The sequence below is a fragment of the Schistocerca nitens genome, chromosome 3, assembly GCF_023898315.1.
Source record: "Schistocerca nitens isolate TAMUIC-IGC-003100 chromosome 3, iqSchNite1.1, whole genome shotgun sequence".
NCBI lineage: Eukaryota > Metazoa > Arthropoda > Insecta > Orthoptera > Acrididae > Schistocerca > Schistocerca nitens.
Genome location: NC_064616.1, coordinates 336,800,076 through 336,944,254, shown reverse-complemented (window position 1 = coordinate 336,944,254; position 144,179 = coordinate 336,800,076).

Sequence of the window (144,179 nt, the reverse complement as noted above, 5' to 3'; positions counted from 1 at the left end):
CACATGACTGGGTTTCCACCCCAAGCCAAAATCACCAGCCATTTCTGCAGATATCTCTAATGGATGGGGACTGCCGATCTGAAGCCCTTTGTTTCCCACTATTGTGCAGGTCTTGTCTATCAGATCTAAATTCACTGAACTGCCTGCAGAATGGTTCTGTTGCTGTGTGGTGTTATGCAGTGGATTTTTGTGTTTTATCCATGAATCCAGGACTGCAATGCTCCTGGGCAGGCCAGAGGCCACAGATGTTGGATTTCAGAAACTGCAATTGCCTCACTGCAAGTATGTTGTATAGTGTGATGTTTTATAAACTTTTTATTTATTCTGGTACATTTTGACTCTTGGAAAGTAGTTTATTAGCAGAAAGTATGGATGATAAGAAGAAGAAAATTGTGGCAGTTGCTGGCGGTTTGTACTGACAGTAATGAATATAGTAGAACCAAGATATTATAGGCGGTCACATATATTGTTGACTTACACAACTCCTCCTCATCTTGTACATTTCTTTCAAGAGGCCTATTTCCTTCTGAGTTTATTTCTGATATTGGTGAAGGTATTTTAACCTTGTTTGTGACTGCAAGGGAATGTGTATTTTAGCCACCAAATGTATGTTGTTTTTTTTTAAAATAAAATAACATGAGTGGGCTTAATGAAACACATATACCATTTGACATACCTTCTCCTTTTAAAATCAGTTGATTACAAAAGATGTTGATGTTAGTACTTACAATTTTTTGCTCACATTAGGAAACGCCGTCTGCTTGCAATTTTTTTTAGATATTTTCTTGTTTGGCACTAATGTGGCAACCCTGACATTATTACTCCACCTTAACGCATTGTATTCCTAGTGTAAGAAGCTGCTAAGCTGTATTTGTATACCTGCATCGTTTCAATCCCTTCCTTCAGATGATGTTCAGTAATACATAATAAATAGGTATTGTTTATTGCATTGCTGTCATTAATGCAAACAACTGGTCCAGTTTGTTTGTTGGACTCTGTTGCGAAATACAAAGTATGCCACTTCCTAAACCCTTTGTTATGATGTCACTGTAAATTACAATTAGAGGTCTTAGGAAATGTATCTGCAGGTTTCTGACTTAAGTTGGTACTGGAAATGAGGCCATGTACCAAACATTCTGTAAAGTTTTGCATGTAATGGTTCTTGTGCTTCTTCTGCTTGCCTTATTATTGCTGAACATGGTGGAGACTCACTGCTGAAGATTGTAGGGGACTAATACTGATGAAAGGTCTTGAGCCACTGATGGAAGGTCAACAGCATGTGAAGTTTCTGACACTGCTGCTTATGAATGCAGGGAGACAGTATTAGTATGTTTGATGGCTATGTTTTAAGATTACAAGATCGCTGTTGCAGCAATTGAAGTTTGTGGTTGTGTTCCTGTTGATTCTTGAACTGTTTGCACAGGCTGTAAAGTTACTTACTGATATAAAATTGTAGGGTCCAAATAAGGTTTCCAGAACACTTTTTGGTATCAGAATCCTTTAGAGAATCTGCAATGAAGTCACTGCAAGCTATTAACTTCTGTGCAGTCTTAAGCATTTTGTGCAGCTCTTCTGTTATTTTGGCTTCTTTCAAAACAAGGTAACTGAATCCTGATTATAAACTAAAAAAGATGCCTATCTGACACCAGTAACTACCAAGGGATCCAGGATTGTGTAACGGTGCGCCCCCCCCCCCCCATATATTATCTGCAAGAAGCTCAGCTACCCTATGTTTCCCTCTGCTGTTCAGACATAAACTCTGTCTAGTCTAGTACATCCCCATCTCCCAATTGCAGTAACAGGCAGTGCTCCAAGAACTGCCTTTAGTTTGGAAACAGTTCCAACAAGTGAAAATGAAGTATCAAAACTAATTAAAAAGCTGAAACACAAATTGACAACCTTTGTAAATGAAGTACTAGTTTTACTTCTAATTAAAATAAGTCACTAGCTGTAATGACCTTGATAACCATTCCTAATTTGTTACATTTTGTAGGAGAGTTTCCTACATATTAAAAATTTCAAAAGTAATTCATTCTTCAAACATAGGAACATGTACAAATTTTAGACCACCACTACATATTCATTACATTACAAATCGCTCTGAGCACTATCGGACTTAACTGCTGAGGTCATCAGTTTCATTACATTACAGTTTCAACAAACTGGAATGGTTTGTATTCAAATAATTTCATGTGGTTGCATCTGTACTGTTTTCATCCTCATTAATGCATTTATATCATTTCAGTTCATATAATTCACTGCATGTATGCACCTGGTGGCAAGGGTAAGCTATGTTCCAATACTGACTCTGATAACCCTGTGATGGTATTCTCACATACCTCATGGCAAAAAATCTGGTAATAATGTTAAGAAATCATTGATGGAAACATCTGTGCTAAGTCTGTGCCAAGTCTGAGTCAGGCAAGGAGGCATGCTCCCACAGCTTAATGGCTAAAAAAGTGCTCATGACCAGGAAGAAATTTGGGTTTGAGTCTGCTCATGACCAGGAAGAACTCTGCATTTGAATCCTGGCTTGGCACAAGTTTTCAGTTCTTCTTACATATCAAAATCTCTGGTTCAGAATATGTGACTGGTTTGCAATCACTTTATTTTGTGTGACTGCATCTTCACTGATTTCATTCCTATCAAGTCATTAATTTAATTTCTGTGAATTTAATACATTTCACAAAAGGAAAGAGTCTAACAGTCAGGAATAAAAGTTTTCTTTATTCTGCTATATGACATAAGATAACAGTAAAGCAAATTAAAATTCCACACTCTTCAACAATCTAACAAATTTTTTTAAGCCTAATGTAGGCTCAGTCTATGAGAAGTTATCTTTGTGTGATATAAGGCCAATATTTTGACAACAGACTGAATTGTCATTGCCAGTTGTTATGGTCTGATTACATCATGTTGGACCAGTCATACTTCATACATGCTGATGTCCTTGATTTCTTAAATGCAATGTGACAGCAGTATAGCAGTTATATTGTAGTATTATTCATGACACTGCAATTGGCTTACAGTCACTCGGAGCAGCCAGCTGAGTATTTCTACAACCATCTGTGTTTGATACTTGTACCATGGTCATTACCTTGGCTGCCTGTTAATCACTTGTAAATCAGATCCTGCATCTTACTTATATATGCTCTCAGTCATCAGTAATAAGATTTATAGTGACTGAAATTTTGATGAACCCTATCATGTAACATTCTGCCAGGCTGGATCACATACATTATGGAAAAGCATTATGCTGGTGCATATTTCAGTTACCTACAGAAACTGGGTTGCTCCCAGGTAGTGCAAATGATGACCTAACTCTGAAAGTAATATATATATATATATATATATATATATATATATATATATATATATATATATATATATATATATATATATATATATTAACAGAGGGAAACATTCCACATGGGAAAAATATATCTAAAAACAAAGATGATGTGACTTACCAAACAAAAGCGCTGGCACGTCGATAGACACACAAACACAAACATACACACAAAATTCAAGCTTTCGCAACAAACTGTTGCCTCATCAGGAAAGAGGGAAGGAGAAGGAAGGACGAAAGGATGATATGTCTGCTTGTGTCTGTATATGTGTGGATGGATATGTGTGTGTGTGTGTGCGAGTGTATACCCGTCCTTTTTTCCCCCTAAGGTAAGTCTTTCCGCTCCCGGGATTGGAATGACTCCTTACCCTCTCCCTTAAAACCCACATCCTTTCATCCTTCCTTCTCCTTCCCTCTTTTCTGATGAGGCAACAGTTTGTTGCGAAAGCTTGAATTTTGTGTGTATGTTTGTGTTTGTTTGTGTGTCTATCGACGTGCCAGCGCTTTCGTTTGGTAAGTCACATCATCTTTGTTTTTATATATATCAGAGTCCTTGTCTGTGCCCAGTATTATAGTACTGCAAAATAGAACTGTGGAGAACTGTATTAACCAGCAGCTGGACATATGACAATCTGACAAGTCAGCTTTCATGGAGCTCAGAATGGTGATTCGACATTTGATGGATTTGTAACAAAGAGTAATGTAAGATCTACAACTGAATGACAACCATCAACATGCTAAAAGAATGGTGAAAACTAACACTGTAAATCAATTGGATAGATAAAATGACATGGTGATAATAATATTGGGAGTAGTTTACTAAGAAACATGAGGTGGCCAGTGCTGCTTCAGAGTACTGCATTAGAATAGATATTTGTATAATAAAATAATAAGCAATAAGTTGCATAAAGGAAATTTAATTTCTTTACCAGTTTTGGGCATATACCGCCCTTCATCAGGCTGTTACACCTATAGCATTATTTGTGAGTGTGAATGATAAAGTGCTTACAGCAAAAATGACATGGTCCAAAAAATGTATGCAGGTGTGATAAGTAATACATACTAAATCCATTAACACAATAACAGCTTTCAGATGCCTTCATGTAGTTCACAGTGTTTGTGAACTACAGATGTCTAGATTATTTAATGAATGTGTCTTGGTAGAAAAATAGCTACTTGGAAAAAAGCTACTATTCACCTGCTGCTGCCTTTGCTTACTTTAAAAAATGTATTTACGTAATTTTACACAGTTGACTATTTGCTGCCTTTTTTTGCTGGCAAATTGGTGTCTATCTTATAAATATTGAATTTATGCAGACTTCACACTGCTGTGTCCAGGTATTCAGATATATTACTGATGGATTGATAATGAGATATTCTTTTGCTTTAATTTTAAATACTGAACTCTAAAAAGAGATGTGTAGTTTATACGGAAATTATTTCTACATCTGCTATTTTCATTTTGAATGTTTGTGTTTGTCCTCAATTCACACTTAACTATTAACCACGTACCAGTAGGATGTATACCCACTGGCACGTAAGTGTAAGAAACTGTAGACCCCTGAAGAGGCTTCTTCAAGATTTTCAGTTAACACAATATTCTTACTGTTTGCTTCTGTAGAGCAAATACTTGTTTTGCATTAGTTGCAGTGCCCCAGAAGATTATGTCATAGAACAGAACAGAATGAAAGTGTATAAAGTGTGCCAGCAGTCCTATCTACAGGTCAACGCAGTGAGAGAGATTTATGAGTATAAAGTAGGTGGAACTGAGGGTCGTGGTAATCTTATTCACATGCTGGTGCCAGACCTAGTTTGTTATCCATCTGGATGCTGGCTAGCTTCAAACATAGAGTCTGATCTAGAGCATATGCAGTGATCTGTGCTTTTGGTACTTGTAAGTCACTGTCTTCAGTTTCAAGTTGCACAATAAGAGTTTTTGTGAGATTTATTATTAATAAGTGCCACTGAACCAGTTGTAAGACTGTTCCATTGTTCTTCTGGTTATGTGTTGTAGGGGTGTGCTTGGGCCCTTTATCAATATACTTGCGTTATAAGGGAGAAGTCCAGTTTTTCAAGAGTCCTCCAGTATCCCAATAATTCACTTACGTAGAGTGAGAACAGGAGCAGGCAGAGCACTGAAGCTTAATGTTATTCCTGACATATCATTTGCTCATGTAAGCCTCTTGTTTTCTATTATTCAGGTTTGACTCCATCCATGCAGGATTTTGTGATCTAGACAACCAAAGGCCTTGTCAAGTTCACAAAAAATCCTTGCCTGATAATTTTTATTGTTTGGATCTATTATAATTGTGTTTATGATATGATTCATAGCCTACACAGTAGGTAAGCCTTTACAGAAGTCAAGCTGAACTATTGTCAAAGGGTTATTCTCAGGAAGATAGTTCAAGCCAGTTTTCCAAAAAACTTTGACAACACAGAAAGTAGGGAGAATGGTCTATAAATAGAGGTAGTCACTTACCCACACATTGTATGTCATGTTTACTACTGCCTACTTCAATCTTTCACCAAATAATCATTTACTCACAGACTGGTTACAAAGGTAACTCAAATGTGGCACTACCAAGTCAACACAGCATTTTAGTTCTTTAGCTGAGATACCATGGTACCCAGAGGAGTTCCCACTTTTTACTGACCTAATGATGAGTTAGGAAAGCTCATGTATAATGGTCAAGGATATGTTGTCTGTCTCAGTAAGTTTACTGCATTTGTTTTCAGTACACCACTTTAACCCACGTTTTCAGCTACTGTTAGGTAGAATATATTGAATTTGGTAGCCAATGATTTGACTTTCTTATCATTTGTCTTGTTGATATTGTCATTTGGGATTTTAGTATAATTTTCCACACCTAGTTTATACATTTCATCTCTATTAATACTCCAAATTGTCATAACATTGGTCTCATAATTTCGTATTTTTCTGGCATAGTGCATGGTTTTCACATTTTTGATGATGTGACGAAGATTTTTGAACAAATGCTTGTAATGCATTTTTGAGTCACTTGCATTAAATAAGTCTCTGTCCTCCTAGTATAAGATAATTTAATCCAATATATTAGCCATCTGTTTTCTTGGCTGCCGCTATAAATGTCACTGACCAGTGTTAAACAAAAACTTGGATCATATTGTTTTTTGTTTTTCTAATGACTGTTGCAACCATGTCTATAGTTATCTGGCATATCTGTCTTTCAGAAACTTTTACTTAAAAAAGGCTTAGAGAAAATATTGTAAATCACAGGGACTCGACACACACCACTATGGTTACACAAAATGCTTCTGGATATTAGTCACTCAAGTAACCTTGTACCAGAACTATTAACATGTAGACCATACCATGGGTTGTGTGACCATGTGACAAGTGACACATTAGTCACATCACTGTTTGATTACTCCAATCTTTTGAGCTACTCTTGAGGCTCTGCATTTATGTGTTCAACAGATCATTTCAGCCATGGCTTATTAGCTTGCTGAAAGAATGAAATAATCTTCACTTTTCTGTTAGGAGCATTCCCAGCAATATGCCTAATATCATCCTTAACTGTTCAGTTGAGTTTAAAGTCAAAATTGTTCTTGGCACCCTCAGTAACCACCACACAATATGCTTCACCTAGAGCTTTTCCCAGGAAATTTAAATGCAAAATGATGTCATGGAGCCCAGCACCTGGGATGAGCATGTCTGCCACAGTGATTTACTTTCAAAATGAGAAATATCATTACATAGAATGTTACATGAAAAATGTTTAAGTACAATATGAATGGTAAAGGAACATATTGAACATCAGCAGTGTAGATTGGTATAAAACAAACTGGAAGTTGGCAACGTAGAATTTACATACTTACCATAAAGCACAATGAAAGTTTCTCCATTTCCATGCATGGCATGCAAGGTTTTTATTTAGTGGGGATATACATGGACCAACTCACCACAGTCATGAGTTAAAAGAACATACACATGTGCCACTCCTATTAAAAAGCATCTCAGTATTGAACAAAATGAAAGCTAGCAAATGCTTACAGTCCATACTGTCATAAACTATCAATTAATACACAGCAGCAATAGCACTAAAGCAACACATTAAAAGTGGGATCAGTGTAAAACCTGCTAATTAAAAGCTGACAACTAACCAAGGCTTACATAAGATTAGACCTAACACAAATTTTACATAAAGAAAGATGGATAAATTTTAAATTTATGAGGACACAGATAATGACACACAACAATGTGCCATAGTCATACAACAAAAAATGAAAAATATACAAACTTCTATGAAAAGAGGACATTTTACAGCTATGTAAAATGAACTGTGTGGACCTTGCAGACCTCACTACAGGAGAATAATTCAAATTGAGAATGGATGGGATAGTAGTTCCATGTTCTTCTTCCCATCAAAAAATGACAGTACTTTTGTCACTCGGGTTTACCAGTTTGCTTCCCCCTTCATGTACGCCACTTCGTGCTCTGTGCATTCTGTACTCATTCACTGTGGTGCTCAGGGTCACTGCACAAAGTGTAAGTGTCCTGGTGTTCATTGCATATTTCTTTACCCAGGCAGTCATCTGTAGCACTATCTGGTGCTACTTTGCCATTGACTTAGGTTTTACCACAACTAGCCCGACTGCTGATTTCTAAAGAGTTATATGATACTTGTTTTTTCTATGTGTAAAAACTATTATTAGCTCTGGTACAGTATAACACCTGGTGATGGGCATATAAGAGCCTGAAACTGGTCATGTTTTAGATAAAAAAAAAACTTTCAACTGAAGTGGTGTTTTCAAACCCTGCTTCCTGCTGTTGTTGTCCTGTTTATTCTTGGTGACTCACTGCTGACAATTTCAGCCAGTCAGCCAGCTTCTGCTGGTTCTTAACTCATTCCTGGCCTTGTTAGATTCCTGTTAATATAGTTGTCTTAACATTTTGGTTTGTTGCCCTTGAAATAACAATCTAACTTCACACTGTTTTCTGTAATCTTCCTTTCTCTGTGTTGCATTCTATTCCATAACTTCAACCCCATGTTTGATAGCACCATATGTAACACACATAGCCAGTGCTATTGCGCCAGAGCAAGTTTTCTCTGTAGCTATGTTCCATGAAACTCCCATACTTGTTCCTTGGCTAATTTATGTTAATGGCATTACTGTATCAAAACTGTGCTGCAATCAGTCATTACATGTCATTTATGTTACATATTATAGGTAATAATATATGCATCAATTGGTTTTGCAAAGAAATTTGTAACAGGAGTAAAGGAGAATGTCAACAATAAGTCCTCTAAGCTTCACTTTAACTATACATTATTATTGTCGAAAGTATGTATGGTTTCTGAAAAGTTAGTTGAAAATGAGTATTTCTGAATAATGGATACTTCTCTGAGCAAAATTGTTCCTCAGCATTATGACATTAATTTGATAGGCTTCTCAAAAAAGTATTATGTAGAATGCATATACTGAAGGTTAGGAGTTCATTGAGAAGCGAAATCCCAAAGCCCAGCTACAGTTGAGAAAACAGTACTGCCTGTACCATTAATAAGAAACACAACATATTCTGTATCTGAAGGGTTTGCAGAATGTTTTAATTGTACAGTTTATCATGAATACATTTTGTAGATCAAAACCAGAGCAATACTGCCCCTATGTTTTGGAACATCTGCAGTAAACATATGGAGCTTACCTGATGCCACTTGTGTATGTTGTTAAGAGGGGCATTCAATAAGTAATGCAACACATATTTTTATCAGGCAATTTTGGTTGAAAAAATGTGGAATTTGTTGTGGGAGATCATGGATTATTCCTGCTTCAGCCACTGCAGTTTCAAGAAGTTCTGGTAGGTGGCACTGCTATATGTGGTATTGAAAGTGACACCTGTAGCAGAGGTGTGTTCCTAGCAGAGAGCTGGCATTCAGTTTCTTTTGGTGGAAAACCAGAGCATCACAGATATTAATAAGCTCTTGCAGAATGTCTATGGAGATGTGCCTGTGAACAAAAGCACAGGTGGGGTACATGGTTAATCATTGGGCAAGGTGTCTGTCATCTTCGCAACAAGGTCACGCAAACCTGTCCAGCCTTCCTCATACCAAACAGCTGCACGCAGCTGTGACTCCTCCAATGATGGAATGTGCGGACATTCTCATTCCAGGTGCTCAATGGATCCCAGTCAAATACCCAGCTGCACAACCGGATATCTCTGTTGGTAGTGCTGCTACATTCATCCACCAGTTGGGGCACACAAAGGTATTTGGCCACTGTGTTCCTTGTCGCCTAACAGAAAACCACCAAGAGCAACAAAGAACAAGCTCCGCAGAACTGCTTGTACATTAAGAGGCTGACTGTGATAATTTTTTGGTAAACATTGTCACAGTAATTGATGCATGTGTTCATCGTATGGAACCAACAACAAAACAGCAGTGAATGGAGTGATACCACACCAACGCTTCTCTGAAGGAAATGCCGGTAAAGTCATGGTGAAAGTCTTCTGGGACTCTGATCAGGTTATTCTATTGGATGTCCTCCTTCATGGTACAATAATCAACTCAGAAGTTCATTGCACTACACTCAGGAAATTGAAGAAACGATGTCAGTGTGTTCATCACCACAAAAATGTAAATGAACTACTCCTACTTCATGATAATGTAAGGCCTGACAATGGTCTGCACAAGTGAGTGGAGCTCACAAAACTGCATTGCACTGACTGTCACACCTTCAGACTTCCATATTTTTGGCCCAATGAAGAATGCAGCAAGTGGGAAGCAGTACAGTGATGATGGGGGTCACTGATGCAGCAAGATGTTCAGTCCAACATCAATCAGTAGAGTGGTACTATGTGGCCACATGTGCTCTATCGGTAGGGTGTCATTTGGCAGTCACGTTCAACAGAGATTATATTGAAAAATGGGGCTTTGTAGGCAAACAAGTGGGGAACAATATGGTGTACTGGAATAGTGAACAAAACCATTCTGCTCTTAGAAAAAAAAGTGTTGCATTACTTACTGAATGTCCTTCGTATTTGCAGTTCTTCATACTTTCTTGCATTGTAGCTTCAATGTCAAAGTAAAGTGGAGAGTTGAAGTATCTTTTGTTTCCCATTTTATAATCATACAAATATTACCTATCTTAATAAATCTTTGATAATTATGTATGTTAAATGGGTGACAGCATTCCTGATCTTATCTAACTGTTTGACTGTTAATCCAAAGGTGTCAGGATTTCCATCCCTTCAATATTAGTGACAACATTTTGGTTGGTATAGATATATTGAATAAAACTTATATTTCAGGTACACTTTCTGCTCTGCTTCTCCAGTAGCACATTCCTGTCTGTGTGACTAAATGCTTTCAAATAAACAGTGTATTATTGATATGTCTCCAAATTCAGTGCCATTTTCTTCTTGAGTTTTTTGTTTCACATAAAAAACATTGTTATTAAAGGCTTTACCTTACAAGAATCCTACTAGCCATTCAGTGTAAGTATTGTCAGAGGTAATTCTGAGCTTTACACTTACCAATTTTCATATACATGGTCCAGTCACAATAACGTAACCACTTTCTATGTTCAGCATGAATGTGAGAAAACCACTCACTGATGACAGGGGCAGCATTAGCAGCAGAGGGTATATAATGTGTATTGGAGGATGCAGATAATAGTGCACAAGCTTTCGGGCCTAGGATGGAAGCAGTTCCCAATGGTTAAATTTGTAAACTGTTTGTGTGCCACAGTGGTTGATATATACAGTTCATGGCAAAATGGCACTATCCAAAACTGGTACTGAGACATCTGTGGTACACCATGGACCATAGATGACAAGGGTGAATGACAGTTGTGAATATGTGTATGGGCGAATAGACATGGGACAGATTTTGAGCAGCTTACCACCCAGATGAACCCAGGGGCTACCATCAGCATGTGCAAACAACTATTCAGCAAACAATGCTGCATATGGGCCTCCACAGCAGACTCCTGGGCCTCCACAGTGGACACCTGGTTGATGCACCTATGCTGACTGGCCACTGTGGTTAAAGAGTTCTGTGCATGCAAAATGGAACCTTCCAAAACTGGTGCTGAGGAATTTGTGCTGCACTACGGTCCATAGATGACAGTGGTGAATGATAGCTGCAGATATGTGTACAGGCAAATAGATGTGCAGCTGTTGCACAATTGATCACCCAGATAAATGAAGGGGCTAACAACAGTTTGTGGTTCAAGATTATTGAGCAAATGTTGCTCCACAGCAGGCACCGGGTTCATGTATCCATGCTGACTGCTGTTCACTGGAGATGGATGCTGGCATTTGCATGTTGGTACCACAGATGGATGTCCACTGAGTTCTAATAGGGGGGGGGGGGGGGGCATTTTCAGACGAATCATGTTTTATACTCTATCAGACAGATGGCGGTTGGCCTATACAGCATGAAACATCTAAAATCAAACACCCTGCTACATTCGTTAGATGGTTCCCACTGGAAGGGGGAAGCATTATGGTCTGGGCAATGTTTTTGTGCCATTTACTGAGTGATCTCATTATTCTGAAGTCACAGGGGATCACCGAAAGTATGCATCTGCCCTTGGGGACTGCATCCACTGCTAAATGCATTTTGTTTTTCCTTGGCAGGATGGCATCTACCAGCAGGGCAATTCAATGTGTCAAGCTCACAGTGTATGTGTGTGGTTTGAAGAGCATCAAAATGTGTTTACCATAGTCCCCTGACTACCAAACTCCCAGGATTTAGACTGAATCCAGGAAATGTGGGACCACCTCGATTGGGCTGTTCGTGCCATGGATCTTCAACCGAAAAATGTAGTGCAGCTGTTCACAGCAATGCAGTCTGGATGACTTGACACCCTTGTCAGTACCTTTCAGAACCCCAGTGACTCTCTGCCTGCATCTCCTGCAGTGGCCTGCGTTGCTACGGGTGGTTATTTAGACTTTTGACAGATATTGACTGGACAGTGTATTTTACACTCTGTATTCAGAAAAGAAATATCTTTGAAGTGAATGTCATCATTGAGGTCAGCTCTTAAAAAATAGTAGTTTTGCTGTCCCACGTTTTACACATATGTCATGTCTTCTCTTGTATTTTTTATGCAGAAGTAAAATACTATGTTTTAAGAATGAAGCTTCATACATAATGAATTGCACCCTTATTCCATTTAAACTAGAACCATTCTATTCTTTGTCTTAGCCAGAGTCTTGTATAACTATGACATCTGAATGGTTTCTGTTTCTCCTAGGGTTTCCATATCTGGCACATTCTGTGCACCTTTCATGTTTCATAACTCTGTTTAATGTGTGATCTATTTTCTTTCAGATATGAAACTTTTAGTTAGTTACATTCCCCTGCAACAGTTTAGGTGCCTTATTAGCTTATAAGCTGTTTGTTATTATACATGTGCATCCTTCCATATTTTACTTGTAAATGTACACCATGTGGAATTTTTGAAAATATTGGCACCATTTCACTACAACTGGAGGCAAAATTGCATTTGGTCCATATACTACCAGAATTTCACAGTGAATTTATGTACAATGTAGGCTTTTGCCCACAAGAATCATTCTGTCCCACATATTTTAACTTTGGAGTACAGTTCCTGGTGCCACATAATTTCAATTGCATGCTGCAATGCATCTTGTTATCCAGACTGTAATAGAAGTGAGTACTCCTTTCTAACAATTCCCCACTCCTGTTGGGTAATAGTCTTACCAAGGGATGACATAAAGTCCTTATATATTTGTAATTACTGTGTTGAGAGCATGACGAGTTATCCTGCCTTCCTGATTTTGTATCTCTTTGATTTACATAACTGTTTTCATGCAAATGCCTGGATGGTCACCACTAGAAGTTCATGGCTCACTACCTATCCCATAGCTGTGAAAGTATACATATAAGTAATGAAATGTTTGTGTATATATGAGTTATGTTTTTGTTTTAATCTGAATACTTCACCATGCCCAATTCATATGAGTGAAGACAACAGCTGCTACAACAGCAAATACTATTACTACTACTGCTACTGCTGCAAAATACAGTGAAATATGCAGATGACACAGTGTACATCACATCATGTAATGATGTGAATACTATGACACAAATAAATAACCCCATGATTGAAAAGACAGATCAAATGAGTGGAGAAAAATGTGTTATTATGAAGCACCAAAACACTCTGAACACATCGTCTTTTGCCATATAAATACCGAGAATGGACAAAATTACCTCAAAAACATGTATCTTGACATAAAATAATACTGGAAGTACCACAAAGGAAAGCTTGACATTAGGTTAGCAACAGTGTTGTACTACCTAAGTAAACTGAAAAATTGTTTGTGGATATCACGCCTTTCTCGATACCCATGTATTCTACAGAATACTACTTTGAGAACTGGAGCAATGAAAGTTCACTGTGGCATCGGAAAGGCACAAGATATGTTTTGTGTTTAAGTAGCTCAAATTCTTGTAGACAAGACTTTGCTGAGGACAACTCCCTTACAGCCTTCAGTATACGAACTCAGAGTACTGATACATCCCAACCAGTCTGTTCACATGTATGAAATTAGGTTAGATGCTCATTCATATGAAACCAGGAAAAGAAACTTACTCCCCACGCCAGGTTTAGTAAAGCATTTTTGATTTTTTTAACATGACAACATGTTTTTCAGCCAGTTACTGCATGGAAAAGGGAAGTGCATGATGGAAAATTAAAAACAGTGGTAGTGTTTGGTTAAAAGGAAAATTGTTAATGGTAGTATTTTTTAATGAGTACTATTCCATTTTACTGATATTTCTGACAATGTCCCACAACACTTAAAAGAATATTTTGGAGTTAAAAGAAACCCTTTTGGACTATCCACAGTTATAATTTAAAACAGATGATATGTCTTAATAGATATTTAATGAAGAGCAGATGTTAAGAGTGCATAAATATTGAACAATAATACGGCCTGAGGAAAACTGTGGGTGACAATAGTAGAAGTAGTCATAGTAGTAGTAGTAATTTTATTCAACCATAGTTCACTTTTAGAAGGGTGCTGGATGTGTCATAGTATTGGAATTTAAGAACAAATAAATCAACACAATTCATAAATAATGGCTTTTACATGACCTACATGCAGATAATGGTCTGAATGGTGATAAGACCCTACATCTACATCTATATCTAGCTCTACATCTGCATCTATACTCTGGAAACCACTGTGAAGGGCAAGGTAGAGGGTATGTGCCATTGTACTAGTTGTTAGGGCTTTCTCCTTTTCCATTCATGTGTGGATTGATGATGGAAAAATGGTTGTTTAAATGTCTTAATGTGTAGTACAATTAGTATTATCCTATCTTTGTGATCAGTGTGGGAGTGATATGAGCGTGAGTCAAATGAAAACATTAAATTTCTAATAGCAAATCGAAATTTCGAGCCGTTATCCTGTAAGTTGGTAAGCGTGCTACAAACAGCATGCAGTATGGCCTGTAGGTGGCAGCATAATGCAGATGCACACATACCATCACAGTATCAGTATAAAGATGGCCGCCCCACTTGTGACTTGCACCAGGGAAGAACAGCGTTCTGCTGTTCTGTTTTTGCATCGTGAAGGTGTGAAACCAATTGTAGTTCATCGACAAATGAAGTTTCAGTATGGTGATGCATGTTTGTCACAGCAACAAGTCAATGAATGGAGTAGGAAGTTCGCAAATGGTGTGACTTCAGTGGAAGATGCTCTTCGTCCAGGTCAGGCACAACGAGTTGTGACTCCACAGAATATTGCAGCAGTTGAAGCCATAGTGAAGGAAACCCACCGAGTGACACTGAATGACATTGCAGCATGTTTACAGATTAGTCATGGGTCAGCACACTACATTGTGCATGATGCGCTCCAGTTTCACAAAGTGTCTGCAAGATGGGTGCCAGTGCGCCTGACTCCTGAAATGAGAGAACGACGTGTTGATGCTTGTGAAGAACTTCTTCGGCACTTTGAATGAGAAGGTGATGGCTTCCTTGAAAGAATCGTTACTGGTGACGAGACCTGGGTTCGCTTCCACCAACCAGAAATGAAGAGGGTGAGCAAGAAATTGTGCCATTCCTCATCACCAAATGATTCCCATATGTTTGGACCACTCAAAGACGCAATAGGGGGAAAGAAGTTCCGTTGTGATGAAGAGGTATGCCACACAGTGCATGAGTGGTTGCACGGACTACCAAAAGAATTTTTTTCTAAAGGAAATTATACACTTTGTAAGTGCTGGAGGACTTGCATTGAGCATGGGGGAGATTATGTTGAAAAGTGGTACACTTTTGTACCACTTCTGCACAATAAATAATATTTTTAAACAAATATGAAAGATTTTCATTTGACTCGCCCTTGTATGTAGCAGGTTTTAATGTATTACTAGATTAAACACTTAAAGTGGATTATAAAAAGTTTCTACATAGGTTTTCATGGGATATTTCATGTCTATCTTCAAGTGCCTGCCAGCTCAGTTCTTTGAGCATCATTGTGACACTCTCCCATGGGTCAAACAATGCTGTGACCATTTGTGCTGCTCTTCTTTGTATCTGTTGACCAAGTGTAGTATGTATTTATTCTGCAAGAAATTGCCCATTTCTTTAAAAACGTTTATGAACATCATACATTTGACAATAAATATCAGAGTGCACCTGATTGTTAAAAAACTGTCCAGTCAGTGAGATACTATAGTTCTTCCACAATGAAGAAGGAACTTCCTGGTTGAAACAATTTAAATATATATGTGTATGCTTTTAAAGAGAACAGGGTAATACACATAATCTATATGGCTGTGCAACTGTTCCTGGTTAATACACCTGCTAATTTATAAGGGAAAGTTTATACCTTTTGATAAATTGAGAGACATGTAAATGATTTTCCCTATGAATTAGTGTCTTCTCCAATTTACATTATTGATGGTACCATATACGTTATTGAGATGGATGGTTACTGATATCATTAGAACCTTAATAGCAAATGGAGATTTGGTAGGTGTTCATATGTCTGATTGTAGACCGTTACTTCGACTACATATGTAATGTCATTAATGAACACTATAATTAGCATTACATTTATGAACTAAAGTAACACACTGAAATGCTTCCTGCAAACTACTCACTTGGAAAGTATGAGGATGGCCTATAAATTCTAATGTCTGTAGTTAAGTTTCTTCTTGACAATGTCCAGTGAAAGCACTTGTAAGTCTCCTCTGGATGTGATAAGAGTTAGTTGGTAAGTGTTAGGGAATTTCAGTGGTTGTTATGGTTAAAAGGAATGTTGGAATAACATTGCTAGTGGTGACAAGAATGTGTCATTTCAATCCTTTGCTACAGCAGGTCCTACTTGATTTATTAAATTTCATCAAGATTGTATGTCTTATTGATTCTTTGTTAGACAGTTCAAAAATCTCAAATGTTCAATAGAAAATGAAGTAAATTTAGGCAGATTACATTTATAAAGAAGACTTTCGTTCCTTAGTTGAACAAGTCTCAGGCAATAACTATTATGATCTCTACCTCTTTATTTCATCTGTTGCTATTTATAACACTGAAATCATTTGGTTTCTCATCCAGTTCAGCATGTGCTGCAAGAGCTAGCAGCTTCTATCCCCCTTATGTGATAGTAAATGTTCTGTGCACTGTGCAATATTGGATCATAACTTGTTTTTATCCTTGGTCTGGATTTAGCCATGTTGAAAATAATATAAATAACCTTAACATTGTGAACAATCACAGGGAACTGATTGACAGTTTGTGAGTATTGAAATTTTATTTTCTGTATATTTAATTAACATGTAATACAAAACTGGGACATAATAAATCAGAAAATTCTAAATGCAATGTAACTGTGCAAAGCAATCATTTTACTGTGTTGTCTAAGTTTTGAAATGTAATCTTAATTGTCTACTAAAAAAAGAAACAAAAAGGAACCAAACATTTTGAAACTACCCTAAGATGACAAAAGTCATGGGATACCTCCTGATACCATGTGGGACCTACTTTTGCCAAGTGTAGTGTAGCAACATGACACAGGATGGAGTCATCAAGTTCTGGGACTCCTTTGAAGAAATATGGAACCATGCTCTCTTCATAGTGGTCCATAATTACGAAAGTGTTGCTGGTGCAGTAGTTTGTGCATGAGCTGACCTCTCTATTATCTCCAATAAATATTCACTGGAATCCATGTTGGGCGATCTGGGGGGCCAAATCATTTGCTTGAAGTACTGATCATGTTCTTCAAGCCATGACTCATTGTGATCTGGTGCCATGATGCATTGTCACTTATAAAACTTCTGCTTTCGTTTGGGAACATGAAGTCCATAATGGCAGCAGGTGGTGTCCAAGTAGCCTAACATTACCATTTCCAGTCACCGATTGGTTTAGTTCAACTAAACACAATTAGAAAGCCACCACATTCTCGCACAGTGCCTGGTTCACAACTTGGGCCCATGGCTTTGTTGGGTGTCTGCCACACTAGAGCCCTACTATCAGCTCTTACCAGCTGAAATTGGGATTCATCTAAATGTTCAAATGTGTATGAATTCCTAAGGGACCAAACTGCTTAGGACATCAGTCCCTAGACTTACACACAACTTAAACTAACTTATGCAATGAACAACACACAGTCCCATGTCCGAGGGAGGACCTGAACCTCCGGCGGGTTGGGCCGCGTAGTCCGTGACGTGATACCACAAACCGGGTGGCCACTCAGTGCGGCTGGGATTCATCTGACCAGGCTACAGTTCTGCAGTCATCTAGAGTCAATCTTATACAGTCACAAGCTGAAGAGATGCACTGCAGGTGATGTCATGATATTAGCAAATGTATGTGCATCAGTTGTCTTGTGCCATAGGCCACTAACAGCAAATTTCACTGCACTGTCCTAACAGATATGTTCATCACACAGCACACATTGATTTCTGTGGTTTTTCATGCAGTGCTACTTGCCTGATAACAGACAAAACTCTAAGCATATGCCATTGCTCTTGGTTGATAAGTGGTGGCTGTCAACAACTCTGTTGTTTGTGGTGATAGGTGTGGCCTGAAACTTGCTCGTTGTGACACTGCGGACATTGGAATATTATGTAAATTCCCTAAAGATATCTGAAATAGAATGTCTCATATGTCTACATACAACTATCATTCCACGTTCTAAGTCTGTTAATTCCCATAATCCCATCAGAAACCTTTTCACATGAATCATCTGAGCTCTGCCAATGCACTGCTTTTATACACCTTGTGGGTGCAATACTTCCACCACCTTTATACTCACACCAAAAAAGTCTTGCATCATCCTGGTTCCCAGAACTCCTAAAGATGAACGTTCACTGTGGATATTGTATTACAGACACAGTCCCTTTGACTGTTCAGAGATGTCACTAAACCCACCCAAAGAAGTAAACAACCATGAATGGTGCCATTCCTCATCACCAAATGATTCCCATATGTTTGGACCACTCAAAGACGCAATAGGGGGAAAGAAGTTCCGTTGTGATGAAGAGGTATGCCACACAGTGCATGAGTGGTTGCACAGACTACCAAAAGAACTTTTTTCTAAAGGAAATTATACATTTTGTAAGTGCTGGAGGACTTGCATTGAGCATGGGGGAGATTATGTTGAAAAGTGGTACACTTTTGTACCACTTCTGCACAATAAATAATATTTTTAAACAAATATGAAAGATTTTCATTTGACTCGCTCTTGTATGTAGCAGGTTTTAATGTATTACTAGATTAAACACTTAAAGTGGGTTATAAAAACTTTCTACATAGGTTTTCATGGGATATTTCATGTCTATCTTCAAGTGCCTGCCAGCTCAGTGCTTTCAGCATCATTGTGACACTCTCCCATGGGTCAAACAATGCTGTGACCATTTGTGCTGCTCTTCTTTGTATCTGTTGACCAAGTGTAGTATGTATTTATTCTGCAAGAAATTGCCCATTTCTTTAAAAACTTTTATGAACATCATACATTTGACAATAAATATCAGAGTGAACCTGATTGTTAAAAAACTGTCCAGTCAGTGAGATACTATAGTTCTTCCACAATGAAGAAGGAACTTCCTGGTTGAAACAATTTAAATATATATGTGTATGCTTTTAAAGAGAACAGGGTAATACACATAATCTATATGGCTGTGCAACTGTTCCTGGTTAATACACCTGCTAATTTATAAGGGAAAGTTTATACCTTTTGATAAATTGAGAGACATGTAAATGATTTTCCCTATGAATTAGTGTCTTCTCCAATTTACATTATTGATGGTACCATATATGTTATTGAGATGGATGGTTACTGATATCATTAGAACCTTAATAGCAAATGGAGATTTGGTAGGTGTTCAAATGTCTGATTGTAGACCGTTACTTTGATTACATATGTAATGTCATTAATGAACACTACAATTAGCATTACATTTATGATCTAAAGTAACACACTGAAATGCTTCCTGCAAACTACTCACTTGGAAAGTATGAGGATGGCCTATAAATTCTAATGTCTGTAGTTAAGTTTCTTCTTGACAATGTCCAGTGAAAGCACTTGTAAGTCTCCTCTGGATGTGATAAGAGTTAGTTGGTAAGTGTTAGGGAATTTCAGTGGTTGTTATGGTTAAAAGGAATGTTGGAATAACATTGCTAGTGGTGACAAGAATGTGTCATTTCAATCCTTTGCTACAGCAGGTCCTACTTGATTTATTAAATTTCATCAAGATTGTATGTCTTATTGATTCTTTGTTAGACAGTTCAAAAATCTCAAATGTTCAATAGAAAATGAAGTAAATTTAGGCAGATTACATTTATAAAGAAGACTTTCATACCTTAGTTGAACAAGTCTCAGGCAATAACTATTACGATCTCTACCTCTTTATTTCATCTGTTGCTATTTATAACACTGAAACCATTTGGTTTCTCATCCAGTTCAGCATGTGCTGCAAGAGCTAGCAGCTTCTATCCCCCTTATGTGATAGTAAATGTTCTGTGCACTGTGCAATATTGGATCATAACTTGTTTTTATGCTTGGTCCGGATTTAGCCATGTTGAAAATAATATAAATAACCTTAACATTGTGAACAATCACAGGGAACTGATTGACAGTTTGTGAGTATTGAAATTTTATTTTCTGTATATTTAATTAACATGTAATACAAAACTGGGACATAATAAATCAGAAAATTCTAAATGCAATGTAACTGAGCAAAGCAATCATTTTACTGTGTTGTCTAAGTTTTGAAATGTAATCTTAATTGTCTACTAAAAAAAGAAACAAAAAGGAACCAAACATTTTGAAACTACCCTAAGATGACAAAAGTCATGGGATACCTCCTGATACCATGTGGGACCTACTTTTGCCAAGTGTAGTGTAGCAACATGACACAGGATGGAGTCAACAAGTTCTGGGACTCCTTTGAAGAAATATGGAACCATGCTCTCTTCATAGTGGTCCATAATTACGAAAGTGTTGCTGGTGCAGTAGTTTGTGCATGAGCTGACCTCTCTATTATCTCCCATAAATATTCACTGGAATCCATGTTGGGCGATCTGGGGGGCCAAATCATTTGCTTGAAGTACTGAGCATGTTCTTCAAGCCATGACTCATTGTGATCTGGTGCCATGATGCATTGTCACTTATAAAACTTCTGCTTTCGTTTGGGAACATGAAGTCCATAATGGCAGCAGGTGATGTCCAAGTAGCCTAACATTACCATTTCCAGTCACTGATTGGTTTAGATCAACTAAACACAATTAGAAAGCCACCACATTCTCGCACAGTGCCTGGTTCACAACTTGGGCCCATGGCTTTGTTGGGTGTCTGCCACACTAGAGCCCTACTATCAGCTCTTACCAGCTGAAATTGGGATTCATCTAAATGTTCAAATGTGTATGAATTCCTAAGGGACCAAACTGCTTAGGACATCAGTCCCTAGACTTACACACAACTTAAACTAACTTATGCAATGAACAACACACAGTCCCATGTCCGAGGGAGGACCTGAACCTCCGGCGGGTTGGGCCGCGTAGTCCGTGACGTGATACCACAAACCGGGTGGCCACTCAGTGCGGCTGGGATTCATCTGACCAGGCTACAGTTCTGCAGTCATCTAGAGTCAATCTTATACAGTCACAAGCTGAAGAGATGCACTGCAGGTGATGTCATGATATTAGCAAATGTATGTGCATCAGTTGTCTTGTGCCATAGGCCACTAACAGCAAATTTCACTGCACTGTCCTAACAGATATGTTCATCACACAGCACACATTGATTTCTGTGGTTTTTCATGCAGTGCTACTTGCCTGATAACAGACAAAACTCTAAGCATATGCCATTGCTCTTGGTTGATAAGTGGTGGCTGTCAACAACTCTGTTGTTTGTGGTGATAGGTGTGGCCTGAAACTTGCTCGTTGTGACACTGCGGACATTGGAATATTATGTAAATTCCCTAAAGATATCTGAAATAGAATGTCTCATATGTCTACATGCAACTATCATTCCACGTTCTAAGTCTGTTAATTCCCATAATCCCATCAGAAACCTTTTCACATGAATCATCTGAGCTCTGCCAATGCACTGCTTTTATACACCTTGTGGGTGCAATACTTCCACCACCTTTATACTCACACCAAAAAAGTCTTGCATCATCCTGGTTCCCAGAACTCCTAAAGATGAACTTTGACTGTGGATATTGTATTACAGACACAGTCCCTTTGACTGTTCAGAGATGTCACTAAACCCACCCAAAGAAGTAAACAACCATGCATGAGCATTGCCTATTAGATGGAGGGCTTTGACAGCCGATCAATTCCAGTCATTCCACCAGGAAGGAGGTGCACGGCTCGTGTTGTCTGTAGTTCACCCATGCCTAGATGGTCAATACTGTGGCTCTATCTTGTCCACATTGTTACTTTGTGCCAGGAAGGGCTTTCAACAATGTAAGTGTCCAGGTGTCTCGGAGTGAACCAAAGCGATGTTGTTCAGACATGGAGGAGATACAGAGAGACAGGAACTGTTGATGTCATATCTTGCTCAGGCTTCCCAAGGGCTACTACTTACTACTGCAGTGGATGACTGCTACCTTAGGATTATGGTTCGGAGGAAACCTGACATCAACGCCACCCCATTGAATAATGTTTTTTGTGCAGCCACAAACTGTCATGTTATGACTCAAACTGTGCACAATCGGCTGAATGATGTGCAACTTCACTCCCACGTCCATGGCGAGGTCCATCCTTGCAACCACAACACAATGCAGCGTGGTACAGATAGGCTCAACAACATGCCGATTGCACCGCTCAGGGTTGGCATCATGTTCTCTTCACGAATGAGTGTCGCATATGCCTTCAACCAGACAATCGTCAGAGAAGTGTTTGGAGGCTACCGGGTCAGGCTGAATACCCTAGATACACTGTCCAGTGAGTGCAGCAGGGTGGAGGTTCCCTGCTGTTTTGGGATGGCACAATGTGGGGCCGATGTACATTGCTGGTGGACATGGAAGGTGCCGTAATGGCTGTATGATACGTGAATGCCGTCCTCTGACTGATAGTGCAACCATATTGGGAGCATATTGGCGAGAAATTGGTCTTCATAGGCGACAATTCACGCCCCCATCATGCACATCTTGTGAATGACTTCCTTCAGGATAACGACATCGATTGACTAAAGTGGCCAGCATGTTTTCCAGACATGAACCCCATCAAACATGCCTGGGATATATTGAAAAGGGTTTTTATGGATGATGTGCCCCACCAACCACTCTGAGGAATTTACCCTGAATCACCGTCGAGAAGTGAGACAATTTGGACCAACATGGCCTTGATGAACTTGTGGACAGTATGCCACAATGAATACAGGTATGCATCAATGCAAGAGGACGTGCTACTGGGTATTAGAGGTACCGCTGTGTACAGCAGTCTGGACCACCACCTCTGAAGGCCTCACTGTATGGTGGTACAATATGCAGTGTGTTGTTCTCATGAGCAATAAAAAGGGTGGAAACGATTTTATGTTGATCTCTATTCCAATTTTCTGTACAGGTTCCAGAACTCTCGGAACTGAGGTAATGCAAAACTTTTTTTTATGTGTGTATGTGTATATCATTATCACATAACTTTAGTCTCCTCAGTGTAAATTGCTTTTAAGTACATATAATGAACTTTTTCCTTATTTTCATGTTAACATGTAACATATGAAGCTGGTCATGTCACTGCACTCTTAGTCTATGCTTCCTTCACTGCCACACATATATATGGAAATATTTATCTTTGATATCAGTTAGCCTTTATTATCATATTTCTAGTAGTTGTAGCTTAATGAATCTGAAGTAATCCTGAAGTCACCATCTGTTAATGTTGTGGAGTAGCCTTCCTAAATGCCCTACGCATGTTGATGTCTCCCTGGTCTTCTGTACAATGTAGGAGCAGGACTTTTCTTCTGTGATAGTACTTTAGAACTCCACACTGTTTGCTTTTGCTGTTTCCAGCAGTACTGGAACTGGTACATCTATCTTGTTTTTGAACAACTGTGATATGATTATTGAATTCTGATATACATCTGTGCTGTCCTGCAATTACATGGAAGGGTATGTTGTGTGTCATATTCTCTACGTATTTAATAGGAATTTCAGTAAGTTTCATTTCAGTAGATTTTTTTATCATAAATTTGCAGACCATAGAGGTTTGCATTTGTACTTTGACTGGTATAAAAAGTATGAAATATTCGGCTTGGAAGCAAAGTTTCATGAGTGCCAACTTCTGGAGCTGTGTGGTATGTACATACATCCATCTGAAGTCCAGTACATTGCTCTTTTGTGGCTCAGACATCATGGTTGTCCTATGACATGTGATATATGTATGGAATCTTTTATATTTTGAACTTTCAAAGACTCAGACAAACATCTCGATTATCCAAACAAAACCAAATTTCGCTGGATGGGAGGAATGCAAGTGGATTTGCACTGTTTACTATGTGACCAGCATATGTAAACAGATGTGCTATTGTATACCATATTTGTGTCACATAACAATCATCTGTGTGCAATATGTATATGGGCATGGCCTTTTGGACAAGGTGCTGTGTGTTATTAAACATTTAAGATATGACAAACGTTTATAACATGCTGAGCTTTAACCACTTGACATCTTGTGCATGAGGTTCAGAGTAGAATGAACATGTTTTATTAGCAAAAATGTTTAAGACCTGAAGATTACAGCTAAGTTTTGAAACAGGTTGTCTTGAGCAAAAAAATACATTTTTTTTATGTTATGGCTTTTGAATGGTTTTTGACATTTAAAACTGATTGTCCTCCAGTACTCTCATAACGAAAGACTTCAATCAAAATCTGATTAGCCATGACATAAGGTACCATCTAATTAAGGTCTGGAAACATGTCCTTCAACTGATTAATGAACAGCAGTGGTTTATATCAGAAGTTGATCACTGCATAAAGGATGTTTCACAACAAGAAGGATCTAGGAAATCTGTGTGTAAAGGTCTGAATGACCAATATGAATGAGCAAAATTTAACAATTACTTCTACACTGCCGTTTCAGTATGTGGAGGAAGTGGACGCAACTGAGAAGTATAAAACTGATCCTTCCCAGGCCACTGGTATCACGCCTCCATTGTGTCTCTTAAAGAAAACTTAGTCTGTTCTCAAAGTTTTGTGCATGTGTGGCTCAATGAACTTCCATATTTTTGAGAGCTTGCATAAAGTGATCTTATATATGGCCATAAATATTTGAGTGCTAGTGATTTCTTTAAAATTATGGCTTACATTTCCAAATATATGAAGATCATATAACACCTTGAATTGCTTTTTAAATTCTTATAGGTATTTGTCATCATGTGGAATTGTTTTAAGGACATTTTTATTCCTGAGTGTGAAATTGTCTTCTTTATATCTGTAATGAAGTAAGAGGATGCATATAGTCATCTTTCAAATGTAGTTTTGTGTCTGTTGATGTCACAGATTAGCTAAATCAATAAACTTTGCTTTTAACTTCATTGGGCATCTAATGTACTAGTTGTGATGTTAACCTTTAAATACTTCTTGAAGACAGAAATACATTATTGCTAGTTCCATAGCTTGCTATCACAATCGATACATCAACAGTAAAAATCTTACCATTTTTCACAGCTTATCCAGACTATTGTTATATATGAAGACATCTACACACATGTTCAGAAAAAACAGAGCACCTTGAAGAACTTGAGAATGGACATTCATATTCATGGGACGTGTACACTAGTATGTTCTGCAGAAATGATTATCATTTCAGTCACCTTGATTCAGCATGTGTCCTGTTGCATAGGCACCGGGTCCACCATGGGGCCTGACAACTTGTTCCATGCATGATGGCATCGATGCCTATAAGATGCGCATGCTGACGTGGCATAGTTAACCATGCTGCATTCATTTGGTTCCAAAGTTCACCTGTGGTGGTCAGCATTGGGTCACAGTGCTGTACCCGGCTTTTAATAATGTTCCACACATTTTTGAAAGGCGGCAAGTCTGATGGTCTGGTGGGACAGGGTAAAAAAGGCTGACACACTGTGACATCAAGAAGGCAGATGTTCTTGCAGCAGCCTGTGTTCATGCATTGTCTTGTTGAAAAATGGAGTCTGGGGTGTTGTGCAGAAAGGGTAAGGCTATGGTTTACAGGATGTCATTCATTTAGGTCGCACTGGGCACAGTGTTAAGAACATGCACCACGTGTGATTTGTGGTTATACCTAATAGCACCTTACACCCTAAGGTCTTGATTTGGTGCTATATATCTTGAGCAAATGCAGTCACTGATTCTGCTCCCATTGTCTGCCGCATACCAAAATGTGGAACGAACAGAACCTGGATTGGTCCGGAAACACCATCTGACACCATTCCTGCACCAGTGAGGTTTTTCCATACACCATTGCCATCTAGCATATTTCTGTATATTAGTCAAAGGTAGGCAGAGAGGTGGACAGTGTGCATGTAACCCAAGCCTTAATAAACTGCAACGGGCTCTCACCCCTAATAATATACGATGTGTTACAGCCTTCTGCTGTTGCCCCAGAGATGAGGAGGATGCGTATCTGTTCCATTGCAATTCCAATGAGGTGTCAGTCTTCTTGGGGGATGGTCTGGGTGGTGCGACCTGATCCATCTCGTCATGTTGTACTGCCTTCTGTGAATCATTCTGCACAACCCCGTTGCACTGCTGAAACACTACATCTCACAGGAGCAGCAGTTTCCCTGATGGATGCATCACATTTTCTCATGTCAATAATACACCTTCTTTTATACTCACTGTCATGACAGCATGGTTCATGCATGCATCTGCGAGGCATCCTGCACATGGCAAGAACCATGGTGGCATATGCATTAATGATTAGTAAATGTGAACAACTAATTTGGATTCATTTTTGACAGTCATAAGCCATGTATTACCCAAAGCATTAAAGTTTCATGTAAAACAAGAAGAGAATTGTAGGTGTCAGCCAGATTGTCTAACAATACTGAAATGATGAGGTATCATAAAGTGTACTCTAAGATATTAAGGGAAGTGATAAATAGTTCAAAAAGCATCTACTTAAAAGAGGAAATTGCTGAATCTGATGAGAAAATTAAAAGCATATGAAAATATGTGAAAAGTGAGACTGGGAAAAGTTCAGCTGCTAAAGAAATTGCTACTGTAAGAAATGGATGCAATACAGTGGATGATCCTGAAATAGTGACTAATATTTTCAACAATAATTTCTTAACAGTCACAAATCAAATGGGGCACCTGGGTTCTGTGAGGAAAACTACAGAATTCATGTGTAACATCTTAACTAACAAAATACATGAGATGTGTGTTCGGAAAGCAGCAGTGAAAGAAATAGGAAAAATAATTCTATCTTTAAAAAGTAAAAGTTCTGCTGGAGCTGATAAGATTTCTAGCAAATCATTGAAATATTGTTGTAGAGAAATATGTACAGTCCTCAGCCATATTTGTAATACGTCAATGGAGGAAGGAATATCCACTGACAGGCTAAAATATGAACTTATATAGCCAATTTATAAAAAGGGAGAAAAGACTGAGGCTACAAATTATTGACCCATTTCATTACTCTCAGTTTTTCCTAAGGCACTAGAGAAACTGATGCACAATCAAATGGTTGAGCATCTTAGTTCATACAGCACCCTCAGCAGTAGCCAGCTTGGCTTTTGAAAAGAGGTATCAACTGAGGATAATGTTTTAGAATCCATATATAATAATATGCTGGCAGTTGTAATATTTTGTGACCTGTCAACTGCTTTTGACAGTGTAAGTCACCATATTCTCCTGAATAATGCTAACGCCCTAGGAATGAGTGGAATAGTAGGTAAATGGCTTGAATACTATTCTTGTGGTAGAAAACAGGTAGTAATGATGGAAGGACTGCATGGCAGCCAGATGTCTTCAGACTGGGGCTCCATTGCCACTGGAGTACCTCAAGGCTCAGTATTGGGCCCACTTCTTATTCTAATATTTATAAATGATGTGCGACTATGCGCAGAACATGGGAAACTCACCATGTTCTCTGATGAAGCTACCATAGCAGTTAATAATCCCTTGGGAAATAGGTCAAATGAGATAGTTAATAAGGCTTTTGCAGATATGGCAAAATGGTTCAGAACTAAGGGTCTTTCCATGAATCAAAAAAAAAAAAATACAAATTACATTCTTTTTCCTGTAATACAAATATTACCAATGAAATGAATCAAAAAATGGGTGAACATGAGATTCCAAAGGCTGAGTCCACCAAATTCTTGGGTCTGCATATAGACAGCAAACATAAGTAGCACTACCACCACATTCGAGATCTGTGCAAACATTTGCCTTGAGAATCATAGCAGACAGGAGGGAGATGACCACAATAAAAACAGCACACTTTCGATATTTACATCAGCTTATGGCCTAAGGTGTAATATTCTGGGCAAATGAACTGATAGCAAGAAAAATGTTCCATGCACAGAAGTGACCCATAGGAATTATGTGTGGAGTACATTCTAGACTCATGCAGAAATCTATTTAGAGATCTTCATATATTTACAACAACTGCTCTATATATTTTTTCCCAATGTGTTTTGTTTAAAAAATAGCAACTTATGTAAAGCTAATAGTTTGTACCATAATTATAACAGCAGAAGAAAACTTTATATTCATTATCATCTAACAACAAAGAGCATGCTGCTAAAGGGGGTTTTATACAGTGGTACCCAGATTTCTAATGCCCTTCCACCAATAATTAAAGAACTGGTTGGAAACATACCCAAGAAAAGCTGAATCTGTTCCTTCTAGATGGATCTTATTATAGTATAGACAAATTTCTAAGCAAAAATGCATAATACCTTCCATTAGAACTACTGACAGCCTTGGGAGAGCCAGTCCTGACAAAACTCTACCATCTGGTGAGCACGATGTATGAGACAGGCGAAATACCCTCAGACTTCAAGAAGAATATAATAATTCCAATCCCAAAGAAAGCAGGTGTTGACAGATGTGAAAATTACCGAACTATCAGTTTAATAAGTCACAGCTGCAAAATACTAACGCGAATTCTTTACAGACGAATGGAAAAACTGGTAGAAGCTGACCTCGGGGAAGATCAGTTTGGATTCCGTAGGAATGTTGGAACACGTGAGGCAATACTGACCTTAAGACTTATCTTGGAAGAAAGATTAAGAAAAGGCAAACCTACGTTTCTAGCATTTGTAGACTTAGAGAAAGCTTTTGACAATGTAGACTGGAATACTCTCTTTCAAATTCTGAAGGTGGCAGGGGTAAAATACAGGGAGCGAAAGGCTATTTACAATTTGTACAGAAACCAGATGGCAGTTATAAGAGTCGAGGGACATGAAAGGGAAGCAGTGGTTGGGAAAGGAGTGAGACAGGGTTGTAGCCTCTCCCCGATGTTATTCAATCTGTATATTGAGCAAGCAGTAAAGGAAACAAAAGAAAAATTCGGAGCAGGTATTAAAATTCATGGAGAAGAAGTAAAAACTTTGAGGTTCGCCGATGACATTGTAATTCTGTCAGAGACAGCAAAGGACTTGGAAGAGCAGTTGAACGGAATGGACAGTGTCTTGAAAGGAGGATATAAGATGAACATCAACAAAAGCAAAACGAGGATAATGGAATGTAGTCAAATTAAGTCGGGTGATGCTGAGGGAATTAGATTAGGAAATGAGACACTTAAAGTAGTAAAGGAGTTTTGCTATTTAGGGAGTAAAATAACCGATGATGGTCGAAGTAGAGAGGATATAAAATGTAGACTGGCAATGGCAAGGAAAGCGTTTCTCAAGAAGAGAAATTTGTTAACATCGAGTATAGATTTAGGTGTCAGGAAGTCGTTTCTGAAAGTATTTGTATGGAGTGTAGCCATGTATGGAAGTGAGACATGGACGATAACTAGTTTGGACAAGAAGAGAATAGAAGCTTTCGAAATGTGGTGCTACAGAAGAATGCTGAAGATAAGGTGGGTAGATCACGTAACTAATGAGGAGGTATTGAATAGGATTGGAGAGAAGAGAAGTTTGTGGCTCAACTTGACTAGAAGAAGGGATCGGTTGGTAGGACATGTTTTGAGGCATCAAGGGATCACAAATTTAGCGTTGGAGGGCAGCGTGGAGGGTAAAAATCGTAGAGGGAGACCAAGAGATCAATACACTAAGCAGATTCAGAAGGATGTAGGTTGCAGTAGGTACTGGGAGATGAAGAAGCTTGCACAGGATAGAGTAGCATGGAGAGCTGCATCAAACCAGTCTCAGGACTGAAGACCACAACAACAACAACCTTCTGAGTACGCTTTAATCTATTTTTGTGGCATTATGGTCTAATCATCATTCTTTGTCTATCTATAGTCTAATTTAAAACTGAAATGTATGTATATCCATATGTATAACTGTATATTCATAGAGAAGTCAAGTATGATAACTCATACGTAAGGTAATGTGTCAGCTTATCTGTTCCCCCATCACGCCCCCCCCCCCCCCCCCCCCCCAGTTCCTTTAAATGCAACTTGCCATCATCATCAATTATAATGTGCTACATATGCATAAGATATTAATAATAACAATAAAATTTATAAAATGTTTTAATAGAATAATAATTTTTTACATTGGTGCTTAATACATAACTTTACCATAACTTCCAACAAATTGAACTGAAGAGAAATACACTTGAAAAAATTTGTCCAAAAATCTAAGAAGTACGTGTGTCACAAAATTGCTTTAAGAAGTTTCATAGCATTAAAATCTCATCATTTTGACCTCACCATAATCTAAACAATAGAAAATCTTGACTGTGTGCTCACCATTGCCACTGTAGCCATAACACAGGTCTACGGACAATGTCTATGTAGTTATTGAACTGGGGAAATCCAATTCCCTTCAGTTCTCTCTGCCTATGTCCCAGAGGGTCAGTATTTTTGTTATATTTTCCTAAGTGAACAGTCTTTCCCTCTCCTTATTGCCAATTCATCTTCTATTGTTTCCCCAGAGCGTAGTTGTGATTGTGATTTTTATTGGTCCAATAAATTAACTTTTGTACAGGCATGAACTTGTAATACAGGACATGTAATTTTGCTTATATCTAGACTATATACATATAATAGGCTACACAGTAATAACACACAATTGCATGCACAGTATGTGCATAATGCTAAATTATTTACATCAGAGTTATAAATATGTTTTATGAATGTTACATTGTACATGAGTAGTTTTTATTCTAGTTAAGCTCCTTACACTAATTTGTAATTATAGTATCTCAGTATGGTACATGATGTGTATTATTCACAGTATGAACTTTTCCTCACTGTCTGCTCATGTACTCTGACAATGTGGCATTCTTCTTCTTTCACTAACATTTTTAGCGTTTCCAGGAAAATATTTTCAGTTTTGGGGTTTTGTAAGTCCCTTGGAAGTGCTCATATTAATTTTATACAAGCATATTTAGGCCCATTTTCTAAAATTTGAATTCTATGTGAATTGCAGTGCAATTGTTTCTTGTTCCTTGTGTTATGAAGATAAACAACCAGGTCTTTGAAACAGTTTCTATAAAATTCATTTTGCTTCTTTTTCAGTATAATTTGAATGGCTTTCTTCGGCAGTATGGATATTCTTTTCATTCATGTGATGCTTAAGTTCCGCCATACTGTGATACCATATTGCATGAATTGTTCAAAAAGTCCATGATATTGCACAAGAGGTCTTGTTGTGTATATTGAGTCAGTTGTTTCATTATAAATATCAGGGAGCTTAGCTTGTTGGATACTCTATTTTTCGCTTCTTCCAGTTTAGCTCACTGTCTGTTCTTAAGTGCAAAAACGTAACTGAGGTTACGCCTTCCAGTTATTTTTCACCTAGAAAAACATCTATGTGTTCTTCCTTTTGTTTAACATTGAAAACCATGCGCATAGTTCTTTTCAGATTAATAACTGACTCACTAGCTATGTGCTATGTTGTTGACTGACATGAAAGTGCTTCTATCAAATGCTACACTGTTGTTGAAAACATTTAGCACAGTCATAGTATCTACATAGAGTAACTTATTTTTATTTTCATACATTTGTACATTATTTACAAATAAATTGAAGAGGATAGGTTCTATATCAGATTCTTGAGGTACATTATACTTGATGCTTTAACTTCTGGTGTGCAGGTATTTGAGTTGTTAATGGGTACATATAGCTTCCACTTTGTTACTGAGATATGATGTAATAATAATAATAATAATAATAATAATAATAATAATAGCTTTATTCAACATTAAATGGTACACTGCAGATGTACAAAGAGACAGTAGTGATTAAAGTTATTTGTACAATACACAAGACACATGCTTCTGAATAGGTCATTAATTTACAACAAAATTACAATAATATATTTACTCATTTCTATTCACATAATATCACAAAGCATTTGTTGTTCTTCATATAAGTATGGTACTCTTCTAATGTGTGGAAAGGGTTGAGGGAATATGGTATAGTTGTAGGTAAACAACTAAAATTCTCTCATATACAGATTTATTCTCACTTAGCTTCTACACTGATACAAGTCTGGAGGCTAACTGCCGTTAGCGTCCAACATCCTGCCCCAAAGCCCTCCCCTCAAAGATAGCACACTTGCGCACATAACAAATATCGATATTTATGGCGCTCCATGCCACATAGGCCCCCCCCCTCCCCCCGCCCAGTATGGAGTACGTCCCTGTGAATGGGGGGGGGGGGTGAGAAGTTAGGAAGGTAACGTACAGTTCTTCTGCGTCAGGCGGAAGCGGTCGACTGGTAGGAGACCGGGGGGTGAAACCCGGTAGGTCGACGGTGAAGTCAGCAAGTGACGCCGGCGGCTGAAGACGATGTCCCGTCCTGGAGTGGAGGTGTAGCACTTCGTCAGACGGCAGACGGAGAATCACCTTGCCAGAAGGCCTAACAAAGGCACGCAAATTGCCACACGCAGCACTTCTGCTCAATTTAAAGCGGCGCACCACATGAGATTCTGCACTTCCTCCCTCAGTATTGTCACACACGAGTACCACACACACCGTATCGCCATCTACGACAACAGACAATTTATGTATGTCATCAGGGTGCACATGTGTTGTGAATTCTTGGATGGCACCTGTACGAGCAATGGTAGGGAGGCAGGGAAGTGTGGGAAAGCCATGGCAGGGGGAATCATCTGCTAAGAGGGGGGTGGCAGGTGCACTGGACTGCGCAGGAGACAACCTCGGGCGATCAGCTGACAGACGAGGGAGCGTGACCGAAGGCAACGAGGAGCCAGCGTGGATTGAACGGCGTGACAAAGAGCTGTCACACGAAGATGGTAATACAATGGTAGAATCCGAGTGGTTGGCAGTTCGACTGCGAGGGCTGTGAGGAGTGAAGCCCCGAAAAGATTGGCCACTCAAATTAGATGAACGCGGAGAAGGAGCAGTGCTCGGCAGAGAAGCATGCTGTGGAGAATCAATACCCAAATGCATGGTGTGGGAAGATGGATGGCCGCTCGAAGCAGGAGTGGGAGAAATAGGGGCAGAATCAGGGAGGTTCACCTGAGGCTCAATGAAAGCTGGTTTCACTCGGTTGAGTGAGACTGTGGTTACAGAGTCTTTTATGAGGAGATCTATGTTATTCTCAGAGCGTTTGACGACCTTGTAAGGACCTGTGTAGGGCAACTGAAGTGGGGCTTTGACTGAGTCGTTTCTGAGAAACACGTACTCACAAGAGTCTAGCATGTGCGGTACGTACACCCGCGGAGGTGTATGAGCAGCTGGAGCTGGCGGCTGAATTTTGCTGCAGTGCAAGCACACCCGCTCGAGAAGTGAAGGGAGTTCAGAGGGCCGTGGAAGTGGGGTCGGTCGGAGTGACTAATTCTCCAGGCAAAACCAGAGGTTGGCCATACACAAACTCGGCTACGGAACCCTTGGGGTCTTCCTTGAAAGTCGCACGAAGGCCAAGGAGCACAAAGGGCAGTGCCTCTGTCCATAGTGAGTCATGGCAACGCAGGGCAGACTTTAAGGTGCGATGCCATCGCTCGACAAGCCCATTGCTTTGGGGGTGGTATGCAGAAGTATGAATTTTGACAATACCACACATTTTACATAAGTCAGAGAAAACTGAAGACTCGAATTGTCGCCCCTGGTCAGTGGTGAGGTAAACAGGTGAGCCAAATCTAGAGATCCACGAATCTAAGAATGCTCGACTTACTGTCTCGGAGGTAATGTTCGGAATAGGCACAGCCTCAGCCCACCGAGTCATACTGTCAATAGCTGTAAACAAGTAACGGAAACCCTCGGAGGGGGCAAAGGGCCTACGAGGTCGACATGAACATGGTGAAACCGGCCTGGCGGCTGGGCAAAACAGCCAAGGGGTGGAGAAGTGTGCCTGGAAACTTTGTTCTGTTGACACACCATGCATGCCCTTGCCCAAGACTGACAGTCACGGCGCATGTCTCTCCAGACGAACCGTTCAGTTACCAGACAGCTGGAAGCTTTGACACCGGGGTGTGCTAATGTGTGTAGTTTGTCAAAGACCTGGCGTTGAAGGGGCTTAGGAATGAATGGCCGCAACGTACCAGTCGATTCATCACACCACACTAAGTCAGATATGCCAGGGAAAGTAGAGCGTACCGGTTGGAGAGAGGAGCTGTGGTCTGAAATTAACTGCATGGTATCGGGGTCTGCCGATTGCAACCGAGGTAGGTCCATTAAGTCAATTAAGGTTGTGACAGCACCAACACGCGAGAGAAAATCAGCGACCACATTGTCCGCTCCTCGGATGTCGCGAATGTCATTTGTAAATTGCAAGATGTAATCGATGTGACGAAAGTGTCGTGGGGGCGGATGATCCGCAGGATTTTTTATGGCAGGAACCAACGGCTTGTGATCGGTGAGCACATAGAAATCTCGTCCCTCAACATCAGTTCTGAAGTGTCTTATGGCCTCGTAAACTGCAAATAATTCTCTGTCGAATGCTGAGTATTTCTTCTGCGCGTTGTTTAGCTTTTTTGAGAAAAACTGCAGGGGGGTCGTAACATCGTTGTATGTCTGACTCAGTACTGCGCCGATAGCGTTGTCACTAGCGTCAGTAGTGATAAACATTGTGGCGTCCACCCGTGGGTGGGCAATAGTGACAGCGGAGGCCAACAGCTGTTTGAGTTCATTAAATGCCTTGTCCATGTCTGGTGTCCATGGTACCTGGCGGGTGCCAGAAGTTTGTGGGCCACCAAGAGCATTTGTGAGAGGGGCCTGCACCGCAGAAGCGGCTGGCAAATGTTTCCGGTAATAATTAACTGTTCCGATGAACCTGCGTAATTCCCTATAGGTCTGAGGGCGTAGCATCTCGAGAACAGGCTTGATCTTGTCCTGCGGTGGTGTCAGACCGTCCAATGACACAACATAACTTAGGACTGTGACGGATGACTGGTGCAATTGAGTCTTTTTATTGTTCAGTTCAATACCAGCGGCTGCTAAAATATCCGTCACTACTTGAACACGCTCCTCACTCTGTTCTAAAGTAGAAGCAAAAATCAATATGTCGTCCATGTATACGAAACAAAAGTCTAGATGGGATAAAGTTTGATTGATGAAACGCTGCCACGTTTGGGGGGCGTTTTTCAACCCAAACGGCATAAATTTGTATTGGAACAGCCCGAAGGGAGTGGTTATGGCAGTCTTTTCAATGTCCTACGGAGCCATAGGAATCTGATGAAATGCGTGCTTACAGTCCAAAACAGAGAAGTACTTTGCACCTGCGAGCGCATGATTGAAGTCTGCAATGTGTGGAACCGGATATTTATCAATGATGGTGCGGACATTTAAACGCCTATAGTCTCCGACCATACGCCAAGTACCGTCTTTCTTTTGGTCAAACTGGATAGGACTAGCCCAGCAACCGGAAGAAGGTTCAATTATTCCCTTTTGTAACAGATCGTCCAATTGTTCTTTTGCAATTTTCATGAATTCCGGCTTGAGGCTGCGTGGGCGTTGCGATATGGGCGGCCCATCGGTTAGACGTAACCGATGAACTGTGCCATTAGTGGCTACTGCAATATGTGGCGCGGCACGACAGTCAGATGTCCGTGAAGCGGAGCAGGCAGTGGCGGACGGGCCAAGCTGTGGCGCTGAGGGCACGGAAGTACAGGTGTGCCACCCGCTCGTAGGCTGCGTAAAGGCCGCACACGTGTTAACATGGGCGAGGTTGGTACACTGGTTCTTGGTAGCGGGCCATGCCTCTACGAGTGCTGTAGGCACAAGTGGGCGTGGCCGGACAGCAGATGGCCGTAGTTATTTGCCACGAGCTTGGCAAGTTAATTGTCCATTCGGAACGCAAGGAGCATGAGCACTCGGGCATACCCTATCATTACAAAACGGGGTGCTGACACAGTTTACAGAGTTCACAACATTGTCCTTAACGTGTGCGGGCACGGGAACACCAGATTGGCACGGACTGACCTTGTCTGTAGCCGACGAGTCATCTGCATGTAGTGCCGTGAGGCGTTGTTGTGTGGAGGCCGACTCGTGGTGTATGTCGCGGAGATGCAGCAGCATTTCCTTACGTTCCATCTGCAACTTCGAAGACTTGGCGCACTCCACTAGCCACTTGTTTGTCCAAGATTGCAGCTCCAAGGATAGGTTTACACACTTCTTAGCACAGCACACATGTTTGGTGTTAGCCAAACTGTCACTCGGCGAAGCGAAAGGAATATGTTTGTTAAGGGAGGGGTAAAACACAGTATTTTGCCCAAAATCTAGTGACAACTGATAGTGCTTGAGGAAATCAATTCCGAGAATAGGTTCTTCAATTGTTGACACTAGAAACGTCCACTGCAGCTTGCACTCGGGCGAAAGTTTCACTGTATACAAAGTGGAACCCGAACACTGTAGGGTAGACAAGTTCACTGCACGAAGTACTGTTTTGTATGGTGGCACTTTATTGGTTGCTAGGCGAACCGGCAGCAAAGAGACGTCTGCGCCAGTGTCTACCAGAAAACATACATCTGATCGTAAATCGCGAACATAGACTCGACCGCACTTACTGTTATTGTCCGAAACGGAGTGCAACGTGGGATGGTGCCCGTTGTTTACATCGCAGGAGGTGGCAATGTAGCCTACCTGCGGTTCGAGTTTGGGTAAGAACACGGTGACTGGCATTTGCGAGCTTGCTCCCCGAATCTCGCGTGGGAGAAACAGTAAGGTTGGGCGGGCCTGTGCTCCTGTGGGTAGTTGCTAGGTGACGGAGTATGTGCCCCAGAGTCTTCCACAGAGGCCGATGCACTGTCGTTGCGGGGAGTTGAAGGTGCAGGCAGGGCGGCTAGTTTAACAAACTTGTTATTAGCAGCACCAGACAAGGGCGTGGCGTCAGAAAGCGTCTTAGTGCGGTCACGTCCATAATGCAGTGCACGGAGCTCACGTTGCCTGGCGGAGTATGCTCTGTCGGCGGCGCGTAAACGTTCATTTACTGGCCTATCTTCATACGCAGAGATTGCAGTCTGGACAGGCAAAGGCAGCTTTTCAGTCCAGATTTCTGTGAGCATGTCATCAGGCATAACTTGCTCATCGACGAGAAGACGGATGCACCGCCACAGCTGGGACGGAGACCTGTTGCCGAGACGCTCTTTGTAGATGAGCTGTCGCACATTTTCTCTCCTGGTTTTAGAGACGCTCTCCAGTATCGTCTGTTTCGCCACAGCATACTTCCCTGCTGGGGGGGGGGGGTGCTTTGACCAGATCGTAAATTAAATCGACGCGGTCGTGAAGATGGTTCATGAGGCAGGCGAAGCGTGCGTCGTCGTCCAAAGCACAGACATTGAATGTTTGCTCAACCAGGTTAAACCAGAACTCCGGGTTAGCGGGTTTGAAGTCAGATAATTTCGGCAGATTTGGCACTGCAGTCACTGCTGATGTGCGTCTGTTACTTCGGACGGAAGTAAAGCATGCAGAAGATTGCGAGTCCGAATTATTGGCGTCCCGTAATGCGGGAATCGCGAAATTCACTTGACGCCGGGGGGAGGGGGGGGGGGGGCGGCTGAGAAGCGACGGACGCTCGAACGTTGTGAGGATCGTAGTCAAAATGTACATTCTCATTGACGTGGTAGCTCACAGAGAAGCCACAAGTGCTTAAGTACGCCGGTGAATGTCCGTTATGCACACAGTATTCACTCGGCCGTGAGTGGTGGGGCTGGTTGTAGATGTCAGAGTAATTACTGTCCAGCACAGAATTGTTGACTTGATTAGAAGCAACACAAGGATCCCACACATGTCCACTAGGATGCACACTCGGTGTGATATTTGCTGTTTGGCGAGCATTGAACACCTGTTGACTAGCCGGTGCGGAAGGATACACACGTGGCGGGAGCTGATTCGAGTTAGAATTTACTACTGGATTTTCCAAAGTAGCAAAACCTCGCTCGACGCCACGAACTGTATTGAATTGTGTGTTCGACACAGGAGTAGGAATGTTCCGACCAACACTCTGTGGAGAGCACGTGGGAAGGTCCAGGCTAACAAAGCCAGAGTCCACGACCGTTAGCGGTTGGAAGAAACTGGCGGCACTAGATGAATTCCACTGCATGTTCTGGCTGAAGGATTCCGAAGATTCTTGCGGCATGTCCACTACGACGGCAGGAGTGCTGGAGAGATGTTGCTGGAATCTGGGCGGCGGTGAATGCTGAAAGGCCATTGTCTGGAGCTGAACAAAGGCCCTCGCGATCGCGGAGAAACCCGACGCGGTAGGCACGTAAATAACCTTCGGGCGGTAACTCGGACGCGTATTACTCAAAAACGGGGTCACCAGTGAGGGAATATGGTATAGTTGTAGGTAAACAACTAAAATTCTCTCATATACAGATTTATTCTCACTTAACTTCTACACTGATACAAGTCCGGAGGCTAACTTCCGTTAGCGTACAACATCCTGCCCCAAAGCCCTCCCTCAAAGATAGCACACTTGCGCACAGAACAAATATCGATATTTATGGCGCTCCACGCCACAGGGTGTTTTACTAAAAATTTCTTAAGCTGATGTTTCAGTTTAACTGTAGGAAGAGCCATGACTGCACTAGGCAGTGCATTAGCTAATTTTATACCTGTGTACTGGGGCCCCTTTTTGTAAAATGCTGTTCTGTGGCTGGCATTGTAAATTTTTTTTTATTTCTAGTATTGTAGTGGTGGAAATCTGAATAAGTGTTTGGGTGCAGTATTTTCACAAGCAATATGGCTTTTAGAATGTATGTGTTTATAACAGTTAACACCTCTGTTTCTGGAAACAAGTTGCGACAAGATTCCCTATATTTTGGTCCACAGATTATTCTCACACCCCTTTTTTGAAGAATGAGTAGCTTATCTAGATTAGCTTTGGTTCTTGCCCCCCAAATTTCAATACTGTAGTTCAAGTGAGAGGAGAAAAGAGCATGGTATGCAGTCTTTAGGACTACAGTGTCTTTACAGAACTTGCTAATAGTACTCATTGCAAATATATTTTTTGACAACTTAGTTGCTAGGGAGTCAAAATGTGTGTCCCATTTGAGGTTGCTTTGAATTGTTACACCAACGAATTTTACACTAGACTCTTTCTATACCAATTCGTTGCCAATGTATAATTAATTTCATTATTCAAACTACTTTTGTTGAACTCCATCAAATGTAATCCTGTTGTATATAACTTTCTCAACTATTTTGGAAAAGACAGGAAGGATTGAGACTGGTCTGTAGTTTTCTATGTTGTTGTTGTCACCTTCCTTAAAAATGGGTGTTACCTGTGCTATTTTTAGTCTGTCTGGAAAGGTGCCTGATTCAATTATATTGTTGACTGCAACGGACAGAGGTACAGAGACATTTTGGCTACAAGCTTTAAAAACATTAATATTTAGGCCATCATGCCCAGCTGAATTAGAGGGTTTTAGAGAGCTAATGATGCCCATTATTTCTACACAGTTTGTGGTGGCTAGATATATACTATGGGCACATGTATTACCTTTAAAACTGTAGTGCATGTTTTTATGTTTGTCATTTATGGCTTCCCCTACGGAAGAAAAATATTCATTAAAATATTTACAATTTCCAGTTGGTCTTTTATGAGCATGCCATTGTGGTTAAAAGTAAAATTCATACAGGATTTGTCATTGCAGGTTCTAAAACTGTTTATGACTGCCCAGATGCCAGCAGTTACGTTGTGTGAGTTTTGAAGCTTATTTGCAACATAGTTGCTCCTGGTCTGTGTGAGTAAGTCCTTATAGTGTGGTTGATATATTTTGAAGGCTTCCTTTGGCTCAGTAATCTCTCTATTATTCAGCATTGCACTGTGGAGTAGTTTTAATTTTTCCCTAGCTTCAGTGACATTACTATTTACCCAAATATTTTTGTTTATATTTTTTGTTTGTTTCATTTTTGTGATTACAACTGGGCATGTGGTATCAAAACAGTCATAGAAGTCAGCAGCAAAGGTATCATGAGAAAAGCTACTATTTTCACACTGTTTTATATGTGCTAGCATGCAGTTTAGTCTATTTATGTTGTCATTATAATTATTCTTTTAGTCACAAACTGTTGCTTTGTAGTGACAGTGGGGGCCTCATGGAGCTCCAATTTAAACTGTACTGCATGGTGATCTGAGATGGCTAGTTTTAAAACAGGTGCACTGAGTGATAGGTGGGTCATGTTTGTTATTATGTTGTCAAGACATGTTTTACTATTGCCAATTTCTTTAGTGGGTTCCCAAATGGTGGCGTCAGGTTAAATTCATCACACAGTCAATGAAACTTTTTGGTGTTGACATCATTTGTTAATAAATTTATATTTATATCCCCTGTAATTATAATATTTACATGACCATTTGGCCAAGAAAATGTTGTGTCTATATACACAAGCATTTCATTTACAGTGAAAATTGCTACACCTCCCCCAGTCTTGTCTTTTCTCTGAAGGCAGTGCAGAATTTCATACACAGTGGTTGACTAATGCTAATCAGAGCTTCATTATTCCAGTGTTCAGTTACAACTAACATATAGGGTTTGTCAATCTGTGAAATTACATCTAGATCATTATGCTTATTTCTAAGACTACCAAGATTCTGGTGTATGATTTTAAGACTGAGTTTTACCTGCTGGACCTTAGAGGATAATTTAGGACTAGCAAAGAGGCCAGCAGGCTTTACAAGTTTCCCGGGCTTGCCAGCGGTGGCTGGTGTTGTGGCAGATTTTGTTGAGGTGTGTTGTACCACCCCATGGCAGTGGACTTCTTTTCATCACTTTGTGAACAATGTTGCCTGACTTCCTCAATAATTTTGCTACTAACAATCTTTTTGCCTCTTTAGTTTTTGTGCAGACCATGAGATGTGTGCACCTCTCTTTCTCGATAGCAGAGATTTACTAGCGACACATTCTGAAATTTACTACATAGAGCTTTAATCCTATCACTTGTTTTATGAACTTCCCGGTTCACAATAGACTGTTTCATAAGATCATGCCTCTGTGGAATGTTGACAACAATTGTTTTAGTGTGATTTAACTTACCCAGTACCATTTTCATATGTCTAATTGCGTCATTTGCTTGATTTCTTGCTACATCATATGACCCTCCCATAATAACGTTCAGTCATTGGATGAGGAGTCACAATCCTGCATGCACGGCTTCACCACAGCAGAAAGAGGGGCTCCAAGCTGGATGTGGCCTACAGTTGCGAAGCTGTCTTGCATATTTGTGATGTTTTGCGCTATTTCACGTCCATGGCTGTCTCCATATAGTAGAATCCGGCCCTGCTTGTGTTTCTGATTGTCGTCGTTTCTCCTGTTTTTCTCTAGGGACGAGTTCTTGCATGCACTTTCACAGATTCCATTTCCTTGGACGGTTTGTTTACGCTCAGTTTCACATTTTGCACACGAGTTTGGGACTTGGTGTTTCTGAACTGATTACTGACAGTTTTTTTGCTGCTTGAAGGATTACTTCCAGTTTGCACGGACTGAACTTACTCTTGTTCCACTATTTCATCGAGAATTTGAAACCTGTTTTGAGTAATGACGGCAGGAAAGCTTTCCTTGGTATTTAGTTTAGGCCTACAGTCGTTCATCAGGGGCTGTTGTTCAAATTCACACACCTTCTTATTTAAGAGAGTAACTTCAGCCTTTAGGCTCTGTATTTCACTTACCATATCGCCGACTAGTCCAGATAATTCATACCTACAGTCACAAATTTTTGCTTTATGATTGTTATCAGAGTTCTTAACGCAGCACTGACTACAGTTCCAGCATGTTATTAATTCATTATTTTCTTTCACAGATGAGTCCACTTTTGCACATCGAAAATTATACGAGTTATTACATTCCTTGCAAGTGATTTCGGTTTCCAGTACTTTTCCACATTTTTTACACTCCCCCCCCCCCCCTCAAAACATGAGTTTTTACGCAAGCTAAGAACTTTTCCATTACTATTTGCCGCCATCTTGTGCCAATGTTATCCAATTTGCAGCTTGTCCATGAAACTGCATGATTAATTATGTCAAATGCTTCGGATAAGTCAAGAAAAACTATAGACAGTTGTCTAAGGCCTGTACAATAAACTCTGTTTATGGTTCAGTTACTGTTCCTGGTGATTTCCTTTTCTGGTATTCACTCTGTGTTGAAGTTAGAATAATATGCTTTTACAGGTAAGCAGTTAGTCTGTTGATCATGAGCATTTCTAATATTTTGAGGAAGCTTGAGACTAAGGATAATGCTCTGTAATTATTAGGATCATCATCTTTTCCCTTTCTGAATACTGGTACTACTTTAATTAATTAAAGTTGATCAGGAAATATTCCTTCTTGGAATAAGCAGTTGACTGTATCCAACAGTGACGTAACTATTTCTGCTGCCCCCTGCTTGATTAGGTAGTCTGATACTTCATCATGTGCAGCAGAGATATTTCCCTTAGCCTTTTTTACAACCTTTGTCACCTCTTCTTTAGATACCAATTACAGGAACATTGAGTGGCTTGGCGTATCTTTCACTGTGGTCCTATGACTTCCTTGGTTATTGCTTGCATGCTTTAGATTTTCCACTGTTTCTATGCCCCTATTATTCTGAACGTTTGCAGTTTCTGTTTGGTCTGTAATGATTTAATTATTCACTTTCATACTTTCTATTTCATTTGTTTTACCTGTGTATTATTCATTGCTCCTCTTAGAGTTAATTATATCACAGGTAGTTTTCGTTTTATTTGCTGGTTTTGAAATAATTTCATTAATGGATTTGGGTTTCCCTTGTGTTATCAACTACTGTACTTTCTCTGATGATGTTTGTATGTTTCAGTACTTTTCCCTCTGTTTCATCATTTTAAGGTAGCATTTGCTTCTTTTATTTCTTTTGTGGTCCACTGCTTGTTCTGGAGGATTTTTCTTTCCATCTCGGTTTTTGGAAATGCTATATTGAAGTAATGTTTTAAGGTTTCTTGAAGAGCATTGTGTTTTTCATATGTTACTTAAGCTTGAAGAATGTTTGTCCAATGTTCATTTCTCAACATTGCTTTAAAAATGTTGATGTTTTGTTGGCTGAAAAGCCTAACATCTGTTTCTATGTTTTTATCTTCTGTTTGTGACTGTAGATTTCCATATAGTTCACATAGTTCTCCAAAATGATGAAAAGTCCTGTTTATAGAGCCTTTGTCATATATTCATTCCTATCTATATTAGTGACAATATCAATCATTGTCTCAGTTTTTAAAGTTACTCTTGTAGGCTCCATTACAGTAGCTTTCATGTTGTACTGTATTAGCATCTCCTCAAATTTTTCTTTCCTTTTAAATACCAGTATTAAATCATCACATATTGCACAATCTTCCAATTTGTTTTTTGCTTGTGAATGGCAAATTTTTTTGAGGAAAGTATTTATTTTGTGACTTGGCGATCGATGCAAACAGAATACCCTTAACTCATCGTGCAGAATACCTTTTCTTTATCCATGAGCAAATTTTTGTATGTATCATTCATACTGCTATAGTAATTCTTGGCTGTTTTAACAAATATTGCTACTCCTCCACCATTATGCAGATTTCTGCAGAAACTGTTTGCAAGAATATAACCTTTTACAGTAAAAGTACATATTTCATTTTCATTTAATCCATGTTCACTTATATACATTATAACTGGGTATGTTTCATTTATAAGTACTTCTACTTCCAACTTTTTTATTGCTCATGTATTGTATATTTTGATGCGGAATTCCTAGCATTATTTCTTTTTCCTTAATGATGAAGCTCCCAGTCTCTGTTTTTTTGTTTGTGCAACTACTGCTTGCTGCTGCTCATCAGATTGTTGGTTTAGTTTTTTCTACTTAGTTCCAGTAACATATGCTCTTGTTCTGCAGAGGATTCTTTGGTTTCATTTATTGTCACCATTTCTATTGAGGAAATGTTACAACTGAACTTCGTCTCATTAGGCCTAGCATTATCTTGCTGCTCTTCATAACTGGGTTTGTCTATTACATTAATTTGCAGTGATATTGTTTCTTCTTCTGTAACAGAGTTTGGATTTTGGTTTGGTTTCTGCATTTATACTATGAAGATCTCATAGTTCAGACCATTATTCTCAGATAAATGGTTGACAGCTCTTTAGGTTTCCACAGATGTGTTTGTTACTCTTGATGATGAAGATTACTCTGTCTCACTTATCAGTTGCACTTTCAGTCTGCTACACAAAGCTATTTTTCCTTTTGACACCATTACAGTCATACGGGTCAATGTGCTAGACAACTGCAAATGTTTGGTTATGGAACAGCCACCAGTTTAAGTATGAAATATTGTCCTAATTAGTGCAAACTTTTTAACCAAGCATCTCTCTAATAAGTCACAGATTTAACCCAAGACCTATGTTAACAAGAAATACAATACTCCATCAGCACATCCCATTTGGCAGTTTAATGGTGAAGTTTCTTTACATATAATATACAACTTGAGTGTTTGAACACTATGTTATGTTTAACGTGCCAGTATAAAATGAGATAATTTTTTTGTATTTCTGTGAAGTTCTTCAAAAGTACTGTGAAGTAATTTGTAAATTTTACAGTTAAAAAGATATATTATGAAGTGAAAAATAGAATTTCCTACCTTTCCATTCAGTTTAATAGATAGCACTTTTTTTTAATTGAAGCTAGAATGTTGCAATACGTCTATGCTTTTAAAGATTCCAGAAATTACTGTGCCTAGAAATGCCTTCCTCCTTATTTTAAATCTTCAGCACTGGAATATGATGTAGAAATTCATTTCTGTTACAGAGGAATGTATCCTTAGTACTTATGTAAAAAATAAAAACACCGATTTTTGTGGTTACTACAGTTCGATTTCTTCATGAAGATCTTACCAAGAGCCCAAAGATAGACAACTAATGTATTGGGGGAGGGAGGGGCAAATGATTTGTTGCTTGTGTCGATCAATATTCTTGAGCTGTCAACCAGAGCAGCCCACTGGGCATATTCGGTGACAGGCCAGAAGTAGTCAATAGCTGTTATCTCCAAGAAATGTTTATTTCTTATGTAGATAGTGGTATGGTTTGTGGTGTCATTGCCACTTTTGATAGAAAAATCAGATATTAGTGAAATAAATAAGAGCACATGTGAATGTGCTGTCACTCAAAGGATGTTACCATTTCCCAAAAAAATATTTTTGTTCAGTGCAGTTGGGTATCTCAGCAATATTCATGATACAAGGTACCTCCACAACACTTTCTCCTTGAAGACTGCCAGTAGAATTTTCAAAATGGGATGCTGGGTTTGACTATAGAAACCAAATGCTGTCACTCTGCAGAAAATAAATAAATGAAACATAAAAACTGAAAATGTTGTGCAGGACATACGCAAACCAGTTAATTTATGAAGTATGGTGAAATGGCACTGATAAATATTTCCCAAAACAAAATATGTTTTTTGTTATTACATATGCATGCCTTATGATAGATAATTATGACATTTTTCAAATGTTATTCATGATGTTAATAAAGCTTGTTTCATTTAAAAAGCTTTAAGAGTTTTCATGTAGAACATTTGGAGGCAATGCTTTTCAGCAGGTCCTTGCATAAGCACATGCTTGTGATTTACTTTTGCTTATAGGTCAATGCAGAAAGACAGCATAGTTGGAGTACGAGGTCTGTGAGAGAAATTGCCATAATACCTTTGTATTAGAAAAAGGTGAATATTTGGGCAGCTAGTTAATACTGAATTTATTTGGATTCTTGACAGACAAATAAAATTAGAATTATTAACTATAAAGTTATGCCTAATTCCTATGTCACAGTGTGCAAAAATATAAAATGGGTCAAGACTGTCAATAAGGAGGTGCAGGCTATTTTTTTTGCAGTGTTTAACACCAGGGAACATTTGCTGTTTAATAAGAAAGGGAAAGCTTGTTACGTGGAGCACGGCCTGCTGCCATTGTTAGTAAGTCAATGAAAAACGAGATAGATAGCTGAGTTCTGTACTCAGCAGCTATTGCAATATCAGAATAAGAACCAGTTTTCACTTTCCCATTTTTCTGACTGTTATATGGAGCATTGTTAGCAAAATCTGGGGAAATAATTCACCAGTCAGTCATGGTTCAACCATGAAATCAATGGATTATATGCTCCCATGTCTTTTACATGGCTAAAGAGATTTAAATCTGACTTAAATGTCAAAATTATTTTATAAAATTCTCAGACTTACCTTTCTTCCTAAAATCATAAATGAACCATTTGTAAAATATTGTCCCAGTTTACAAGGTTAATGCATTGTCACTACATTGCCAATCACTTAATTTCCCTGATCGCATCATACAGCATTGCCAGATTTCCCCCAAGTCTCTTTCCCATTCCTCTGACCTCTCTGTTTAACTACGTAAGTTGTGTTAGGCTTATAATCCAAGACGGTGGGGATAGTTTACTTCTTCTAAGATTAAAATAGCATAAAATAAAAAAAATCGAATACGGTGGAAGGACTAGACCTCTTGAATTGAGTTCAAAATGGAGGGAATTTAAAAAAAAAACACATTTTGAACTGCCAATAAATTCAAAAGCCACTTTGGGTCCCCCTCTGACCCACTTTTTTGATAAGTTTAAAATTAAAAAAAAATCCAAAATTACATGATGAGCACTTGTCTCCAATTTGAAATGGTGGAAAATTTAAATATCCTGTGTGTGTGTGTGTGTGTGTGTGTGTGTGTGTGTGTGCAATAGATAAGACAGGAATGTTCCTTTACATAATCAGTTGTGTTGTCATTCTATTTATTTAAACAATAGTAAGCGATGTTTGAAGACAGGCCATGTGCCAAAACCTCTATGCCAATTGCACCAGCAGCCATGTCACACATAGCTCACACGAGGCATGCTGCTCCACCTGGCTCAGAGAAGCCTGCATTGTGCTCTGCTCTGCAGCATACGGATTTGATCAACAAAGTGCACTGTTCAAGAGGAGCACAGCAAGCCCTTGCGACTCAATTAGAAGTTTAAATCAGTGCCGCCAGATGGTAGCACAGTGCAGCAGACTTTTATCCCCATTGGCTCGGCATAAATCATGCTATGTGATAGCACACTCCTCAGATATGCTAATCCAGTCACTATACATTGTAGAACAATTAGCTCGGAAGCCTGTATATGTTAAAGTTGTATTGACAGCTAATTTTGTGAGTTTCTGAATGATTTATAGTATACTAAGTTTTGAATTTTCTCATACAGTAATCGATTTGAGGTGCTCACAAGGGAAACTCCCCATCGCAGCCCCCTCAGATTTTGTGCGCAGAGGGACCAGTGGACAGCCTGTCAAAAGCAAGATCAAGTGTGGAAACAGGAAGAATGTGTACTGAACTGTGGGAAAAAAAAGTAGAAACAGTGAACAGTCCAAGGACAAAAAGTGCAGTCTAGAGGAACCACATACAGCACTGGCGTCGTGGTTGCATGACCAAGATGTAGGACTGCCTAACGTTCGTTTGTAACAGCGAGATGTAAGGAATGGACCTATAATGACAGCTGATTCTGCACAGCTACTCTATTAGCAGCCGAAAGGATGTTGCTTCCAAAAGGGAACCGCAAACGTTTGATGACAAGGCGACAAGTCAACTAAACCTTGAACTGGAAAACATGTTTGGTGTGCCCTACAAGGCATTAGTGACAGTATGTGTGTCATATGATAGGAATGTCTTACCAACGCACCTAATTTGCACGCCTGGTAAGTGAGTGAGATATGCTTCCTTGCCAGATTTAGGCGTTTGTACGAATGTGATTGTGATCACTGCCAAGGAAATGATGAAGACATAATAGTTTGTCACATAACCTGCAAGAAATGGACGCAACAGTTTCACAAACACAAAGTTTATCTCAGCTCTATCAAAACATATGTTTTAAACGTCATTGGAAGTTTTGAATTCCTTTTAAACGTCATTGGAAGTTTTGAATTCTTTATTATAGTCTCCAAAGTGAAAGCATATAAAATCGTCGAAAGGGGCAGCTTTGCAGGACAGATCGTGCTATGACCAGGGGTGTCGTCAGGCGGCCTTTGTACATGATTCTGGAGATCGCGCCGCTCAAAAGGTGCAAAATTACCGTGACAAAATCGACGGGGAAATCCATATGTTAAAGAACAGTCCGAAAATAGGAGTGGTATACATGGTCGAAGGCCTGGGTGAAGTCCGGCGATGTCAACGTACCAGGGAGACGTTGGTTATGAGCAAACGCTATTGTGTCTCAGTAATGGCACATAGCTATACGGATATTGTTATCACCTCCTAGGCAAGTCTGGTCGCAAGAGGTGACGGATTGTGCGACCTTCTTGAGTCAGCAACCATGTACATATTTTCATATCACTGATGATCAATGTGATTATTCGATAATAATGAATGCTCGATAACCCATGCAGTTTGTGAATGGGTATAATGGTGCCATCGAGAAAGGTGTTAGGGACCACTGTAATCGGGGACATCAGCTTTGTGGAATGTTCGTCCATGTGGAAGCCATCAAAGAGTTAAAAGTTCTGTAAAATTCAATGGAGATACCATCGGGTCCATTGGATCTGTTATAAGATCACGCCTTGATAGAACTGAGTACTCTACCTGTGGTCAAGTCTTCCTGGAGTTCATGCACTACCTCCACTGGGAGAGCACTCATATTATGTCACGAGACCTCTGTGAGCAGTTCCACGTAATGTGGTATGGCTGCATGCAGTCCGGTGAAATGATTATGGAGGGCATGGCTGACGGTTTGTTGGGTTTGCTGCCTGTGGTATTCCACATCAGTGAGGATGCAGATCAGAGCACTGCGCCATCATTGTCTTTCCTGGAGCAGGTGGCACATTGACAGATGTTCTTGAGGTCAATGATTAGTGGTCAGTGATCAGGCTACAGTGCCTTCCAGGAGATGGCAGATGATCAAGGAGATCTGTGCCTTTGTTCGGTGTACCACCATCTGTGTGGCTGGCGAAAGAGGCATCGTCACAAAGAATGGAGTAATAAAAGTCAAGGTATTAGCATTCCATGTGTTGGATTCATTACCATAGCTCATCAATGTTTAACAAAGGGTTGGTTTTGAATATGATAGCCACCAAGATAAGGTGGAGTCGTAGGCATCACAATGATGCCAGCATTGTGCCCATGCATCCTCAACCATACAATGACAGTCTGGGGAGGTCAGGTGGGCGACATTGAATCTACACAGACCACGACTGTCACACACACGCTGCCACGCAAGAGTGTATGCTTTATGGTCTGAAAAGGCCATGGGTCCGACCTCTGCATGGTGAGTGCCTTCAGCAAGTGGGCACGTGAGGTAGATGTGGTCTGTGCAGCTTGATGAATGGGTGGTGCAAAATGTATAACCTGGTTGGGTTCCATGGAGCTTCATCCAGGTGTTAATGAGTCGCAGGCAATCGATGACCACTGAGAGAGCTGCACAAGATGAACGCCGTGGGAGTTGGTGAGTGGGCCCTTGTGTTGAGTTGAAGTTCCTACTAAGCACAAAATCACCTTGTGGGACTGCGAAGAGTTGTGTGGCCTCCTCGGCGAAGAATGTATGTTGGTTATGACGATGGCTAGAGAGACATGTGTAGATGTCAATTATATGCATGCCAGACAGGATGAGGGCAAAAGCCCATGTAGTGGGGAGGTATGTGACATCCTATGCATGGAGCCCATCACGTAAGAGGACAGAGATGCCGCTACCAGTGTTGGAGGTGTGAGAAACATGGGTGGTGCACCCAGTGGGCACTTGGAAGTCAGTGACGAACACCTCCTGTAGAAGTCAACATAGGACTGCACAGCAGGAGTCCAATATCAACACGCTCTGAGTAGATGGTGTCTTGGAACATGGCCAGTTAGTGAGGGGGTTGGTTGATGGCAAGATTCATAATGGCGACACGATTTTGCTGTGTATTGTCCGTTGCAGTCGATGCAGAATGCGTAATGGAAGCATCCTGTGAGTGTAGACCCTCTGGCTCTGCTGCTGCCATCAGGAGTACTGGCAGGGCGCCGGCCAAGGCGCCTCTGTGGGATACTCTCGCTCTGAATGGCTCTGAGCACTATGGGACTTAACTTCTGAGGTCATCAGTCCCCTAGAACTTAGAACTACTTAAACCTAACTAACCTAAGGATATCACACACATCCATGCCCAAGGCAGGATTCGAACCTGAGACCGGGCGGTTCCAGACTGTAGCGCCTAGAACCACTAGGCCAGCCGGCGCTCTGGCTCTGACACGCTGGTTGTCTGACCTGGTCCTTCTTCAACATCATTAGCCCAGGATGCTGACGTCAAAGACATGTGACAGTCATTTACTATCAGGTGCTATGACAAATGGTGTGGGGGATCTGTTATCCTCATGTACTAGCAGCACTGAGTACGTGTTCTGGATTGAGAGAGGATCCATCACAGGAGGGACATCAGAAGTGGTCACACCATGTGACAGGGCGCAATAAGGAAGGTCACCTTCAGACATCTGGTCATCATCTCTCGAGGCCATTTGAAGGGGGACATCATTGGAGGGTACTTATTGGCGTTTCTTGTCCTTCCTGGGCGACCATTGTTTCCTAATGTGTTGTTCCGAATCAAAGTGTGGTCACCCATCATCCAAAGCTATACCTGTCTGGATAAAGGCATAAGTTGTCACGCCATCTTATCCAGCTCCATGGTTGGAGTGGGGTCGTCCTGAGATTGGATGGTCTCAGTGGGAGCACTGAGGGTGATGCCATGCTGGTCTCGTCGGCGTATTGTGGTGCGGTAGGTGGCTTTGATGAGGCTCCTGAAGTGGCGTGGCAGGCTCCTGTGCTACCGCTGGGCAGGCGAAAATGAAATGAGCGTATGACATTCTTGGTCGGGAGGCCCCATCCGGAGAAGTTCGGCCGCCGAGTGCAAGTCTTATTTCAGTCAGCGCCAAATGAGGACAACACAACACCCAGTCCACGAGCAGAGAAAATCTTCAACCTGACCGGGAATCGAACCTGGACCCACTTGCATGTCAGGCGAACGCATCACCATCCAGATAAGCAGGTGGACGTTACGCAGGTAATGGGTAGAGACGTGAACATTGATGCTGGGATCTCTTCACCCAACAGTGTCTGTATCAAACATTGGCATAAACATTCGGACTGGACATATCCTTCCTGGCCACATCCTTACCATGTTCGTGGTTAGCCATTGTATATGACGATGGCTGGCACATTGCTAATAATCAGATATGACAGAACGTGTTTGTTCGGCTCAATTTTGATCTGTCAGACGCCATTTAACACTGTGTAGGTCGTAAATGTTTCCCATTTCTTCACGAGGTGACCCAAGACATTACCATAAGGTTGGAAAGTGGCAATGACCAATTGTTGATGGACCTAGAGCGAGAGCTCAAACACCCGCAAGGTTCGGAGACAGAATCCTGCATTGTCCATTGTCACTGCACCTACCTGTCCATCAGAGTGTTTAAATGTGAGTCCGGCGGCGTGTCGTTGGACAACTTCAGCGCGTAGCGCGTCTGTCGGCATCTTGATGTATAAAACACTCGCTGTGATGGAAAAATGTATTTCGATCACGTCCAGGGGGTTCAAACACAGATCCTATTGCATTAACTGGTCAACTTAAAGGCTCTTGGTCGTGGATGTTTGGCCTGAAACGTTACTGTTTCTATTTTGCTTCTTTTTCACAGTTTAGTACACCTTCTTACTGTTTTTGTGGTTGCTTTGTCTTCAGTTTTTGACGGGGTATCAACTGGGCCATCTTACCACTACATCCGAAGGGTGTGCGATCGGGAGTTCTCTTTGTGAACTAACACATCTTTTAGGGATCTTCTATATTTGTCCGAAAAAATGGTAAAGCACGAAAACTCCCACTTACAAAAAATGTGGAATGGAGAGTTTCGATATCTAACACGGTATTTCATTAGTGCCCTAACCTGCACTTACTTATGTACGAAACACCAAAATTCCACAAAAACAATTCTTTCTTTCGTCAGATAAGTTCTGCTTATTAATAATATTATTGCTGTTATTACTGTTATTATTATTATTGGCAGTGGCTGTAGTTATATAAACTTTTTGATCAGCATAACTGTTATACAGAAGATGCTATTAGTTTCACACTCTCAGTTTTACCTGAATTTCAAAATTTGTGAATACCCATAAGGTATACTCACGAACGGCCACTGCTTATAGCAGCTGCTTGTGGTACTGTGCACTGCCAAGCTGGCGCCATGACGCCTGTGACTAACTGCTGTAATTTCACCCGGAATGTGAGAAAGCGACGGTATTTTAGAAACACGCAACGCCAAGCCAGTGCCAGGACACACAAACAACTTTTTAGTGAGACACATAGTTTCTGAAGACTGCTATTCATCTTCTTGCCTATGCGTGTTTGGTGTGAACGAAATAAAGATTGGTTTGATAGTACATCTACATGTTGTTGTTGTGGTCTTCAGTCCAGAGACTGGTTTGATGCAGCTCTCCATGCTACTCTATCCTGTGCAAGCTTCTTCATCTCTCAGTACCTACTACAACCTGCATCCTTCTGAATCTGTTTAGTGTGGTCATCTCTTGGTCTCCCTCTACGATTTTTACCCTCCACGCTGCCCTCCAATACTAAATTGGTGATCCCTTGATGCCTCAAAATATGCTCTACCAACCGATCCCTTCTTCTAGTCAAGTTGTGCCACAAATATCTCTTCTCTCCAATTCTATTCAATACCTCCTCATTAGTTATGTGATCTACCCATCAAATCTTCAGCATTCTTCTGTAGCACCACATTTCTAGAGATTCTATTCTCTTCTTGTCCTACATATATACTCTAAAACACTTTCTAGAGCATTTGACAAGAAGAGCAGTAACATTATTGCTAGTTAATGCTTTTGCAGTGTACGTTCTCAGAAAAAGAGATGGAAAAATTTTTAGGTGCAGAGTTGACTTCCTACTTCCAATAGCATCGCATGGGATTCAGCTCAGAGGAATTTGGCGGCCCAGATATCAACGTGAGTGCTCCTCAGACAACTGCACAATAATTCTGGCCTTTTAGCGAGGACAGTTATGTTGCGCAAAGACATCAAAAATGAAGGGATATGATTACAGCAACTGTGAGATACGAGAAACAGTATGTAGGTCAACCAAAATGAAAAAAAAAAAATGCATCACCTGTAGGCGTTACTCCAGCTACCCAAAACGACAGAAGACATTGGGCACGTAACACGGGCCCTTCTACCCTTCTAGAGGGGGGGGGGGGGGGGGAACAAGGTGGTCAAAATCTCCGAGGCCCAAGTCTCCAAGAGTTCCAACCCCCTCAGTGTGGTCAGTTGCCAAATATCAGGCCGCTACTTGTAACATGTACTTTCTGTCATATAATAAATGAAATAACATTAGCTCAGCACTAGCATAACCAATCTGGCTCTTCCTTTCCACTCAGTTCTTCAGTTTTATGAATCGTACAGGCTAATTGCAAAATGTGTGTTTCATGTTTAATTTTGAATGCACAACCATTTCCTTAGACATCGTTCACTAAAACCACTTTGTGACTGAGTCGAAAATGCGCTTTCTTTAAATTTTGTTGGAAATCCTATCAAAATATTTCCCCAACAAGTGTACACGACAACAGCTGCGAAATGTTGTTATAATTTGGTAGGTTTGCCGACAACATTCAAAGATAAGATACTTCTGATTCTTTCACAAGGCAGTTTTACATAAAAAAAACTTGTAGACAGAAAATGCTTTGCATTCAAGAGTAAACACAAAACTGTGTATCTCTGTTTGGATTTAGCTGTCTCTGAAGGACTGTAAAAGTAAAGATATGAAATGACATGAAGGAGCTGCAATGCCGGTGCTTGAAAGTAAACAGGTTATGTTCTTTTTTTGTTCATCCACAGAATAGCCTACTTATATCGGAACTCTCATGTTACTTTTAACATTATTTCTTAGTCAAAGAGGCTTAGCCTTCAGATGTTCAACACAGAAAACTGGAGATTCAAGTAATGGAGATTTCCTCGGAACATTAGAGCTCTTGAATCTTCATGATCCAGTTCTCACGAAACACGTTATCAATGTCTGAGACCGACAAGAATCTGGAAAGCTTTTACAAGTGCATTATATGTCAAGTGATACTCAGAATGAATTTATTTCTAGTTGTGCCCATCATGTTGGGGGGCCCATCTCGGAACAGAAAGGAAATGAAAGGTATTATAGAATTACTGTGTGCTTGTGATAGCCTTATGTGGAGTACATGCAGCTGAGAATTATCATGGAGCAGACACTTTTGTTGGAGTGACTCACGTCCATGTCTGATAAACGTTGGAGTGTTCGGATTGACACTGTAATACCAATTGTGGTCTGTTGTATAAGACTCTCATTGATGTTGAACTCTGAATTAGGTAAATTTGTCAGCTGAAACACGTTCTGTGTTACGGGATGATTTGGGTTATGTGAGCCCACTCAAGTGCTTAATAATTGCATCAATTTAGCTAAATTGCTTGGTACAAACAGACTACAGAAGCTAATTAGTACAAGCCCAAAATACTACCATAGGTGAGGGAAGACACTGTGACAGCTTATTACATGATTTAAAATATCTTCGCAAAAACTGGGATGGCATCCTCCCTGATCTATAGATGTTGCCACTGCAGTAAATATTGATCCTGAATTTCCGGAGGTGTGCACTAAGAAGGAGAAATTATTTAATGATGGAACCAGTAATGAAGTGACAAACATGAAAGCGGAAGGTTCATTCACGGTAAATGTATTTTATATCATTATTGACAATCAGCTTGAAAACCCAAAACGAGACTGTGAAGACTTTAGATGAAATATTTGGGTCTTATGGAAAACTCAAAGATGACTGATAACCAGGTCGCTGAGGTGAGCAAGTTATTTATCAGTGAATACCATAATAATGTCACAACAGACTTAAAAAAAGAAACTAACTTTGAAAACATTACTTTAAAACCACTAGACCCCTGGAAGAAGGTGCATAAACTTAAAATTTTAAGCTTTTTTCCGAATATACGTGTATCTATGCGCATTATTTAAGCTTTTTCCATTGACTGTAGCTAAAGTAGAAATATCATTCTGCAGTCTGGTACTTGTTTAAAGCTGTCTCAGATCAACTATCTGTTAACAAACTCTCACACATTTCGGAATCTTGGCAACTGAATATAATTTCGCAATGCAGCTGAACTTTTTTGCTGTTACTTACACTATCCCTGAAGGAAGGCATGCAAAGCGCCAATGACACTGTTATATGCAAATAGGTTATAATATGCTACCACTTGCATGACTCATTGAAGTTTACACTTGAGTGCAGGGACGCCTGTTTACTGAAATATGCAGGCATGCCAAGGAGTGAGTGGAGATGCTACACAATACTGCAGCATTACTAGCACCAGATATTTAATCAATGTACATATCAGTATAATACTTAGCTTTGTGTTTTAAAGTGAAGTGAAATTTCACCATTAAAAAAATCAGTATAATATTTAGCTTCTTGTTTTAAAGTGAAGTGAAAGTAAATTAAACGAATTTAAAAAATAAAATTAAATAGAGCAAATATATATTTTACAATAACGCGTTACTGAATAATTTCTGAAGCTCAACTTTTAAATTTGTGAGTAATATCAGTTTTCTTCCTTGCCATGTAAGTCATGTTCGAGCTGTCATCCAGTTCCCTACCTGTGGTGGTCTTGGGCTCCAGATAACTGTTTTCGTCACTAAATTTCAAACCAATTTGTCGTCATCCTTTCAGTCTCCTATTCCAAGCAAGCGTCATGGCACTAGTATTCTTTCTCGATAGATTTAACCTTCGTATACTCACTCAAGATTCAGCTAATTGCCACGTTGGTTCTTTCAGAGCCGCAGTGAGAACTGGAGACATAGTTTACGGACTTTTTTGTATTTCTACATTCCATGTAACTTTAAATTGTAATAGAACACTACTCAATGTGTATCATAGTATCTACTACTAGTTACCTGAAATAACAGAGGGCACGAATTTAAACATGTTTCTTAATAAAGCTGAGTCTAATATTGTGTCGCTTTGAACTTGCACTAGGACGATGGAAACTGTATACTGTAATAAAGTTTCTGGAAGAACTGCATTGCAAAACGAGGATGAAATTTGGTGCATGATGTTAGCAACGGTGTATCACTAACTCTTTTCTTTCTATGAAGTTGTTAAAAATATAATGAAATTGAAAATATATTTGTAAATATATATTTTAAATTTGTAGCTACCCTAATGTACTGTAATTCTGAGAGTGAAAATTTGTGTGGAAATGAGAAACGTGACTGCAGAAAATGTGCTGTGAAAAAAATTACATACTGGCGGCAGCAAATATAACCTTTTGTGCAAGTTCTGTAGTGAGGAAGCCTGTCTTTCGCCACTTTCGTAGAAAAACAGTTACGTTTTGTAATACCGTAACTAATTAACCAAATTATATTTCATAGGAAGCATTCTGTGCCCAAAAGTAACAAAATAACGTCAGTAATTCACTGTTTCGGTGGTAAGAATAAATGATGAACAAAAGTATCTAAACAAGGAATGATGGCTACTGGCTTTTGTATAGAATACGAGCATTTGCAGACACTGTATTATTGATAAGTGTTGTTTACAACCTTGTCTTCTAGGACAGTTGAAAATTTGAAGCAATTACTCTGATACACTTGCGTATAAACTTTCTGCTATGCGTCGGAACATTTTGCGCTATTTCTTTGGGGGCATCCGATTACTTAATACAATGCACTGACATGTCACAGTCTGTATAATTACCTCGAATGTTCACGTGTTTTGCAATTCAGGAGAACTCTACATTCACCATGCAAGCGAAGTTATTATTGTTAACAGTAGCTAAATGATACACCATGTGTATACTACTGCGTATTGTGATTCAACCAACTGCACCATGAGCAACTGTTGATTCGCTCGAATTCCGACGACAGTATCTCGTGCAACCTATAGGACCGTAGATAAACCAGCGGACAAATTCTCCTGTTGGAAAACAAAAACGTGAAGTAGTTCCTCTTGAAAAGGCCCTGATAGGCAAGTAGGGAACCAGCTGCCTCAGTCCTTATTATGCTTTCCTTACCAAAAATTTTAGCATGTCAACACATTCTCTCCTTTTTCTCCCATTGCAGGATCTCACTGCCTCTGTCTCTTCTCTCACTTACACTGTCTCCTTTTGTCTTTCTTGGTACTGCCACTGTCTCCTTTATATCTCGGCAGCTCAAAAATTCGTGGGGGAGGATACAACTTATTTTTTCCCCTACACCAACGTGTTACATAGACCTACATGTTTAAGTTCGTCAGCCTGGAATGGTCCAGACCCTCCCAGATCATATGTATTATGTCCACTCATCTCTCTTTCATTTCCACTGTCTCTTGTCTCTTTTCCCCCCTCTGCTTCTCTCTCCATGCATCTCCCTATCTCTTTTACTGTCACTATTTCTCACTGACCAGCGGTATCTCCTCTCAGTTTGGCAGCCACTGCTATTGCCTTTAACCATCTCACTTTCTCTTTAACTGACACTTCTTCTCTCCCACCAGTATTGTCTCCTCTCTCTTTCTCTTCCACTGGCACCATTTGCTTTCTCTTCCACCGTCACTCTCTCTGCTATAATATTCCAACATAAAAACGTGCGGATATGCTTGCACGTCAAAATTTTTTGGTGAGGAGGACGAAACGAGGGTTAAGGCAGTTCGCTCCCTACTTTCCTGTCAGTCATTTCAAGAGGAACATATTCGCCGTTTTCTGCTCCAACAGGATCATTATTTCGCTGGTTTCCTTCTACAGCAGCGTATGTAGCTTGTATAAAACGAATCCTATAGGTGAAAAAAATTTTGACAGATCATTTTTGTACACATTTATATACTTTGACACATATAAACAACAAATAAGAGCGAAAAATATAAGGGTAACAAAAGGTCGTTCGCTTTACGTTTTTTCTCAATACTTTCCTCATTGGTCGTAATTAATGGAAAACAGCCGGCTTATGATTCTACCATAATAGAGCAAAAATGTTATGAGAAGTATTTTACTGAATTTGCAGTCTTTTCGGTTTCGTGTAATTTTTGGTAGTCATTTTAAGTTACTTTCAGGCATGTTAATACCCTTATTAAATCGGATTTTTGTTCCTACAGTACCACTATGGACTTTTTTTTGCGTAAGCATGAAGTGCCCACTGTACAGAGACAGTGCATCATGAAGTTTTATTGATGAAAACATGATGGGTTAAAATGTAGCTTGGCGACCTCAGAACCCTTGTCATGTGTTCACTGCGTCCGTTAAAACTACATTTTTGCCACAGAATGGATATCACGTGCTTATGTTATTACTTAGGTACTGGAAATCTGAACCTCCGGATCTGAGTAACGGATAACGATATCAAAAACAGTTTCGAAGATGCCTGAGAATATCATCTTAAGAACATGTAGTAAAATTTCCGACGACCTGCCATTAATAGCTATGAAGTGGAGATTTTCCCATACGACCATTTAACGAGTGTACCGTGAATATCAGGAATACGGTAAAACATAATATACAAAATTGTTAAGGCTTTCGTGGCCACTTGTTGACAAACTGCCTATTGGCTTCTGTCTCGGGTTCTTCGGCCGACGTTCATCTAATGATTTTTCTGACGTTTCGCCAGCACGAGTGGCTGGCATTGTCAAAGCTTCACCCTCCATTGCCGGTGGTGAATTGGAGGCGAGCTCGCGGCCGCAGACTATATGTACCTGGCGCGCCAACGTCCGAGGGCTTCTCCGCGGTCATTTCCGGTGCGGTTCTCCTCTTGCTACCTGCGACGGCCGTTCGCTGCAGTACGGGAAGCCAGGATCCGTTTACCTTAAGGCTTTCCTCTTTCTTGTTGAAACTGTTCGCGTGTTTTTGGATTTCTACAGCTTCTCTGAACAAGCGCGTGTGATAGTGCTTCTCTACAGCCAGAACTTCCGTGTCCTGGAAGTTCTGGCTGTAGAGAAGCACTATCACACGCGCTTGTTTAGAGAAGCTGTAGAAATCCAAAAACACGCGAACAGTTTCAACAAGAAAGAGGAAAGCCTGAAGGTAAACGGATCCTGGCTTCCCGTACTGCAGCGAACGACCGTCGCAGGTAGCAAGAGGAGAACCGCACCGGAAATGACCGCGGAGAAGCCCTCGGACGTTGGCGCGCCAGGTACATATAGTGTGCGGCCGCGAGCTCGCCTCCAGTTCACCACCGGCAATGGAGGGTGAAGCTTTGACAATGCCAGCCACTCGTGCTGGCGAAACGTCAGAAAAATCATTAGATGAACGTCGGCCGAAGAACCCGAGACAGAAGCCAATAGGCAGTTTGAAAACATAATATCTCCGACATCGCTGCTGCCGGAAAAAGATTCTGTAAGAACGGGACCAACGACGACTGAAAAGAATCTTCCAACGTGACAGGAATGCAACCCTTCTGCATATTGCTGCAGATTTCAGTGTTGGGCCATCAACAAGTGTCACTATGCGAACCATTCAACAAAACATCATCGATACGGGCTTTCGGAGCCCAAGGCCCACTCGTGTACCCTTGATGACTGCACGACACAAAGCTTTATCCCACGCCTGAGCCCCTCAACTCTGACATTGGACTGTTGATGACCGGAAACATGTTGCCTGGTCGGACGAGTATCGTTTCAAATTGTATGGAGGAGTGTGTTATGTAATAGTGACGAACAAAAGCGTACCAATAGGTGGACCAAATAAAGTTGTTGAAGTAGACGAATCACACATAGCAAGAAGGGAAACTCGGAGACCACGAATATCATGATTCCATGAACCCTGCATGTCATCAGAGGACTGTTCAAGCTGGTGGAGGCTCTGTAATGGTGTGCGCCGTGTGCAGTTGGAGTGATAAGGGACCCTTCATACGTCTTGATACCACTCCGACAGGTGACACGTACGTAAGCATCCTGTCTGATCACCTGCATCCATTCAAGTCCACTGTGCGTTTCGACGGACTTGGGCAATTCCAGCAGGACAGTGCGACACCCTACACGTCCAGAATTGCTACAGAGTGGCTCCAGGGACACTCTTCTGAGTTTAAACACTTCCGCTGGCCGCCAAACTCTCCAGACATTAACATTAATCAGCATTTCTGGGATGCGTTGCAAAGTGCTATTCAGAAGAGATCTCCACTTCCTCGCACTCTTCCGGATGTATGGACAGTCCTGCAGGATTCGTGGTGTCAGTTCCCTCCAGCAGTACTTCATACACTAGTCGAGTCCATGTCACATCGCGTTGCGGCGCTTCTGCATGCTCGAGGGAGCCCTACACGGTATTAGGAGGGTGTACCAGTTTCTTTGGCTCTTAAGTGTATATTTCATTTCAAATAGCATTTTTTGTTTCTCCAATATTTTTCGAATTATATGAAGTTTAAATCACGTCAACCCTTCTTTAAAATAACAATAAAATTGGGCTTCTGTATTTACAGATGAGGCCCAATTACAGATCTTGTCCTGGATCCAATGCTGGCTCTCAGTGGCCCTGGACATAAACAGCATAGTGCATACATTTTGTGTGGATATAGCGGCGTGGTAACTTAAGAGGTCGTTTTGTAATTGCAATGAATATATGTCATGTATATGGGGCTATGATGTAGCCTCATTCTGCAGTCCTTAGGCTTATATTACAAAGTAAATCACTTCTGTCAGTACTGAATTCGTTTGCTGGAGACGCATCTATAAGCACTGTATTGACACAAGACGCTTTCTGCAGAATTTCTAAATCATTTATACTGAATGTCGGTGTTGTTCTTTCAACAGGGTTCCTACCGATTTGTACTATCGCCCGTGTGAGATAGCGCTATGTGTCTAATGCTCTTGCTGTCGACAGCTCCTGGATAATTTCTCTCTATTGGCATTACTGGCATTATTATGAGTTAAAGTCAAGCAGTATCACTACTGGTTAGCAGGTGGTAGACATGCTAGTCTTGTGTAAACGATTATCTGCAATCAGCCCCTTTTCTTTCCCTGGATTTTCAGAAAGCAGGTATCACTGTGTTGTCTTATTCTGTAAGGACGGTGCATTAGATACAGTTTGGTATTAGAAGCATGTCATGAAAAATGTGATTCTTTGCTCTGTTGATTAGATAAGTCTTAGCTTCTAGGTGATTACATCCACAACAAAGATGGAGACATTTGCAAGGAACATATTATGTCACTCCATATAAGAATGAATGCACTTGCCAGTATGAGGGTTCAAGACGTTATGGGTGCAATAATGTGCCAGCAATGTCAAGTTTGCTTCATGTTGCAAATGCACCATTCTTTCTAGATACCATTGCGAAGCACTATCATATGAATGTTACCCGCAAGAGTTACCTTGTATTGTATGTTAGCTGGGGGCCTAGAAACGACGAAGAGGCTCTGTCCCCGCCACAGCTGCAGTGGTCCAAAACCCATGACGACTACCGCACTCCACTTCACCCCTCCGCCGCCCCACACTGAACCACTCTTTCAGGGTTATTGTGCGGTTCTGACCCCCCCCCCCCCCTCCCATGGATCGTGTAACCTCTATGTTTGCGTGGTAGAGTAATGGTGGTATACACGTACATGGAGAACTTGTTTGCACAGCAATCGCCGACGTAGCATAGCTGAGGCATAATAAGGGGAACCAGCCCGCATTCGCCGAGGCAAATGGAAAAAGCTACTGCTGTTACGACATACAGTGTGCTCCGGAAGGCGGCTTAGCATTGTCAGCAGATCGAAGCACGCTAGCTAAGCGGTGCTACAGTAGATCCTTCCAGTTTTTGCTTCTTGTCTGTATACTGGTTGAGTAAATGTTTAACAGTAGACACTCACTGCAGACACGGATGGAAGGATATCCTTGACGATATTAGTAGTTAGTTCCTCACAAGATATATAAGGGACGTTTAAAAAGAAGCGAGCCGGAATCTGGAATGCGCAAACCGGTGACAGGAGGGTAATATCGTCGTGTGTGTAACGAGGTGTGATTCCGACCAGAGCGTGGAAGTTTACAGCCCATCGCTAGAGGGCACACATGTACGTCACGTGACTATACAGAGCTAGTAGCAGCATGCATCACTCGTCCAACGCTGCCAGTCGCATTGCAAACAGTGACATGGAGGCGTCAAAAGAAGAGCAAACAGGTGTAGTTCGTTTTCTGACAGCGGAAGGAGTAGAAGGAACGGACATTCACTGACGAATGTCACAAGTATACGGCGAACACTGCATGTCCCTTGCAAGGGTCAAGGCGGGGAAGGACGGGTGTCATTAGCCAATGATGGACAGTCTGGAGCACCACACTGCATTACCGATGACATTGCCTAGCTGGTGGATGCACTCATTACCCAGCACCGCCGAGTGACAGTGAAAGCCATAGCCACCATGATCGGATTGAGCGTTGGAAGTGTTGACACCATCATGAAGGAACGACTGCACATGCTCAAAGTGTGTGCCCAATGGGTACCTCACAGTCTTCAACCACACCAGGAAGCATGTCGAATGGCCCACTAACTTGCTCATATGCAGCGCTATGCTCGGGAAGAGAATGCGTTCCTGGCACGAGCGGTGGCTGGAGATGAGTCATGGTGTCATCATTTCGAACCAGAATCGGAACGAAAAAGTCTCCAGTGGAAGCATCCAGGGTCACCACCACCAAAACAAGCCAAGGCCATCATCACGAGTGCAGGGAAGGTTATGCTGACGTCCTTCTTTGACCAAGATGGCCCCCTTCTGATACACTTCCTACAACACGGGACGAAAGTGAAAGCCCAGTGTTACTCGAAACCTTGACCACCCTTTGCCGAGCGATCAAATCAAAACGACCAGGCAGTCTCACCTTTGGGGTCATTCTGCTCCACGACAATGCAAAGCCTCATACGGCCAACACAGTCGCGGCACTACTGCATAAATTCAAATGGAAGAATCTCGGCCATCCTACCATACAGTCCAGGCCTCTCTCCGTGTGATTACGCCATTTTGGTACTCTTAAAAAGGCTCTGAGGGTCAAACGATTCACCTCGGATGACGACGTCCAGCTGTATGTGTGGAACTGGTTGAGACAGTCATTCACCACCTCGTGTCACAGTGAGACAAGTGTCTCAGCAGCCAGGGCCAGTACTACAGACATACAAGTTATTGTAATTACGCCTGCGGCTCGTTTTTTTTTTTTTTTGAACGCCCCTTATAATTCATAGTGTTCATATAAAAGGAATACATTTGGAAAGTTAATTATATAGGGATTCGCCTACCCCCAGAATGTTAAATTATGTGTCCTATAGGGGACCCTTTCTCACGAATTACTGGAGCTAGAGAAATAAATTTTTTACTGTGTGTGCAATGACATCTTGTAACAGTACTGAAACAACAGTTTTTAGTCAAAGTAATTACTTATATAGATTTTTCATTTACTTTACAGTAAATTTTTTCCATCACTTTTCACTACATTATCATCCCTAAATCTTTTGTAAATCAAGTAATTCAAAAATCATTGTTTTAGTGTTACAAGAAACCCGTGTGACTATATCATACAAGTTATGAAGTCTATGTTCGACAGTAGCTGAGATAATGTTGCTAGAAGAAGTAAAAAGTAAAGTTACAGGAAACAGAGAAAGAAGATTAAAACATTCCTGATCCATAATTAATACTCCCTTCGCAGTCTTCATAATCATCTTCAAGTCATCTTTTGGCACTGCTTAGCACCTGCCTTGCTTTTTTCATTAATGTCTTGGTTATGTTGTCTGCACTCCTTAGTCTGTGCCAATCTTAAGTCAACAACAGCACATACTGTCTGGTAAACAACACGCAGACCGAACATTTAAAGGACCTAACATTTAGTAATATTCCCAAGTTGATTGATGCCAAAGCATTATACACTCCAAAATGCACTGTATTAATCCCAACAAACACTATTTTAGGGAGGCGATGTCATACCACACTATTAATGCACTCGTTGCAGTTCTGCATTCTTCCATGAAGAATCAGAGGACTTCTCTCAGCCATATCTCTGAAGATGGGGTTTATTTCTTCCATGATGGTTGCTGGTAGACTGTGGTGAGGACTGTATTTCTCCCATTATTAGTCCCCTATTGTATTTACACCTCCTCTTATCACCTTTGGAGCACAAATCGTGTTGTGGATGTTCATCTGTGGGAGTGGTGCAGAAAGACAAAGCCCTTAGAGCTTGCCTCATTTCTTCAAGATTGTGTGTATTTTGCCTTATGACTAGGCCATAGCAATTGTGAATGAGGTCTGTCATGGAATCAGTCAATCTTCCTTTCCCATCATCTAGTTTTTTTCCTTTCAGTATTGATATCAGCCTTCTCAGCCTGGCACCCATTCTCTTCTGCACATGTCCTATACATTCAAATTTGCATATATTTACACTGTTCCCGTATTGTTCGGTTTCCAAAACTTGTTTGGCTGCTTTAGAGTCACCATCTCCCAGGTACCGGACACAGCGAACATTTTACCACTAAGAAGAGCGATGAAAGATCTTCTTCATCCCAGCAACCTCCATGTCATAACTACTACCATAAAAATTAGCAACATGGTGATCACCATGTCACTTTCAGACTATCTACGCATCTACAGTATTGGACATTATTCCGACATCAATAACCTCACCAGTGGCAACACTGGTTGCTGTGACAACACCACTGATGGAGGTGTGACCCCTATTTTACCATGTGCCATCAAAAGCTACTGTGAAGTCATTTTCTTTCACTGCTTGTTCCACATCTTCCTGCATTGACTTACGTGCTGCATTTAGAACTGCTGATCCTAGCAGATAGCTGTGAGCATGAAACTTTGAAGGTACACTGGCAAGATTTAGAACGCCACATAGCATATCATCTGCTGCTTTGCCCTTGCCAGCTGCTTGCAAACCAATAGATTAACCTAATATTTACACTATAGAGCTCAGGTTTCTTATATCCATTATTTATAGTTACTGAAACACAACATGGAAACTTACAGCTTTATTTACAAACGCTGCATATTAAACTGAACTGGGCAGCGAGGGCAACATAGGACTCTACTTTCAGAGAAACGTTTTCTTGACATTTTTTGCAGCACCTACTGTATTCAAAAGCTTCAAGCAATATACTCGTATCAATGAATTCAAAAACTTCCTTCCCTTTATCAAATAAATTACATTTATCTTTCAAATCTCAGAGTTTTTTTATGAGAGGTACTATTATCAATTTGAGTGAGTTCATTCATCAAATCCGAAGTAAGCGGACTCAAATTTTCCAACAATGGTGATGAAGAAATGCTTCGCTTTGCTAGTGAATCATCGTTTATTTTCTTTTGCCAGTTCAGACGCTTTTCAAACATTTTTGCCGTAGAGCTAGGCATTTTTACTGCGTAAAATGACGCAGTAAATACGAAAAGACTCGATGCAACTACTTTCATATAGCACATTCTTTACAAACAATCCAAAGTAAAAAAAATGAAAGAGTAAGTTCATGAAACCAGAGACAAACAATTTTGTGCAAGTACTCTATAAAGAATCTCTGGAAAGCGGGATATTGGAATCCATTTCACATGAATATACCGCCAAAAGGTTTATGGTCAGTCATGACGGAAGTGAATCATAAAAGCTCAAAACCCGATCTCACAAATCTATAAAAATAAAATAGTTATATTTCTAGTAGAGCCAAGTGTGGTGTGTCATTTTAAAGAGGAAACTGCGAGGAACTGAATAAACCAAAAAACAAACAAACGAAAATCGATTTTTTGATCCAAAATTTGATTCCATAGCCCCCGTTAAGTTGTGCCTCCCACATTCTCTACGTATAGTCCTCCTGCTTAGCTGAGTGGTAACGTGCTTGCCTCCCATACAGCGGTCGCAGGCTCGATTCCCGGCCGGGTTGGAGATTTTCTCCGCTCGTGGACTGGGTGTTGTGTTGTCCTCATCAGCATATCATCGTCGTCACCGGCAAGCAATAGCCCAATGTGGCATCGACTGCAATAAGACTTGCACTTGGCGGCCGAACTTCCACGAATGGGGCCTCCCGGCCAACAATGTCTCACGCTCATTTCATTTTTTGTGCGAATAGGGAAATACTATTGATATAGGTGGAGAAGTGTTGCTGCCTTAAGTCACTGATCTGTTAAGAAACAGTAGGTAAAGATCAGTGGCCTTCGTGGACTGAATTTAACTGTGTGTTGCAGATGATGTACTAACACTTTGGACAGTAACAGAACACTTGTTGCTCCCAAGCCCTCTCATTATTTGTAACTGTCAAACAAGTGAGTAGAGAAATGTGCACATAGTGCTGACAGAATTTCTCCACTTTTGTCACACACATAAAATCACTACTGCTAGTAACGTAACACAGTTAGTGATCCTGGATGATGAATCCCTCACACCTTAAGATATATAAACGATTTCGTAGATAGTATCAGCGGCTTATGGGATTGTTTAACGATTACGCCGCTGAGTAGAGGAAAGTATTACTGTTGGACAGTTGTAAGAAACTGCTGAAACTGAGGGCAAAATTTTCTTTTGTTCTAAATAACGATGCTCAGTTTAAATGTTTGGTGACGGCTATGATACAGAAGAAGAACCTGATAGTATCTAATTACAATATATGCGATGAACGTCATTCAAGCATTTAGAAGTGTTAAATGAAACTGTCTTATAAAATCAATATTAGGGAAGGTAGACATCAAATTCAGAGACACATTGCTAGGACCTTGATAAGTCAATATAGCCCCTTACGAAATGGTAACAGAAATGCTTGGGGAACTTAAAGGGGTTTCCTTGGAAGAAAGACAGTTAGTTCTCACGAAACCTGTGTTGGTAGAAGACTGTGTGACCATAATGCTTCTACCTTCTCATATGGATCGTACGTTAAAAGTGATTGGGGCACAATCATTTTTTCATTCCTGGGGGGCGTCATATCCGATTACCTGTTACGCACAGATTTGGTCCTGTGCCCATCTGTAGCTACCAGTGCGTCTGCTACCGTTATGGTGATATTAATAAGCCGCGTAATATCGTACCTAACAGACTTCGAATGAAGGTAAATCGTCAGCATACGAGGCAATCATCATGAATCTACTAGAGGCGCATTGAGATACTGTATCTAATTTTATGGCAACATACGTAGCTCATAAGGAAACGTCGTCTGTTGAATGTACTATTGGAAGAATTCATAAATTTAATTATACGCAAGACTGTGTTAAAGAAGACTGTGACTGATCTCTGCCATGAAGGTGAAGGCTAGGCTTAATATACTTCTAGAGAAAAGCGTCAACGAATACAGTGGGACATGAACCGCAGAAAGCATACATTCATTCAGTTACAAGACTGTCATATTTTCGAGTAGCTATTGCCCATCTTCTAGCGGAATTGGTGCATAAAACTCTAAGTTTCTGCCACTTTAGGGAACAATGGCCGTTAAATCTAGTTATTCTACCAGTTTTTATACCTTGATAATCACTATTCTGTAGATGGAAGCACAATGTCAAGACAACCACGTTTAGAGGCAATATAACAGCCTTTTTTGCAGCAGATCCAAATGGAAGTGGTCGTTTATTAACAGATCGTTCGTAATGTAGTGAACTTCGATGGACCTTTTTTCCGTGATGATACATGTGTAGTATGAAATCCAAACTGTGCCAAAGCACACTAGACTCACCCAAAGATCTAACTGAATGTATTAGAGAAAATCTCAGCTTGCTTCTAAAGATGTTCCCCAACCAAATCTTTTACATTTCAGGTTTAAACGAATAGTTGACCATGCAGTGGACGTGTATGCATCTAGTAGAACAGTTTTTTATGTGATGGTCCCTCCGTGATATACAGATACTGTAGTGAAACGTCACAAGAAACAGCGACTATTGCATAATACCAGTAGGTGTAAAGGATAAGTCTGTATCTAGAGTGCCCCTGACTGAAACACGCTTGACTGTGAAGTGAGCAATGCATGAAGTAAATCCAGAAAAGCTGGACTCCTTTTTCAAATGATCGTTTATTAAGGAAGATACAGAACTCCAGGTAACAACACAGCCTGCTCCAGTGAGCTGTGATGCTAGAAGGACATAGGAAATCTACGGATTTTTCAATTTACCGCTAGTTTAAACTTTGGTTAGAGATCACAGTAACCATGTAAACTATGCCAATTCGATGGGATGTCACAGTTTTAAACTTACTACAACTGAACTAGTTCCACACCTGGGAGGTAGCAATTGCATAAACCTCACAGAAAGCATGCAGGCTGTGCCAAGGGGATGCCACTTCACAGTTTTAAACGTAGTACAGTGGAATAGTTCCACCACTCGGGGAGAGATCTGACAACCCCGCAGGCTGCATGAGAGGTCTACCTCGCCATTTTAGATTTAGGACAAAAGGGCTATTTGAATATGCCGCCATTTTAAACTTAGAAGTGTCCATGTTGGATTTTTTGAATTTCCCAGCATTTTAAACTTAGGAGAGCTGGACTAGGGGAAATTCAGTGGGTTTCTGTATTGCCTGCCACTTTAATCTAAAATTTCCTATCATTGTGAACTTCGCACAAATAACCCAGTTGCTCCGTGTAAGTTTTTTTTAAATTTTCTGCTATTTAAAACTTAAGACTAGCGGGCTGGTTCTGCCATCTGGCATCATAGGAGTGGAAGGGAGCTCTAAAAATGTTGCATGACATCCATGGGGAAAGTGGGTCGCCGGAAATCTACAACTCTGTAGACTGTGCTGAAACCTACAGTTCCTCACAATTTTTACAGTATAAGAGTTTCGGGGAAGTATTCTCATCGTTATCGCATATCGAAATCGACATGTATTGTTTATAATTTCAATACAATTACCTTTTCGCATTCTTCAACACATGTTTCGTCGTTGTGCAGAGGGACATAAAATAAACTGTACTTTCGTATGAATCAACGCAGATTACGAAACCTCTCTTTCCAGTCAGTTATGCATCAAACTACACACCAGTTTAATCGATAAATCATGTTATAATAGAACCAAAGATGGAAGTGAAGACAACTTGCTTCTGATTATTGAGTTCAATTATTGAGCATAGCCCAGTGAAGATATAGCACTCGGTATAGTGAAGCTGTTGGTTCAAAAAATGGTTCAAATGACTCTGAGCACTATGGGACTTAACATCTGAGGTCATCAGTCCCCTAACTAACCTAAGGACATCACACACATCCATGCCCGAGGCAGGATTCGAACCTGCGACTGTAGCGCCTAGAACCGCTCGGCCACTCCGGCCGGCTAAGCTGTTGGCAGGATACATTGTCTTTCAGTGCAAGAACAGTCGCACTTCAGTGAAGGTCAGACAAGAAATTGTCAGCCTACTGGAAAAGAAATCACAGATCGTGACAGGATTGCTGCGCTTTCCAAAGAAGGTAATGCATAATAGCTTCGACTTTAACGGCAATTTGTTAATACGTCGTAGAATCATACGTACTGCTGGTGGTCCATTTCTTCCCAACACGATGTTTCGACGTTGTAAGTCGGTGGCTACAAGTGTTTTGCTGAGACTAGTCGATTTGCTGGCCAGGTCCCATATTTATGCTTGAGCGATGTCTGGTGTTCACTGAACTGTAGGTGCCTGCTGTGCCTGTTTCTTGCGTTGTTATCCATCCCCAATTATCCCCCCTTCCGTACGTACCCATCGCGGCTATCTTTCATGGCGTCGGCCGTCCGATGGCATTCCGTATTAGGTCCGAGCCTGCCAGGCGCGTTCCCAGCACTATTGTGACGCAATAGACTTAGCTTACGCTGTTTGTGCCCACTCTGCATGGCTCTTGTTGCCATGTCATTCTCGTGGCGTTCTGAATTCGTTAGGCACCTGTGAGGTGCGCTTCCTGCGACTTTAGGCTGCTCAGGTGTCCGGTGCCTGAGAATTCAGGTGGTTGATATTGTTCCCTATCTTGTCCATGGCTCATGTGGCAGTCTCCCGACGAGGTAGTTGCCACCTGGTGCTCTGTGTGATATCTAATCCCGCTAATTACGCTCCTGATCGTTGATTACCAGTTTTAATACCAGAAAAAGGGATTTTTTTGAATCTTTCTGTAGCAGTTCCAAAGCCGATCTCCTCCCCGTACTCCGCTTGTATCTTGCTTTCTGCTTGATCTGATTCACTGCCATCTTGATTTTAATAGATTCATTGATGACTGTATCCCAGAAACTTGGGGTTGGAGCCAGTATCCTTGTTTTGTCAAAATTCATTGTGTGTTCAAAGTTCCTTGCGTGTTCTGCTGTTGCTGATTTCGTGGTCTGTCATAGCCTGGTATGTCTTTGGTGCTCCTTACATCTTATGTCCACTGCTCTGGTGGTTTCACTGACGTAAGAGATTCCGAATTCACACAATGTATACGGTAAGTACCAGGTTTTCGTAACCCCAGATCGCCCTTGACTGTTGTAAACAGCACCGTGATCTTGCTGAGTGGGAAGAACATGCTGGTGAATTTGTGTTTCTTCAGGATTCTGCTGATCTTGGAAGAGACAGGCCGTGCAATGGTAGAAAGGCTACTTTCAGTGTTTCTTTTTCTTGTTTCTCTTCCGATGTATGTAGTTGTCTGCTAGGATGTAACACTTTGCATATGCCCGTGGCTCAATATCTCTTGTATGCGAACACTCACTGTAGAAGTTTTAACTCCTTAGTCAAGCTATCTGGGTCGGAAAGTGTCATGACTCAGTGTACAACTGTTCCGAATCCTCCACTTCACGCTATGTGGTGGCAACTGTCAGCCTGTAGATACAAGTCACTGTGTCTTGAATTCCTTTATTCACTATGGCCAAATACGCGACATGATTTCCTCTTCACCAGGACATCCACGAACGAGAACTGACCGTCTTTCTTTAGTTCCGTGGTGTGTTTAAAGGAGGGATGTCTTGAGTGCAGATGGTCCAGGAAATCATCCAATGTTTTCCTGCTGCCTGGCCAGATGACAAGAGTAGTAAGGTAAAGTTCGGTCTGGCATACTTTGTTAGTGTGGCTTGCATACATTCAGGGAAAAACTTGCTTAATATATGACCCCCTCCCCCTTTAACTATTGTTATGCTAATTGTTCGATGACCCCCTGGGGATAATCAATCCTTATGCTCCCCTTCCACCTCCCCCACCCCTCAGTGAAATCCTCAATCCTAATCCCTCCCCTTACGGAACATGTTTTTTTGTCAAATTGAGTAATTAATTAAAATGATAAATTAATAAACCCCTGCTCGTCTGTGATATCCCCCATTCCCCTCCCTCCTCCCATGCCCTTCACATACTCCTCCTGGAAACTGGGGGGGGGGGGGGGGGGGGAGGAGACTCAGTCTGTGCTGGAGATCTCATGACACGAAATACAAATCACTGTAAATTACATAGCAAGAGATATACTGTTTATTTATAAAAGCCAAACTACAGTGGCTGGATTTCTTTTTCAATAATCTTTGCACGGATGGCAAGGGAGACATGCTGGGAGCCACAGCCAGACAAGCTGCCTCGCGTACTGCCACATGCGCAGATCAGGAAAGAGGCCCATACACAGGACCAACTTGAGTGGCGCACAGACTGGAAGTCGTGCTAATCCTCCAAACGAAAGCTTCAGGTAGCATGTGTTCAGATTTACGCGTTAATTTCTTTTCTTCTTGTTTCAACATCTATTACCAAACCAAGGATGAGTTGGAGGTGGAGAGATTTCTGCAGCAGCAGTGGCAACAGCATTGTAAGTAGTATATATGTTCTTGTTTGTATATGTAATATGATGCTCATATTTAGTTCTCAGTGAATCTTTGCTGTTACACATAATTTCGAGGATCAAAATCGATAACCGTAACTTTTTCACTAAGAATTTCGTAGTAGCTGCTGAAAGCCAGCAACAGCAGCAGCAGCAGCAGCAACAGCATTGTAAGTAGTATATACTTTTTTCGACATGGTACTATTCAAACATTTTATATGTTACTGTCAGACAAAATTTTCATCCTATACGAAAAAAAAATTGCATATTCTTGGTTGTTGTTATAGATGATTTCAATAAGCTGGAGCAGGGAGTGACAGATGCTGTGATGCCACTTGCAATTCAGCTATCGTCTCAGTACATAGTTGTTCTACAAATTGTTTTCTCAGTTTTGTGTGTGTACTTTTTGTTTGTATGATAAGTTAATATGTTACTGCTGTAGGTGATTGACTGATCCAGAGTGGTTCGGGTGAAAGGATTCCTGAGTGGTTAGAGGAAATGGAGAGGGAGCTGTGTCACCATACAGAGATGATGGATGACCTCAGAGATACGTTATGGGGCCGGAGTGATACAGGTAATTTATACATGTAATAATTCTGCTTACAAATTACCTGGGTATTTCTTTTCTTGGAGCAACAGGCGATATATGGAACTGTCTGCTTATTTGTTGTTACTCTTTCACTAAAGCAAAACCGTCCATGTAGTATGCAATGATGCAGGCACAGTGGGCGATGAAGAAACAAGTATACACGTGGTCTGGAGTGACAGTGTCCGCCGTGTAAGACGGACCTCATCGCTACAAAGGAACCTGATGCAGCACAAGCAGCGACAGCTTTCACCACCCCCGCCCCTGATGCAGTCGCAGCACCACTTTGGCATTCATGGGTCACCCTCCCTCTGCAACTGGTTCAGGGATGCGGCAACAACCATCTTCACAGCCACAACTGCAACTAGGCTGCTCACACTGGGGCAACACACAATCTCCTCCTGCCCCACGTTCTTGCCGACCCGCAATCTACGTGCACTTCCCTGCCCTTCTACGCAGCAGTCATCAGCAGCAGCATCGTTGTCACGAGTTGCAGTTATAGTAATAGTAGTAGTCATCTTGTGGCTAGCTGCAGTTCCCTCTCCTGTCCTTTTGATGAATGACATCAAAATGATAGCACCGTACTGCAATTAGAATACTCGGTGGCTACAGACACCTTTTGGGAGTGAATATCATTGACTAGGTTCGAGAATCCGGCAGGAGAGTATCATGGCCCTGTAGGAATCTTGTGGATGTACTCTGCTGATTTGTCTCATAATTCCTCTTGTAAGTCGGGATTGAGCATGAAAAACTCGGTGGCTGCAGACACCTTTTGGGAGTGAATATCATTGTCTAGGTTCGAGAATCCGGCAGGAGGGTACCGTGGCCCCGTAAATCTTGTGGATGTACTCTGCTGATTTGTCTCATAATTTCTCTTGTAAGCCGGGATTGAGCATGCAAAACAATCCTATTCGTTTTTATTTTCGACATTAATACATTCATTCTTATCAATTGTGTCATTAGGAACCTTGATATACCTGGGCCCTCCATTTACTGCATCATAGGCATTAATATGGATGCCAGGGTGTAACATTCAGCTGAGGGCTTTAGCTGAAACTCTTACTTCCATCTCAGAAAACTGATCCAGTTAGCAATCAAGGAGGACTCACGAAACCACTCGGTGATTGATGTGCTCCGTGTTATCACGCCAGTATTCCCCCAAAGGCAATGAAGGTTCCTCTCTTCAATACCATAGGCATATTTAGGGGTTGCGACAGTTCCACACACAGGACACCACATCAGTTAATGGCGGTACGCCGTGGATCCTTAACAACCTTGAGGAACTCCATTTCCAAAAGTGGAACGCGCTTTTTCAGATTCCTACATTGTCACAGTACACTCCTGCGGGATCCTCGATCCTAGACAATGATATTCACTCCTAAAAGGTGTCTACAACCACCGAGTATTCTAATTGCAGTACAGTGCTGTCATTTTGATGTCATTCGTCAAAACGAAGGGAGAGGGAACTGCCGCTAGCCACAGGACAATGATGCTGTTGCTGATGACTGCTGGGTGGAGGAGCAGGGAAGTGAACGTAGACTGCAGTTCGGGCAAGAACGTGAGGCAGGAGGAGATGTGTATTACCCTAGTGTGAGCAGCCGGACTGCGGTTGTAGCTCTGAAGATGGTTGTTGCCACGTCCCTGAACCAGTTGCAGAGGGAGGGTGACCCATGGACGCCAAAGTGGTGTTGGGATTGCATCAGGGACGGGGGTGGTGGAAGCTGTCACTGCTTGTGCTGCATCAGCTTTCTCCGTAGCGACGAGATCCGTCTTTTTTTACACAGCGGAGCTTGTCACACCAGACCATGTGAACACTGTCGTTTCTTCACCGTCCACTGTGCCTGCATCATTGCATGCTGCATGGACGGTTTTGCTTTAGTGAAAGAATAACAATAAATAAGTAGATAATTCCATACATCGCCTGTTGCTGCGAGAAAAGAAATACCCAGGTAATTTGTAAGCAGCGTGAATACATATATAAATTACTTATATCGCTGTGGCCCCATGACGTCTCCCTCAGGTCATCCATCATCTCCTTATGGCGACGCAGCTCCCTCTCCATTTCCTCCGCCCTTTCTGGCATTTTCTCACATGAACCACCGTGGATCAATCAGTAAAGGTTTCCAAAATCACCTGCAACAGCAACATATTGACTTAATATGTAAACAAACAGTACATACACAAAGCTAAGAAAAAAATTCTCAGAACAAGTATCCACTTACACGATAGCTGTGTTTCGGGTGGCATCACAGCATCTGTCACTCCCTGTTCCAGCTCCTTGAAATCGTCTATAATAACAATAAAGAACATGCAAAATAGTTTTTCGTATATGATGACATTTTTGGCTAACAGTTACATATTAAATACCTGTATATTACTGTGGCGAAGAAAATATACACTACTTAAAATGCTGTTGCTGTTGCTGGCTTTCAGCAGCAAGCTCATTAATTGTCCGCTGGACGTATACTGAAACAATAAGATGATCCCCGAAATCATATACAACAGCAAAGACCCACTGCGCATTAAATAACAGCATCATATTACATATACAAAGGCAAATATGTATGCTATCTACGATGCTGTTGCTGCTGCTGCCACTGCAATCTCTCTGCCGCCACCTCATCCACGATTTCGTGGATATGTGCTAAAATAACAAGAATATAAAATGAACACCTGAATCTGAACACATTCTACGACGCTCTTTTTAACTGCAAAATGTGAACATTCAAGGATTTGATACTACGAAACTTTTTTACGAAAATACTTCGAAATCTGAACACGCAGTGATTTGCTACTGTGAAACCTTTCCTACGGAAGTATACTTTACAAAACCCGACCTTGTGCTATGAAATTAAATATGTGCTTACCTGGTAATTCTCATTCCTGCGACAGTGTTGGCATTAGACAGTAGGAGCACAGTATTGTGAAAAGGGATGAAAACCTCTGCCTGCGTGTTTGGACACATTATTTCACACACAAACAGGAAGTAGCCATTTGAGAGAGAGTGGAGGTGGTTTTCCAGGTTTCCAATATCAAAGTTTTACCAGCATCTGAAGCTTTTGTTTTGGGCACTAGTGCGATTTCCGGTCTGCATGCCGCACGAGTTGGCCCTAGGTATGGGTCTCTCTCACGACCTGCACACACGCGGGAATACGCCAGGCGGCCAGTGCGGCTACAGTCCCGAGCACATCTGCCCTGCGGTCGATTAAAAACCTTATCAGAAGATTTTTAACGGGTTGGTTACGTGCAGTGAGGTATGTTGATGTCGATATCTTGACAGTATTGCTTGCCCAATTGGAAAAAAGCGATCTATTTAATAATTTCCAGGTGATGGAGGAAAGGGGAAGTGGGGGAGGTGACATTGGACTTGTGTATCTCCCATATGGGGAGGGGTTAATTAATTTATTGATTTAATAAATTAGTCAATTAATTTGATATTAAAAATGTGCTTATATCGTTGATGGGGAGGGGTGTGGGTTGGAGACTTCACAGAGGGGTGAGGGAAGGCGAGGGTTGGGGGGGGGGGGTTTCTCAGAATGACAGATTATCCTCTGAGTGACATAAACCAGTTAGCAGAACAATAGATTAAGGGGAGGTGTAGGGCATCATAATTCGATAAAGTTTGCCCCTGAAATTATGCAATCCATACTAACCCAGTGTGCCACAATGAACTTTACCCTACTACTGACGAACTTGTCATCAACATACGTGAAGGAATACATCGGCTGGCAGGCAGCAGACTTAAGGGTCTCATCCTCGATTATCCCCATGAACAGATTTGCCACTGCCAGAGATAAGGGGCTACCCATCACCACGCCTTGAGTCTGCTTATAGAATTGGCCTCAGTACTGGAAGTAAGTCGATGCTGAAATATGCTTGATAAGATCTAGCGGAACTCCGCCAAATCTCTCACTGATCAAATTGAGTATAAAGACACAACGTCAATACTGACCACGATGCCTGTGTTCGAGTGTCACAGGTTTCTTAGATGTCACACAACGTCTGAGAAGCTGTGGATGTGGCAGATGCACTTTTACACATATAGTGCTAACATCTTTTTCTGATAGAAGATTGCTAGGTAGGTGGCTGCAGTGATATTGCTCATGAACACAACGAAGTATAGATCTTGTGTAACCCACACAACCTGGGTGGTACTGGTGCCTTGGCATTAACTTTCTTGACAACTTTCCCAAGAAGAAAATCTTTGGTATTCCTGCCCACTCTATTGGCGTGGTCATTCTATAGTGCACTGTAAGCACAGATCTTCTGGTCACAGTCGGTCTTCTTTAATACGATTGTAGAATTTCTCTTATCCATTGGTAAGGCCAAGTTCTCATCTCCCTGAAAACTCCTGGGTCATCCTGTTGCATCTTGAGATGTTTGTTTTGGGTGGCCTGGCTCTGGTTAGCACCCTACATATCTCTCCCTGAATATCTTCTGCATCGCTTGATGGTAGAATTTTGACCACATGATCAACAGAGCTGATGAAGCCAGAAACCAGCAGGTGTCTAGGATTGAGGCCCCTTCCGAGTACTTTTATGGTGACATTCTGTAATACGCAACCACACAGATTTACCACCTTGTGGGTATCATACACTCCTGGAAATTGAAATAAGAACACCGTGAATTCATTGTCCCAGGAAGGGGAAACTTTATTGACACATTCCTGGGGTCAGATACATCACATGATCACACTGACAGAACCACAGGCACATAGACACAGGCAACAGAGTATGCACAATGTCGGCACTAGTACAGTGTATATCCACCTTTCGCAGCAATGCAGGCTGCTATTCTCCCATGGAGACGATCGTAGAGATGCTGGATGTAGTCCTGTGGAACGGCTTGCCATGCCATTTCCACCTGGCGCCTCAATTGGACCAGCGTTCGTGCTGGACGTGCAGACTGCGTGAGACGACGCTTCATCCAGTCCCAAAAAATGCTCAATGGGGGACAGATCCGGAGATCTTGCTGGCCAGGGTAGTTGACTTACACCTTCTAGAGCACGTTGGGTGGCACGGGATACATGCGGACGTGCATTGTCCTGTTGGAACAGCAAGTTACCTTGCCGGTCTAGGAATGGTAGAACGATGGGTTCGATGACGGTTTGGATGTACCGTGCACTATTCAGTGTCCCCTCGACGATCACCAGTGGCGTACGGCCAGTGTAGGAGATCGCTCCCCACACCATGATGCCGGGTGTTGGCCCTGTGTGCCTCGGTCGTATGCAGTCCTGATTGTGGCGCTCACCTGCACGGCGCCAAACACGCATACGACCATCATTGGCACCAAGGCAGAAGCGACTCTCATCGCTGAAGACGACACGTCTCCATTCGTCCCTCCATTCACGCCTGTCGCGACACCACTGGAGGCGGGCTGCACGATGTTGGGGCGTGAGCGGAAGACGGCCTAACGGTGTGCGGGACCGTAGCCCAGCTTCATGGAGACGGTTGCGAATGGTCCTCGTCGATACCCCAGGAGCAACAGTGTCCCTAATTTGCTGGGAAGTGGCGGTGCGGTCCCCTACGGCACTGCGTAGGATCCTACGGTCTTGGCGTGCATCCGTGCGTCGCTGCGGTCCGGTCCCAGGTCGACGGGCACGTGCACCTTCCGCCGACCACTGGCGACAACATCGATGTACTGTGGAGACCTCACGCCCCACGTGTTGAGCAATTCGGCGGTACGTCCACCCGGCCTCCCGCATGCCCACTATACGCCCTCGCTCAAAGTCCGTCAACTGCACATACGGTTCACGTCCACGCTGTCGCGGCATGCTACCAGTGTTAAAGACTGCGATGGAGCTCCGTATGCCACGGCAAACTGGCTGACACTGACGGCGGCGGTGCACAAATGCTGCGCAGCTAGCGCCATTCGACGGCCTGGTGTGTCCGCTGTGCCGTGCGTGTGATCATTGCTTGTACAGCCCTCTCGCAGTGTCCGGAGCAAGTATGGTGGGTCTGACACACCGGTGTCAATGTGTTCTTTTTTCCATTTCCAGGAGTGTATGTTCGTTGCACTCAGTTGTTCGTGCACTCACATTTAACCAGTTGTCGAGCTGTAGCGTTGTGTTTCATGAATGCTGCCAGCTACCATACCATACCGTCCATTATGTCCCAATCATCAGGTGCTAAGTTGATTGCCAAAATGCAGATGTAGACGTATTATCTCCGTGGAGGTGATATCCAGTCTATGCCACATCTCACCGATCCTTTCCCGTACCAGAGCAATACTAGCGCGATATTTGATCCTGTTAGCTGCTGTAGTTCTGATATGAAGTTTAGTTTTGACAAATACAGGCATCACGTCTCCTTCTCTGAATCTGAGTAGGAAGTTGAGCGAGCTCACCATCCACTGTTTGCTCTCTCTTCATGCATATTTCCTTAGCATAGTCTCTTCCAACGTAATTTCTTAGACTCTGCCAGCGATTCATTGTCATCTTGTAAAACTGGATGTACTACCAGTGATTCAGATCTTCCCAACACGATATTTAGACGCTGTAACTCAGCAACCACTTAGTGGTGTTACTCGTGTACAAGGCGAATTTAGCTGTCACACTGCACAAGACCGACTATGACCAGATCTGTCATCAACTTTTAGAGGACCCTGCTTACAGTCCACCATAGAATGACCCTGCTGATAGAGTGGACAGGAAAAATCAAGGCTTCTCTTATGGAAAGAGGTTGGGCTGAGGAAGTAGTCTCGCAACTAAAGACGAAGGCACCAGCACAACTCAGACTACATGTATTACAGAAGGTCCGTAGAGAGGGTGTCCTACTTTTTCCTACCATGAGCAATATCAGTGCAACCGGTAGCCACCTAGCTTCAGAAAATTTTAGAATCATTGTGTCTACTACATCTGCAACCCATCAGACTTTGTAAAACATCTCAAAAACCTATAAATCTCACAGACATCATGATCAATTTTTATGATGTGTCTCTATTCACCAGGGCACCACTTCAGGGCACATTCGATTTGATCAGTGAGAGATTTGATAGAGCTCTGCTGGATCTTATCCAGCATATTCTAACATCGACTTACGTCCTATGTTTAGGCCAGTTCTGTGTTCAGAGTGAAGGAGTGATGATGGATTAAGTTACCATGAAATTAGAGAACGATGGTCAATTCCTATTCTTGTGAAGAGGAAGGCAGATGACACGTTTGGTCACACTGTGTATAAGAAACCAATACATGCCGTTTTTCAGGGAGGTGACCAAAATCATTAATATCTTCTTATATCATGTCAGACCTCTTTTTGGGTGGCATAGAATAACAAGCCGACTTAGCACAGACTCAACACATCGTTGGAAGTAACCTATAAAAATATTGAGTCATGTTGCCCCTATAACCATCCTTGATTGCGAGAGTGTTTTCAGTGCAGAATTTTGTGCATGAACTGACCTGACCTGTCAATTATACCCCATAAATTCTCAATGAGATTCATGTCAGGCGAACTGACTGGTCAAATCATTCACTCACACTGTCAAGAATGTTCTTCAAAACAATCACAAACAATGGTGACACGGTGTCGAGTCTATCACTGTTTGGAAACATAAAGTCAATGGATGGCAGCAAATGGTTTCCAAGTAGATGAACATAACCACTTCCAGTCAACTATCGCTTTGGTCGGACCAAAGGATCCACTCCATTGCTTGTAAACACAGCGCACAACATCATGGAGACAACACAAGCTTGCCCAGTGCCTTGTTGAAAATTTGTGTCAGTGGCTTCGTTACGTCTGCGGCCTCTTGAAACCTACCATCAACTCTTACCAACTGAATTCGGTATTCATCTGACCAGGCCAGGGTTTTCCATTCATGCGCCTCTAGCTCCAACTATCATTCTTTGTTCAAAGCCCGTTAATTCACGTGTTGCGGCCATGATCATGTCAGAAACCTATTCACATGAATCATCTAAGTACAAATGAGAGCTCCGCCAATGCACTGCCCTATTATACGTTATGTACTACATACTACCGATATCTATATTTGTGTACATCACTATCTCATGGCTTTCCTCACCTCACTGTATATCTACTGCCCAAGAGCTGCCACCACCCAGCAGAGAAGAACGGGGTGTTCAGGACGCTTGTACACCAAGCCACGGCACTTTCCGACCGAGGCAGGTTACAACAGTATTAGAACATTGTAAGAACCGTTCAAAGACAACGAATATTGAACCAGGGCTATCATAAAAGCGTTTCATACCACCAGACGATTGGACATAACGGAAGAGGAACAACGATTAGAAACCAGGAAGGTAGCCTACCTACAGTGTAGTGCCTATCTCTGCTAAGATCAGCAGATACCTGAAGAAACACAAAGGCAGGTAGCCTTTCTACCGTATGCAGGGCCTATCTGCAAATATCAGCAGAATCCTGCAAAATACTGAAGCAAAAGTGTGATTAACCTACCGAGCGACATCAGGGCGCTGTTTGAAACAGTCGAAGTTGTTCTGGGGTTAAGAAATCCTGGTATTTACCATATACCTTGTGAATGCAGTACCACCTCAAATCTCAAGCACCACACAATATGGGAACAAACGTAATACAGAACACTAGACGGCGACTACCGCCTCAAAAAACTGCTGCAGCATACACAAACATAATATACTACTGCAACTGCAGCCTGATGCTGCAAGAGGCGCACCTGGAAGGCGCGTACCGAATTCAGAACGCCACGAGGATGACATGGCGCCGGCCGAAGTGGCCGCGCGGTTCTGGCGCTGCAGTCTGGAACCGCGAGACCGCTACGGTCGCAGGTTCGAATCCTGCCTTGGGCATGGATGTGTGTGATGTCCTTAGGTTAGTTAGGTTTAACTAGTTCTAAGTTCTAGGGGACTAATGACCTCAGCAGTTGAGTCCCATAGTGCTCAGAGCCATTTTTTTTGATGACATGGCCGTGAAAGAAAGCCGTAGCGGTCGAGAGCAGACTAAGGAACATCTACAGCGTCACGATAGTGCTAGAAACGCACCTTGTGGGGGCGGACCTAATAAGAAATGCCACTGGACGGTTAGACCGTAAAATACAGCCGCATTGAGTGAGGAGAAAAGAAGGAACACTTGGAGACAGGTACAATACAAGAAGCAGCCACAGCAGGCGCGGATGATGTAGTGAAAACCAGGCACTGCCCAGGTATAAATATGGGCTCCAGTCAGGAAAGTGACTTGTCTCAGCAAAACACCTGATGAAGACGCCGAGTTACGACGTCGAAATATCTTGTTAGGTAGACATGGACCGCCGGAAAAATACACGGTTCTACACACATAAAAAAAAGTTTTGCATCACCCCGGTTCCCAGAACTCCTGAAGATAGACGTTGATTTTGGATATTGTATCACAGACACAGTCCCTTCGACTGTTCAGAGATGTCATTAAACCGGCCCAAAGATGTAAACAACCGTGCACGAGCAGCGCCTATTAGACGGAGAGGGTTTGACAGCCGATCAGTTCCTATCATTGCACCAGGAAGAGGTACACGGCTCGTGTTGTCTGTAGTTGAACCTTGGCTAGACGGTCAATACCGCGGTTCGATCGCGTCCGCATTGTTACTTCGTGCCAGGAAGGGCTCTCAACAATGTAAGTGTCCAGGTGTCTCGGAGTGAACCAAAGCGATGTTGTGCGGATATGGAGGAGATACAGAGAGAGAGGAACTGTCGATAACTTACGTCGCTAAGGCCGCCCAATGGCTACTACTGTAGTGGATGACCGCTACCTGTGGATTATGGCTCAGAGGAACCCTGACAGCAACGACACCATGTTGAATAATGTTTTTATGCGGCCACAGAACGTCGTGTTACGACTCAAATTTTGCGCAATAGGCTGCGTATGCGCAACTTCACTCCCGAAGTTCATGGCGAGGTCCATCTTTGCAACCACGTCACCATGCAGCGCAGTACAGATGAGCCCAACAACATGCCGAATGGACCGCTCAGGATTGGCATCACGTTCTCTTCACCCATGTGTCGCATATGCCTTCAACCAGACAGTCATCGGAGAAGTGTTTGGAGTCAACCCAGTCAGTCTTATCGCCTTAGACACACTGTCCAGCGAGTGCAACAAGATGGTGGTTCCCTGCTGTTTTGGGGTAGCATTATGTGCGGCCGACGTACGCCGGTGGTGGTCATGGAAGGCGCCGTAACAGCATAAATGCCATCCTCCGACCGGTAGTACAACCATATCGTCAGTATATTGGCGAGGCATTCGTCTTCATGGACGACAATTCGTGCTCCCATCGTGCAAATCTTGTGAATGACTTCTTTCAGGATAACGGACGGCATCGCTCGACTAGAGTGGCCAGCATGTTCTCCAGACATGGTCTCTATCGAGCATGCCTTGGATAGATTGAAAAGTGCTATTTATGGACGACGTGCCTCACCAACCACTCTGAGGGATTCACGCCGAATCGCCGTTGAGGAGCGGGACAATCTAAACCAACAATGCCTTGATGAGCTTGTGGATAGTATGCCACGATGAATACAGGCATGCATCAATGCAAGGGGACGTGCTACTGGGTATTAGAGGTACTGGTGTGTATAGCATGCATTTTGTGGTTTTCATGAGCAATAAAAAGGGCGGAAATGATGTTTATGTTGATCTCTATTCCAATTTTCTGTACAGGTTCCGGAACCGAGGTGATGCAAAACTTTTTTTGTGGTGTGTATGAGATTATGGGGTAATGCATTACCATCAGCTAAACAGGCAGCTACATTTTCGTAAATATCATTTAAAGCAACATCACTGTTATATAACGAATGTAACACGTCTTACGCTAGACAATGCTATGGTTTGGTACAGTTATAATATATGGTAAACATAAACCAACTGCATGGAAGAGTAATGCTGGCTGAGGAAAGTGCTGCTAATCTGAGCAGTCTCATTCGCTTTTTCACTCTCTTAGTATGCTGCAATCTCAGCGTAACTAATTAAAAAGGCGTCGTTTTAAGATATACCATAGGTAAAATGTGTAACTTTTCATGATCATTACGGGAAATTCGTGTAGGAACATATGGGACCTGAATAAACTGAAAGAACCAAAGGTTGTAGAGGGTTTCAGAGAGAGCATTAGGAACGACTGACAAGAACAGCTGAAAGGAATACCTTAGAAGAGGAATGGATAGCCTTGAGAGATGAAATAGTAAAAACAGCAGAGTCTCAAGTAGGTGAAAAGACCAGGGCTAGTAGGAATCCGTGGGTAACACAAGAGATACTGAATTAAATCGACGAAAAGAGAAGATACAAAAATGCCGTAAATGAAGCAAGTGAAAGGGAAAGCAAATGTCTAAAAAAAGAGATCGACATGAAGTGCAAAATGGCTAAGCAGGAATGACTAGAGGACAAATGTAAGAATGTAGAAGCATTTATCTTTGGGGGTAAGATAGATATTGCCTACAGGAAAATTAAAGAGATCTTTGGAGCAAAGAGAAGTACCTGTATGAATCTCAAGAGCTCAGATGGAAAACCAGTACTAAGCAAAGAAGGGAAAGCAGAAAGGTGGAAGGAGTGTATAGAGGGTCTATACAATGGAGATGTACTTGAGGGCAATATTATGGAAATGGAAGAGGACTTAGACGAAGATGAGAAGGAAGATATGATACTGTGGGAAGAATTTGACAAAGCACTGGAAGACCTAAGTTGAAACAAAGCCCCGGGAGGAGACAACATTTCATTAGAATTACTGATAGCCTTGGGAGAGCCAGCCCTGACAAAACTCTACCATCTGGTGAGCAAGATGTACAAGACAGCGAAATACCCTCAGACTTCAAGAAGAATATAATAATCCCAGTTCCAAAGAAGAAAAGTACATACAGGTGTGGAAAATTACAGAAGTATCAATTTAATAAGTCACGGCTGCAAAATACTAACGCGAATCGTTTGTAGAAGACTGGAGAACCTGGTAGAAACCGACCTCGGGGAAGATCAATTTTGATTCAGGAGGATTGTAGGAACAAGCGAGGCAATACTGATCCTACGACTTCTCATAGAAGATAGGTTAAGGAAAGGCAAACTTACGTTTATATCGTTTGTAGACTTAGAGAACGTTTTTGACAATGTTGACTGGAATACTCTCTTTCAAATTGTAAAAGTGTCAGGGGTAAATTACAGGGAGCGAACAGCTATTTACAAACCAGATGGGAGTTATAAAAGTCAACGCGCACGATAGGGGAGCAGAGGTTGAGAATGGAGTGAGACAGGGATGTAGCCTACGTTATTCAATCTGTACACTGAGCAAGCAGTAAAGGCTGAGCATGCAGTAAAGGTAACAAAAGACAAATTTGGCGTAGGAATTAAAGTTCAGGGAGAAGAAACAAAAACTTTGAGATTTGCCAATGACGTAATTCTGTCAGAGACAGGAAAGGACTTGGAAGAGCAGTTGAACGGTATGGACAGTGTCTTGAAAGGAGGATATAAGATGAACATCAACAAAACCACAACGAGGATAATGGAATGCAGTCGAATTAAATCAGATGATGCTGAGGGACTTAGGTTAGGAAATGAGACTCTTAAAGTAGTAGAAAAGTTTCGCTATTTGGGAAGCAAAATAACTGATGATGGTCGACCTAGGGAGCATATAAAATGTAGACTGCCAATGGGAAGAAAAGCGTTTCTGAAGAAGAGAAACTTGTTAACATTGAGTATAGATTTAAGTGTCAGGATGTCGTTTCTGAAAAATATTTGTATGTAGTGTAGCCACGTATCATCAAGGGATCACTAATTTAGTACTGGAGGGAAGCGTGGGGGCTAAAAATCGCAGAGGGAGACCAAGAGATGAATATAGTAAACAGAATCAGAGAGATGTAGATTGCAGTAGTTGTATGTTAACCGAGGTCCTAGAAACGACGGAGAGGCTCCGTACCCGCCGCAGCCGCAGTGGTCCACAACCCCACAACGACTACCGCAGTCCACTTCACTCCTCCACCGCTCCACACCGAACCCAGGGTAATTGTGCGGTTCGGCCCCCGGTGGATCCCCCAGGGAACGTCTCACACCAGACGAGTGTAACCCCTATGTTTGCATGGTAGAGTAATGGTGGTGTACGAGTACGTGGAAAACTTATTTGCGCAGCAATCGCCGACATAGTGTAACTGAGGCGGAATAAGGGGAACCAACCCGCCTAAAAACCTTCCACAGACTGGCCGGTTCACCGGACCTCGACACAAATCCGCCGGGCGGATTCGTGCAGGGGACCAGGCGCTCCTTCCCGCCCGGAAAGCTTTGCGTTAGACCCCACGGCCAACCGGGCGGGTTTGCAGCAGTTAGTCGGAGATGAAGAGGCTTTCACAGGAGAGAATAGCATGGAGAGCTCCATCAAACCAGTCTTTTTACTGGAGACCACAATAACAACCACTTCTATGAACATTACAGTCTCTACTTAGCCCAACGGAGAACTAAATTCTGTGCTACTGCAGACTGTGACATCAAGGGTAGCTGCCCATTGGCAGACCATTAGTTGAGCGAAGGTTACCTGTTAAATTTCTATTTTCTTGTTTTTGCCAGTTCTAAATAGGCTCACAATTTTGGATTTGTTGTTGGCAGGTGGGATCAGCCAGTGAATCGGCACCTTTACCTGATTGGAATGCTTTCTGCAGCCACTTAAGCTTCAAGCACATCTGCGTGGCTTAGCACGTGGAAAGTATCCATTGTTAAAAATAGCTCGTAATTTTCCAGTATATCGTACTGTTTCCGTGATACTTATATTCCACACTACCTTATTCCTCGAAAGTAACCTGAGGAATTTAGAAACTGATTTATTTAAAAATATAAACACCTGTAGAGTATCACCATATCACAATACATGAGCGCTACTGAAATCAGTATTTTTGATTCTTTTAAGTCCACCAAAACCAGTGAATAAGCTCCTGGTATTGGCCCAGGTGCAGTGTTTAGATTTTTGCATGGATAGTTACTTTAGTCTGTACCGTCTGACTTTCAGACGGAGTAAGTAATTTTTTATAGGTTTCCTCCCTTTCTTCATCATCCTCTTTCAGTTTCAGGTCTCAGCAGCGGCTCGTTGGTGTGTACACTTCCTTCAACCCTCATAGATAGGATCAGTGACCGTACGACGACTGCCGCTTCATCACTGGGACAGATCCTTGCTCCATTTCTGGAATCATTTATTTGCTTGGTTGAGAACGACTCACGATGAAGCCATCATCTAGCAGAGACAAAGTAAGTTACAAGTCCTGTAGTTTGTATTTCTATAAATGAAATCTATATTCTGTTAATTACATTTCCTGACGACATGATCTTAATACATTCTTTGATTACGATGTACCAGCTCCTGCGAGACACTCCCAAAGTCCATTTACACTCGTACCTTGTGTCGTCATTATAGACCACGTAGAGCTCCGCTATCACTGCTTTATTTCAATGCAGTTGGCCCCTAGTGCCCTGTTTGTAGGTATTTTATGTAGTAGAAGATTAAATAGAAATAACAAACGACCTTTGTTACGTAGAACCGCAGTTCCCTGAGGACTCATACACTCCTAACTTAACTGCATTTACAATCAGTCACCAGTCACTCAAGAGTAAACAATAACTTTGCCTTCGGCAGCTGCAGTTGACTCAAGTTGGCCGTCCAAGGAGTCTGCCACATGATGTCACTTAGAGAGGTAACAATACTACTTTAAAGCCATATCATGTACTCATACTCTATCAGATCAAAAGTATCCTGACACCCCTATGTAATGCAGAATTAACAGCACAACAGATCAGTCAGGAAAGTTCATAGACTTTGAATATGGACTAACCACTGAATGTCACACGAGTATCAGTTTCATCAGGGAGATTTCAGTTCTTCTAAAACTGCTCAAGTCAACTGCTGCGAAGGAACAGCCACACCTAAACCAAGACCAGGCAGATTTAATGTACTGATGGATAAGGCTGTCGACCGTTATGGAGGATCGCTGTGCAAAATCGCATGAAACCAGCGGTAGAAACGCCTTGGGAGTTAAAAAGAATGGGGTGCATCGGTCGAGGAGTTCCTCGTAAGTCACATATTTCTGTAGACAATGCATGACGACGCTTGAGGACGTGTAAAAAGCGACGCCACAGGTAAAATGGATGATTGGAAACGTGTGATTTGGAGTGATGAATCACTCTTTACCCTGTTTCAATTTGGTCGCTCGATTTGGGTTTGGGAAATGCCTGGAAACGTTACTTGTGGTCTAGTGTTGTGCCAACGGCGAAGTAGGGAGGAGGTGATGTTACGATATAGGGCTGTTTTCCATGGTTAAAGGTGGTTCCCCTTTTTGCACTTAAGAAAACACTAAATGCAGAAGGATGTGAACACATTTTACTCCATTGTGTACTGGGTACTGTAAAGTAACAGTTCGGAGACGATTGTTGTTTGTATCAGCATGAGAATGCACCTTGCCATTAAGGAGCGTCTGTGAGGCCATGGTTTGTGGACAGTAACATTCCTGAAATGGAATGACGTGCCCGGAGTCCCTACTTGAACCCAATGGAAAACCTTTGAGATAAATTAGAGTATCAACTTCTCTCCAGACCTCAGCATCCAATAACACTACCTACTTTTGTTTCCTCTCTTCAGGAGAATGGGACACAATTCCTTCATAGACATTTAGACACCTCATTGAAAGTGACTCCAACAGATTTCAAGTCGTGATAAAGGCGATGGGCCTATATACCCCATGGTAGTGTCCACTAATAGCTGTTTATATATCTTTGATAATATATTATATATGTGCTGTAGCTGGATGCGATGGGGTACAGGAAAAGTATTGTGAAATTTTTCGCAGATGGGTTATCAAAAAGACTTAGCATTCCCCAAATTGCTGAATTCAGTGAAAGTTTTAAACAACGTTTTCGTATGTATATCATATTCACTAGTAAATTAGAATGCAAATCAATACGAAAATTGCCGGCCGGGGTGGCCGAGCGGTTCTAGGCGCTACAGTCTGGAACCGCGCGACCGCTACGGTCGCAGGTTCGAATCCTGCCTCGGGCATGGATGTGTGTGATGCCCTTAGGTTAGTTAGGTTTAAGTAGTTCTAAGTTCTAGGGGACTGATCAACTCAAAAGTTAAGTCCCATAGTGCTCAGAGCCATTTGAACCATTTGAATACGAAAATTCATATTGCCCGCCGAAATATCACATAGGGTAAGGATGGAAAATCCTGGGGATTTGGCTTTGCTCTTCGGATATTGACGCAATTTGAAGAGATCGACATTGCTAAAGCAATACGTACGGCCCACCATGTTTTTTTCTGCAGAACTAAAGTGTTATAGGTGTGGGTGTAACACTGTCAGCGACCTGAATGCAGTAAGTGGGGCCAAGTTGGACCCCAAGCACAGGATTGTGGGAAGAGCAGACAGGGTAAAGAACATCAACAGAAACAGCCAATAAACGCAAATGGAAATGCATGAGCCGTAGGAAGACATTCCATACAAGATGTAACAGTACCAAAACAGATGTACAGGAGGGGGTGCTGCTTTTCAGGCTCTGTGAGAGGCAAGGGACATAAGTTTCTGGTGGATGCACATGCTCACATTTCAGTCGTCAGTCTTTACCTTATAGGTATGAGGCGACTGGGACCCCGACGTTACAAAAAAAATGTTCAAATGTGTGTGAAATCTTCTGGTACTTAACTGCTAAGGTCATCAGTCCCTAAGCTTACACACTACTTAACCTAAATTATCCTAAGGACAAACACACACACCCATACCCGAGGGAGGACTCGAACCTCGGCCGGGACCCCGACGTTACAGATCGCGTGGAATGGTGTTAATAATGTACAGTCATTGGGTACAAAGTTGCCTTGTTTTACAGATCTTCATGAGAATATGGAAGCGTTAAAATACATGGGTGAAGAGTATTTGTCAATTCTTGAATTAGACTTTCTAAAAAAAAAAAAAAATACAAAAATTGATCTTTCGCATTATAAAGTAAAAATCTGTGGGAAGTGATTTCCTTTGAAGGATATAGCTACAAGCGAAGAAATGTAGCAAGGGACACTGCTCGTGGAGGTGTTTGTGGCTAAACTGCGAACAAATATGCTAAACATTGATTCCCACAGCAAAATGTCAGCTGGCATGGGGAAGTTAATATGGGTTTGGAAAATTGGAAATTTGAGGTAAGATTCTGTGGTATCAAACTGCTGAGGTCATCGGTCCCTAAGCTTACACATTACTTAATTTAACTTAAACTAATTTACGCTAAGGACAACAGACACACACCCATGCCCGAGGGAGGACTCGAACCTCCGACTGGGTAGCCGCTCGGATCGCGATAAGGCGCCCCTGACCGCGCGGTTTCCACTGATAACCGCATACCACGTAAAGCATTGTATGTGGTAGAACCACTAACGGAAAATGAAGTATTAGATAAAATGTGTAGTTTCGGATAACTTTGGTATGGACATGATTAGTCTACATCTACATCTACATCTACATCCATACTCCGCAAGCCACCTGACGGTGTGTGGCGGAGGGTACCTTGAGTACCTCTATCGGTTCTCCCTTCTATTCCAGTCTCGTATTGTTCGTGGAAAGAAGGATTGTCGGTATGCCTCTGTGTGGGCTCTAATCTCTCTGATTTTATCCTCATGGTGTCTTCGCGAGATATACGTAGGAGGAAGCAATATACTGCTTGACTCCTCGGTGAAGGTATGTTCTCGAAACTTCAACAAATGCCCGTACCGAGCTACAGAGCGTCTCTCCTGCAGAGTCTTCCACTGGAGTTTATCTATCATCTCCGTAATGCTTTCGCGATTACGAAATGATCATGTAACGAAGCGCGCTGCTCTCCGTTGGATCTTCTCTATCTCTTGTACCAAACCTATCTGGTACGGATCCCACACTGGTGAGCAGTATTCAAGCAGTGGGCGAACAAGCGTACTGTAACCTACTTCCTTTGTTTTCGGATTGCATTTCTTTAGGATTCTTCCAATGAATCTCAGTCTGGAATCTGCTTTACCGACGATCAACTTTATATGATCATTCCATTTTAAATCACTCCTAATGCGTACTCCCAGATAATTTATGGAATTAACTGCTTCCAGTTGCTGACCTGCTATATTGTAGCTAAATAATAAGGGATCTTTCTTTCTATGTATTCGCAGCACATTACACTTGTCTACATTGAGATTCAATTGCCATTCCCTGCACCATGCGCTAATTCGCTGCAGATCCTCCTGCATTTCAGTACAATTTTCTATTGTTACAACCTATCGATATACCACAGCATCATCCGCAAAAAGCCTCAGTGAACTTCCGATGTCATCCACAAGGTCATTTATGTATATTGTGAATAGCAACGGTCCTACGACACTCCCCTGCATTGCCACTGGAGCCACAAACAAACTTTCAATGCAGTAGCGGTACGTGAAAAGTGCGTCACTTGTGATGCAGTATTTGCCAGGCAATGGAAACTTTGCTACTATTGTTTACGAATTTATTTGCCATTAAGGATCCTTTACCAGCAGCACCTGTTTCCCAGCACTACATATCTACAGGTAATAATGCACCGGTTTACAGACAGCCATACTGCGTAACAAAACATCTCCTACTCAAAATGGAAGAGTTTATAGATCAACAATTAGCGGAGGGTATAATAGGGAAGAGTGAAAGCCCATGAGGCACAAATGTCTTCACACCAAAAAAGTTGTTAGATAGGTCTAAGAAGTACAGATTCTGTTGCGGTTACCACTACCTGAAAGCAAAAAGTATGATGGATTCATACCCCATCCCCAATATTACAGAAACGTCAGACAGTCTGTGACAGTGCCAGTACTCAGGAACAATGGATGTAAGAAGCGGATATCACCAGCTAAAGGTAGTCCAGGAAGATAGATCGAGTACCACGTTCACAGTCCCTTGGGGACATTACCAGTATAAATGATGCCATTCAGGCTGGAAAACGTGCCAGCCACGTTCCAGAACTTATTAGATGGGCTCTTATGTGGTTTAAAGCTAGATATCTGGACAATATCATCGTATCCTCCAAGGATATGACAGAGTATGTGAAACACTTGGAAGATCTGTGCGTTAGGTTACAGTCAGCTTATCTAATGCTTAGCATAGACAAGGGCCATTTTAATCAAACACGGGTAAATTAACTTGCGCATATGATTAGCGGGAAAAGTGTTCAAATGGATCCTCTCCAAACAGAAGCAATCTGGAACTTCACAACACCACAAACCACACAATAACTACAATCATTCCTGCGTTTATTCAGTTGTTATCACGAATTCGTAGAGAATTTTTCAGAGATCGCAGAACCTTTGAATTGACTGTTGTTATTAATTCAGTGATGGAGTTAATTCTCACCTGTGACACTACCAATGGGCGGGTGGTTGTTTCTTGAGCCAGAATAACAACGCGCAGGGTCATGCAGCAGTGTAGGCCCCTAAAGAAAGTGGAGCATAACTAATCCCGTAGAGAAAGGAAAGTTGGCAGTGATATATGGAATAGTACACTTTTATTGTTACTTGTATGGACAGAAGTTTAAGGTTGTCACAGACGACACGTGATTAAAATGGCTGTTGGGGTTGAAGGACCTTCCGAGTAGGTTAATGAGATGGGCACCCAAACTCAGTGACTTTGATTATAACATGATTCATAACACGATAGGAAGCAAGCAAGTAGATGTACACTGAGTGGAAAGGTTGCTGCTGCATGCGCTGAGCAGAAGTGTAACAGAGTGGCAGGAACCAAAAGTGGCTGGCAAAGACTCTCAGGTATTCAAGTGATAAAAGTCATAAACACTGAATGAAGGCTTTCACAGCAGGTGTTGCCATCACTTAACATTTCCGGGCTGAGATGCCGTGGTCTATACATAAGACTCTCCCCTGACGTTTCGCCTTTGACTGCGGAAGGCATCCTCCGAGGACAATCGGCGAACTGCATGCATTGTCCTCGGAGGATGCCTTCCGCAGTCAAAGGCGAAACGTCAGGGGAGAGTCTTATGTATAGACCACGGCATCTCAGCCCGGAAATGTTAAGTGATGTCATAAACACTGTTCGTGAAGCATGAGGGATTACTCTGCAGAATGATGAAACGCGGACCACACGTAGGAACTTCTTTGGCGCTCAAGAACGAATGACTGCGACAAATGCATGACCATGCGTTGTCAGGTAACTGAGGATTGTTACCCTTTTCTTTTTTTAATTTTTTGTCCGTAGATTATACTTTACAATGACGTTGGACATGTCATGTTTACGGTTTATTACATAATAAGATAAATTTCGTAGGAATGTGTCCTTAATAAATGAAAATCATTTTTTGTAATAGTACTTTATAGATAACCAGTATTAATACACGGTAATCAAATATACTAATAGCCTACATTAATTTATGCATTAATCTTACATACTTAAGGAAAGTCTGCAAAGTTCATGTAGATAAAAACAAAACTGATCTCTTAGATCATCTATCTTAACCGTACTGCAGAAAATATTTAGGTATACACATACTGTGAAAATTTATTTAAATCACATTTGCACCAGTACAATTAATCTGTATATTCTCTTCTGTATTTTCAGCTCTACACCTCGTTTTTCTTCTTTTAGGAAATTTGTTTTCACATGAAAATGAAAGTATTTTACTCCACTTCCAATTTTATATTTGTCCTGTGGATTTGCCTGCAAGTACTACTTCACCTTATACCAACATCAAGAGATGAGAAGTTCCTTCAGTTTTCTTTATCCTCTTTATGCTATGTAGCAGTCTATTATAAAATAAGCGTCCTGCATCTGTATGGCCCCTATCTGTCACTTCCAATCTTTTGCTGTAGATATGGTAGGTATCGCTAGTTCTTGTGTTTTGCTCATGTAAATCTCTGTTTAGAGGTGTTGTGCAATTTACCATTGAAAGAAGTATTGCATGTACAAACTTGGTGCAGTCGATATTTTAAGTTCTTCGAATTTGCTTTTGTAGCTATGCATCTGATGGCTTTCTTTTAAAGTTTTAAGCTTCTGTGAATGTGTTCATCTGCCAGTCCTCCTTGTATTGGTATACAGCACAGTATCTGCAGAAAAATAAAGCCATAGTATATTTTAGCAGTGTTTCTATTTTCACTGTGTACTACGTTCTTTTCATTAAGAATATATTTGTACTCAATTTTGAACAAATATCATTATTACGGTTTTCCCATGTCGGATATTTGTTCACCCCTATTCCCAGAAATCTACCGCGGTCCACGTTTCTAAGTCAGCATCCCCAATGCTCAGAATAAATGCCTCTGAGCTGTCAGTTCTGTTTGTTTCAAGTCTTGTACTCATAGTTTTCTTCGTGTTGATAGATAAATTATTTTCTATAAAATACCGTTCCAGATTTTCACTGGTTCTCTTTTCCAAATCCTCCACTGAGTGACTACATGCTAGTAAAATTGTGCCATCGGAATTCATAACCAGTTTTTCATTTCCTGCGGTGGGCATATCATCTGTATACAAAGGCCCTAGTGCTGAACCCTGAGCTACTCCATATTTCACCTCGGAAAATCAGAGTGAGACATTTTTCTGTGTATTTGCAAAGTTATGTTTCATTTCTACACACTGTTGTTCGTTTTCAACAAAAGTTTTTAATGTCTGCAGCTTTTTCTCTTGTGCCATAGCAGTACAAGGATTCTATAAGAATTTTATGGCAGGCAGAATCAAATCTTTTTAAAGGTCTAAGTATAAACTAGATATTTCCCTTTGATGGTCAAGTGGCTCAGTGATGTGTATTATGAGTTTGCCACTGCAGTCGTAGTGGCTCTCCACTCTCAGAATCCATGTTGTGCTTTGTCTAAGATTTTTTGTTTCCCTATGATGTTTATAATTCTGCCTTGTATCACTGCTTCTACTATTTTAGACAGAATTGTTGTGATCGTTATGGGTCTATAGTTATCTGGATCTCATTTCTCCCCTTCTTTAAATTGTGACACTACGTTGCTTTAAACATCTTGGGAATACGCCTTCCTTCATTACTAAATTTATCAAGAACGTCAGAGCCTTCGCAAGTTATTTAGCAGAGCGTTGGACCAATTTTGCTGATACATCATGCAGACCCTCTGTATTTGTATTGTTTAGCGGTCTAGTATTTTTTTTTTTACACTTCCAATGCTTCCATAGGAATTAAGGTATAAACTGTCAGCCAACCTATTGGAACTTTCCTTGCTCTTTGGTGCGATATATTTTGTTTTAGAAGATTCTCCACCACAGGTACGTAGTGCCGATTGAAGATATTACACAGTTGTGGATCTGTCACTTCTTTCTCCTCCCTTGTCAATATTACCTTTGTATCTTCTAAGACATGTGACTCCTTTCTGTTCCTGTTTATATAATTATATCCTGTTTTAGAGATGTTAGGAGATGTTTGTATTTCTAGGTTTTGGTGGCTAACCTTTGCTTCTCTTATCATCCTAGTGTATGCTTTTTGCTTGCACCTGTAAGCCTCACGACAGTTATGACCTTTGTTTTTCTGATCATTTTTATAGAACTTATTCAGTTCACCACTTGCTGTTTTATTTTATATGGTGTACCATTTTGGGGTTTGGTTTATGTAGTGTCTAGGAAGCTTGCATAACCGGTTCAATAGACAGACAAATTAAACAAGTCGTATTAATGAGTTTCGTTACAATAAGAAAATTACGATACATAACTTTCACAATTACAAAGGCGTGTCGCAAGCAGTATAAACTATCCCAAGTCTGTGCTACATAGATTGTACAGGCGAAGTGACTAGCGTTGACGCTGCTCTTGAACTGGGCCGTCACCAGTCGGTCACGGCGCTCACACGGGCCGTTGCTGTCGTGGAGGGAGGTCCGGTCAGCGTGCGACCGGTTGACTTCTGACGGCCTTCTCTTCCCTGTCATTCCTGACCGACGTGCCAGCGCTTGACTACGTCGTAACATTCCTCTCGATAAATACAGGCAAACCTTCTAGGCAAAACATAGAGGACAACGCCTAAACTGTGCTACGTACGTTGTCGAGTTCATTGGCATAGCGAAAGGAAACTTGCTATAAGAGTCTACCACAATCACCCAACGAGTGTTCCAAAAAGGATCTGCAAGGTCTACGTGCACACGTTGCCATGGTGATTGCGTCTTAGGCCTAACAGTTAATTTTTGTGGCGGAGCGGACTGATTTCCCGCACATGCGTGACACTGTGACGTCATCTGTTCTATTTGGTTGTCCATAGCCTGCCTAGCACTGTGTCGACGCGCTAACTGTTCCGTACGAACAACCCCCTGTGTCTTTGGTGAAGTAACTGCAACACTTCTTTTTTGAAAAGCTTTGGCGATCAATACACGTGACTGTCCACTGTCATTCTGAACCAGAATCACACCTTGCTGTATAGCGAGGCTATGCCGACATACAAAGTATCGGCACACTAAAGAGTATTTATGCTATGCAGTGAGCGAGGCCAAGATGTGCGAATGTATTTTATCAAAATGTTCAAATCTGAATCAGCTTCCGTGGCCTGTGCAATTTTCCTATAATTCAGAGGAAATGACTGAAGCAATTCAGAATCCTGGGCATCAATGGGACAACAAGATGCAGCAGAATCGTCAAAGTCTGTATCAGGGCCAATCGGAAGACATGAAAGTGCGTCCGCATTACCATGTTGAGCTGTCGGACGATACATAATCTCTTACTGGTATTGAGACAACAACATAGTCCATATCTGCAATTTTTGGGCAGTTCGTACAGCAACCGACTTCATCGGATGAAACAAGACCTGCAGTGGCTTGTGATCCTTTACTAAGTAGAATTTTCGCCACATAAATAGTGGTGGAATTTGTGACACCATACACAGTAGCCAATGCCTCTTTCTCTATTTGTGAAATAGTTACACTGAGCTTTGCACAACGCATTTGATGCGAAAGCAACTAGCCTGTTTTTATCACCAATTCTGTGTGAAAGCACTGTACCAATTCCTTAAGAGGAATCGTCAACTTGCAACACATCTTTTGTGTCAAGATCAAGGATCGATCAGTAAGCAATGCATCTTTAAGTTTTTGAAAAGCTTCTTGGCAGTCATCTGTCCAAAAAAAAGGGAACGTTCTTGCGACGCAAGCGATGCAATGGAGCTGCGATTTGTGCAGTACTCGGTATAAACCGAATATAATAGTTCATTTTCCCTAAGACTGACTGCAATTCTGTGACATTGCGAGGAACTGGTAGGTCATGTTTGGCTAACAAATGTGACTGAAGAGGATGTACAACTTGACTATTTATGACACCACCAAGCTACTGTAACTCAAGTTAAAAAAAAAAATCACACTTTTCCAGTCTACTCTTTAGTCTTGCATTGGATAACATACGAAACGCAACATGCAAATTTTTCAGTGTATTCTTCATGAGTACCACCTGCTACGACAGTATCGTGCAAATTGTTTTAAACAGTTTGGTACTTGAGTAGTCAGTTGTTCCAAATACCGTTGGGAATAGCGGGTGCGAAGGCACTGCTAAAAGGCAAACGCAAATGTTTAAACAAGCCCAAATGAGTGTTCACAAAACACACGGCTTGAGTAGCGACCAGCACCTAATCTGTCCATGAGGTCCTTTGCGCCTAGCAACGGATAATTATCAATCACAGTCTGTGGGTTGACTGTAGACGTAAAGTAAACACAGAGGCGAATACGACCTCAGCGTTCGGGGAGCAAAGCCAATAGACTTGCCCATTGAATAGCTTGCATGGGCGCAATAGCTCCGCTATCTCGCAGTTGTCTAAGTTCAGCAGTCACTTTCTCCCGTAATGCAATGGGTACAGTTCTGGTCCGGCAAAATTTCGGCTGAGTATTGACTTTTATAGTAATATGTGCAACAAAATTGTTAGCCTTGCCCAAATCTTCAGAAAATAATTCAGGGAAATCTTTCAGCAAGCTAGCTTCTCTGTCTTTGGCACTGAATGCAGTCACTGACGAAACTTTATCCTTAATTTGAAATCCAAACAAATCAAATGAATCAAGGCAAAATACATTCGCGTGGTTGTGGCACATTGAAAGTCACACTTCGCATATGCGAGTGATATATGGCAGGCGAAGTACATTTTCTGAGAACGGGAATGTCTTGTCCATTATAAGCTGTCAGGTGCATGCTAGTTTTAGACAGGCCTGGGATCCTAAGAGTTCACATGTGTTATAATTCAGCAATGTAACAGAGGAACCCATGTCCAACTGAAATTTCACACTTTTTCCACTAAGATGCAAATGAACAAGAAGTTTGTTGGACTGGCGTAGCACTGAAGAAACTGTTTGCTTGCTAGTTTTTCTAATGTCTGCAGCAGGCTTTGAATATACTGCGCTGATTATATGGGTCTTGTGACTAGATTTTTGTGAGTGGCAGAAGTCTTATGTTTGTTCTGTTGCAAACATAAGAATTGTACTTGACCTTTCTTGTCACAAGCATAACACTGTGCTTTTCTGGATGGGCAGTCTTGGCGTTTGTGCCATCACTAGCACCAAGGGCATAACTTAATTCTGTTCGCCTGTTTAGAGAACTGTTAACGCAGCATGGTGCATGCATGCTGTTGCTGTGTACTGGCCAGTCGCAAGCAAGGGACGACTCAACCCAACAAATTGGTGGCTGCTCAAATTTATCGGCCGCTACAGCACCTGATTCATACTGATCTAGATTTGGCAGTATGTTCTGAAATGATAGATCGGACTCTTTCAAAATCTGTTCCCTAAGTCTGACATCAGTTACACTGTACATGATCACATCATGTAACATAACTTCTGAATACAAAGCACCACAAACACATTTGAATTTGCATTTCCTCGTCATACCCTGCAATTCTGTCACCCACTCACCATAAGTTTTTTCTGACCGTTTTTTGCAATGAAATAATTGATACCTAGCTGCCACCACATTCACTTGTTGGTCATAATAGTTAGTTAGAGAATCTACAACCTGATCATAGGAAAGTTTACTCAGAGTAGCGTTAGGGAACAATTTCTGAATGACGATAAAGGATGACAGCCATAAACAGTTGCAGGATAAAAATTTATTGACCACGGTTTCGGTACATATAAATATACCTTCAGCAGAAGTAAACAATCCTGAACAGGAAGACACTTTCATTAGAAAAGCCATAGCATCGGAAGTGAGAAACAAAAGCTTAAGTAACAGTGAAATTACCAAAGTAATACAGGCACAAAATCTTTAGTTACTTACTGAAATTACATCATGTAATGGAGATTAATAAAACAATTGTGCCAAAGGCGTCGTCAATAATTGAGACATCTTCTCCATTAGTACAACATGACTATGGGCACAGGGTCAAAGCGAACAGTTTAGCACCATTACTTCGCCTGTGAACTATCGAGACAAGAGTGTGAAAGCACTAGGGCAGATGGTTTCGCCGAGAGAGGGCACTTGTATCTGCCAGACACTCGCGCATATTAAAATCCATGAATACATACATAAGCGCATCAAAAATTATTAAAAGTTGTGTTAATTCAAACTTGCTGTCATAATAAATAAAACGTATCAGGCCATTTAAAAACATTTATGTAAAATAGAAAATATAGAACCAAATTTACCTGTGTCCTAGAGTCAAACAGATAAAGCTTGCGCTATGTAACATCTAACGAGAGAGGGCACTAGTGTAATGCGCGAGAATCTCGCGTAACGTAGGCGGTGAAATACATACTAGCGAAAACAACCAAAATGTTATAATAAAACGAAACCATCTGTCGTTGTGAATAAAAACATACTAGTCAATTAACCACACATACACATCGAAAATCACAACCAACAAACATAAAAAATACGTAAAATCCCAACAAGACAAGAAAAGCGCATTTCACCGGCATCAACAAGCAAGAAAGTTAACTTCTAGTTAGCCAGACTATATTACATTAAGGCAAGGAGGGGTTTGAAGCTGTCTAAAAAATTTTTTTTGTTTCGAAGCTGCACCTGTTCATTAAGAACAAAACCATCTTTTAGAGACAGATGCTTGAAAATCTCTAATTCTTCGAGCAAGTCTAGTTTGTAACCTTTATTCGCTTCATGAAGCAGCTCTACGTCGTCCAGTTCACGTGGCGTATGCTGTAAGAGCCATAGATGTTCGGCAAACGTGGAATTATGTACGTTTTCCCCATTTTTACCTAACATGTGTTCTTTATGCCTAACTTTAATGGGTCTACCTGTCTGTCCAATGTCAAGAAATTTTAATAAATTTTTATCCTGCAACTGTTTATGGCTGTCATCCTTTATCGTGAAGAATTTCAACAGTTGCTGTTGCAGCCATGTTTAAAATCTTGATTTCTGAATGAGGCAAAAGACTGCACTTCCTGCTGTTGACAAAAAGTACTGTAGTTTCCCAGTACCTGATACTTTGCGAGCAGTGATATGGAGTTCATACAGCTGAAACCACTCGAACCAGTCAGATTCTTTTTCATTAAACTGGCGAAAAGGCGATATGGCTTTTGGAGCTACAGTTGTGGCATGTTGCGCTGCATGAGTAGTTTGATTCGCCAGTGACTGCTCTACCGTGTTTAGCAGGGTGGCAACCTGCTGCGTGTAAAACTGAAACATCTGTGTTAGCTGCGTTGCATCTATCGCATACCGCTGTGTCGCCTGAGCTGGTGGTGGGAGAGGTGGGTTGCTCATGCGATAAACAGACAAGCAAGCAATAAAAATAAGCACACAAGCAATGAAAATTTCCGCAACGCCCATCTGAAAACACTGAATAGAAAAGACAGTATAAGAGACACTGTTAAAACAGGTAAACACAGCCCTGCAAAGAAAATACAAGGTAGAATTAAGGCACCAGCAAGACACTAAAGCACAAGACAGAACAAAATTGTGGTAGCCAGTCTCTGGGTTATCGCTATGGTATTCAATCAACATCATCGCCAAATATGTATTCTCTAGGAAGCCTGCATACTCGGTTCGCTAGACAAACAAATCGAGCAAATCTTATTAATGAGTTTTATAACAATAAGGAAATTACAATACTTAACTTAGACAATTACACAGATGTGTCGCAAGCAGGGGGCGACATACCAAATAATCAAGCTTCCTCAGTATAAACAATTCCAAGTCCGTGTTATATAGAGAGTACAAGCAAAGAGACTAGAGTCGACCCTACTATTGAACTGGACCGTCACCAGTCACTCGCCGGCCGCTGTGACCGAGCGGTTCTAGACGCTTTAGTTCGGAGCCGCGCTGCTGCTACGGTCGCAGGTTCGAATCCTGCCTCGGGCATGGATGTGTGTGAAGTCCGTAGGTTAATTAGGTTTAAGTAGGTCTAGGGAACTGATGACCTCAGATGTAAAGTCCACAGTGCTTGGAGCCATTTTTTAACCAGTCAGTTGCGGCGCTTACGTCCTCTTCACATAGGGCCGCTGCTGTCGTGATGTTATCCTGGAGGGAGGTCTAGTCAGCATGGGATTGACTGACTTCTGACAGCTTTCTCTTCACTGTTGTTCCCGACTGGCGTGCCGGTGCTTGACTTAACGCTGTAAAAATTTAGCCCTATTGTTTCTGTATATTTTAGGACAAGTTACAGCTATGAAGTGTCTCAATACATGACAGAAAAATTCATAGCTCTTTTCTACACAGGCCTCTATGTACAAATCATCCCACTTTTCGGCTTTTAACAAAATGTCTAGTCTACTGAAATTTCCAAATTAAGTTTCTCTGAATTCAGCCACTGTGATGCCTTCACTACTGTATCGCAGTTACATTGTTTGCCCAAAGCGGTCTGCAACAACAGTATTTACAACTTCAACTTTTGGTCTTTCTGTTGCTATATTCGAAAGAACATGGTCTATTAATGTGCTTTCTGTAGATCTGTATACAGCTGGAAATGGTATGTCTTCATAATGTCACGAAAACTTCTTGTGTAACCATTGTCTTCCAGCATATCTGAATTTAAGTCACCCTGAAGTTACTACAAAAATGTTTTTTTCATCATTCTGTACTATAGCACATGAACGTCCAGTACCTCATTTAGGTGATCGATATATTGCTAGTAAAAGGCATCTCTCCCCTATCATCTTTATATGCACTGCTGCTGCTTCAAAGCAAAAATCTGTTGAATTTGTGTTCTTTTTTCGTGTGTTGTCTCCTATTTTGCTGTGTATATATGTTCCTGCTCCCCCACATTCAAGTTCAGTTCTGAAATATTATGCCTCATTCTTGTATCCCATTAGACTGAAAACCTTGAATTCAGTCTCCTTTAAACCATGATCTGCTATTATGAAAATGTTGGATACTTCAGCAACTAATAACACTAATAAGTCTTGTGATTTGGTTGATGAATATTGGACATTTTGATGTAGCCTTTCTAAATTGAGTTTTTTTCAATCTATTCTCTGTTTGTTATATTGTTTTTTTCCGTACCTCTGGGCACTGAAAACTTTGGTCCTTTTGTATGGGCTTCCTGCCCCTTGCGATTCTTTCCATGGGTCCAGGTGCAGCCGCAGCAGCTGTCAGAAGATTTGCTGCTGATGTTTGCACTGCTGTTGCTGTTGATTTCTGAAAGTACAACTGATCCGCCAAACAATGGACAGATGCATAGGGGGAAGTTTCTGGTAGAGAAGAAGAAAGCGTGATTCAAGCAACAAATGGGATCCAAGCAATACGTGAAGAACTGTGTTCCTTTTACACAAAGAGCTGATCATAGTTCTCAAAAAATCCCTTTACGATAGGCGTCTAAAACCTTTCAAATTATTGGGCTCTATATCTTAATACAATGTAATAGGAGACATGTCGGAAATAAATATAAGACTATACACTATTCCAGGCTATAGTTTAGAGCTGGATACCTGAGTCTGGAGTGCTTGATATTTTAGTTATGGATTTCAGCACGAATTTCGTATCAGACTTGATGAATCAATTATTTCATGTTCTTAGAATCCTGAAGTTACAGAGAAGCCCATTCCATCCACAAATTGACAACAGAACGAAACGTGTACATAGGACGATCTCTAAAATATTGAGCTCTTATGTGAAGGGGGGTAAGACGTAAAAAATAAAAAAAATGGATTTCAGCACGAATTTCGCATCAGACTTGATGAAGCAATTATTTCATGTTCTTAGAATCCGGAAGTTACAGAGAAGCCCATTCCATCCACAAATTGATAACAGAACGAAACGTGTACATAGGACAATCTCTAAAATATTGAGCGCTTATGTGAAGGGGGGTAGGACGTAAAAAAAAATGATTTTTCAAAAATATGCCTATTTTGTAGCGAACATCTTCCTGAATAGTTTGATTGTAAAACATATATATTTGAGAGATTATAAGGCATGTCATTTGGTCTTAAGTGTACCAAGATGCAGCGCCACACCCCTTTGCTCAGCATTCTTCTGTCATACGTAGGTGTATTTCGCTCTGTAGAATTCGAATGTTTATATTTGTGCCTGAGATTGTCATACATGAAACAAACGACTATTGATATCGATAATTTCTCTGCTGATATAGACGTACATTGTTTTGAGCGCTGATCTTGTTTGTTCTATGTTTTGAAAGGCTTCCAATGTGGTGTTGTGAGTTTCGAAACGATTTTCATTTTGCTATGTTGTTTTGGGTTCGTTTGTGGCATATTATCGCCAAACATGCCTAGAATTCGTTGCTTCAACCGTAAACAATGTCACCACGGCAACATATACAGAGTAAAGGGTGCTACAACATGTGTTACACCAGTGGCTCAAGACTGCAATCTCTCAGAGCCCGTAGACAAACCACCGCTGAGTGCTTGAAGAAGGAAACTTATTTTTCGTGATAATGAAAATGGAGGCTGTGAATCTGAAGGTTTGTATACCGTAATATTATTGTTCATGTTAACATACTGTCACAGTTAATATTGGGCAATGTTATGTGCAAGTATTGCATCAGTGTGCAGTGTGTTTCTGTGGAGGAAGATAAGACTGCCAGGAAAGGCTTTGCCCCGAACTTATCTGTGAAGTGCAGCAAATGCAACGTTGGTGCGTTTTGCATGGCATCTAAAATCGTAAATAAAAAGTTATGATGTGAATTTGAGGGTACCATATGGCATGTGCTGTATTCGTAGGAGACAGAAGGCAGCAACTACACTTTGTGCTGTGATGAAGCTTCCACCTCCTCCAGCAAAATTAGAGAGATAATATGACTTACCACTTGGGGCTGTAAAAGAAGTTGCAGCATCATCAATGAAAAGTGCTGCGGAAGAATCTATTATCGGAAATGATGGTGACAGGCAAGGTTGCTACATAGAAGGTTGGGCCTATGTGTTCGGCAGCGATCGGGCGCTTCCGTGTGAAGTCACTGTCGAGAAGCGTCAGCGGCGCGAGACGTTCGCATACGGCACTATTGCGCTTAAACTAACATTAATTTACGAAAAGTGAAAGGCAATATAATGAATTATGGATTCGATCGAAGCTTACCAATACAGGGACTGAATGTTAATACCTGCTACGACTGTGAAACTCTTATAGTGTCTCTCTGGTAATAACAAAAGTAAAACTACAGATTTGTGGCTCCCCCTCAATTTATATTCTATTACTCAATATTTTTTGTTAGATAACAACAATCTGGTATGCTTCAGTCCCTGTTTATATATTTTACAATTTTTAATAGTACTGGAAACGCAACAATCACAAGAGCTTTCAGTTTACTAAACACATTTTGTGCATCACAGTCGGCAATAGTGTGTATCATCTTTTTCATGCAGGTATTAAGCATCAAGCGTACGTCTAATTAGTTGAGACATTACTACACATAATGATACAGAAGCCCGGTTTAATGAACTCACATTCAAAAATTTTAAGAAGAATTTAAATACCTTAATCAGATCTGGAGGGGACTGCAGAAGCTTTTTTTTAAAACTTGGTGTACTTTAGTTGTCACTTTAGTACTTCGTTGATACTGACGGCTTTGGCATAGCTTTCACTTTCTGCTTAATACATGAGCCAATAATTTGTTTCTCGTTCTCAGCGTGTTGTTTCCAGCTATCAAACGCTTATTTTTTTCTGTCTGTAGCGATAATTCCTTATGAAGCCTCTTCATTTCATCCTCTATGCGGCCTTTTTCAGTTTCTGTGTTTTGATCCACTTTTTTTTTTTTCTTCGGTGACAGTGAAGCCAGTCTGTTAAGTGCACGTATACGTGTTTCACGATCTTTCCTTCTGTCATTTCTTTCTTGGACAGAAACGAAGCAGCAGCTGCAGATATGGCTTTAATGAGGTGCAATGAAGGAACTGCAGTCGGCTTTAAGATCTTCTTTGGCGGAAGTTTCATTAATTCAGCTTGGAGATCCCGTAAATAATCGTCTTCTTTAAAATGTACGCTACAGATAGTAGCATTTTTAATGTTAATACTATCACTTCTTCTACAGAGCTGAACCCACCGAGCACATGTTTCAGGATCTTTCGGAAACTTATGATAGGAAATACTACTCCCTTTAGTCTTCTGATTATAGTTTTCACACACAGCCACGGCACAATTCGGCATTGTTAAAGTGTCGCAGAAAGAATAAACTCGATTCAACACGATTACAAGCAGCAACAACACAAAACTTACTTGCTTCAACACAAGAAAGCGCGCGCGATCTGAGCGGAGTTTCTCGACGCTGGCGTCATGCGCAGTACGGCGAAAAATCTCTGTTATGCGCACGCATTATGGGCCCCCCCTGGGTGACAAGGACATAGTGGCCGGTTTTGATGGTACCTGACAAAAAAGAGGGCACACTTCATTCAATGGTGGTGTTACAACAACATCTGTTGACACTGGCAAAGAACTACATGTTGAAGTATTGAGGAAATTTCGTCATTTTTGTGTGAAAGGAATTCCAGATCATGAATGTCATATGAACTATAAAGGCTCAAGTGGAGGTATGGAAGTGAAGGGAGTTGTCAGCTTGTTTAACAGATCTGTTCCCTCCGATGGTCTGTGATATGTGAAGTACCTTGGCGATGGTGATAGTAAAGCTTTCCTTGAGGTTCAAAAATGTGCTCGACATAGAGCTGAGACTATCGTGCATAAGTTAGAATGTGTGGAAAGTTAGAATGTGTGTAATATGTACAGAAAAGACTTGGTAGAAGACTTAGAAGGCTGAGACTAGATTTGTCAGGAAAAAAATTATCTGATGGGAAGAGAATTAAAGGGAGAGGACGAATGACATTTGCAGAAATTGATAAGCTATAGATATATTATGGCTTGATAATAAGAAGGAACACAGGGGACTTGAAAAATATGAAACAAGCATTTTGGGCCTTTACTTGCAAAAAATGTCCTCAGACTGTAATCCTATCCACAACTTGCACCCAAAAGGAAGTGAATCATAGTGTGGCTACCAAAGGTCAATTGCTGGTGGTGAAGAATGTTATCACAGGAATTCTCTACAAACTGCTGTAATGGAAGCCATCAAACCTGTATTCAGGGACCTTACAAATGAAAACTTATTGAAGAAATGTCTTCATGGCGTTACCCAAAACCTAGATGAAAGTTTTAACCAATGTGTATGGGAAAGACTGCCAAAAACAATTTTTGTGGAAATAAATGCACTTGCTTCTGGTGTTTATGATGCAGTTTCATATTTTAATGATGGCGTGCAAAGCAGGAAATATGGTTTAGAGAAAATGGGAATTAAGCGTGGCGTGAACTGCATCAAAGTTTTGTTTGTGATAGACAGAGAGCATGTAGTAAAAGCAGATAAATCAATTTTGGAGGTGATAAAATCAAGAAGAGTGCGTCATAGGAATGTGAAAAAGGGAGAAAACTGATTTAGAAAATCAAAAAGGACCTACTTATGGTGATGGACAGTTCTAGAGTAATGCCAAATACAAGGAGAAACTTTAACAGCCATTTTTCGCAAAACACAAATATCTGTACTTAGGTACATGTAATCCAAAATAAATATCCTATTACTTTCAAACTTGGTATGCTTATTAAACACAAACTCCTTAATGCAAAACTCTCGAATTTTCCAAAACTGTTCAAAACTTCACATGCAAAAAAAAAAAAAATATTTTGTTATGTTTTTGAACTTCCACTACTAAGGGTGTGACTCCTGAATCCTTCCTGGTCATGCTGACAAAGTTTTATGAATTTATTTGTAAAAGTATAGACAGCGGAAATTAAAATGTCATGTTGTGTCTCGCCTGCTCCAAGTCGGCCCGTTTGTCGTCCTACATGGGGTACATACCTACAATACGTAGTTCGCACATATAGCTCTGAAGTACATACAAGTACAGGTCCCTTTTGAGGTGGCATATGGTTGGAAAACGTCCCCCTTTGATGTCATCGTTTCTACATTAGGACCTAACTATAAATCGGTTAAAAAATTTGCAAAAGAGTACAGGAGATATGGGAGAAATAAAGAGAGCCAATACTAAAGATTTGGAATGACAGGAAAAATCCGCACGGTACAGAGTGGGTTCATGGGTGTTGGTCACTAACTCATACGTGCATATAGGAAAGAAAGAGGAAAGCAGAAAGGCAGACATCACTGTGCTACATAGCAAGGTAGTGTGAAGTATCACTATGTGACTTCAGCACCAGGCGCCTCTGCTAAGTTAAACGTAGGCAGAAACACCCCAACTCAGTGACTCAGGTTAGTTAGTCAAGTAACACAACGATTATGGGGAGAATAAAGGAGGAGAAATGCGTTCATACACACACAGTAGCTGTGTCGTTAGTGCTGGTTTAGCCCTGGAAGTAAGGAGACTTTCGAAGCACAAAGACACATTCAGTGATACTGCTATTCTGTCCGTGTTACTGGAACCAAAAATAACTACAGTCTACTGAGTATCAGTGAAAAGAAGACAAGCTGATCGATGATGGTCTGCCTGTTACCTTCTTCCTGACTTCAACACTGAGACACAGCCAACCAAATCCATATCAGAGTCAAGGTCTCCTGTTGCTGCCTACTGGAACACCACAGACGAGGACAAGACGAGTTTGCAGTCATCCGTTCTCCACTAAAGGTCATAATAAATGATCTGCAAGCTGTCATCTCGACACTGACCAGGTGTGGCACGTTCGCACAGCCATCTGCAGAACGTTTTTCGATCCATGGTGGATGACCAGGGCCTAGTGTTCCGACAACAGCCATTTTGGATCACAGTCCACTGTGTTCACCTGAGCATGTGACAGGCTGTCAACGAGAACACTGAGGTCGGAGCCATAGTGTAAGGCAGAACATCTCGGGGGCGAGGCCCTCACGTCCCCATGCTTCAGCGCAGCACATGCCAGCGTTCACTGCCCTGTAGGGCAACGTCACATCTCACTGACGAGGCGTTCGCACATCTTTGGGGCATTCACCTATGCTTGGCCACCAACTACCACCTTGAAGACACTCTAAAACTTTTCAAACTCAACACGAGAAATAAATTCACATTCTGTTCAAATGGTTCAAACGGCTCTGGGCACTATGGGACTTAACATCTGAAGTCATCAGTCCCCTATAACTTAGAACTACTTAAACCTAACTAACCTAAGGACATCACACACATCCATGCCCGAGGAAGGATTCGAACCTCTGACCGTAGCAGTCGCGCGGTTCCGCACTGAAGCCGCATTCTGTCGTCGGCCTCCTGCTAACAACGCGATCCCAGTTCTCTGGTTTTCAACGTAACCAAACCTACTGTGCAATATCCGTATTGTAGGAGACTGCAGTCTGTGTTTAGGATTTGAAGTACTTACATCAGTCAACCCTAACCACATGGCATTGTACAGTGACAGAACTTGCGGACATGATTTTCATTTATATGCAAGCAGATGGAAGCAGAAGAGAAGTGGTAAGGTCGTACAGAACCAAATATCTGTGTAGAAGACATCCGACTCGCACCTTATTTCCAAGACTCTTCCAATGATTTAGTACAACAACTGATGTGGATGACAAACTACACAGACTCCCCCCGACTTAGAAGATGCAGTGCCTGCTCAAGTGGATGAAGCACTACTCGATCAGCTGCACATAAAATGAATGCTTCACAGAGCACTGTATTGTGAATAATGCAGTCACACATCTACCACCCAGACAAAGTCCATGCTTTGACTCCTGCTGACTCTGGATCTTGGGTGGTTTTCAGCCAATGCTCCTTGCAACACCTTAGAGCTGTACTTTTCGCGCATGAAGCCTGTTTCACCAGAGACAGAACGCTAAATAGTCATAGCAGTCATGTGTGGGTCGATGCAGCTGTAAAGAGCCTCAAGACAGATATCCAGTCTACATGTGGGTGAGAATACTCACTGATTATGTACTAGGCTCATTTCTTCATCCTCCTTGCTTAAATGCATGTCTCATTGTGTACACTGTATATCAGAGACGTACTACCCAGGTTCATGGTATACATTCATCTTGTTATTCGTCAGTGGATATGATTGCAACAAGATCGGGTCCCACCTCAGTTTGGACTGAGGCTTCGTGAAAACCTGGATCAGACATTCTATGAACATCTGACAGGTAGACGAGGTCCTGTTTCGCAGCCACCATGTAAACCTGATCTCACCGTACTTGATTCCTTAGTGTGCGGAATGTGGAAAATCTTGTGTACGAGACTCCTGCTGAGACTGAAGGGGATCTCCTGACAAGAACTCTTGCTGCCTGTGACACTATTCAGATGATACCAGTGTTATTAGAATGAGTACAGTAGAACTTTGTGTGATGATGCCATGCCTCCATTGACGCTGGGGGCCCTATTTTGTTCAACTGCGGTAACTGTTACAGTTTGTGAAACTTGTGCTGGACTGTGTGGCTGATCCCGGCGGAGGTTCGAGTCCTCCCTCGGGCATGGGTGTGTGTGTTTGTCCTTAGGATAATGTAGGTTAACTAGTGTGTAAGCTTAGGGACTGATGACCTTAGCAGTTAAGTCCCATAAGATTTCACACACATTTGAACATAATTACTGTACCTCACTCTTAGGTTTTCTGGTGTCTCTGGCATCAAGCTACATGGTCCGTTACTAGTCCACCAATAGAGAAAATTATCTGAGGGTATTGTGGAGTATCCAGCGGGAATTCTGTATGTCATGATCAGGATTAAGAAGTTGTGACCCTTAGTATGAGCGCTGGGTGAGGCTAAGGCGAAACACGACTAAATTTTCGCTTATGCCTGTCGACTTGATCGTTTCCAGACTATGGTCCCTTACCTCAAATAGGCATGTTTACTCTTCCCCACCATACTTGAAAGTATGTAACATCATCATGAAATCATCCTGTACATCTGCATGGTGCAATGAACCACCTGCAATCTGTTTCTCTACCGTTCCCGCCGCTCGCAATGGCCGCGCGGTTTGAGGCGCCATGTCACGAATTGCGCGGCCCCTCCCACCGAAGGTTCGAGTCCTTCCTCGGGCATGCGTGTGTGTTGTTCTTAGCATAAGGTACGTTATGTTAGTTTCAGTAATTTGTAAGTCTAGGGACCGATGACCTCAGCAGTTTGGTCCCTTAGGAATTCACACACGTCTGAACATTTTTTTCTCTACCGTTTCACTCTCGAACGGCGCAAGGGAAAAACGAGGCCCTTAAATTTTTCTGTGCGAGCCCTGATTTCTCTTATTTTACTGTGATGATCATTTCTCACTATGTAGGTGGGTGCTAACAACGTTTTCGCAATCGGATCAGAAAACTGGTGATTGACATTTCATGAGATGATCTCGTCGCAACGAAAAACGCCTTTGTTTTAATGATTGCCACTCCAGTCACGTATCATGTCTGTGGCACTAACTCCCCTATTTCGCGATAATACAAAACGAGCTGCCCTTCTTTGAAATTCTTCGATGTCATCCGTCACTCCCATCCGATGCAGATCCTACAGCGCACAGCAATACTGCGGGCAAGCAGTCTCTTCAGTAGACCTGTTGCACCTTCCAAGGGTTCCGCCAGTGAAACGCAGTCTTTCGTTTGCCTTATCTATGTGATTATTCCAGTTTAGGTTATTTATAATTGTAATCCGTAAGTATTTAGTTGAATTTACAGCCTTCAGATTTGTGTGACTTATCTCGTAATCGAAATTTAGCGGATTTCTTTTAGTACTCATGTGAATAACTTCACACTTTCCTTTATTTAGGATCAATTGCCACTTTTCGCACCATACAGATATCTTATGCAAATCGTTTTGCAATTCGTTTTGGTCATCTGATGACTTTACAAGACGGTAAATGGCAGCACCCTCTGCAGACAGTCTGAGACGGCTACTCAGATTATCTCCTATGTCGTTAATATAGAGCAGGAACAATAAAGGGCCTATAACGCTTTCTTAGGGAACGCCGGTTATTACTTCTATTTTACTCGATGACTTTCCGTCTATTACTACGTACTGTGACCTTTCTGACAGGAAATCACAAATCCAGTCGCACAAGTGAGGCGATATTCCATAGCCACGCATTTTGGTTAGAAGACGCTTGTGAGGAAATGTATCGAAAGCTTTCTGGAAATCTAAAAACATGGAATCAATTTGACATACCCTGCCGATAGACCTAATTACTTCATGAGTATAAAGAGCTAGTTGTGTTTCACAAGAACGATATTCTCTGAGTCCGTGCTCACTATGTGTCAATAAATATTTTTCTTCGAGGTACTTCATCATGTTCGAATACACTATATGTTCCAAAACCCTACTGCAAATCGACGTTCGTTGATATGGGCCTGTAATTCCTACTTCCGTTTTTGGGTATTGGTGTGACTCCAGCAATTTTCCAGTCTTTAGGTACTGATCTTTCTGTGAGCGAGCGGTTGTTTTTAATTGCTAAATATGGAGCTATTGTATCAGGATACTCTCAAAGGAACCTGACTGGTATACAATCTGCAACAGGAGGCCTTGCATTTCTGAAGTGAATTAAGCTGCTTTGCTACACCGAGGATATCTACTTCTATGTTTCTCATCTTGGCAGATGTTCTTCATTGGAATTACGGAATATTTACTTGGTCTTCTTTGGTGAAGGAGTTTCGGAAGACCGTGTTTAATAACTCTGCTTTATTGGCACTGTCATGAGTGACTTCACCGTTGTTATCGCGCAGTGAAGGTATTGATTGCGTCTTGTCACTGGTGTGTTTCATGTACGACAAGAATCTCAGTGGGATTTGAGCCAGATTCCGAGACAAAGTTTCGTTGTGAAAATTATTCAATGCATCTCGCATTGAAGTACGCGCTATATTTCGGACTTCCGCAAAACTTTACCAATCTTGGGGATTTTGCGTTCTTTTAAATTTGGCATGATTTTTTTGTTGCTTCTGCAACAGCAATCTGACCCGTTTTGTGTACCATGGGGGATCAGTACCATCACTTAATTTATGTGGTATATATCTTTCAACTGACGTCGATACTATCTCTTTGAAACCATTCCACATTTTTTCTACTCTTACACGATCAGATCGGAAGGGGTGAAGACTGTCTCTTAAAAAGGCGTTAAGAGGATTTTTATCAGCTTGTTTAAGTAGCTATTCCATGCGTTTCTTTTTGATAGTTGTAGGTGTTACGATATTCAGCCTAGCAGCTACTGCCTTGTGGTCGCTAATTCCTGTATTCGTCACGATACTCCCTATTTGTCCAGGATTATTTGTTGCTAAGAGGTCACGTATGCTTTCGCAACAATTTACGCTTCGAGTGGGCTCATGAACTAATTGTTCAAAATGATTTTCTGAGAAAGCATTCAGTACAATTTCGAACAACGTTTTATGTCTGCCGCAGACTTTAAACGTATAATTTTTCCAGCATATCGAGGGTAAATTGAAGTCACCACCGACTATAATTGTATGTGTGGAGTACCTATTTGAAATGAGACTCAAGATTTCCTTGAACAGTTCAGCAACTATGTCTTCTCAGTCGGGGGGACGGTAAAAAAATCCTATTAATAGTTTAGTCCGATTGTCAAGTATAACCTCTAACCTTACTATTTTGCAGGAACTATCTACTTCAAAGTCAGTACAAGGTAAACTACTTCTGACAGCAATAAATACTCCATCACCAACTGTATTTAATCTATTATATCTGAACACTTAGATCTTTCGAAAAAATTTCGGCTGAATTTATTTCCGGGTTTAGCCAACTTTCTGTATCTATAACTATTTGAGCTTCGGTGCTTTCTATTAGGGCTCGGAGCTGTGATTTTTTTTTCAACACAGCCAATGTACAACTACAATACCGATCGTTTCTACAACTACTTTTCTGTATTTTACCTGCCTCCTTTTAGATGGACACTCTTTCTGTGGTTTCCTGAGACCGTCTTACCTAAAAAACCGCCCAGTCCCTTCCACACAGCCCCCGTTACCCGTGTAGCCGCTTTGTGTGTGTAGTGGACTCCTAACGAGTTAAGCAGAACCCGAAAAACCACCACCTGATGGCGCAAGTCAAGGAATCTGCAGCCTACACAGTCACAGAACCGCCTGAGCCTCTGATTTAGACCCTCGCCTCAGCTCTGCACCAAAGGATCACAGTCGGTTCTATCGACGATGCTACAGATGGTGAGCTTCACCTTAATCTCACAAGCAGGACTGGCAGTCTTTACCATTTCCGCTAGCTACCCGAAACCAGAGAGAATCTCCTCCGATCCAAAGCGACACACGTCATTTGTATCGACATGAGCCACCACCAACAGTTGGCTGGACCCTGTACACTCTGTAGTATCCGGAAGCACCCTTTCCGTGTCCAGAATGACTTTAACCAGTATGCACAAGGAGTGCACAAAACCCACCCTCTGTGAATGCCCAGACCTTTCTGGCCGAGGAGCTCCCCTGGAACAAGGTGGACGACAGCACCTGGCTTAGAGACTTCGTCAGCCACAGATAACGCCCAAAGCCTGTTCATCAAACGAACCGGGAAGCCCCTACAGTCGGCCCCTTGGAAAGTGTTTCGCTGCCTGCCAGACTGGAATGATCTCCTACTCGACCTTGGTTGAGGGGTCAACCTGAGCACAGACGATACCCGGGGCGGCCACAGCATTTGATCGATTGGAGGACGCATGAGACGTGCTCGACATGGCTTGCATACCTGCGTCCGACCCCCCACAGTTATGCACCTTGGCAGCAGCCTCAAGCTTGTGATGGAAGCCAACACAGCCTGGAGCTGTGAGAGGCGACCACCAACTCAGCTCGCATCTGTGCACAGCAATCACAGTTCCTATCCATTACTGAAGTTGCTCCTGTTTGAAGCTCGTAAAAATATGTAACAAACGAACAGTGTACTCGGCTTATTAGCAGCAGGAATTCGAAGTGCTCTCTCACTGTTAGTCTAACAGGCACTGAGCTACAATAAACAAAACAAACAAAAGGCTTTATGATATGAGGGTCGATAACAACGGTGGTACTCTGTTATTAAAATAAAAGGTTGGGCCTAGTAAGCACTCGAACACACAAGAAATTACAAAAGTAAACTCTTTAACTACACAGTTATCCACAGGTACCTATAAATAAGTCGCTGCTGTTGGAAGTTCGCAAAATATATAACAAACGAGCATGGAGCTCCAAGAGAGGGCAGTAAACCGTACCGACCATTAAAATGCGGGAGCCAAAACAACTGTATTTGACCTTCTGAAAGAGTTGTCTGTTATTTAGAGCATGTGAATGGGATAATTAACATCGTGTACAAGCTACAATGCGTTTGTCTACAAATAATGCAGTTCACTAAATTTCAGTAAAGTTGCATAAGAACCTGTTGGATTGTGAATGGTCATTCCAAAGAACTGCTCAGCACATTGGATGTGAGATGAGAGCTGTGTACCAGTGATGGCACTAGTATTTCACGTAAAGTGCCTATTACCGCTTTGCATAGCAGCATAGTACTGAATCAGGACGGAACTGCAGATTGAATGAGGAACCATTTTTATCCTCATGGCGACTGCGACAGAAATTGGATGAATGTTGCACCTAGTGTCATTGAAAACCGCAATGAATGCTAAGCTGAGATATATGTACATGAGAAACAGGGGTATTGATCGTCAACGGACCTGTCACATATCATTGCTGTGTAGCAGTCTTCTGACAGCACAATGAAAGATACATGGCACGAAGCTGTGTTTAGAAATGAGGGAAGGTTCTCCCTTGGAGTAAGTGCTAGTACATAACGAGTGTAGTGTCAACACGAGAAAAGCAACTGCCTTAAACGTGTCAGACAACTACACAGCAGGACAAGATCCAGGCGTTGTGTGATAGGATATAGCCTCCAAAGAAGTTACATCTCTGGTAACTTCTGAAGGAACAGAGAACAGTATAACATACATCCAGAACATAATTCAGTTTATTATTTTACGTTCCTACAACTCCAGAAAGATGTTCTCATATCCCAGGACAATTGTGCCCACTTCTTCGATTTCCCAAAGTATGGTGCCTGATGCAGGGTGGCATTGTTACAAAAAGGAGACATTTCGGCATATAGATAAGGCTTACCGGCCAATGATCTTCTTCATTGCTGCTGCACTCACATTGCCCGAACTCTTACGGGAATCGGTAGATTGACTGCCGCGAGTAATGAGTATAGTGGGCAGGGGCACTACAGCTGTAGTGTGTGTAGAATAAAGTTAAAGATGTGGGTCTCACGGGGAGCGTTCAAGAGATCAGTCCCTGCAGTCGCACTGTCCTCTGTGTCCCCAGTGGCTCAGACGGATAGAGCGTCTACAGTGTAAGCAGGAGTTCCGATGTTCGAGTCCTGGTCGGGGCACACATTTTCAACAGTTCCCGTTGATATTTATCAACCCCTGTAAGAAGCTAATGGTCTGGGATTCATTGTAATTTCATTAGCCGAAAATCGTTGTCAGAAGAGATGTGAATCTGTGATAATGATTATTTACCAGACGACAACAGACCCTCTTGTTTCTCCATTGCTTCAGGGTGTTAATTGTTACTATCCTACTAGTGTATACGCAATAAAGTCTCTGCAGCCCTGCTGGTGCAGCAGTAGGTCAATGTCATCATTTTTATTTAGCGTGTAGAGTTTTTATATATTGTGAACGTTTGTAAACCATGTTTTTGTAAGTAGGTGCTTTTCACAATGCACATTTTCCCAGAAGGTGGAGAAGCAGCGCCGCCGCAGAATGGCCTGTCATCGGGAGAGGCAGCGTCTTCTTCGAAGAGCTGTTATTAATTCTACTATATACTGGTTTGAATGCGTTCTCACCGATGAGGACGCCCATCGACTTATGCACCAATGGTGCGAGGAGTATGAGGGCTTCGAAGAATTTATAGAGCGTCTCGTCACCCAGAGCTCCACTGCCACAGCAGAATCTGATGTCCAGGGCCCCGGAAAGGAGACTTGAACGCCACCTACTGAGGATCGCCTTTTACAGCCTTCCAAAGAAGGAGAAGTGTCTAAATGTTTCATCAGAAAAACAACGAATAATGTCTGGAAAATAGATAATGTTTATGCATTCATTGTGTAATTTATTTGTTATTATTTGTTATTTTACTTCAGGCGACAGTTAATATGCCTTTCTATGCACAATAAATAATATTCCACGTAATATGAATGAAAGTTCCTTGTCAGCCACTCTTCATGCCATTTGATGGCCATAGGGACAATTCAAGTGGAGACCTGCTCATACAGCGTATCATGCAGTGCACTACATTGCCAGGAAGGGTTGTGTGTTAGACTCAGATAAAATCCACTCTCTGGATTTAGGAAAGTTGGTCACTGGTGCACAATTACAGCCAAGTTAATGCCAGGTAAGAACCGAAGTCCCCGCCCCTCCCCCCCCCCCCCTCAATCCTGCCCAATCCACTTTTCCCAGCTTACCTAAGCTGTCAACACATCATTTTCTACAATCAGCCTTCCTTGTCCCCATTCACTGTACACTGGAGCCTTCTTCCTACTTAAAGATGAACTTAAAAATGAACAATCTTTTATTTTTATTCATAGTAAAATGAAAAACAATCTTAGCAATCTGTTATTTAATAAATACACTATGTGATCAAAAGTATCCGGACACCTGACCGAAAATGACTTACAAGTTCGTAGTGCCCTCCATCGGTAATGCTTGAATTCAGTATGCTGTTGGCCCACCCTTAGCCTTGATGACAGCTTCCACTTTCGTAGGCATACTTTCAGTCACGTGCTGGAAGGTTTCTTGGGGAATGGCAGCCCATTCTTCACGAAGTGCTTCACTGAGGAGAGGTATCGATGTCGATCGGTGAGGCCTGGCACGAAGTCTGCATTCCAAAACATCCCAAAGATGTTCTCTAGGTTTCAGGTCAGGACTCTGGACAGGCCAGTCGGTTACAGGGATATTATTGTCATGTAACCACTCCGCCACAAGCCGTGCATTATGAACAGGTGCTCGATCATGTTGAAAGATACAGTCGCCATAGCCGAATTGCTCCTAAACAGTGGGGAGCAAGAAGGTGTTTAAAACATCAGTGTAGCCCTGTGCTGTGATAGTGACACACAAAACAACAAGGAGTGTAAGCCGCCTCCGTGAAAAACACGACCACGTCATAACACCACCGCCTCCAAATCTTATGTCGGCACCACACATGCTGGCAGATGACGATCACCGGGCATTCGCTATACCCACACGCTGCCATCGGATCGCCACATTGTGTACCGTAATTCGTCACTCCACACAACGTTTTTCCACTGTTAAATCGTCCAATTTTTACGCTCCTTACACGAAGGGAGGCATGGTTTGGTATATACCGACGTGATGTGTGGATTATCAGCAGCCACTCTACCATGAAATCCAAGTTTTCTCACCTCCCACCTAACTGTCATAGTATGTGCAGTTGACTCTGATACAGTTTGGAATTCCTGTGTGATGGTCTAGATAGATGTGTGCCTATTACATACTATGGACCTCTTCAACTGTCGTCCGTCTCTGTCAGTCAACTGACGAGGTCGGCCTGTACCCTTTTGTGCTGTATATGTCCCTTCACGTTGCCACTTCACAATGACATAGGAAACAGTGGACCTAGAGATGTTTAGGAGTGTGGATATCTCACGTACAGACGTATGACACAACTGACACCCAATCACCAGACCAAGTTCGAAGTCCTTGCGTTCTGCAGAGCGCCCCATCCTGCTCTCTTGCAATGTCTAATGAATACTGAAGTCGCTGACATGGAGTACCTGGCAGTAGATGGCAGCGCAATACACCCAATATTAAAAACGTATGTTTTTGGGGGTGTCCGGATAATTTTGATCACATAGTGTATATCTGAAAAAGCTACTCATTTCTACATCGTTGCATTTATGGTAACAAATATTTTATATTACCCAATGTAATTCTCTATGAAATACAAAAAAAATCTGTTTCTTTAAATCCATATTTAAATGTTAAGATGAGATTCTTACGTTCAGAATAAAAAAGTAAAAACGTATCATCAAGAATGCAGAATAAGATCATAAAAATGAAATCTCAGTGTTCTAAGACTAAACAGAAATGAAGAGTTAATATGAAACAGATAGATACACCAATCAGCTAAAATACTGTGACTATTGATATAAACCCGTCGAGGCGATAGCAGGGTCACCTGGTGATGAATGACTGTTGGACACACACGAAACATGTAGTATCAGAGCGCGTGCTGTGCATGTGTAGAATGGAGAAGGCATACAATCTATCTGAGTTTGATCGAGGGCACATTGTGATGGCCCAGAGGCTCGCCACAAGCATTTAGGAAACTGCACAACTTTTAAGGTGATCAAGGAGTGCTGTGCCGAGTGTCTTCAACACTTGGGGAACCCAAGGTGAAACCATGTCCAGACGTCATGGGATTGGGTGGCCAACCCTCATTACATATATTGGACATCTAGGTTGGGTAGGCTGGTAGCACAGAGGTGGCGAACTGTGTTGGAACTAACATCAGACTTTTAGTGCTGGGCAGGATACAAGTCCTCCGTAGCCCACGACCCCATGCATGTTCCAATGTTAACACCACAACATTCGCAACTACGACTGAAATGGGCACATGACCATCAGTACTGGACGATGGCCCAGTGACAGAATTTTGCATGGTCTGATGAATCGTGATACGTTCTTAAACATGCCATCTTTCAGGGGAACAGCTCATTACACCTGCACTGCAGGACAGAGAAATGCTGGGGGAGTCGTCAGTATGCTCCGTGGAACATTCAGGTGGGCATCTGTGGGTCCAGTGGAGGTCGTGCAAGGCACCATGACTGCCAAAGAGTAACACACACTGGTTGCAGATCCCAAACACCCCTTGATGATATCGTGTTTCCCAGTGGCAGTAGCACCTTTCAGCCAGATAATGCGTCATGCCACAAGGCCAGGAATGCGATGGAGTGGTTCGAGGAACACAGTGGCGAGTTCCGATAGATGTGCTGTCACCCAAACCCACCAGATCTGAGCCTGATTGTCCTCGAAACTTTACAGAAGCTCTCCTGCGAACCTTGCAGAACTAGCACTCCTGAAAGAAAGGATATTGCGGAGACATGGCTTAGCCACAGCCTGGGGGATGTTTCCAGAATGAAATTTTCACTCTGCAGCGGAGTGTGCGCTGATATGAAACTTCCTGGAAGATGAAAACTGCGTGCCGGACCGAGACTCGAACACGGGACCTTTGCCTTTCGCGGCAAGTGCTCTAACTTTCCTTTCTTTCAGGAGTGCTAGTTCTGCAAGTTTCGCAGGAGAGCTTCTGTAAAGTTTGGAAGGTAGGAGATGAGGTACTGGCAGAAGTAAAGCTCTGAGGACAGGGCGTGAGTCGTGCTTGGGTAGCTCAGTTGGTAGAGCACTTGCGCGCGAAAGGCAAAGGTCCCGAATTCGAGTCTCGGTCCGGCGCACAGTTTTAATCTGCCAGGAAGTTTCATATCAGCGCACACTCCGCTGCGGAGTGAAAATCTCATTCTGGAACCTTTTTGTGGTCTAATAGTCAACATCATTAATTGCGAACACAGAGCCATGATATCAAACCCATCCTTTTCTTTTCTTTTTTAAGCCGTATTCCGTCTGTCTCCTAAGAGCATGAGTCTGACAGAACGTCAGAGACAGTTTCGTTCATTTTCTATCCCCCAGTTACAGAAAAATCTTGCGGAAACATGATCGTGAAAGGGCTCGTTGTTTTTTGTCATGGTAAGACCAATTTGAGCGCTATCAGTCAGTGGCCGCTTGGCACAGACCGACGCCCGCCCAAGTGAGACGCAAGTAGTAGGGAACTGGGCTTATGAGCACACTTTTGATATCAAATTGATATGCAAATTAATTAAATTGATCAATTAATCAGCCCTATCGCCGACCACGACGAACACCGCCCCCAGATGACGTCACGTGTTTTCTCAGCTGCACCTGTACCCCAGTCCCCCCTCCCCCCCCTCTTCTCAACGAACCCTATTGGTGGGAATTTCGAATTTTGGTGGGAATTCCGAATTTTGGAGGGAATATCGAATTTTGGCAGGAATTTCTTGGTCCCAGGGCTGTGTTGATGTGCCCACCCCACCCTCCACCCGGGAATAGTCGAGAAATTAAAATTGGCAGTACCCTTTCCAGGACTCTAACCCTGATCCTCCTGGGTGGAAAGCCCAAGTGCACCCGCTAACACAATTAAACCACCAGAGGTGCTTGAAATTGGTCTTAGCCGATAGGAACGTAGCATCCGATCACACAACAGGGATATAAGGCAGGCCCAGCAGCTCTGCAGCCTCAGTTGCGGTCAGTCACCCAGAATGAAGCGCCAGTCGAAATCGTCCGGCGCCGTCCAGCCGCAGCAGCAACGGAGTACGAAAAAGCCATGGGGAGAGTAAGTAACCCCTGCTTAATGTCTGTGTTTACTGCCGTGTGAGGGTGTTTGTGCTTCTGTCATCGTTTGTAACGGCTTTTCATCTTTGCTCATCAGCGGATGCGACATCCCCCAGCCTGTCGGGGTCTGCAACAGTGACGTGTCCCAGCCCATCGGGATCCGCAGCAGTGGCAGCATCCTGGGATTCTGTCCCGCACCTAGTCAGCTTGATGGAGCAGGACAATCAGCTGTTATTGTCGGTTGAAGACAGCTTGCCAGCCTCCGACTCGCTGAAGTGCACCGTAGGTCCTAATCAGCATGACGCTGTTCCCTACTGGCCTCGATCATACGTGCCATCGCAGAATATTCCAGTGATACTGCATGGACAGAGTGAGGATGTAGTGGATGGGAGGCCCTGTGCACCACTACTCTTCTCTTCAGTTTATAATTTAACCGCTAGTGGTTCGAAACGTTTACATATTTGCACAGAAGCAGCCACAGACAGAAAGTGGCGTATTGTGATAGAGATCGAGAATGCAGCTAAAAGTATTAAAGTCCGGTTTATGGAGGTGGAATGGGATGAACTCTGTCGTGCAAAAGCGTATATCATGCAGCAGTTGACCATCGAGTATCTTCAGAGCTGTCCTCCTCCGGACATTTACTGTGCTGCTCTAACTCTATCCATTACAACAGTGTACAATGACTCTGCACTCTGTGTGAAATCAGGTTACACATCCGTTTATCTACAGCACTCCACCGTTAAAAATTTTTTCGAGCTACAGATAGTGCTATCCACTGTGTTGGAAAGACTGAACATATGGCTGCCTTTTGTTATAGCTGTGTATAAAGACATTGCAGATTATGTATGCACAGTGTGCATGTAGACTTCAAACAATGGGTCAGTATGGTGCCGGCGAAAACTAGTGTTCTGCCAACAAGTTTGAGAGAAATACATGCTGAATTCCGTGCTTATAAGAAGGCTTTATTTTCTATATTCTGTACTGGAGTTAAGATAAGGAAAGAACCAGTTGGTGTAGTGCATCCTGTATATGATTACTGAATTAAAAAAACAATGTATATAACCATACACGTGTTCTTTTTATTTCTTACCTCTTATTATATTTCAAGTACTAAAGCTATTGCCCCAGTATTTTCACCTGAAACATGCAACAGCCAAAAGGGCATAATGTTCATTATTTTCTATAAAAACCCACTGCACACCAGTACCTGACGTAGCAGGTGTCATGGCAGTGTGGGTGAAGCATCAAGACTTTATTGTAAGCGACTGCAGCTGTGACGGTGCACGAGAAGCCCGGAAGAAGAAGAATGGCGCCACACCTTCCCGACAACATACGTGCAATAATTGTAGGTCCATGCAACTGCGGCAAGACAAATGTTCTCATGTCACTGATAACACATCAGGATGGAGTCCTCTCTGAGCATGTTTGTGTATTTTCAAAAATACTGTTTCAGCCCAAATACGAACTGGTCCTGCATGGTGTAGATGGTGTGACATACACGACATTCAATGAGAGCGGCGATATCCTTCCACCGGAAAAAGTAAAGCCATACACAGTGTTCATATTTGACGATGTCCCTGTTAAAAACCATGATGAAATTAGATTTGTAAAGATACGTGGAGATTGCTTGAATCAATCACAGAATGGGTTTATTGTTATTGATAAAACAAGAAAACTGAGTGGTGGCAGGCACCGACGGCTATGTATATGGCTACATATATATAGCCATGCAAAGAGGTGAGTACATCAGTATACGCATCACCATGGATAAATTCGCACGCCTGCCGGTAGCTCAATTTGATAAGATGGGTGTACATAGACAAAACATTCTCTTGTACGTGGATGCGAAAATTCAAACTCTCGAACATAACGATGGAGGTGTACGCAAGGAACTAGAGACGTATTGTCAAACCCTTCTGAGACTGAACAATTAGCCGGCCGCTGGTGGCCGAGCGGTTCTGGAGCTACAGTCCGGAACCGCGCGACCGCTACGGTCGCAGGTTCGAACCTGCCTCGGGCATGGATGTGTGTGTTGTCCTTAGATTAGTTAGGTTTAAGTAGTTCTAAGTTCTAGGGGACTTATGACCTCAGCAGTTGAGTCCCATAGTGCTCAGAGCCATTTGAACTGAACAATTCACTGATTGATCAGGTTAATGCAATCGAGAAGAAAGTAAACGTTTTAACTGAAGGAGGGATAGTTTTCATTGAGAATGGGACATAGTAAGAATGGGTTAACGCAATTGAAAAGAAAATAGGCAGCTTAATTGAAGGGAAAATAGCTGTCACCGAGAAGGGTGAACGGCATAAGAATAGAAGAGCGGATATATAAAACCTCACGCTACACAGAAGTCCGATTAGTATACACCGAGATGTCGACTAAGCATAAAGTCATCGAGGCAGGGAAGGCAGTTAGCTAGAAGTTACTGTTGCTGAGGTTGCGAGGACCTTTAAAACAGTTACTGAATATCTCGATGAACTCTCAGCAAAATTCCACAACGACGACGATGACGCTATAGTCGATTTCATTAACCGTCACAGCGACGCTAGGATAGACAAAAAATTCGGTGTTAGTGTGAGAATCCATACACGTTGGGCACACACACTATAACTTTAAATAAAAGAAACGATACAGATCAGCGATAATCAATTTCAAAAAACACTAGGTCTACTGAACCTTATTTTCCCAAGACACACAAAAACTGTTAATTATTCGCCAAAGGATCTGGAAATGTATCATGAAATATTGCTTTTAACTGATCTGCATAAGAATGCAAAAAGTCGAAGCAATGTGAAATACAAATTCATTATAAGACCTGTTTTGGATGGTCAAAAAAATAGCAGTGGTGATGGTATAGACACTAAGCATAAAAGAGTGAGCAATATATATATTACGACAACCCCAATGAGATAATTGACAGGCTACGACTGCTCATGGCATTAGCTGCTGCCGGTAATACAGCTCATTCGAATGAAGTTGTTTCAATAATTTCTGAGCTTGGAGAGAGAGGTATCATCGAATAAGTATGGAGTTCGAGAACTGCACAAGCCAGCAGGCAAAACATACCCTCGAAGATATGTTATGATTAAAGGTTTGGACGACCTGTGGTAGGCGGATCTTGTCGGCATGAGAGAATAATCACGTGAATAACGGGCTCAAATATGTTTTAATGGTCATTGATACTTGATCTAAATATGCCTTTGCATTACCTGTGAAAGCTAAAACAGGGAAGGAAGTCGCGCTTGTGTCTGATGGATTGCTGCAGGACGGGGACGAATCGCAGCCCAGACGACCTTCAGACAGATCACGAGGATTAGTTATACAATAAATGTTTCAACGCTGTGAAGGAATATTATGGAACACATCACTACTCGACATTCACCCATCTGAAGGCGAGTATCGTTGAACGTCTGAACAGAACAGTGATAACCCAGATGTGGATGCAATTAAATCTTCGTGGCTCAGACAGACGGATCGATAACTTCCCGCAAATAGTTGCACAGTATAATCGAACCAAACATCGCACAATAAAAACGAGACCAATCGCTGTTCGTGATAATTAACTTCTAGATACAGTATACAGTCGTATTAAAATGGTAGATCCTAGCAAACAGCAGTTTAATGTTGGTGATTTAGTACGTATTCCAAAACCAAAGACAACGTTTGAGAAATCATACATGCCAAACTAGTCAACCGAGACATTCACAGTTTCCAAAGTGCAGAGAACGAAGCCTAGAATCTCTTAAGGTACAGCAGTGGTACGGAAATTGCAGTATGCTTTTACACATAAGAGTTACATAAGAGCTAGGAACAAGATGTATGTCTCGTTGCAGTTGCAGATGAACAAACTATGCGTGATAAAGTTAGTTGGGTTTGGGTCTGAACAAGTTCAGTCAAGTTGTGAGCGCTGCGCGTAGGGCGCTAAGGAAGAAGATGAAAACCAAAGGGTGCATGAAAAGCTATATCTTGACAGCGTTGTATGCAGCTAAAAGCGACATGAAGCAGAAAGGTGTGAGAAAAAAAAAGATCGATTAAACCACCCAGGGTTCTGCCAATACCCGAGACGTCGGGTGGAGTTATTTCCTTCCTTATTCCTGCCTTAGCCGGTCTCTCAGAGATGGGTTCACTGGCTGGGGGTGCTGCGGCAATTGGCAGGAGAGTCAAGAATGCACAAAGCTCTCACATAGGTGCGAAAATGGGGTTGCTATACTTTCAAGTACCTAGTTTCAACTACTTTTCAAGGTCGCCCGATTACCCATGTGCTTGTATTTCGCATGGGGGATTTTTTTTTATGTCACTTCTGTGCATGCGATCATGCCATAACCTCTCGTTCTTTGTTCTAAAATTGCTTGTAAATGTAGTACAGCTGCCAACATCTAGCGCAAATCCACTATTTTTCTGATCGGGAGGCGTAGTAAAGCACTGTACTCGATTACATCCAGTCGCCTCCACCTACATATTCCACATTTGCAGTGCGTTTGCTCTGTTTTCTGTATGTCTGTGTATGTGCCTGTGTCGCAGATGGCTCCCAGACATACAGAAAACAGAGTAAACGTGCTGCAACTATAGAATATGCGGTTGGAGGTGACTAGTTGCATTCGAGTGCAGTGCTATACTATACCGTCCAACCAGAAAAACAGTGCGTATGCGCTAGATGCTGGCAGCTGTACTACGTTTACAAGCAATTTTGGAACACGGAACGATAAGTGATGCCGTGATTGCATGGTCAGAAGTGACATAAAAAAAATCTATAAAATGAAGGAAAATACGTAAAATTGAGGGAAAATACGCCGAAATGGTGGGGAAATTGAGGGAGTACTTGCATGTCTTCTGACTGGCGCAGAAAAATTTTTGTACATGGGACCGAGTATATGACAGCAAGAGGAATGATGGAAAACGGCGAGATGGAAGCACAGGGAACTGTGGATACAATCCTTTATTTTTCGTCGAGGCAGTATTCTACTATATGCCTATTGAGGTAGTAGTGACACGCAACGAGTTGACTGCTGTCTTCGATGCTTTTCTGAAAAAAGAAAACCATCTGCCTCTAAACTTCCTTGCATCTGCGTTAAAGGATGGCAGAGACTGGATGGAGTGATAGGGTGAGATGGAACTCTAACAAGGAAGGATTTAATGGTAGACTGACGATGCATTCTAGAGAGAGAGGGAGATGTTGCTGCACGTCATTTGACCATTTTTTTTCCATTGCTCTGTTGGCATGCCATCAGTCGTGTGACATAACCTGCATTCGGCTCGCATACAACTGCATGTTCTGTGTGTGACGTAGAGCACTATCTACTTGCGATCGTTAACAGCGAACCTCTCGCTCATCAGATGACTTATATCCCGTTTCGACACATTCCTCTAGACGAATGTAGATTTATGCGATGCACTCCATGCCCCTACCGCTTCTTGGGCATAAAATCGAGTCATCAGTTTCATAACTACGGTGATTCTAAGTTAGCGACAGGTTTTTGTGAGGTACTAAAATCTCTGTGTATACATTTTCTTGACAAAATTGGTTCAAATGGCTCTGAGCATTATAGGACTTAACTTCTGAGGTCATCAGTCCCCTAGAACTTAGAACTACTTAAACCTAACTAACCTAAGGACATCACACACATCCAAACCCGAGGCAGGATTCGAATCTGCGACGGTAGCGGTCGCGTGGTTCCAGAGTGTAGCGCCTAGAACCGCTCGGCCACTCCGGCCTGCTATTTTGTTGACAGTTGTCCCTTTCTTTGTAGGAGGCATTCCCTGTTACTAACGATCGTTTTATATGTAGGACTGATGCAAGCATAGTATAATTTCTGAACCGTGATCGGATGTGAATGGGGGGGGGGGCTATATAGCCTCTGGAAAACTATATTTCTACGTGTATCACAGGGAATCGATGTTTTAATGAAGTGGTTTTCCATTTTACATTTTATCAGCATAGTTTATCGTAGACAAACCTGCAAGGAGAATGTATGTGATGCGCTAGAAATATATTTCTTACAATGGGACAGCAACAGCATTGCATTCCATTTGACTAATATGTAGGAAACCGCAACGATCTAACATTATAGCGTGTTTTAAGTGCAGAATATTTTAGCCTTAGGAGTGCATATGTTCATGTTCTTTCTTACCAATACCTTCGTGGCACTGGCCCAAGACACTAGAACAATAATTTAGAATTGCTAGCGTATTTGATTTACGTAAAACGCAGCAAATTCCGTCCGTCTGGAGCTCCATCATGCATAAAAACCACCCGTTCTTGTTCGTAACCGTCTGTTTTATCACCACAACAGTTTCATATCTACTGTACAGCTACAAGGGGTGCCAACCTCCTCGACATTCGAGCATCTGGAGAAATCTTGTGCTCATGGGTAGGTGTGGGACAGTAGTTACTGCCCCGATTCGCGCTTTTCCTACACGAAACGTGGAATGTAGGGGTCTACTTCTGGTCAGCTGAATGGAGCGCTGGTCAAAGACAATGCGAGGAGATCTTTCAGTCTCTAACTTTATCCTAAGAATGCGAGAATGCCCTGTGACTCCCATCCACATACAGAAATATCGTAAGTTACGCACTATGATCGAAGTGCTAGAGATATGTAGGTCGCTGTGTGGTATACTTTCGTGTATATGTTCGAGAATTAACAATGAATGAAGATACTGCACCTTCATATACTTACATTCGCGATGGTATTCAAAAAGTAGTGGCGGGACTGTTTAGCGATGATACAGAAATTGGTAAGTATGCTGCCGCGTCATTGGTCGGTGTTGAAACTGCGATAAAATTGCTAAAATTGATCGCCCTATCAACTATGATGGTTATTATTACAGTACAATGACGGTGTCTTTTCCTTCCCAACAGTCCAGGTATGCTGTTGATTACCACATAATGTGATTTACACAGTTCGATGTTTAGTTTCCTGGGGGTGTCAATGGACCAAACATGTTAATGCTAGTTTCGAATCTGTCAAAGACGTCGAAGTCGTGGCGGAGAAAAAAAACGTATGGCAGTGTAAAAAGGGCGTTACAGCAGAAAAAACGGTGTATCAAACAACAAAACAGGGTCCCTCTCCTGCAACTGATAACCTGTGCAAGAAGGTTCTCGTACAGTACAGGCGATGGAACTCTACACTGGACTGTGCAAGCGACGTCGATCACTGGCCGCCTGCTCCAATGGACAAATATCTGTAACGGAGTCTGAAACGGAGTAATGTCTCAAATGTCACACTGTGTTCTGTTTGTGTTTAGTAAAAGGATGAAGACAGGGGCGGTTATTTGAAACACCTATGCCAGGAGTCAGTGTTATCGGGAAAGTCAAGTTGTATCGTTTCACTTATAATCATTTTGGGATAAATTGATCACCACATTCATCAAGACAACCAGGCACTGATGAAGGACGTTTCCGAGATTTACTACTATCGTTAATGGCAGTGCATCCAATAACTGGAGCCGGCCGAAGTGGCCGTGCGGTTCTAGGCGCTGCAGTCTGGAAACGCGTGACCGCTACGGTCGCATGTTCGAATCATGCCTCGGGCATGGATGTGTGTGATGTCCTTAGGTTGGTTAGGTTTAACTAGTTCTAAGTTCTAGGGGACTAATGACCTCAGAAGTTGAGTCTCATAGTGCTCAGAGCCATTTGAACCATTTTGAACCAATAACTAGAAAGAGAGATGACCATTTAACCTTTGTGTTATACTTGCCTTCAGCATTGGTATTTACGATAAAAAGGATGAAGGATTACGGTACAACGTCTCGTCGAAAACGAGTTTAGCAGAGTCTTGCACTGTGAAGGATGGGGAAGGATGTCGTCTGTGCTCATTTAAAGGACTGGTGCTTGCATTTGCGGTAATAGATTTAAGGAGGTCGCCGGAAACCTTAATCAATGTGACCTGATGGTGATATGAAGTACCATACGGTAACTTAATAAGAAGAAAATAGTGAGTAACCCATAACAAACATTACCTCAAACAATGGCGTGTATACATCCACAAAATTTATTGTTATCGATATAGATCTGGTGACACAAAGAAGGAGTTTTGTGTTACGAACTGCTTTACGGGGATGTGTCCTTCACAATTAACATTTGTTGCCTACAAATGAGATGGCTTGCAGTCGCAGGGTAACAAATGCCACTTTGAAGACAGCATCAAGGAGCTTGGTTGGCAAACATACGTACAGCACATCTTCTAATCTGGTACCCGCATGAGTTTACCTTTCTCGCCCCTTATCAATCAAGCACGAAGAAAGTTAGTTATTTTTTTCATTTATGTGTTTTTGTTTGTTTTGTTTTGGCGACTGTGCTTTAAACATGGCTTAACTCAGAATCAGCAAGTCGCTATACGCGCGTGATTGGAAAATTGCCTGTGCATCATTAGAAGGTTTTTGATAAAGAGGTGGAATATATTATCGGCAATTTCTCTGATATTTGTGACTATTTTGTTCGATATCCTAGTGGGAAACGCTATTACTGTGCACTACACTCATAGAAACTGTTGTCTCGTCGTAATACCATACAACGAATTCCTATCTTAATTAAATGTGAAGTCTTTTGTCGTACTCAAGAAGATTTATCGGACTAGAATGTAAATCCGAAAATGTGTCTGTGAGAGTAGTTTTGAATGAAACACAGATAACAGAATATTCAGTGATACGACTTCATTAACGGATTGTGCATTTTCAGTAGCAGTATTTTATGTTTGTTACCTCTAGATATGCTGGTTACAGACCGTAGCGAGACGTCTTGAGCAGACAAAATTTCTACAGATGTCGTTCTGAGCTCGATATAGCTGCTTGTAGCTCTGTCACAGAGCTCGCACCAGTTTGGAGCTCAGAGCTGCTGCCTCTTATTCTTCACAGTGCGTCGACATATTCATGGAGCAAGCGACCAGTTGCAGCGATCATCGCCTCCTCATTGACCTTGTGATTGCTGTACAGATAATTCATAATGTAGACAACGAGATTAGTTGTAGCTGCCGTGTGTCTGTAAACATATATCTGATAAGTAGATAACACACCCAAGTGAAATTCATTCAGAATCTTTCATTGGTATACGATGAATATATTCGTATCTAGTGAATCTTGCAATATATTTCTCTGTCATTCCAGGAAGTAACAAAACTATCACAGCTTCACCAGATATGTTCCACTATGTTGTCATGATCCTATCGTAGTCATAGCAGGACGATTATGTTTCTGCAGGCAATGTCTTCCTTGAGTTGGCTAACAATTAAGAGTGCACCTTCTGCGGCAACGAAGCACCAGCTTGAGGTACTTATGGTGAGAGAGAAGAATGGAAAGTTGCACAGACCATGCAATACATACCAAAGAAAATAAACGTAATCCACTGAGCTGCAGACCCATTTCATTGACACCGATGTGTAGCAGAATGTGTGAACAAATACTTTGTTTCAACGATTTGAAATACCCGAGATATATTACCTATTGACATCAAACCAGCATGGATTTGGTAGGCATCAGTTTTGTAAGACACAGCTTGCTCTTTGTTCGCACGATCTACTACTTACTGGGTCTCTGAAATTGTTTCCGTATTTATACAGTTCCAAAAAGGCTTTTGTTATCATTAGTCACAAGCATCTTCCTACCACATTGCTTTCTCATAGACTTTCGTCTCAGTTGTGCAACTATATTCGAGATTTCCTGTGTGAAAGATCGCAGTTCGCAGTAACTGATGGGATGTCACCTAGTGAAAAGGATGTGATGAGTGTGATTCCGCAAGTAAAATATTTATATAAACTTTTTAGCAAGTATTTATATAAACTATTTAGCAAAGAATCAGAACATTTCTCCTAGATTTGTGATAGGTAATGATGGCGTCTTATAAACTCCTGAAGAGAGCAAAGCGAATTACAAAATGTTGTTGAAAATTTACGTTCATAGTGCAAAACGTAACAATTAACCCTAAACAATAAAATATGTGAGGCTCTCCACATGAATACCGAAAAAATTCCGTTGAAGTTCATTTACTTGATAAATAAGCCACGTTTAAGGGTTGTCGATTCAGCTAAATATCTAGAAGATACGATCACGAGCAGCTTAAATTGGAACCATCATATGCGACATATTGTGGGGAAGGAAACATAAATAGAATAATGAGAAGATACAACAAATTAGTTATAGTGATTGCCCACAACACATTTATCTGTCCTCTTCGTGAGTATTCGTGCTGGGTATGTGATCCTTATGAGATAGGACTGACGAAAGACATCGAAAAATTTCAAAGAAGGGCAACTCGTCCTGTATTATCACGAAATAGGGAAGATTGTGTCACGGGTATGCTATATGAGTTAGGATAGAAATCATTGAAACGTAGGCGATTTACATTGTGGCAATGTGTTTCCATTAAACTCCAGTCGCCAACTCCTCTACTGAATGCCACGATATTTTGATTTTGTTTACCCCTGAAACACATAGGAGACACGACCGTTGTGATAATAGATGTCAGTGCTTGCACAATTCAGTTTAGTTGTTCATTATTTCCACGCGCTTTTTGAGAGAGGAACGGTAGAGAAGTAATGCGATAATGGTTCAAAGACCCCTCTGAAGATCTTAATTATGAATTGCAGAGTAAACATCATCTAGATGTGGATTCAGATGTCAAGGGAGGGGTAGGAGGAAGAAAGGAGGGATCTAGGAATGGGTAGGGGTGCAGAAGCACAAAGTAAAAGAGTGAAAATCTTGCACAGTGGTCCTAACTTAGATTGTGCTACAGTTCGAGTTATCTTAGGACAGTGAGAAAAGGAAGGAATGTTTTAAGAACGAATACGGTTTCATAGGTTTTGAGCGAAGTGACAGAGGACAATAAAGAAAGCAGAAATTAAACGAGAACGTACAGTTTCATTAGAAATTGTTAGATTTCCTTATAACGTTTTGGGAGAATAGAGTAGAAGAACAATTGAGGTATTAATGTAAAAGAGGCGAGAGATGGTGAGAGAGGGAGAATGGAGGAGAAATTAACAATGAATAAATGTAATACGAAATCGTTTGCAGAATTTTTTGACGACGGAGGGTTTATTAATGGATAGAGGGGAAGAGAGAGATGTATTTGAAATAACACTAAATACTTTTAAAGTGTCCATCTGAACCGATTACTTTGTAAGTCTCTAGCCAGGGTATAAATGAAATAAAAATAGAATATTTAACAAACAGTATATTCAAAAGCAACTCATTTCAGTTACACATTCAACTAAAAGGAATACTAACTAAAATTTTATTTTATCTGTTGCCAAGTGATCTTCCACTGGGTCTCAATGAGGAAAATTGAAGAAAAAGACGACATAACAAAGCGTTTTAAGGACTCTAATATTTTATCCAGCATCCCACATTACCACATTATTTTGTACTTCTCTCGTGTGTCTTGGCACAGAGTTAATAAGCCATCGGACGCAACAGCCTGAAGAAGCAACATCCTTTCCACCCCCCCCCCCCCCCCCCCGGGCTTCAAGAACGCAGCCCAAAGAGCGTCAACTGTAGTTGGCTGGTTTCGTGGCCAGTTCTCTGTTAACGTTCTGGTGACCTCAACCCATATGTTATTCATATGATTAACATCAGCAGCCCTTGGCAGCTAATCCATGACATTGACGCCAATCGCGGAGAGCTGCTGCTGAACGAATGCAGACTTGTGAACGGAAGAATGGTCCTTTTGCAGTCCCCTTCTCCATACAGCATTCAAACTGACTGAAGAACCGCATTTCTCAGTATGTGGGAGTACTGCTCGCTGTCGAGAGTTCCTTCTGTTCTGTGACGAATTCCTACTCTTCTCACAGAAATCCATCCCCATCAGGAAACATATAGCCGCCCACTTCCTATCGTTGTGATTACATATATATTTGCGGCGATGGCAAAACTTTTACGCCCTGTAAATGACTCCTGGACAGTCGTTACTGGTGGGAAACACCTTCTTGTCAGTGAGAATGACGCACTCGGATGGAGCTCCGCAAACGCCAGGCAGTATGAAACAAATACTTCTCTGTGCTCTTGTTTCATGGTGGATCGTCATGCATGCAGTCCAGGGTCCCTCGGCCTTCGGCAAATCGTGTCACTGACGCAGTGGAAATTGGCCTCCCACCGCAACTACCTTGCCTTCAGAAAGGTATTTGCTCTCCTCTTGGACATTAGTTCCCTGCTCTCCTGCTGTGAGCTCACTCTCTTCCTGCCTGAGCCAGGAGATATGTTGGTTATGCCTCTATCAACGTAGTTTCTCCACCATCTCGTTGCAGCGGTGTTTGGCACGTCATACCTTCTGCCAGCTTCTCTGCCTGAGCATCCATCTTTTCCAGTAAGAGCGACGACTGTACATCAAGTTTATCTCTCCCAGTGAACCATTCCAACAGATGGCCTGATGTGTATTTCTCCTTATCGGTCTTCTACGGACGCCAGGAGAGGAGGTAAACATATTGACATTGAAGTCAGCTAATAGGTATACCTGCTTAAAGGAAGTCCCTCCAACAAAGAAATCACCTCCAGAGGCGGTCAGGTATCCAAGTAGAGAATGAATTAGCATATTTCATCGAAATATAAGAGGTATTAGAGATCAAGTTAGTGAACTGCTTATAGATGTTGACTCTGACATTATTGGTATATCGGAACACCACTTAAATAATTTGACAGTTTCCTTTACCAGGACACAGATTAGATGGCTGTTTTTCAAGGAGTTCCTTGCGGAGTTGGGGAGTGGTCATTTACGTAAAAAACGGTATTTCATTTGATTACGTATACGCATCACTACACTGCACCGAACAGATATTTGAATGTTGTGCAGAGTCAGTTGAATTTAGTGATACTAAGCTTCTAATAGTTGTTGTTTATAGATCACCTTACTCTGACATCAGAGCATTTCTGCTCAAGCTACAGAGGGTTCTTGGTTAACTTTATAGGAAGTACCAAAAATTATTTATATGTGGTGACTTCAATATTAATTTTGTATATCATTGTGCAAGAAAATGGATGTTGGTAGATCTCCTAAACTCATATGATCTGATGTAGACTATATTTTTTCCAACCACGCTGCAGAGTAACAGTGGCACAGCCATAGACAATAGTTGTATTAATTCTTCATTACTAGATGGGCATTCTGTTAGCAAAAGGGTGAATGGCCTTTCAGATCAAGATGCACCAATCTTTAACACTAAAAGTGTCACATAACACTAAAAATGTCACATATAATTACAAACTACGTAGGAAAGCTAATCGAATGGCAATAGAGAGGGTTTTTTTTAAGCTACGGTCGCAGGTTCGAATCCTGCCTCGGGCATGGATGCATGTGATGTCCTTAGGTTAGTTAGGTTTAATTCTAAGTTTTAGGGGACTGATGACCTTAGGAGTTAAGTCCCATAGTGCTCAGAGCCATTTTTAGAGTTTTTAAACCTCGTTAAGGAACAAGAGTGGCCCAATGTTTATAGTGTCGATAACACAGATGACAAATATTAAAAAGGTACAGTACCGCCCGACATTGAAAATAGGTTGAATACGATTAGTGCAGATATAGAAAAGATCAGTATAAGAGGCGAAACAGGCTCTAACAGTACGCAGCGAGAGGTTTATGCTGACCAGGAGAAGATACAATCACTATTACAGTTTAAAGAGGCACAATTAGAAACAAATAGGAAACATAGGGAAGAACTAGCACAGTTGCAATTAGCGTGTAGAAGCGAAGGTGAAACACCACCAGGTAGACTGCAGAGGGAGAGTGAGATAAATTCAAAAAACGAAAATAGGCTGAAAGAGGAAGACGAACTCAGAGAGTTAGCAGAACAGTTGTGTCGGATAAAACAGGTGGCAAACCCAACTGGGTATAGTCCAAGGTCGGAAAACATAAATGCGGAAGAAGAATGTAGGAGGCACTTCGTGTCGGTACAAACGTACACTTGTTTTCCGGATCCTGATAATTACCAACATCCATGCCTGTGGCTGTCTAAATTTCAAGATTCATTACCTTCATCGTGGGGACCGCTCCTCAAAATGAAGTTTGTGTGTAACCATTTGAGGGACGAGGCTAGAGCGAAAATGCAGGAAGTTACTAAAGACTGTAGCAGCTATTTAAATGAATTCTGGTCGAAAAGTAAGCAGGACCAGGTTACGCAAAGCATATTGATGATGCCAAATTGTAACGAAGGTGATATAAGAGATCCAGTGTCGTGCTATAAGGAAATGCTGAGACGAAATAGGTATTTGGATGTGACATACGAACCTGGGGAGCTCATTAGGATTTGTATAGCGAAGTTGCCAGTGAAATTGCGCAGAGATATAGCGATAGCAGGCAGAGGCGTAGACGATTCTGCGTCATTTCAGCACCTGTTACAAGGATTGGGTAATGAGAGCAATATCGTGAACGGAGACACGACTCATAGGTCAGATAGTGTCGAGGATAGGAACGGCAGAAACTATCAGAATGACAGGAGAGCATGGAATCCTGGCATTTCAGTCTTGTCAAAATGGATTGAAGGATAGGAGAAACTAATCCAACATATTAGCCCTTAGCATCTTGCCTTAAAACACATGCCGCTGGCACTGAAAATTGTCTATGTAGCAGACATACTCTACTGACATGTAGGAACGCAAATACCATACTTCTGATCAGAGAATAAAACACCAGTAATGGAATCTGTTAGGCTGGTCTCTCAGAGCAAAATTTGCAAATTTTTATTTGGAACAGTAAAGTAAAAGGACTGTTTCCTCAAAAAAAAAACAGTTGCTAAAAATGTTATCTAATAATGCCAATGAGTCCAGTTTAATTAGTGCGGTTTGACTATTGCAGGTACTTAACACGTAATGTAAAAAGTCAACATTGTGACCGAAGTTTTTAGATTAGCTGCCATCTGATCGGTAGTATGCCATTGTCATAGTGACAGTTATAATGAGGAGCTGCGTATGGTTGTTGGGAATCTGGTGTTAGGGCAAGAGGCCACTAGCACCAAAGTTTCTAACACTTGGGCTGTCCCATCTCTCCCAGCTTGTATATTCTCTGCACACATTTAATTTTCATGTAAGCACAGATTCCTAACTATCAAATTCTTTACGGTGCATAGTGGACCATTCCGAGTGAGGCGTATTGTCCATGAAAATGCTGTACTGATTGAGACGGTCAAGGGAAAACAATCTCGTGGGCTTCATCACATTTCTAACATCGAATTATGGAAAAGTTATGGATGGATCGAAAGTAGGCAATTTATGGTAGATGGTCAGTGTATTTATTTGTGGTGTGTAACGTGGTGCAGGGTCAAATCGAACATAAGAATTTTCAGGCGGGATGTCAAGAAGTATGACGGAATAGACTGGTCGAATGAGTCATGAACAGGAGTCGACAGAGTGGTGTATGTACGTATTTTTTGTCATATGAATAAGGATCAAGCTGAAACGACGTGATGATTAATGAGTGGATAAAGATGGTAGATAGAGAAGCGACGTGATAAATAGTAGTGGATAAAGGTGATATTTAAGGAGAGAAGCGACGTGAAGCAGTGTGATTAATAAAGAGAGATTCGACGTGATGAAACAGTGGTAAATAAAGGTGAGTAGAACTAATAATGTGGAGATGTCTTAGATTTATGTTACAGAGAGGCCTGTGTATGCTGCAATCGAGACTGATGCGAATGGCGAAGGAAGACCAGGAAATGATGGAGTAATCGACGGACGGAGAGCCGAAATACGAATGAAGAGATCAGGACACCTGCACAACGTGAAAGGACATAAAGGGAGTATGAGATCCAGATGGTGAACGTTGTGGAATACTGACGTAAGATGTAATATAAGTGTAAATCTAATTCTTACCATAACATTTGCTATATGAAAAAAATAATTTTTGTTGTCGTTGTTGTTGAAGCCTGGTACCAGTATAACTAATCAAAACGGTACCAAGAATGTGTACAGTTATTTTGCAGGATGAATAATTTGTGTATTTTATGTTCTTAGATGAAATGTCGCAATTCTAAGTTGATATTTAGCAGGATGAATAATCGGTAAAGTGAATGCAGAGGTAAGCCGATGGAGAGAGGTGCCAGAGTGAAAGGACGAATTCGGAGACTGGAAAGCTATCTCCGAAATAGCTTCATGTGTTATGTGGTTGATTATAAGGGAGCAAAGGTATGGTATGTTGTCGTGAGTGTGGTGGTGTTAAGGTTAGCTGACTTCTAGACCTATTCTGTTAGTGTATTAATGGGTTGAATGAGAAGGAAAATGTGATGTCTGGTGAGTGAGAGTCGTAGAGTAGTGTGATCAATGCACACACTCCTGTAAAGGGGATGCTACCGATCCATAACTAAAACATGATTGTGTTTTATTGTTTGATTGGGATGAACATGTGGATGGTACATACGTGTCCTAGAAATGTTGTTATATATAATAAAATGAAAAATATATAAAGAGATACTAATTTCAGTCTGTCACAAGCACAAAGGTTCACTGTATATTGTAGTTTTAGAATAAACAGTTTCTAATATTTTCACTGTGATATGATGTTAGAGTAGTCTACTATTTGATATTGTAATTATGAGCTGTATAGATTGTTTCTTATTCCTTTTTATATTTTTAACACTTTCATGTTTTGTATGAGGGACGACAGGTACAATCAATAGCACAAGTGTGGGCTGTATATAGAGAAGGGATAAATGTTGATGTTGTATGTGTAGAAAACTCGGGTGTTTGATTTTATGTTTTTTAGAACAAAGATTCTTTTATTACCTATGTATCTAATAGATCATACATGTAATCGATGAGTATTTAAATACTGTAAGAATATCCTTCTGTCTGTAATGTTGCGAGATGCACTGAAGGGTCTGACTGATTGGGTGTTGTAGCGCTGAGGTGCTCATGCAGAACGCGCGCGTACCTGCATAAGAAGGCGGGAGGCCGAGCTGACGTCGCCATGGGAGAGGCGACAGAACCGCGGCACTCCCCACTCCACTGCCGGTCGGGGTACACTCCACGTGCTTGCTACAGCAGGTCAACGGCCTGGGGCGACACGCACGTACCACTGGTCATTCGTAAGTTCCGCCACCCTTACGACTGGGGAAAGTATCCCGCAGAGGCAACAGCGGGTGGTTTCTTCTGCTCAACGGCTCGCGCGGCGGCACCACGGCAGAATGAACGACGCGGGGCAGAGTCCGGCGGGCATTTGTTACCAGAAACTATTAACTAGTACTGGACTGTGGAGCCGTGAAGCAAGATGACTGCTCGTATGTCTCCATAAGGTGGAAAGTGAAGGACTGGTGTTTCCACGTTGTGAGTGGTGGAAAAGATTTTGTCTTTAGCAGACAGGACGATCGTTTTGTTTTGTCTTGACCACTGAATGGTGGGATCCATAAACTTTTGGCAGTGACTTGTTAGGTGTGCTTTGTGAATTGCATGTGGGACACTTGGTATACTTAAAGAGGACAGTTGTCGTTTGGTGACTAATTATTGTATGAACGCAAGAAACTAAAGTCGGACATTGACATTTGCATTTGTAGTAGGAGACATTTCTTTAATTGGTGCGGGACTAAGTGCTGTTTGTTGGAACTTACGAGTTTAAATACACCATGAACTGAAAGGACAGAACCGTGGGTAATACTAGTTGTAGGGCCTATTTTGGACTACCAGATCCGTGTGGATGGTACTCTGAGAGTGACTATGACATTTGTGTTTAATGTGAGATACAGTTTACTGTTCAGTGCGTGTTCAAAATGCCGATTTGAGTGACTTAAAGACTTTCGTCTGGGTAACCATGGGAGAGCTTTGACACCGAGAGAGTGTTTCTGGGGAACCTGTCAGCAACGTTTTTGACCCCAAGAAAATCACAGAACGAAATGATTCCGTGTGACTCGCAAGATAGGAAATAATGTATTTGTACTTGTAATTGTGTAAATTTTTTATATGTTTCATTCCTGAAGGGACAGCAAGTGTAATTGTATTTCATTAACATTTGTGTTTAGAATAGTTAGTGTTTTTTTTGTTTGTTCTGGGCTACCAGTTCACGTAGCATGTTTATTAGAAAATTTGGTATAATGATGCTTTAATTATTAGCCAGTGGCATAATACTAACGTAGCGGCTCTTGTTGCATAGGTCAGTAAGGTTGTCACAGGGGACAAGAGTTTGCATTGCACAACATATATCGGAATTAATTGATACATTTTGATGTCGTGGACAGTAATGATCTTGTTGGTGTGTTGACTGAAGCAACTTATTTTCATTATCACAGTGGTGATATTTCACATTAAGGTGTAACGAAGGCTAGTCGAAATGCAAGTTCTTGTCGTCCAAATGTGTAACAACAGAGAAATGAGCAGTAAAGTAAGATACGAGAGCTACTGGTGGATTCAAGCATTTATTGCTAAACTATTTACTGCGTGTATTGATCAAAGTTGATGGACTGACTGGCTCAGCAGCAGGTATTTGTACTGGTGGACAAGGATAAGGTTAAACTCACAGTCGAGTAGTGGTGGCAATTGCTTAAGTGATGATAGTTAACGAGGTATGACATGATGTCTTAGGTTGACTATATTCTGTAACCAGTATGTAACTTGTGGTATATTTCATTGTTTTTCTTCTCAGTTTTATTTCTCTGTAGGTTTGATGTATATTTTAGAGTACTGATATGGAGCCTGACTTCTACGTGTACCTAGTGTATGCAATTTTTTTCTTTTGTTGATTTTGTTTTGTATTTAGACATTGCCGTTTAAAGATTATTACAACGCAATTTATGAATGTCGGATTACTTGTTCTGTGTTTGGACGGTGAGCTATTTAAAATTTCATGAGTACAATTAGTATTTTTTTTATTTGTCATAGAATTTGTGAAGTTTGGATTACTCATAAAAATAACGAAGATCCCAGTAACTAAGAAAATTTTTATCTCAATATTATTTTTTATTTGTATGATGTAATGTTTTAGTTGTCGTGTGGATTGTTGTAAATTTGTATGTGTACGTTACTCCGGATTGTGGAGAGTAGAATAATGGAACAACTGTGTCAATAATTTGGTAAAGTAACAGCATTTGGTCGTCTGTTTGAGGTCACTAGGGGCTAAGGTCTCCTCCTGGTTATTTTGATGACTTGCTACGTTTGTTCTAATACAGTTTTCTTAAAAAAATGTTCGGAACTTCCCTCGCATTGCAAGGATAGTACTGTGCCATTTTTTTCTGCATGGGTAGCTGGTGGTGAAAGGGTACAGTACCACCCGACATTGAAAATAGGTACAACATACTTCATTATTTTTGTCAGAACAACACATCTCTTTTTGTAAAATAACTCAATTTCAATTAATACAGCGAAGCCGGATCCCAGTGTGGGAAAGAATGACAATTTATTTATTTCATTGATCACATGTGCACTCCCACAAAGTAAATCCCTACCTCCAGTTTGGTGAGATCTGTGAAATGAATGAATGTATGGTCGTCTGCTAACCGCAGATAGTGAATGTGAATATGTGATCATTTTTGAGACGATCCTTTGGCCACCTTTGGTGGGACCAAAGAGATGAAATTTACCTTAGCTTTGAGCACCTGAAATGTGGCTGACCAATATGGTAGCAAGGTGCTCCCCCACTTCAGCAGAGGTGCGAGAGGACCTGAAGAACGGCCGTGTTTCGGCACTCTGCCGCTGGATCTTGTGTTGTTAAGACCTGTCTTAGGTGTGCTCCATAAAGACAAAAGAGTGGAGACATGGTATGCATGTGGAATATTTAAGAGTAGTTTGAAATAATAATTTCTCTATTTCAGGAACTTTTGTGGGGAGAATTAAATGTCAGGCAGGTAATATTAATGGGATCGTAGTAATCTTCGGAAGTGACCAATGGTCACAATGAAACCACGTGTAGCAATAAGTTGAAATACTTCCGTGTGCTTAAGTTAAGCTGAATTACTAGCGTGTGTACAATAAGTTGAAATATTTAAGAAATAGCGTATGTACCATAAGTTGAAATATTTAAGAAATGGCGTGTGCAGGACTTGAAATTAGAGACGAGTACTTCCACATGGTGAGTACTGTGTGAGTCTCAATCTGTGTATGAGACAAAGGATAAAGAGAAGTACTCGTCCATGGTATCAGTTGAGGACTCGCATGTGTGATCAATATGTTCTTAATATTACTTTGCGTGATATGATTCCGTGTGACGCTAGATTCAAACTCTGAGAGAGAAGCAAGGTGAGTCGGCCGTCTATCCAGCAACGCCACTTGGCTTGCATTGCACAGGAAGACGTTCATATATCTCCAGAGTTCATAGTAGGAAAGTAGAATTACAAAGTGGGGCAGTGTCGTGTGAAACTGGGATAAATACTAATTGAAGTGGGAAAGCTGAAAGTGATAGTGTTGTGACTATTTATTGTATTGTGTTCCATGTTGTAGTGTGGTGTATGTCATGTAATTTGGGTATGTGTGGTTTGCATGGGAGAGTAGCAAGGTAGTTTCAAAAGATTAGTGGGTTATGCTTGTTCCTTCTGTACCGCTCGATCTGGACGAAAGTTTCGTGATGATGATTGTGAGAGTCGAAGTGTGAGATATAATAAAAGATCCACCATCCTATCCAGAAAGTGCACTGTAGCGTTAAATAATTACGAGACCATAATATAGAGATTCACCAATGTAAAGCCATGCCCACTGGGCGGAATTTCTCATGTGTTATTGTTGTAGGTTATAGAATTTGTGTGTTTAGGTTATAGAATTTATCGGAATAAATAAGATAGTGAAAAGAAAAAGATTGGTGGCCTTTTCCTTCGAATTGTATGTTGTCAAGATATCCAGAAATTATAATGTGTGCGCCACTCATATTCAGTGCGATGGCCACGTGTTGATGAAGCCGTCAAAAAAAAAAAAAAAAAAAAAAAATGTGTTATTGCCAGTGCGTAGTGAACAGTCAGAGATCTGTAAATTACTGATAGTCAGATGCGTGTTTCCGTTGCGTATTATTCATACAGGAGGATAATTTGTAACTTAATTGTGAGTACGAGAGTTCATGTTACGCCATAAATAAGAATGAATCCACTCGCTTGGCAGACCACTCATCTTGCAGGCCTGACTGCTTGATGCCACAGTATGAGCAAGGCATGTGGGTGCCTCTCAATATAATGCATTCCTTAACCCATTTCTCATACTCTTTGAGAGCTGCTTTCCATTGGAACGTTCTAAACGGGTTATTAGCAGTAAAAGGCAGCCTGGGTGGCTGACTAGTGGAATAAGGATATCATGTAGAACAAAGCGGAAATTATAACAAAATGTTAGAAGTAGTCACAAGCAAGCTACAGTAGGGCATTACAAACAATATTGTAAGGTGCTTAAAATGTAATTAGGAAGGCAAGGAGTATGTGGTACGCAAATAGAATAGCTAATTCACAGGAAAATATTAAAACCATATGGTCAGTTGTGAAGGCAGTGTCTGGTCAGTGGCACAATGTCGACGATATAAACTCAGTTCGTAGTAAAAATATTCCTCTTACTGATAGATCAGATATACACTCCTGGAAATGGAAAAAAGAACACATTGACACCGGTGTGTCAGACCCACCATACTTGCTCCGGACACTGCGAGAGGGCTGTACAAGCAATGATCACACGCACGGCACAGCGGACACACCAGGAACCGCGGTATTGGCCGTCGAATGGCGCTAGCTGCGCAGCATTTGTGCACCGCCGCCGTCAGTGTCAGCCAGTTTGCCGTGGCATACGGAGCTCCATCGCAGTCTTTAACACTGGTAGCATGCCGCGACAGCGTGGACGTGAACCGTATATGCAGTTGACGGACTTTGAGCGAGGGCGTATAGTGGGCATGCGGGAGGCCGGGTGGACGTACCGCCGAATTGCTCAACACGTGGGGCGTGAGGTCTCCACAGTACATCGATGTTGTCGCCAGTGGTCGGCGGAAGGTGCACGTGCCCGTCGACCTGGGACCGGACCGCAGCGACGCACGGATGCACGCCAAGACCGTAGGATCCTACGCAGTGCCGTAGGGGACCGCACCGCCACTTCCCAGCAAATTAGGGACACTGTTGCTCCTGGGGTATCGGCGAGGACCATTCGCAACCGTTTCCATGAAGCTGGGCTACGGTCCCGCACACCGTTAGGCCGTCTTCCGCTCACGCCCCAACATCGTGCAGCCCGCCTCCAGTGGTGTCGCGACAGGCGTGAATGGAGGGACGAATGGAGACGTGTCGTCTTCAGCGATGAGAGTCGCTTCTGCCTTAGTGCCAATGATGGTCGTATGCGTGTTTGGCGCCGTGCAGGTGAGCGCCACAATCAGGACTGCATACGACCGAGGCACACAGGGCCAACACCCGGCATCATGGTGTGGGGAGCGATCTCCTACACTGGCCGTACACCACTGGTGATCGTCGAGGGGACACTGAATAGTGCACGGTACATCCAAACTGTCATCGAACCCATCGTTCTACCATTCCTAGACCGACAAGGGAACTTGCTGTTCCAACAGGACAATGCACGTCCGCATGTATCCCGTGCCACCCAACGTGCTCTAGAAGGTGTAAGTCAACTACCCTGGCCAGCAAGATCTCCGGATCTGTCCCCCATTGAGCATGTTTGGGACTGGATGAAGCGTCGTCTCACGCGGTCTGCACGTCCAGCACGAACGCTGGTCCAACTGAGGCGCCAGGTGGAAATGGCATGGCAAGCCGTTCCACAGGACTACATCCAGCATCTCTACGATCGTCTCCATGGGAGAATAGCAGCCTGCATTGCTGCGAGAGGTGGATATACACTGTACTAGTGCCGACATTGTGCATGCTCTGTTGCCTGTGTCTATGTGCCTGTGGTTCTGTCAGTGTGATCATGTGATGTATCTGACCCCAGGAATGTGTCAATAAAGTTTCCCCTTCCTGGGACAATGAATTCACGGTGTTCTTATTTCAATTTCCAGGAGTGTATGTACAGTATTTAACAATCATTTTCTTAGCATTATTGGTGAATTAAATAAAAACTTAGTTTCTACTGGGAATCATATAACTCTCTTGGAAATGCCTTTCCGAGATTGATATCTGAAATACTCCTCTGTGACACTGGCAAGGGGGAGATTTAGTCAATAATTAAATCACTGAAGACTAAGGACTCTCATGGATATGATGTAGTGCCTAGCAGAATGTTAAAGTACTGTGCTAGACATGTTAGCCCTGTACTTAGCCACCCGTGCTTTGTGACTGCGCGGTTTAGGGCGCTATGCACGGGTTGCGCGGCCCCGCCCAGCCGAGGTTCTAATCCTCTCTCGGGCATGGGTGTGTGTGTTGTTGTTAGCATAAGTTAGTTTAAGTTAGTATAGTAGTGTGTAAGTTTATGGACCGGTGACCTCAGCAGATTGGTCCCTTAGATATTCACTCATATTTGAACATTTTGTACTTAGTGGTATTTGTAATTGTTGCTTCGAGAATAATAAGGTTCCTGAAAGATTAAAGTACTCAGCAGTAAAGCCACTTTATAGAAAGGAAGAATGGAATAATATAGACAATTTTAAGCCAATTACTGTATATAAACGATCTAGGAGACAATCTGAGTAGTCCTCTTAGGCTATTTTTAAATGATGCTTTCGTTTACTGTATCACAAAATTACCAGATGGTCAAAACCAATTGCAAAATTATTTAGGCAAGATATTGGTATGGTGCGATAAGTCGCAGTAGACTCTAAATAACGAAAAGTATGAAGCCATGCATATGAGTAACGAAAAGAATCCACTAAATTTCGATTACACCATAAATCATACAAATCTAAACGCGTGAATTCAGCTAAATACTTGGGGATTAGAATTACGAATACTTAAATTGGAAGGTTCACACAGATAACGTTGTGGAGAAAGCGAACCGAAGACTGTGATTTATTGGTAGAACACTTAGAAGATGCAACAGGTCTACCAAAGAAACTGCATACACTACATCTGCCCGTCCTCTTCTGGAGTATTGCTGTGCAATGTGGGATCCGCATCATATGGCACTGACACACGACGTCGAAAAAGTTCGAGAAAGGGCAGCTCGTTTTGTAAAATCGCGAAACAATAGAGAGAGTACCACAGACATGATATGTGACTTGGGGTGAGAATCATTAAAACAAAGCCTTCTTTCGTTGCAGCAGGATTTTCTCATGAAATTTCAATCTCCAAGTCTGTCCTC